Here is a 144,179-nt window from a genome sequence, read left to right on the forward strand (position 1 = left end):
TCCATTAATCAACCTTTCTTCTCTTTTTCTCTTCTCACCATATCGTTTCCTAACCAGGATCTTTTAGTTTCTCATCACATGATCTCCTTTTTCTCTTGTTACAATACAGTTTCATATCTGAGCAGAATTAATATATTTTGTTTTTTTCCAACAATTGAATTCTAGATTTTGGGGGCAAGTCCTAGCTGTAGTCTTCCCATTCTCATTGATGATAGTACAGAATACAATATTATCCTTTTTTTCACAATGACAGATTTTAGTTTTGTGTATTTCAACCATGTATTGTCTAAGTGCTGTACATGTACACTGAGCCACTACCATTAGGTTAAATATCTACAATAAATTGTCATGTAAAAACTGAGGCTATAGTCTAAAACATCGTTCTGCTTCCCCCAAAATTACCTATGATGATGATTTTTAAAGCTAAACAAAACTTGGTAATATATGTATATGGAGGTATGTTACTTACCACTTAGGAATAGAACATCAGATTTATTCTCTTTCTTTGCTTTATTCTCTAAATTGAGTTTATCCAAGAGAGTTCAAGGAGGTTATGTCAATACAAACACAGCAGTGTGTCTGTTTTGGCACTTGGCCAAAACAGTGTCTTTTGTGTTTTAATAAGAACTTTCTTTCAGATATTATCAGCAGAAAGAAGCAATATAAATGGAGAAATATAACAATATTTAGAAGAAAATCAGATTATTACTGATTGATTTCTTTGAAGCAGCATATGCAAGTCATTGAGAAATAGTTCACGTAATGTTCATGTTGTGAATGACAAAGTATGACTTAGTGAATAAATGCTGCATTTTAAATAGAGTTGGGACAAAGGATTTTATATTCAGATGGCTAGACACACCTATTTAGATGGTATTCCAGTTGTGGAAGGCTGCTAGCTCCATTGCTTCCTATCTCTTTCTCTAGTCTTTGTTCCCCTTTCCAGTTCAAAGAAAATGTTCCTGGGTCTCCCACTCCAACAACTGCAGGAGTATTGAAACATTCTACTTTGTTTTAATGTACTGGTCCATAAAATCTCACATTATTGAATTGATTTAAGTGAAATGTCAACTAGCATCAGTAACCTTGACTTGATTACATTCTACGTTGGACAACATTTAAAAAATTACCTTTACTTGTGTGACTTATTTGTCCACCGAGGAAATAGATGTTAGCTTCCTTACAGTTATTTTCAAAGATGAGAAGGAGGGAAGCAGCACTCTCCTCCTAGCCCTATTAAAATGCATAAATATAAATTTGGTAGAAATTGGAAACTGAAGAGGGAATTATTGTTCTCAGGCTAAGATAAACATCATAATGTGCACAGGGGCCTGCAGAGGTAAGACCTCTACATTCCTTCCACAGTATGAGGAGGAGGTTATTCTTTTCTCCTGCTCTCTTTGTTAAGGAGAATAGAATGTCTTTATGAGTTGGATTCAGAAACTAACCACTGTTGCCAAAAAGAAGTTGAGGAAAGGCATTTTGCCAGCCTTTTTAAGAATACTTTCCTCAAAAAAAAATCCATTTCTTTTCTTAATTCCAAACTTTGACGTTGCTGTAGAAATGAAATTAGTTGAAATTTTGTTCATTGCTCCTTCTTTGTCACTATTAGGAAAGCGATTGTTATTATGAATCAGCATATGATTCATATATTGCACATTAAACATTAAAATTAGAAATCAGTTCAGTAATCGTCATATACTTGCTATGAAGGTTCATCTTGATATAGAATACCTGAAAAAATGAATTACAGAAGGATCTGATGATTCCAAGTGAACGTGTGATAAAAGGGCAATTGAAATTCCAAAAAATCAAAGACAGTAAATCGGTTTGGGGAAAGACAATTATAATTTCATATATGTAATGAGAGGCTTTAAAGATGTTGACTCTTAGGAAGGTACCTTACAGTCTTTGTAAATAAAGTTCTGAAAATAGTAATTTAGTATTTAAGGTAGTTAGGCAAATATAAAGTTATGATTCATAAAGTAGAGAATGAAATTAAAAACATCATCAACTACATATTCCAAGTATGGAATAACACATGCACTTATAAAATAACATGGAAGAACTAGGAAAACTAGAGAGCGTTCAATTGATTAAGGATCAGATAGCAAAAGAGCTAATATAACATCTTGCTATTTACCTAAACACAGTGCTATCTAGAAATCTTTTAAAAATGTGGAAAAACTAGATTTTTTTAATAAGAATTTTAATTTTTCCATGCTTTGCACAAAGAATGTTTAATTACTGATTTAAGTATATAAGGTGAAACTTCACTCCACTGAAGTCAATGGAAACCTGGTAATTAGCAGCATATATACATACAGTTTCTAGATTTTGAAAAACAAATTGAGCCTATCTTTTTATAAGAAAAAACAAAAAAATGCAGGTGTGACTAGATATGCATAAGTAAGGCTTTATAAATCAGAAATATTGTAATTCATTGTGTAACATTCACTTTAATATAGTTGTGATTCCTTTTTTGCCATCTATGAGACCCATGAGACATCAGTTATCTGTCATTTATAACCTTTACATTTCTTGATATTCCTATCTATGGATATAAAGCTACTGTACATATCTACTACTTTCAGTATACAGGCATTATAAAAAATACATATTTATCATCCATGAGGGAATACAAGAAAAGATTAGGTTATATTGGTTCGTGATTATAGGAAGTGATCTTACATTGTTAATTAAGTTCTTTTTCTTTTTTTGCAGTCACCATACAAAAGGAATGTTTTGAATTACAGTGATGTAGCTTTCTGCATAGTTTCTACTAAACATGCTAGTCAACAGGAAAGAAGACCCAAATATTCTAGCTTGAAAAGATAACATATACTTAGCTCATTAGAGACAGTTGCCATACCCATTTGTAATGCTGTGTAGGGTGCAGGCAGGTTGTGGAGAGCTCTGTAAAATCACTAGATTGTGGTGTAATTAGGGAAACTCATGATAACATCCAGTTTAACAGGTGGGTTTGCAATTATCAGTGTTAGGGAAAAGGATATTGCAGCAATCAAAATGCAAAATAATGAGAACTTGTTGTATTGCACACAATTGGTAAGACTTGGCTGGCCCTTTGAACACAAATGCCTAGGCATAGGTCTAAGTAAAAGATGATTCCTGGATTATGAATCTGAAAGTAACAGAAAATGTTTTGTCAAAAAAAAAATCAAGAAAAAAGTTTATTTGGAAGTGTTGAAAGGTAAAAAACTGTGATAAAGAGTTTGGTTTCATCACTGTGAACTTGAGCTAACAACTAAATATCCATAAGGTGATGTCAGAGATAAAGGAGTGAAGCAGACAGATCTGGTGTGGGGTAAAATAATCTGGAATAATCAGAATAAAGACAAGAACTGCGTGAAAATTTAAGTCCATATTATTTATAAAAGTTTATTTTCTTACATTATTGCAAATAAGCTTTTTTCCTGTATCTATGCTTTGTCATGCGATCTATGCTCTTTCATTTGGATTTATTTAAATGATAGTGCTAATCCCCAAAATTTACTCAGTGTGTTATTTTAGTTAGCTTTTACTGAGCAGTGACCTCCAATTTATTCTTGTTTGTCTCTAGTTTTGTTTCCTGAACTAACACAGATCCAGTACCTTTTAAATCAAAACAGAGCTTTTTCTTCCATCTCTGATTTTCTGAATCTCATTCTAATTCTTTCTATTTTTTGAAACTACCTACATATTTTTGTAAACTCATCATCAGCTACAGAGCTATAAAATTGTATTTGTTCTGATGCAAGACCTTCCCCACTGTTAAAATAGTTTGATCAGAATATGCAAGTAAATGGACAGCAGACCATGAGGTCTAATCAAACTGTCTAAACTTTAGTCATCTATTTTAAGTGTCCTAAACTAATGTCTTTTAAAAGCACTTTATTGGGGATTCAGATTCTCAGCTTCTACTACTCTAAATTGTAAATTATTGATGGCGTTAATACACACACTATATGCTTTCTGTCTCATCTGTGTTTAACTGCTTATTTAGGACTTCTAGGCCTAACTCAGTTCATTTTTCAATCATCTACTCCCTTTTTTATGTGTATAGAAATATTTTTTTTGGTAAACGCAGAGATTTCCTTTCTCTATAGGGATACAGAGCATCAGTGAACTTATTAGTCCCATTTTTTGCTGGGAGTTGATCTGTTTATCTGTGGATTTCAGTTATTCTGGCAGCAGTTATCACTGTCACACTCAAAACCCTGTACTTGGTGTGTGTGTGTGTATACATACATACATACATACATATATATATATATATTACATCTGAAAGGTCACATTCCTGCCATATTTGACAGATTGACTACATTATCCTTAAAATGTCCTTATTTAGCAGCTGTCTCTGCATGTCATAACTGCACTTTTACTAAAATGATATTGTGTAACTTAGGATAACTCTCTTTATAAAAAAGTATTTTAATGTAGTCTGATTCCAGTCAATTTTTTCCTTATTTGGAATCATGTAATTCTTTTTGCTAATCCCTGTTTTAGAATACTTATTTATTCCCCAGGCTAAGTTGCCTAAATCTCTTCACTCCACTTCAAAATTCTCTTAAAAGTCCTCATGTATGTTTGCATTATAAAGGTGCTACATACATTAATTTTCCTCACAGTCATATATGATCAAAAAATTGAGTAATTTATATTTTTCTTAGAAGTCCAAGGTGGGTCTAGCTGGAAAAAACAACAGGGAAATAACTCCACCTCCCCAACATTCACGTAGTTTCTGTTACCTAAAGGGAGACTTTTTCTGCAGATTCGTTTTGTAACTTCAAAATGGATACATTCAACTGATGGAAAAATATAATTACTGTCCTTAAGATAATTTATCACCAAACTACATTTGTGACATCAGTCATTATGAGGTCTAATGCATGTAATTGGCAAATGTGTTTGCATCTCATACTTTATTCTAATTGACATCCACCATGTTGCTGCTGACAGCTTTTCAGCCAAGATGAATGCTCTTTGCCAAGAGCTATTACTACTTTGCTGAGGCAGCCATACATGGATACATTATAGTAAAAGTACAGAGTAAAAATTTGCTATGTTTTTTACTGCTCAGGTGTCTGGGTTCACTAGTTCTGAATAGCAAGGCTTTGACATGCATCAAGTAGATCCTTGACAGTTTGACGATCTGTCACTTCCGAGGGTTTATACAGTATACCAAAAGAGGACCACTGAAATACTGAAAGGTTGCCATGTGCTTTGAAGCACTGAATATAATTCATGCAAGATGAATCTTTATAAATTAAATCACTGAAGAAAAATGTTTTACTAAAGAAGCTATCATTAGACATTTTCTCTCTTTAATAAAAAGATTACATTTTGTCATCGGTCCTCTTACAAGAGGACAATGAACTTTAATTTTATGAGTTAGTGAAGGCCATAAGAGACATTAAATAGCCAGGATACCTACTACAGTGACATTCTGTCAAAGCACAAATAGTGGCCTGTCACTCTCGGTGGACTAAATCATGATGTATTGTTGCTCATATGTGAAGGTCTTTGGTAATAAAGATAAAATAATTGCAGCTCTAGTGAGATCAGAATGTTTATATTCGTTATCTTGTCTATAATTAATTCACCCAAAAAATCTGTAGAGGAAAAGTTAGTGAAAGCTTAGTTACAGTCGGTATTACTATGTTAAAGTGGTTGCACAATACAGTGATATAATCAGTATATTGAAAGCATAATTTACATTCAGTTCACACAGAATAATGAACATTAAAACATGAAAGCTACACATCTGGCCAGTTTCTACACATATCTGTACTTAACTATAAATCCTATGCCTACAGTCACTTGCTGCACTTCTTTTTTTCCTACATATTAAGGGGTAATTTTTCCTTCTAACGGACTTTGTGAAGTTCCTTGAACATTAAAGACTACAGGTGGTAAAAATCAAAACAAATGTTATAATACAATTAAAGCAAAATCTTATGTCATACTTGGAAGATGTTATTAGGTTCAGGCATATCTGACATTTCTAACTTCATGCTTTTCTTTTGTAACTACATTTCCAATAATCAAGAACTCAACAGTTTGCTTTTTTAAAATAAAATTTCATTTCATTTTAATCCATATTATAGGTGCAGTAGCCAAGTCAAGTGTACCTTACCTGAAATATGCTGTCCACAGTGGATGGACTGTTTTGGGATCGTCTTCCTCCAGTTGCATCTAAATTTTGTTAAAAAGCTATGGTTACAAGGGAAAACAGTGGCAAGAAACTGTCCTCCTCATTTTAACAAATCAATTTAGAGAAATGCATTTTTCATTTTGGTAAGCTCTAAGTGTATACAAATAAGCTTTGTTCAAACTTCTCTGGGTGTTGGGTAGCAAGCTTTTTTGGTATGCTCATTTCTCATAACATGCTTATAATAAGATATTGATTAAATTGCTATTGCTCTAACTCTCCCTTCCCAAGCAGCATGAATTGCATCATGAAGTTTTTATAGCCTCATAATAACTCACAGCTTACATATTAAATTATCTATATAATATTTCCATAGTATTCAAGTGAGATATGTGGGCTTCCACAGACTGCGCTTAACATATTAATAATTTAAGTATCAATTCTGGTGCAGTTTTTCCCCTCCTTTTGGCAATTTCAGATGGTCATGTCTTTAAAGCTTCATGCTATCAAAGCCACAGTTTCAGAAAATGTGCTATTTGATTATGCAGCAATGAAGACTAATGATTAGAATCTTCATAAAGAAAGTAGTTGGTATTTTGAAACAGCAAGCATGTGTGCTACTTTTCATGTTAATAAGCCTATTTTTTCAGTTTAATTCTTATCTGTCATCTCCTCAGAGTTCTTATCAGGAATAAGCCTCATATTTTTAAGATAGTAATTGGACATCATTTTTCTACAACAGCCAAAAAAGATGTTCTCTATAATATACATTGTACAAAAGAACTGTATTTATACTTACAAAAAAATGAAATAATCGTGTCCTCCATATTTTAAATGGCAAAGAGCGATAGCAACAATAAATATGGTAATCTCATTATATAAGACTCTGCAGACATGTTACTTATACTGTAAATGATATATCCCTACCCAAACCAAATGTGTCCTAAGTTTATCTTAGTAACCGTGTGGAAAACAATGGAAAAAAAATGTTAGAGATCATCAAAGTAGATATTTCTAAGAAATCTAAATAATTCTTTTAGCCCTGTGCTGGGCAACATAGAGCAACCATTCTCAAACTTCAAAATGACACTAATTTTCTTCTTTTCTTATACTTCGCATCCACTTTTTCAAAACCCTATTCATCCATACACTGCATGTGTTTATTAGATACTAGTACCTGAAAAGGAGTTAAGCATTACATACATTTAAATTATATGATAAATATCTATATGCAGGTAGTATAGTGTTATGCCATTTCTTTTTTTGTTTCAAATTTTCAAAAACTCTCTAAACTTGCACTTACTATAAATCTAGGTTTTATCACAAAATTGTAATTTAGGTTGGAAAGGACCTCCAGAGGCCATCTAGTCCAACCTCCTGGTCAAAACAGGAGGATTGCATCATATTGCTCAGGGCCTTTTCCAGTCAAGTTCTGAACATCCCCAAGGATGGATATTCCACAGCCCCTCTGGGTTACAGTTGTGGTATTTAACCACCCTCATATAGCAATTTTTTTTCCTAGTACCTAATCAGAATTTCCCATGTTTTAACTTGTGTCTGTTACCTCTTTTCTTATTACTGTGCACCTCTGATAAAGGTCTAGCTCCATCTTCTCTCCAATCAGGTAGCTATAGAAAGCAATCAGATCTCCCCTTGGCCTTCTCTCCTCCAAGCTGAACAGGCCCAGATCTCTCAATCTTTCCTTGTATGCCATGTTTTCCAGTCCCCTGACCATCTTGGTGGCCTTCTGCTGAACTCACTCCAGCATGTCAAGAAGCTTCTTCTACCAAGGAGCCCAAAACTGGACACAGTACTCCAGATGTGATTTTAGAAGTGCCAAACAGAGGGAAAGGATGACTTCCACAGACCTGGTGGCTACTTACTAAAACAGCCCAGGATGCAGTTGGCCTTATTCACTGCAAGGGCACACCGCTGTCTTACATTCAAATTACTGTCCACTAGGTCACCCAGATCTTCTTCTGCAGAGTTGCCTCCCAGATCATTGGCCTCCAGCCTTCTCCCCTTGCTGCATGGGGTTATTCCATGCCAGATGCAGAACTCTGCGCTTGTTCTTGTCAAATTGCATGAGATTCCAATCAGACCATTTCATCAGCCTGTTCTGGTACCTCTAAGTAGCAGCCCTGCAATCCAGTTGGTTTGCTTCCCCCAATTTGGTGTCATCTGCAAACTTTCTGAGAATGCACTCTGTCCCATCATCCAGGTTGTTCATGAAGATTGTATTGATCAACAATATTGATTCTCTGATTCCTGAAGGACTGCACTAGTTACTGGCCACCAGCTGGATTTTGCACCACTGATCGCAACTCTTTGAGGCGGCAGTCCAGCAAATTCTCCATCCACCATTTCATTCACTTGTCCAGCCCATATCTCACCAATTTGGTGATAAGCAGGCTATGGGGTACAGTGCCAAAGGCCTTGCTAAAATGAAGATATACAACATCCACTGCCCTCCCTTTGTCCACAGTGCCAGTCACTCCATCACAGAAAGCAACGAAGCTGGTCAAGCATGACCTGCCCTTGGTAAACCTGTGCTTGCTGTTCCCAATTGCCTTGTCTTTCACATGTTTAAAAAAGGCTTTTAAGAGGATTTGCTCCATAACCTTCCCAGGCACTGAGGTGAGGCCGACAGACCTGTTAGTTCCTTGGATCCTCCTTCTTGAAGATGGGTATGATATATGCCTTTTTCCAGTCATCAGAAACCTCCCCTGATTGCCATGACCTTTCAGGGCAGATAGACAGCTGCTTCACATTGACATTGGCCAGCTCCTTCAACACCCTTGACTGCCCCTCATCAGGTCCCGTGCGCTTGTGTATGTCCAAGTGGGTTAAGTGATTCTCAACTCTTTCTTCCTCTACTGCGAGTACAGCTTCATGGCCTGTTAGGAGGCTCAGGGACCCAGGTGGTCGGAGGACAAGCCTTACCAGTGAAAGCTGTGGCAGAGAAGGCAGAGTGCGTCAGCCTTTTCCCTCGGGTTTGTTCACGAGGTCCCCAGTCCACAGAGCAGTGGGGCCACGCACTCCTTAGTCTTCCTTTTGCTGCCGCCACACAACCTCCAAGTGGCCCGGCCCAGCCCAGAGGAGGGCGCCGGGCCCCTCCGCACTCTGCCGCGGTGGCGGCCGCGTCTCGACTCCTGCTGCCCAGCCGGGGGCTGCTTTCCCCGACAGCACCGCTCCCAGAAGGACGGGGCGCAGAGCCGGCAGCGGGGGCCCTGCCCGCTAACGGCCATGCCCCGGCTCGCAGCGCTGCCTCAGCACCTCGCAACAGCGACGAGCGCCCCCCCCAGCCGTGTCCCTTCTCGCGAGACTACGAGCCTGCCAAAACGCCTCGTGGTGGCAGGCGGCCCCGCTGGGAGGTGCTGCCATTGCCGCGCGTGGCGGTTAGCGTGTGGCGAGGTGTCGAGCTAACGCCGCGGGGAAAGAAGGGCGTGGGATCACCGTGAGTTTTGTAAAGAATTTATTTTTTTTTCCCCATGTGGGGATTTGGTGATTATCTTCAGAAGTATGGACATTTTTAGAAATTCTCCATGTGTCCTGGACTTTTTGGTCTGCTAAAGAGTTTTCCCTCTTGAACTGAGTAGTTCAGGAGGTGCAGTCGGTGGTTGGGCATAAACAGTGCATAGGAGGGAGAGGTTAATTAGAGCTTGTGTTAAGTCCAGCTAGTGCAGTTTGTAGGAAATGTAGCCAAGCTGAGGGAGGCCTGTAAGCAAAATTCAGCGTATGCAGAAGAACCATGAGAGATGGTTCTTCAGCTATCTCAGTGTGGAAGAGTTTTAGAAAATGGTAAAGGATTTTATTTTGCAGGCTAATATTTTGCAATGGTAAAGAGAATTTATAGGAGAACTAAAAAAGCCCAAACTTGGAAGAGGTTTCTTTTAGGTTAGGATTCTCATTATTTATTTGTTTTAAATCTTTGTGAAGGATGTTGGATAGAAGCTCAGTGATCTGCTGCTGAAAGATAAGAAAAGTAATGCAGAACAGGACACCAGAATGAACAGATAATTTTATGTCACTGTTTTGATAGAAATTACTTATTTGGGATGCTATTATTGGGTAAGTAGAAGAACTATAGGGCTGAACTGCCTTCCTTAGAGACACTTCATGTGTTGGGAGTAGGGTATTACAGAAAAGCCAAAGAAAGTATTATGAAACAATCTATTGTAATGCTTAAAATAAAATACAGATGTTAATGTAGTTTTCTCACCAGGGATAGCTGATATTTTTCATTGTTTTTATGTGCCAAAGACTCTACTATCCCACAGTCAAAGGCCTCTTTTAAGCAGAAGGTTACATGAGAGAGACTTCAGTGCATTACTTTTAGATTTATATTCTTGTGTCAAACTTTTCATACTCTTCCACATGAGTTGTAGGGGGGGTTTTTTGTTTGTTTTTTGTTTGTTTTTTTGGTAATACTGCACTAGAAATATACAGTATGCACTAAAGAAAATTCCAGTCAATAATTTCCATCACAAGATTAAAGAACACAAATTAAGCTGATAGGCCAAACAGGAACAAGAGCTGGGAAGGAAGAAGAAAGGCAAAACTGAGAGCAGTGGAGAAGCTGAAAGATACAGGAGACAAAAGCAAACGATCATTAGTTGTCATGGATGTGTAATTTATTAATTTATGTGAGAGGTAGCCAGATCGATGCCCACATCCTCCGATTTATGTGATGAGGAAAGGAACATCGAACAACGTGATACTATTAAGCTCATTTTGTTAAGTGGATCCAAGTGAGGGATAGGCTGTGTCAGAGAAGTGTTTACACGCACATGCGTGCATGCACACACATGCACATACACACACGCTGAGTTAACTGAGACCTGCCCCAGTTACCTGCCAGTGAGGTGGCACAGTTGAACCTGGGGAAATGGAACACCTTCTCTGACTGGTCTCAGATGCATCTGTTTTTGTCTTTTGTGAACTTTTCTTCAAGTAGAAGACTTTCAGTAATCTGATGAATATTCCTGTACCTCTTTATTTAAGGAGCTTGACCCAGTAACTGTTCAGAAACAATAGAAAATAACAGACACATAGTTTGGTAAGAACAAGCACAGGCACCAAGGTAAGAGTAACTAACTGCACAAATACAAGATGGGGAATGACCTCTAGCCCTTCAGGAAAGAATATGGTGAAAGCATGTTCACCATGCCATACTGTTATAAGCATAGCTGCTTCTGGACTTCTTGCTTCCTTACACAACTGTTTGTACTCCCTTGATATCAATAGTAGCAGAGCTCAAGAAGTGTTAAAAGGACCTGGCAGAGATCCTTTGGTAAATCTCAAACATTTTATGAGTTGAGGCATGATGTCTACCTACCCTTTTACAGAGTTGATAATCTGTGGCAGAGGCACAAGGGTCAGACTTGAAGGCAGAATATCTGAAACTGCTAAAACTAGATCAAGTAGAGCTCTTTTTTCTAAAGATCTTTGGGAGCCAAGTGTGTAAGCAGACAGCTATTTAAAGAGAGATTGAACAAGCGTTTGTCAGTACTGGTTTAGGTCTGAAGCAAGGTCCAACTCAGCTGTTTCCTGTAAGAAATGCTATGATGTGAACAAACACTCTTAAGGTCTTATTCCTATTACCTTTTTAAGTCATCTTTTGTAGAATTCTGTCAAAGATATTAATAGGAACCAGAAGAAGAAATAGCAGCTTTTTCTCCTGTTTCATGACTCTTATTTGGCCTTTCAGCAGAATTAACTCTGTTGTTAAAATGGAGACGACTATTTGTTTTACAAATTTTGTCTTATTGTTCTCCATACTGATTGAAAACCTAGTTACACTGTTTTGGAAAGCTCTACCAATTCCCTCTGTGATCATTATGTTTCTCCTCTCAGACCACCAGATGGCTGTTTAGGTATAACAATAACAGCTGTTCAATTCTACTTGCCAGCCATGAGATCGAAGAACTCTGGAGTCACTTGGGTACTACAGGCATAAATGAGGGCAAAATTTAAACTTTTATCTTCTATAATATGATAATTACATCTTGAGGGGAAAATAGTGCAGACTTTGCAATAAATTATTGGTCAACATAATCTTCTATTTCTAATGATGTGGTTTGCATTATTTTCTGTATATGTTTGTACTTATTCTGTATTGTTATTTCCTAGGTGTATCTCTGGAAGGACAGAAAATTAAACAAAAGAACAGAATACACTCTGGATTTTCTTCCTATGTACGGTCTACACTGATTGAGGTGTTGAAGCCACTCATAGGACCAGCTTACTGTAAGTAGGCTCCAATAGAATGAAACACACTTTATAAAATGTTGTTGAGTTCCTGGGTAATTCAGTACTCTACGGGGGAAGCACTCCCATGTATTTATGTGCACACAAAATATTAAGAGTACAATGAGGAGGTTTAAAACATTTCCTTACTGATGTTCCCCAAAGTCTTTTCTGAATTTAAGTTTGAGAAGGGAAAACTGAGATTCACAGACACTGTTGGCCATGTTCCAGAAGTAACCCTCTATACGAGAGGCTGAATCCTAAGCATCTGGTCCTGTGATATTTAAATGTAATCCCTTCTGAATGAACACACAGTGGTCTGAGAAGAGATGTATCTTAAAGTCATAAGGCAAGAAAAGGAAGAAGTAGAATTAAAAAATGAAGGAGTTATAAAGGGAGTGATGTTTACTTTGTTCCTATCACCCTTTCCCTGTGTCAGGAGGACTAACAACCAGTCATAATCTCTTCCACTGTCTTCCAGTTTTAAAATTATTATTAGATAGCACAGCTTCAAGGCATTGACACTAACAGACACAGCAATAGTTATTGTCCATGGTTATTCTTAGTTATGTACCTGTCAGTTATAGCAAGGGACACAGAAAGATTAATTCTGAGATGGTCAGAATGACAGTCAGAGAGAATCTGTTGTGACTGGTAAAGTGACTGGTGAATAAAGATTTTTAAAACTGAATTTTATCAGAGTGATACAAGCTAAGATATAAACTTATTTTCTGTTAAAGGAATGAATGGATGATTTGATATATTTTGAATTTACAAGTATCCAGCTATACAAATGTGTGTCTTTGGCTGTCTTCAGTTATTTGTAATAGGTATTTGAATTGGCACACTAGTTTTCTGGATTCATAGTTAGGAATTTAACACACAAAAACCTACTACCATAGATGCTTTGTGATTTATTAACTGAAAAAAATCAAATGTAAGAAAATCTTGTATTGGTTTATTTGACGGACTCTCATGTTTGTATGGTTGAAATGCGTACACATGCAAATTCCTATGGATAATAAAAATAGTGTCTTAATAAGGGCATAATATACCTATATTCTTTAAAAGCTTAACTTCTTGAAATCACTGAAATTCAGATGTGGACGTTAACTGGAATAGTCAGTGCAAAGTAACTGAAATATGGATCTAACAACAGAAATGAGAATTTTTGTTGTATTGGGCATTTGACAGTCTGTCAGGGTCAAATAGATCAGTATAATTTTGGCACTTTATTTTCTATCATCTCATAATATTTCTGCATCTATTGAAAATTTTTCATGGCTCTTGAATATGCAGTAGTACTATAAGTTACTTTTGATGACTTTTTGCTTAAAGTTGACTTTTTGGAGGGATCTAGGGACTGCAGCTTGCCATCTGTTACTTAATTCTCTATACATTTCTGCTGCATTGAATGGATAATACAGGCTTTTTAGCCTGGCTTTATTATTTGGAAATAGAAGGCAAGGCTTATGTAATCAAGTAGTGAAAGGACATACTGGTGCTCATCTGTGTACGTCTGCACTTATTACTTTTGAACCTGGGGAAGGGTGGGGGTATTTTGAAAGAGGGGGAAAGGTCTCAATCCTAAATTCCTATAAGTTTTATGTCTTGTGGCTGAGCAGAGAAGAGGTACAGTCACATACTGACTGAATGTCTTTAGTGTAAGGTCAAACTATATTGGTCAGTGGAGAATACACAGGGGAGTAAAATATTACAATTGTCTCTATTATGGGAAAAATTTCAGACAGATCTTAATACCTTAGTAGGCACTAACTACATTGCATTGTACAAGCGTTCAACTACATTTTAAATCTGTCAGAAACAAGGTATCACCTGTTTTCTCATGCTTAGTGAAAGTTCTTGCTTCTAATGGCTAGTTTCAGCATTCTGATGAAAGAGCACGTTTTTTCAAAGTTTTTCAGCTTGGGTAGTGAAAAACAGATGCTCCTAGTTGTATGCCTATATTCTTTGTAACCATGTGGAGATGTAGGAGGAAAAACTGAGCGCTGAGTTCAGTTAGGTGAATGAACTCTACCTTTCAGTCGTTGTTTTAGGCATATTTGTGATGCTTCAATATGTGGTGGTTTTCAATAGCAAAACTCTTTTTCAGTGGTAAACATTTGTGTGTATGAAATAATTGAGGTTCATACAATAAAGCATAGTTCAATTTACTTAAACATGTAAATAGGCTCTTTTACGAGTCCCTGCTTGTGACTGGAACACAGTATTCCACATGATAAGTTAGGAAGCTTACAGTAATTGACATATAATAATATTGAAACAGATTGTCCAATACATTTATTTCTTTCACAAAAAGTGATCGATTTTAATTGTCAAATTCTGTTTTGTTTTCTCGTTGAACTGAAAGTATACTTCTTAAAAAGGCAGTGACACTAAAGTTTGGCATATTAAAATTTAATCATTTGTTTTGTCAAAGAAACAAATCATGAGATTAACTCAAGAATCATTGTTAAATTTAAAGCGCAGGGTAGTGGGAACAGAAAATGCTTTATGATGAGTTTTTGTCAATCTGTATAATTTTTCAGTTAAGCAGTCATAAATCAAGGAATATTGTATTTTTTGAGGCTCATTAAAGAGACATTATACATTAGAATAGTGAGGCAGTCAGCATAATGAAATGATGAATGCCTATAACTATCTGTATGTAAATGATGTGAGACAGATTTGCTGGTGCTGCAGAGGAGAATAACAATCTATTTGACAGTTCCCTGTAGGTGCTACTTCTGGATACAAGTGACAGATGTTAAATGTAAACCTCTTCAACAGCAAGCACTTATTAGCACTCAGTGGGGAAAAAATGGCAATATAGAATAAGACAAATAGCAGGTAATGCCATTTAAATAACTTTGTTCTTACAAAGCTTTATTGCCAATGTGTTAAAGTCTGGGGAGGCTGGTTTTCTTGTTTGTTTGTTTTCACTGTAAAGATCAGGTATATAAGGGAAACTTCTGGAATTTAGAAAATTGTCATTTCAAACAAACATGAAAAATCACTCAATATTATGGGAACTCTTGATGGAAAATATAAAACTTCCATCAACAAACACCTTTTTTAGTAAATATTTATCAAATCCTTGGTATCTGTGATAAAAACCAGCACTGTGTTTGCTTGCTGCCATTATTTGATTGACTAAATTAATTTCAATTGTTGTTTCTATTCTTTCTTTTTTCATGTGATAGAATGGATGACTGTGGGGTGTTCTTTTTGTTTGGTTGGTTTTTTTAGATTTTTATGGTAAAAGGACAGAAGCAGTTAATGAAACCAAGCAAGCAATAGCAAATAATTTTTAGGACATCTTACGGTTTTATTTCTAGGTCATTTGTTTCAGGCCTAACCTGAGATGCTACTCCTATAAGTATAAAATATTAATCTGGGTGAAATTCACATTTCAATAGTAATCCAACTTTTCAACAGAGATCAGCATTAAAGTAGTTCAGGAAATACTTGATTTATCTCTCATACTACTTTGTAATATATTAGGTTAGAGATTTATATTTCTTTAAAGTATGAAGTCTAGGCACATGCATTGATTTTTCAAATTGTCAAAGCTTACTCTAAAGGTTTTATTTTTTTGGTCTGTGTAATAGCCTGTCCTCACAAAAAAATTTTTCTATCTGCCAGCTAAACTACTGCTTGAAAGGGTAGAAATCAAACCAACACTAAAAGCAATGTGATGATAAATGTCTACATGTTTAGCCTCCATACTGCCTTGTGTCTTTTAGTATTATGAAATCTTTGACACTATTCGTGCTTTCTCTGTGTTATCTTTTGTCAATTGCTAAAGCTACCTTGTGTTGTTTGCACTAAATCTCTTAGGAACTTTGTGTTTCACTGCACCATTGCAGATTAGTAATCCCTTTTCACGGTGTTTAATTATCAGCCACATATGCACCATGTATGACTTACTGGATGTACTTATTGTTCCCCTGGCTATGGTGCTTGCTAATTTGTTTCTTTGTTGCGTTGCCTTGAATAGGGAATATCCATCTTCTATTCCCTGGATTCTTAGAAGAATAGCTAAAGTTCATTCCTATATACTTTTTGCCATGAGTTCTCACGTTGCAATTCAGATGTACCAGCAGTTTAGCAACCTAATTTATCAAGATGTCTTCCTCGCATAGATCCTGATCTATATCCATGTAGAACAGCCTCAAGTTCAAAAACGTAAAATGTAAATATCATGCCAGTGGGAAAAGGAGAATAAAGATAGATTTTTGAAAGAACTTGAGCAGTAATCTGTGACTTTACCAGCCTTCTCACATAGCCAGACTTTGTTTGGATGTAATACAGAGTTCATAAGTCCAGGAAATGTAGTTTGGTCCTATTAGCCTAACCTCCTTAAATGGATACAGTGTTTAAACCTATTGCTGAATTTTGTCTCCTCCTCTCTCTGAGATAATGGAGTTGCAAGCAAGAGGTGGTCAGTCACAGCAGACCTTATACCCCAAAATGGAAGAACAAAACCAACCTTTTTCTTTCAGCCACTTAGAGCTTCTGTGATGCCAAGCATAACATAACTAAGGTCACAGAGATCAGAGATGACTGCATCTGAAATTGAATTCTGTCCCTCCCTCTGAGATTGGTCCCATATGGTTCCATGTGATGTTGTGAAAATTACTAAAAATCAGCCTTTTACCAGTGTTCCATAGTTGCATGACTAAATATCATAATACATACAAAGTACAGAATCAAAAATGAGGATTTGCTTCAGTCTTATTCCAGGGTTTTTTAATATATGTTTATAAAGTACAGACAGTAATATAAGACAGCCATATACAGAAAATTTTAAGTGTAATAAATTGCATTCAGAATGTGGATTTAATAGTGTGTAGTTAGTAGGCATCAAGCCACACCTCATACAAGAAAGATGCAACAAAATATCTAATATGTAATTTTTCAGTGAACCCTGTCTGAGCAGAAACTAAGTAATGTGAGAATCTTGGGTGGACAAGTATGTGTATTCATTATGATCACAATCTGTAGGGAGGAAGTAAAGGAGCTCAGAGATTTTCTAGTTTTTAAACATTTGACATTACAGCTGTAACGTGATTTTCATATTATTGGGAGCTTTTTCCAGAGAGGATATACATATGGTATTTGTGTTTTAAATACATCTGAGTAAAACACATTTTATTTCTATTTTAAAAGACTTAATTTATTTGATGAATCAATGGTTGTAAGTTATTCATTCAACTCTAAGTAAACACTATGTATACATATATAAATATAGACTATATATACTGTATACATATATAGTCTCTAAATACACACTAAGTGTATACAATATGCACATATCTATAAATCCTGTCTAAATATACACTATATAAATAAACAATATGTCTTTATTTTTAGAAAAAAAAAACCCTAACCACAGGTAAATAATTTATGATATAATGTAATTGCTTCTGGGATGTTGAAAAAATCCCTTTGAAATGACTGACTGAACTTTTTTGGCTAATTGGAAAGCATACTGAAACATAAATGTTACATTGCCTCATTACCTGTGTTTAGCATAAATAATAAATTAAATACAATGACATCTCTCTAAACTGCTGAAAATTAATTCCTGCTGCAATATCTTCTTTTAAAATATTGCAACTCAAATTGCCAAGCAAAAATCTTATTAAAGAAATTTAAAATGAAAATGCCTATATATGGTAGTGTGAGAGTTTTATTGCACTGTCATTATTTAAAATCAGCTCCTCAGTTGTGCTAGAGTACTTGAGTAATTGTTAACTAAGCTTAACTTTACACAGATATCAGATTTTACTTTTATATTTCTGTGTATATAAGTTAAAGCTCAACAGTGTTTTACAAATAGCTAGAATCCAATTTTAAGTCTAATGCCTTTGTCAGTTGTTAAATTTATCTGAATTTATAACTTTATTAGTTGTAAAAAATGTTGAAATCTCTTGGATACTGTTTCTCTTTTATTTAAAGTAAACCCACTGCAGAATGTGCAGTGGTGCTCATCCAACAATTTCAGCTTTTTTAAGATCTAGATAACAGGTAAAGATGTTGAATGACAGTTGTATGAGCTGACTTCAGCTGTGTAAATGTGCCAGGAGAATGCAAAACTAAAATATAAATACAATATATAATAGTGTTTCATCATAGTCTCTTTTCAGTAGTCAAAGAGTTAAAGCAGTTGTAATTTGTAATTTATTACACTGGCAATATTTTTTGCCAATAATATTTTGGATTAACTGAACTGTTACAATCAAAATGCTTGTAGGTTTAACAAATACAAAAATTAAAAATGTCTTACAAGCTAGTTCAAGGAGACTTGGCCTCTCTCCAGCTTTTGCAAGAAACATTTAGAATTTTGCTTGTATAAGGACATTCTGACTGAACCAAAAAGATCATCTTCACAAGTGGTGTCAAAATAAAGAACAGCGGTGCTCATTTGGGCAAAAGGATGGGGGGTAGGAAGCATTTATCTAGGCAACCTTTTAAATGGATGCATTGGATAACTTTTGTTTATATAATTATCTGTACTAAATATCACTAAAATCCAAAAATATGTATCCATGTATGGATCTGTGTATGCATATTATGTGTGTGGCTTTTTAAAATCTAATTTTTAGATCATGAAACTTGAAAATTTTTACATAGCAAAATATCCCAGTCATGCAATGGTGTCCAGCTGAAGGGGGCCTAAAGTTTACACATCAGTTTAGGAGAGAGCTCTGTTTGAACAGGAGGCTAAAATCTGTTCTTCAGTCCTTTCAACATGAAAGTCCAGCTTTACGATAACAGTGAAAGGAGACTCGTAAGGATTGGAATGAAGGTGATGCAGAGGTAGTGAATGCTTCACTCATGCTTTCAAAATTTGGAAACGCAGCAGCAGGAACCGCCATAAGTTGCTGCTCTCTTCCATTTGTCAGTTCTGTGCTTTGCCTTTTTAATAAGCAGACTACAATTTTAGAACTTCATTGCCAAATAAGCAATGAAAGTTAAGGCAAGACTAACAATATGGAAATGAGTAATAGTATTATCTTAAGACTTTAAGATTTCAAGAATATAGTGTATATTTAGTAGTCTCAAAACAGTCATTTGTTTTCCGTTTTGAGATATAGCAGAATTTTTACCATAGTGGCTTTTTGTGGGGAGAAAATAGAATGACAAAGAGAAGATTTATGACTGGTATTGAAAATACTGTGGACTGAGCAATTGGATTGCAACATATTTAGGTTTCCTCTTCAGCCATTGTAAAATTTTGACATTCAAAATTGGGGCTGAAGGTGAAGGATTATGGAGAAGACACAAAGTAAAATTGTAACTAAATATGAGAATACAATAGCAAAGAATAAACAATGGAAAAATATGTCTTTGGACACTGTCGAAGAGGGTGAGATGAAGGGATGCTTGAAAGAGAGAAAGATAATGAGAGAGAGAAAAATTTTTTTTGTCTTAATTTTAGACTGCCATAACCTGAGGCAAACTGTTTGACATTGCAAAGCAGAAGCAATTATCTATTTTACTGAAGTGATTTCCACCTGAAAGGGATGGAAATTAGAAAATGAAAGGATGAAAAAACTGGCTTGGGAATACTGTACTAGAGAGAATGTATTTAAAGTGTAGTAAATCCAGCTAAGATGCATCATTTGGTAGCAATTTTAAAAATACCATACATATTATTTTGCTAAAATATTTTCAAATATAATTAAACATATAAATGTACGTATTTTATATGCTTTGTATATTTTTCATCCATCTGTATCTGTATCTGCACCAGCTTTTAATAGATGTGTATGTTTTATCACTTATTATACCCACCATTGGTAAATGAGTTTCATTACCTATGTTTATTTTTCTGGAGAATTTTCTCTGCAAAAACTTTAATAATGTTTTTCTCTTCACAATTGCAGTTTACCTTTATATTTGAGTGATAAACCTATAATAATCCCCTTGCAGCATAAGTAGTTGCTTAGTAGCCTACAATACCTCATACTTTCCCCTTTTATCTGCTGCACCAGGCAAAGCCAGGATGAACAAATACATAATATTTTAGTTTTTGAAATGAATTAGAGAAGGGGACAAGAAGGAAAGTGGGAGGAAGGAAAGAAAATAAAAATAGCTTAGGTGAAAAGAAGGATGTGACTTTCATATTAATTTCCGAAATGAAAAAAGTTAGCTTTTTTGTAGTCTAATAAAGGTTATTCCACTTTACAACATGAAAGAGTTTGCCCAAATTCTTTTAAGAAAAGTAGCTTTAGATGCACAAGATTCTGCAGGGGATATTTTATCTGATTTCCCTTACAGACACTTTCTATTTTAGTAGATTTATTTCTGTGTTAAATGACTGAGAAAAACAGACTCCACTTTTCTCTCCTTTCTGAGAGGATTTGATTCTACATTTTCCACAAGGGTAACCACCAGGCTACATATTTTTCTGGGAAGGAAAGAGTAGTCTGTAAGTTTTCCTAAAAACCTACATTTCTCTACTGTATATAAATAACCTTTAACATTCTCTGGAGCAGAAACAAGAGTGACTGCCAAAAAATTAGTCTTTTCTGTGCACTTTTTTTCTGTACCAAGTAGTGCTTGGAGAATGAACAGTTGCAACAGCTGGGATTATGGAAGAGTCATCTCATGATATTTGGTATCTGAATTAGGCAGAGTCTGAATTTGAAAATGAATTTCTCACTGCTCCAGTAATTGTGTGAATTTTTTTGTTTTTGTTCTTTTTTCCCCTCCAATGACCCTTTTATAAACTTTTCTTGAATGCTGAGTCTTCTGCTTCTCCATATGTACATCAAAGTTCTTTTTGTTCAGCTAGAAAAACTCCAGAATGAATCTGCATGAAAAGGCAAAAAAACAAAAACAAAAACAAAAACCCAACCCCCCAAACTCTACCAAAAGTGCCTTTGGTCTTTATGGGAAAAGGAAAAAAAGAAAACTTTTGAGGTATTGTATGGGCATTTTAATGGTAGTAGATATTTAATCATACTGAGTGTCTGTCTTTGAAATTGAAGACAAAAACCTGGCAATGGAAAAGTTCAGACATAACTGTCCTGGGATTATCAATGCTTTAAAATGGAAGCTTCATTTCTGGTTTTGCCTGGATTATGTCTTACTGGGAAGAGAAAAGATGATAGTTTCTTCATATCTCAAAGCATGTTGCCTTCTCAAGACCCTATGAAATATGGGGTGAAAAACAAAGTAAAAGAGAACAAAAACCCACATCCAGTGTCATGAGTAACGGGGAGGGGGGGAAAGATGGAAGGAATATAATTTCCTTTAACTCTCCTAGACTCCACCTTATCCTTTTAAGTTCTTGAAAAATATCACCTGTGTAGTGATGGCTTTCCAGGGATGACAATAATTCTAGATAAAATACTTTGCTGTCAGTGAAATTTTGTATCAGATCACTGTGGTGCTGTATTTTGTTGCTGAGCTGATAACATTTAAATTTTTTAATAGACTGGTCAAACCTGATGACTAGGAACTCAGAGCAGAATATTTCTAGCTGTGCATCATGCTGTGACAAAGGTTCCTTAATCTTCTTTTCAGGTTTCCTTACAGACAGACTCTAAGTGTTATTACCTTTTCCATTTTACAACTTCATTCACAGAGCTTGTATTCTTAGACTTTTCTTGCCTTCCAAATATATTTTTTTTGATAGGAAAACTAGAAGAAAATAAAAATTGTTATTTCTTCCTTAAGGCCAAAGATATTCTGGATTTGATGGTTGCTAGAGGTATCTGTCAGAAATTGCTACTATGGACAGTCTGCTATGTCATGATTCTAATGAAGAATTCAGTATAATAAAAGTCTATGACAACTTGATGACATCTGTCGCCTGGGTTCCGGTAAAGACTTTATACCATTAAAAAGCTGAAGAGGAGGGAGGGAAAGGCAATCAATATGGCCAACATATTTTCTTAACCCATTTTAAGATGGAACTTATTTTCAGTTGAGTTGGAAAATATTGTGTGTTTGAATCTGCTCATGCAGAAAAAAACATTTTGCCCAAATTATTTTGTTTCCCATTTGTGAATACTACATGCCATCTGACTCATTGAACAAACCATGTATGCTTCCATCTTTCACTCACAACAAATACCGGTGTATTTAATTTCCTATATAGGAGCAGTAGGCTCTTAAACAGGCATCCAGAAACAGTTTAAATTACCTCTAAAAAGCAAAGTAGCTGTTTATCTATTGTCAGGAGTGGAATATTTCAACTCCCTACAAATAGTTTTGAGAAGAGAGTGAACAAATAAAAAGGGGGACCAAGGACAGAAATTCAAACTCAGTACTGACCAACCTTCAATGCTACTGGAAAGCTTATGTTACTCGTTAAGCTATGGAGTTCTGTTAGTAGTACTAATATAGAATTTATTATATATGTTGAAAGAGATGTTTGGAGGTCTTATTTGAAACAAGAAAATTATAAAAAGCATGCATACACAAATCCATGAATCATCATACATGTCACCTGAATAGAGTAAAAGAGGCAAGATCATAATAAAGGATAACATGAAGTTTTCAGAATAAACATGTATACAGAAGTTTTCAAGATGATGAATTTTTATGGATGTTAAGACCAAAAAAGCTGTATTTTTTTAATATACTGTAAATTTAACACTCATAGACATGAGTTTCATACTATATATGTGCATATGTGTGTGTCTGTCTAGATTTAAAACTGACTCCTCCTTGTTAAGACTTTTTTTATGGATAGGAAATAACATTACTGTGCAAGAAAACACGGAGGTAGGCAATATTACTACTGCTAACAACAGATAAAACCAGAGATAATTTAATCCTACAAGCTTCTTTATTTGTTTCTATTTCTTGAAAATGAAGTTCAAAATTTTGGTAGTTATTTTTCCTATTTTTCTTCCTAAAATTAAATTTGCTTTTAAACAAGCAAAAGTTTAAATAAAATATTTAAACTTTTAACTCTAAATTTTTCAAATAAGTATTTTATTACTAAGAATAAGCTTCCAGAAATTTTGGGAGAGAGGGACTGAATGAATCTGTTTGGTTAAATCAACACAAATTTATAAAATATAGCAAATTGATATTTCTTATCTATTTTTCTTTGTCATTCCCTAACACAAACATTGATGACCCACTGGAGTGCAACCTACTATGAGATACAACATGTCAGGATTAGACCATGGAGTCTGCTCTTTGAAAAGAATTAGAAGTATGAAATTCAGCTCAAGAATTAGGGTTAGAAATTTAAAGGAATTTTAATGTCTTGTGTAGACCAAGAAGTTTGTCCTTGTCAAGCACTTCCAGGTCTGAAACCTGGCACCTATAATGAAAAATGTTGATTTTCCGTACTTTTGCAAGCAACATACATTAAAATATTTATGTTGGGGATATTATTCATTATAGAGATGATGCTGGTTAGTTGGGTAGAACAATAAGAGTAGTTAAATATACTTGTACTCTGCACTCAAAACAATCTTAACTACTTCCATTTCATTACTAATAATCCACATATTTCTCATTTCAAAATTAGAATCATGATGATTGTTTTGAACCTGTATGATGATGATACTGCAGTTGGGATCAGCTACCACTTCAGTGCAGGAAAGGTTGTTATCAACTTGGAATTGATAGTCTTTCTGAATCATCATCATCTGACATTTTATTTTCTATGGTGTGTTACATATGATAATACTGAGTCAATTTCTAGAGCCCACCCTTGGTGACTCCCAATACAGCAAACAAAGGGCTACAAAAATGTGCATTTCCTTCCCTCTGAAATTCGGCTGACCTCTTTAAACCCTGCCCATCTTCTAAAGCTACTGTTGCCTGATTGTTCTGTTTTCTTAGGTGAAACATCACATATCTGTCTGTGTGCATAAGATTATCTAACTGACTCTTCTTCATCTGCAGTGGGGTCTTAAGGTCTTCTTAAAGCATGCCTAAGGAGGACATGCAGGTTTAACGATGAGTGAATGCATCTTAAGATGTGTTCTTCATTATTTGCCACTTTCTAATTGCTTCTTATTAACTGATGACAGAGTCTAGGTGCTGTGCTGTTATTGTTTTGTTTTTGAAGGAATTCCTTGGAGCACCTGTGTGAGATTTGAATAATCAAAGAAATGTACTGCAGCCTTTTTTTCATGTGAGATGCTCCAGTCTTCAATTCCATGTCAGATCAAAATAAATCATTCTTTGGATCAGTAAGACAAAAAAAGCAAACCATGTTTTGAGATTATTCTGTTTTTCTCTGATACCTTAAACAGACTTTGATTATGCTTATTTACAGGCTGAAGGTTCTGAGAAATAAAATGTGAGATACTTTTAACTAGTCATTATATGTTTTTATTTGTACAATTTGGGGTTAATTAATTAAGAGAGAAAAGAGCAAGTGACCTAATGCTCTTTAAAGCTGGGTTTACTATTCTGTGTATACCATTTTAATCATGGAAAGTGCTTTATGATTTCATATAATTTATATGTGCATTTGCAAATTGCATAATTAGATGTACATATCTGTTTTTCACAGGCAGGATTGTAGATACAATTTTAAAGGTCTAGACACTGCTCCTTTAAAAGCAGAACTGTAATTGACTGGTCTATATTTAACTAATTAGATTAGCTGCTGAAAGATTTTTCAGATATGGTGGCTGGCCTATATCTATCTTCACTTTATGGATGTCTGCTGATTGGTCAGAGATGTCTAGAGGTCTAACTTTGTCTGGTCTTTAAAGAAGTTGCTTATATTTTTCTTCTGTTTTCTGAAGCTACAAGGTTTAGTACAGATACGCTATTTTCAGGGTATTTTACCAGGATAATGTAGCTCTGTATCTCTTGCAGCTCTGATATTAAAAAAAAAAAGTAACTAAATACAAGCTTATGTGACCTAATACTGCATCATCACACTTCAAATAAGCAGTGCATCTGGCAAAGATAGATGCCAGTTGAAATGATGTCTGGTTCTTCTCAACTGGAAAAACAGGTATTGCAATACGGAGGCTTAAGGAATGAGAAGTTAAATTTCTGTTGCTGACGAACTCTTAACATGAGAACTACAAGGATCATATTAACTACAGGAAATGTCTGGTTCTTCTCAGTGCTTCTACAGTTATTTCTGTCTTGTACATCCTGTTCACACAATGTTGATACGCATTGATATGTTAAATATCAATTCCATTTTTCTTCTTCCAGTAACTTCTAGTTTTCAGTGGAAATATGTACACCATTGGAAACTACACTTCTGATGCAGGATTGACTCAACAGTCACTGATTATCAAAAAAAAATTTTTTTTATTTAACTGAAGTGTCTTAAAAAGGAAAGCAGTAATTTCATAATAGGTGGATATCAAAATGACCATGAGAATTTCATTTCTCTTAGAAAGTTACCTTAGTAATTCAGAAGTTATCTTATGTGTGACACGGGCCATTTGCTTAGAGCAGTTATGCTGTGAATGAGTGAAAGAACTGTGTGTAGTATTTGAAACCTTCAATTTGAAGCAGTTAAAAATAGCAAGTTGTTTTCCTCATACAGTGTATGTTAATGTGGAGAGTGGTACCATAGTATAGGAAGCATACTGGCAAAATAGTTCATGCGGAATTATGTATGTAATATTACCTATGAAGTGTAATTATTTAACAGAAAATATATTTTTAGAAGCCCTTTTGCGTAGTATGTGAGCATAGTTCAGCTTTTTAAAAAAATGTTTTTTTTCCCCTTAATTTTTTTTTATTAGAGAGTTGCTATAAGCAGGAATCAAGTTTGTAGTCTCCCTCAGTCTTTTTAACAAAATTCATCTATGAGGCCAGATTGCAACTGGGAAATGAGGCACTGGTGTTTGAGATGAGTTTCCTAAAAGAGAGACTATGCTGTTAGTTATCACCTTTGTTCAAAGACTGGTATACTGACTGACACAAAAAAAGCAAGTAATTCTAAGACTATGCCCACTCTATGTATATTCAGGTATATTCTCAGCTAGCCGGGAGAAAGCCATGAAGTTTTAACGTTTTCTGCTGCTTGAAAGAGAAGCAGTGCTATGAAAAATTATTAAACCTCTACTGAATACCCTTCCTTCCTATGGACTGTCATTAGGAAGTGTCTGTCATTAGGAAGCTACTGCCTCACTCTCTCCAAGTGACGTGCTACCAGTGATTATTCTGTGGATCCTTGTGGGGCTTACTGAAAAAGTTAATAAACAAATAAATAAATAAAGCTTTGCCATACACACTAAATATGTCATATAGTTTAATTGCTGAACCTTTGCTTCTGCCTCTTCAGTACCTATCTTCTTTGTCAGAAGTTTCTCCAGCCCTGTAGAATCTGTATTGGGGCTCTCAGTAGAATGGAAGTGCTACGTCTCATCTGGCCCATTGCACAGGAGTTCTCAGTCCAGGAAATGCAGGCCTTGTAGATTTGTTCAAGTCAACAGGTACTACAGTCCACTTACAGTACTTCAACTTCTCTAAATCCAAGAATAAATGAAAGTAGCTTAGTGTCAATAGAAGGGAAAGCAGCTGTGAAAGATGATGTGAGAGAAAGAAGGGCTTCTGAGACAAATTGTGTTAAGAAGTTCTTGGGAGCCACAATTCATTTTTTTGGGTTTTTTGTGAAGATTGTACCAAAGGGGTAAGTTGGAATAATTAAAGTAACTACTACACATGAAATAAATGAGACCTAATTTAAAATAAATACTTCTACAATACTTTATGTCATGAAGGGTATTTATTTTTAACTAAATTTCCATTGTAGAAAGTTGTTTATGATGCTTGAGACAACAAGAACTTTGACTTTCAGTTTCAAATTGTGACCACATGGATGCATTGGTTGATGTTGGGGGTGATTTTGTATCTGTCACACTCTCATACCTTTATTGTTTGCAGTATTGCCAAGTGTGAAAATGGAATAAAAATGTGTCTTAGTAACAAGGATCATATTGAAAACACACCATGAACAAGAAGTGCTTCTTACACTATAATTTCAATATAAATTGTATCGCTTCTGCTCTTAAAAACTGTACACAAGTATAAGCTGAACCTCACTGGTGTGTTAGGTCCTATATTAGTTGAACTATTGCAGATTGGATATGTATTAGACAACTTCTTAAAATTATTGATAGATAAAAGCTGAATTCTTACCTCCTATGTGAGAAGTTTTTGTTAGCCCTTCTGAGTGCTTCTTTAACTGTCTCAGTACAGTTTCCATTGGTAATCTTTAGTACAAATTACTCAGCAGATAAAAATAGGAGAAAATACGGCTAAAGGAAGTCCACTGATAGTGCACTAGGGAAGCATACCCACAGGTGCCATTGATGTGATTCTTTAGGTGAGAACTGTAAAATAGTGAGGAAACTCTTCTCCTAGATGGTCTTAGATGAAACATCTTGTTTACAGGCATGATTATGATTATGTTACAGATGTGGGAAGAAGAAGATCTAAACTGTCATCTTCTTTTTTCAGCAGGTCATTCAGCACACACAATTTTGACCAATCAGCTCTCACATAGGTGATGACTACCACAGCACTTGCTGTAAGAGCTTGTCAAAGCACTAACCAGGACCTGGGGCACACATGGGGAAAGTGCGAACACTGATGGGATTTCAGGACACACAGGAAGGGAGAAGAGAAACTGAGGCATTGTGGTAGGGAGGGGGGAAGTTAAAGGAGATACTAAAGGAAAGATTTACTGCACAGAGGGAGGATGTGAGAAGACAGAATGCAAATCCAGAAGTAACCAGACTTTTTGTCCTAAAATAACTTGTCTAGTTAAAACTAGTTTTGCATGATTCATTTTTCTGTAATGCTTTCAGACTCTTTCTGGTTTTGTTTTTGATATCTCCTTGTTATTTCTTGGTCTGAAAAAGCCTAATGAATTAGAGCAGCATGTGTCATGAGAAGTTCCTCAGACTAACCTGTAAACTCTATAACTTCATGTAATTTGACATTGAACAGAAGCTTGGGTTTTTTTGGGAGTCGCATTTTAAGCTTCTACATGACTTCCACATAGCCTTAATTTGGTTTCTAGAAGGTCCGTCAAGTAGGATTCATACTGTGAAAGTGACACTGTTTCATGTTGTCTCGTAAGTCTCTGACTGCTCTCCTTCACAAAATTCACTTGTGGGAAAGCTGTTTTCAGTCCTTCTGTTATTAAAAGTTGCGAACATAAAGTGTGTCTGTAATCTAGTTATTCTGAATGAGACAGGCGATAAACCATGTACCTAACCATATAAATATGAAATACGTAATATCCTTGATATCTTTTTCAGCATACCCCTTTGAGTGCATGTATGTAAAACTTGCTCTTGTTGACACACTCTATGCTACTCTTAATATATTGACATACAGATACATTGGTATATGTATTCAAATATACAGATATAGTAATATCTTCATTTATATTTCCAATTATGTAAGATCTCTATGTAAGCTCTTTCATTAGTATTCAAAAGAAATATTTGGCTGTTTTGACTTAGAGCTTATTGTAGGGAATACCTCCTTCCCTTTATGCTTAAACTTTATTAAATAATCTTAATGCACTTCCCATACCAAAAAAAAAGAAAGAATAGGATTGGTTTCTTTTGCATGTTAATGCTTAGCTCTTTTTTTGTTAATGAGTTCCTCCAAACACATTCTGTATACTCACAATCATGCCTTTGGGCCTATATGCGTTAAAAAGTCTTGCACAACTTTTGTAGGCAGAGAGAAGTTTGCAGGCTGTGTTCAGGTTCTGGTTGTACACCTGCCACAAGCGGTATTTGCCTCTGAGCATGGCCAATTACAACATGATTGAACATGGCCGGGAATTACCGGATCTGAATAGTAGCCATCCTCCACTGGGCCAGCAGCTGTAGAGTTTTCCTGCTCCTTCTCAGGAAGCATGTACACTCCCCCTGATGTTGACAGGCAGGATAGCGTTTTATATTTCATGGCTCAGCACATAACAGTTACTCATAGACTGCTCAGGCAACATCACATCTCTTGAGATCCAGACTGCAATTTAATCCCTACTTTGTCCGTTTGAGCATGGGCTTCTAGTGTACACTTAGTTAGCCCAGTGGGCTATATCTGGAAGACATATGAATGAAATTCAGGAAATGCAGAGATGGCAGCAAAAATATCCACCACTGCAGTGGTGTCTTAAGACATGAGTTATAGTGGCAAGAGAGTAAATTATCCTGATTATTTTCTTTGTGCTGCAAACTACACGGCTCGCTGTATTCAAGTTTAAAGCTAGCTCATTTATCTCCATACTGTGCTGTGTTTTGCTGTGTACACATGCTGTTTATTTACATAGAAATAATTATAAAATAGAAAAGTTATAAACTTTGGTAAGGTAGCAATACTGCATGATGAACTTTACAGGATTTTACATCATTACTTAGGCAAAATAGAAATATAAATATTATTTAACAGTTCCACAAAACAGATTTCTAGTACATTCGAATATCTTAATAATAATCCAGAAACATCTGAGATACAATCATAAATGGGAGAAAAAATATGGAAAAGGAGATAAAAAGTTCACAATTTATAGCATATGTGATGCTTATTTATCTGTATAACTTTGTAGTTCCATATTTTTAGGAACACAGATCACATTCAAAAAATAATATATTTGATTTACATAAAAAACAAACCTGAGATTTGCTTGAGCATTCAGATTTTCGCCTGTAGTAATTCCCATTCGGTCTGAGTTTTTTCCCCCTTTTTTAACAGAACAACACTGTATTTTGAGGTGATTAATGAGGGTCTGATTTAAAAGTCATTTTGAAGAATAGACAAGTCCCTTAGCTCCAAGGATAAGCAGCAAATAATAATAATAATAATGAGGTAATTCAAATCCCAGCTGGATAATAACCTGTTGCTAGAAACTTTTAAAATGTATATCCATCATCTAGCAAGTATTAATGTGAACCAGTTTATTTGAAATTTCAGTGGATATTTATATTTGGTATTCATTTTCTGAAGTTTGGATTATCTCACAGTATTTTAGTGTTCTAGGGTATTTTTAGTTGAGCTGACTAAAGTACTTAAATCAATACATTTCCTTATGTAATTCTCTGTTTCTTCTAAGTACCAAAGTCTAGCCAAATATTGCTTTCGTATCTTAGAAGTAAGATATATTTAGGTCTCATCTTTCTCAACTGAAAATACTTTCCTTGCTGAGTCTTCTAATCTTTCCTTTGTGTTGTGCTATGCTATATATTTTAGAATATACTGCTGAATTTCATGAAGAAATTTCTGGTCACAGAACATGGAAGAGCTATATTCGTCTTTAATATTGAATTGTTCTCAATTTCAAAACAAATGCTTTCCTGACTTTTTACATGTGTTTCAGATGCTTCTGCTCTTGATTAAAAAAAAAAAATCCCAGCTTTTATCCTAAAATAATTAAATACAAGAATTAATTTTTAAAGTATAATTAGTCATATCAGGCTTCTAAATCACTCATGTACTGTTGAAAGGGTTACCATGACCCATGATCTTGGTTTTAAATACTTGCTAATATATAGGAAATTCATTTGAAATTAAAAGAAATTTGGCTAATAATTCATTTTTAAATCTATTTTAAAGCTATCAAGGGAAGTTAATTTTCTCATAACCATTTAAATTTAGTCCATAAATCAGATATTATTTATGGTTCAGTATTCAGGCTTGTCATTATCTCTTTATCACTGTGGCTCAAATATTTAGATGCTTCAGAGATTGCTTAAAATTCTAATCCTGAAAGGACGCTTTGCAGCAGTCCTTTCAGAAATATGTCAAGACGAGAATTCTGTCCTCGTACATTTAATGCACATGATATGACAGTGAAGTAACTAGCATCATAACCAGTCACATTTGATTAACCAGTCCTATGACCATCTTCAATTTGCAGTTGAGGGGAACAGAGCAACCATCAGCAGGAGTGAAGAGTGTAGCCTGTTCTCACTCATTTTTTCCATGCTGGTTCTTGTCCCAAATTCAGTCAAGCTCACTTGCTGCTGTCCTCAGTGTTCCTGCTATCTTTCATTCTTTATACACTTTCATTGTATGCTAGCCTGAATTTCTATCTGTTTCCTCTATTGTAGACAGACTGATTCTTCCATCTCCTTACCATTTGAAGGAGATGAACTCAGATAAAGGTACTTCTTGTCATAATGGACACTCTGGCAACTTCCTAGTACAGAAGAAGCAGTAACTGTGAAAGTTCTTTCCTGATTTGCTTTAGTTGTAGACAGGGTTGAAAAAATTTCATCTTTTCTTCTGGAAAATACTGATGAAGCTCAACTATTGGCATTGTGATTGATTCTGCCTGTAACATACAGTAAATCTAAACTGTCTGAGTTAAGATTGTGAAAAAAGAAGACTGCTTTTTAAATAAATAGGTCTTTTAAAATAAACGTCTACCTACATTTGTATAGAAATATAGGTATATACATATATATACATATGCTATCAGTTTTTAAGATATAATTTCTTAACATTTAAAAGTGATTTTAAGTTATTTAGATAAACCCTGTAAATTTCTGAGTGTATAACTTTGGTATCATTGTGGGTTTACTCATTACAAAATTGAGGCATAACTTCAAATTTGTTGGTATCAGTGAATATCCCCACTGATTATAAGAGCAGTTTTTAGGGTAGGTGAATACTAGGTGAATGCTTCGTTTTTACAACAATATTGAATTATTGTCATGATCTAATAATGCATTCACATTCTTTTCCAGGTATGGAGACTTCTGTGTTATATCATATATCGTATCATATCATATCATATCATAGATTTTTTTTAACTGATGTGATTCTCTTTATTTTTTTCTTTTCCAGGAGGGTTGTGAGTAGTTTTGGAAATCCATTCAACACAGATTTTTCTGTTTATTTTATTCATGCAAGTATGTTTCCGTGGAGATGACTCCAAAGTTCATTTCTGCTGCAATTCTAGTAAAAGTCATTTATCTGTAGATTGACAACATTGCAAATCAACTTCTGCGCATGGTTCGACAGTCCTAAGGTGGTTAGTTTATGGGTTATCTCTATAGTTCATTTCCATGTTTGCACTTGCACAGACATAGCATGTTTATTGTTGAAGAACAGCACAAAAGTACTATTTACTTTTTATGGATATAGACTTCTCATTTAGGTACAATTACAGATATATCAATATTAAGGAATGTTGGAATTCTTCTGGGGAGTCATCCTGATCCCATGTTGGCACAGAGATCCAAGGGCACACCATTTTCTTTTTGCTCCTTGCTCGTTCCCTGACATCTCAGCAAAAAGAGAACTGCAGCACACTCTGCAGGTCCCATGCTGTGGACGGGTATTGTGGAGTTTGTTGCAGAGTGTACTTGGCCTCTGGCTATAACTACATTGCTTAAGATTTTCAGCACAGAGAGGGGCTCTTGGCCCTCAGGCAAAGTGGTGAATAGTGGCTTACGCCCACACTGCTTAGGACTAGTCTTTTCAAGAGCATATTGACTGTATCCAATTGCACTGTAGCTTATCAGTATGGTGTTTTATAGTGTGATGCCAAGAGTATATACTACTTGATATAAGCTTGTGTGGAGAGTGTTTGAGGATAGAAAGCCTGCTGAAGTAATATTGGTGTACTGTACAGGGTGTTAGAAATGGATGCCTAGTGACCTGTTCTGTAAAATGATCTGACAGGCAGCCTCATATGACTTAGGTTTGGTACCGAAATTTCCTGTGTATTCAGTAGAGTTCTGTAAGCTCTATGAAGGGATTTAGTGTCCCCAGTTTTATCAGTATATTTGAATATAATTATTAAGTTTTGACTAAGTTGATTTTTGTAAGTCTGTTGACTATTTACAGTTAAGTATGCTTAACAATATTGGAATAACCATTGTTTTAATTGAATTAAAAAAAAAGAAAGGATATTTCAGTAAAATTAAAGATAAATATCAAAGGACTGAAAACAGAACTATGCAAATCATGGAATTTATTTGTTTGCAGTTTCTTTCTTTCAAATTAATTGAAATTCACCAGAGTTTAAAAAGCTATCTCTAGCAAAAACCAGACAGATAGCCAGAGCAATCACATACATGAGAACTTCCTTAAGAAATAACAAGTCAAAAACAAATACAACATTTTTGCTATATGTATTGTATAACAAACATGTTGCAAAGTGAAGACATTTACAAAAAAAATTGTAATAGAAACCTAGACAGTAAATGAAGCTTACATCAAAAAAAGAAAAAGAAAGAATTAATAAGATGAATGTTGCTTATGCCATTGTTTCTTCTTCAAGATTTTAATTGCAGTCTTGTGTGTTACTCAGGATCAATTACAGGGTTGTTTATTCTCTTGTGGGCTCTCTAACCTGCTGCTCCAGGATTATTTTCAAAAAGTGTAGTCTCCAACCACTCTGGAGCGTTCAACTTTTTGAAAATGAAATAAACATATGTATAGTAAATAACTAAAAGCTGCAAAAGTTGAAACTAAGTCTTTCTGCTTACATTTTGTTTTCCTGATTTTCTGTGCCTGTGTTAATTAGTCTGTGAAAATTATGCTAATGTTACCTTGTACCTAGAATAAAATACTATTTTTTTGATTTTTCTTAAGCTGTTTCCACTAAGCTTGGTTTGTACATTTTGTCAACTTCATCCATTAGTTCTTAGGCATTTTATAACTGAAAAGTTCTCTGGTTATCTTTCACTCTGATTTAAATGCTGAAAAGAAACTAGAAGGGTTTCAGAATCCATCTGTCTGTGTAATTATACTATGATTTAAATTGCTTGGTAATAGCAGTATTAGTAGTCTGCATTCCTTGAGGCACTGATGTAAAGCATAACCTGTCTCCCTCATGTAAAATTGGCCATATGTCATCATAATACATGCCGCATTTTCCTTATAGTCTTTGGGAAGTTGTTCTCAAGAAAGAATAGATATTTGTGTTGCTTATTATGTTTCAAGGTTTAAGTGAATATTCTGTTTAGAATACAATGTATTCTAATCCAGTTTCAGGTACTTCCTGTTTCTCTTAAAGTATAATAATTCAATTCCATTTCCAGTTTCTCTTAAAGTACAATAACTCAATTCCATGCTTGATAGTTATAATTTTTCATTTTCTTTTCTTGTTAATTATCTCCAGACTGACAATAATCTTTGCATTTTTTTGAAATGCAAAATAAAATATATTCTACTATAAAATTGGGAGAGGGATCCTTTTTTTCTTTAATATGTTTGTTTTGCACGCTATTACTAGAATTAGTTTTTAAAAAGTAATTGGACAGGCCTGAGCTATTCAAAAGGTGATTCCTGCCTTACTTCAACCCTACGATGGAGATCAAAGAATCTTGCTGAAAAGTGTGGTCCTTGTTCTGTTATTAAAGTCTGAGGATGGAAAATTACTAGGTTATTCTTAGACAAATCTGGGTGGGACAAAACCATGCTAAAGTTTGCTAAACATGGCATCCTGGCTAAACGTTTCCTAACTAGGAAAGATAGTTGGGGAACCCCAACCTGGAAAACTAGTTGTATCGGTTCTGTAGGCTTCCACAATATCATTTTTTTCCAACTCATGTGCATGAACTTAACTACAAAGAATTCACCATCTTTCTGAGAGTTCCAAATAATTATATGTCCTAAACTAGGCGCTGCCTGCGTGTTTTGAGATTTTTAAATTGATTACTTTAATTTCAAAACAAATAACTGCTGTGTTGGCCTCACTTTTGCAGAACACTTCTTTTGTATAGTGGTTAGTATACAAATCTTGCTTCTTCCACTAAAAATCAAGAATTTTTTAGACATTATTGGAAGGAATATGTGTGAAGGCATGAGGTGAGAGTATTCCTGAAGATTATCCAAAAATATATATTCAATGTAAAAGGATAGGAATTTGGGAACTGAAGTGTGACACTGAAATGCTATACTCACTCCAATGAATACTTTAAAATTTGTCAGATTCTAAACTTCATTCCTCCTTAGAAACAAATTATGAGAAGTGAAACTTTGCCAATAAGCATGAATTTTGCACCCATTTGCTTGTTGGTATAATACATGATTAGTTGCATTTCTACTGAAGTACTAAACTAAAATTTGAAATAAATTACTTAGAAGAACAAGTATTTGTATATTTTTCTTTGTTCAATTTTGTGGAAGATGACAATAATATTTAATCTGGGATATATCAAAGCAGTAAAAATATAGAGACCAAGTTGACGGGTTAACAACCTTAAGAATTTTCTTTCTTGAAATTCCTCTCTTTCATGAGCTTAGCAATCAAAGTAAATAATTTAAGCATTTTTTAATGCTGATGTAGCTAATGTTCTAGGCTGTATTAGATTAATGAAGTGTCCTGAAGGTAATTGCTATAGTATAAAAACATAGACTAACATACCAGATTAAGGAAGCTGAAGATGAGCCTTCTTGCTGCTCTGGCTGTGTGAGGGTTGCCAGTGCTATGCCAGGTGACTATGAGAAAGAATCTAGTGGTAGACAGTTTATTGCCCTCTTTGTACTTCCTGTGCCTGCTCCCATCACATAATACAATATGAAGACATTTATCTTCATATGAACCAAGAGAGGAAGGTAAGATTTAATTGTTTCCAGGACACAATGGGACTCTCTTCACTTTTGAATTTTATCTTACCATTTTGTTTTACACTTTTTCAAACAAATTATTGACTTAAAATCAGTGAAATAATTGTTTTCTGAATGAAATCTTTTTAGCTAGGAATACATTTTTAGCAAGGTGTTTATATACATTGTTTTCAAGAGGTTTCAAGTTCTTGCTGAATATTCTTACTAAAACTTCTACACTACTTTTGCCATTTAAAATAGACTGTAGCAGCATCTAGGGTATTGTTATATCAAGGTATTGTTTTGAGGTTGGGGGCAGTGTATTCATCTTCTGACCAAGATGGTAAATTATTTCTAGCTGAATGAGTGACATAACTCTGGAGAGGTCTGTTATCTACTTTTTGAGCTATCAAGAATCTGCAAAACTTTGTCATGCAGAGATAGCCAAGGCCTTGAGAATAACAGAAAAGGTGACTTTTTCTGTATCAGTGATGCTCACTGTGTTGTCAGCAATATGGCACAACAGCTGGTGTTTGACCCTGTGCTCTGTAGGGCTTTCCCTACACAAGGATGTACGCAAGGATGCTCTATAGGGCTTTCCTTACACAAGCACTATGTGAGGGGCTTTCCCTCAGTTGCAAGCTAAGCCAGCTTCAGAATTGCTTTGCAAAGTCAGAGTGCTTTTAAAGTATCTAGGGCAGGAGGTTTAATTGTACTTTCCATGTTGTTATATGCATGTCTAAGCAGCAAATTACTAATGCTGAAATGTTAGTGATTGCCATGTGCATGTGTTGCTGACATGAGTGTGTTAAATGGGATCAATTCACTGACCCCACAAAGGGTCCAGATCACGTTTACTGTGTGCCTTGTAGCATACCGAAGATGGGTGATTGCTCTGATAGTCTGTATCAAAAAATGTCCCCATGGAAAGGGTACTAATTCTATTCACTGTGATTGTGAAAGGGAAGACAAATTATTTAATTACTAAACACACAACTTCCAGGCAATACAAAGTAACATGCTGATTAATTTAACTATATGGGAAGAGATACTGTTTAGTTGAGGAGCTCTTCTAGAATAAACAGCATGGAGGTAAGCATGGAAGTGAGCCAAATGAGTAAGAAAGATCGCTGGGTGCCTGCATAAGATGATATTATACTAGCTGCGTTAAAAAGAGAAAGTTCCAATTCTACCAAATGAAGTTCCCTAACCATTTTTACTTTAGACATACTTCTCTCTGGACATATTTTTCTCTATTTGTTAATCTGATTATAATCCCCTACTCAGCGACTTTTGTCTGAAGCAGTGTTTATCAGTATTCCTTTGATCAATACTCCTCAGTAAGACCACAAATTCAGAAACCATTTTTCTGCCACTTCTGTAATTAGAGGTTTGAAGGGTTTTTCTTTCTTGTGGAAGTTCTGAGAAAAGGTGACCATATCCTAGTCAAAAACACAAATCCTAGTCTAAAACACAATTTTCTTAAACTAGAGACAAAACAATAGTGAAAAGAAGAAAATGTTTGCTAAGGTACCTGTTATAGACTCAACTAGCTAGGCTATGTTCAGCTTCAATATAGTATAAAAAAGGAAAGCATATTACACTTTCAAAAAGCAATTTTTTTTAAAGTGTCAGTCTTCTCAGGTGTCTCCAGCACAACTTTTTTATTTTTACTTTTTTAATATCAGATATGAATGCAGTCTTTGATATTCAGAAGGAAAGGGGAATGTATTGCATACAGATATATCAGTATCTAGCATCAGAGGCAGATTTTGTAGTTTTAGGTATTTGTTGCCATGTGATGATATGATTGGCTCAGTGGATGACGGGAGGGCAATGTATGTCATTTATCTTGACTTTAGCAAGACTTTGGACATGGTGTCCCATAGCCGTAATACCCTTATAGTCAAACTGGAGAGAGATGGACTGGATGAGTAGACTACAAGGTGGATGGAAACCAGCTTGCTGGTATCTAATGGCATTGCTCAGAGCTTTTTACTACAGCCAATGTTGTTTAACATCTTCATCATGACCAGGATGATGGAATGGAGTACACCCTGAGCAAGAGTGACAGATAACACCAAACTGGGGGCTGCCATTCAAAGCAATCTCAGTAAGCTAGAGAAATGAGCTGACAGAAACATGAAGTCCAGCAAGGATGAAAAGGAAATCTTGTACATGGAATTGAATACTCCTGCACAACAGCACAGGCAGGGAGTGGATTGCCAGGTTTGCAGAAAAGGACCTAAGTGTCCCAGTGGACAACAGGTGAATGTGAGTCAGCAGTGCCCTTGTGGCTAGCTGCAGTGTGTTCACTAATGTGTCCAGGTAGGTCTCCCAAATGCCCAAAGTCGAGTCTTGATGCACTCAGACCAACCAGTGGGAGATGAGATGCCTTGACATACAGAATTTATTAAAAATAATAGTAATTAAAGCTTATAATGTCAATATACAACAGATGGGTATAATGTATTACTGACAGAGCACTTTAAATGAAAACACTCTTCAACATCTTTGATACATTTTTGATGTTTCTGTGCCTTCTTAGAATTTTGTATCTAAATGCAGGAAAGTAGTCCTGGCTTTTTAAAAAATTATATGTTTTTTTCTCTTAATATTCTGATGCATTCTTTTAGAAAAAATAAGTTAGAATCAGTTAAATAGAAAGATACGATATAAATATTTTTAACTAAAAGTTCATTTTAGAATTCTTCATAAAAGCATCATCTTTTTTTTGACTGAATGTTTAGTACATCCTATTTTGGTAATACAGATTTCTCTCACTTAATATTACATTTTTAAATTTACAAACTTCAGGATTTAAAAGTTAAATAAATAAAAGAATAATGTTATATTTGCTCCTAGAAAGTGAATTTGGATGGTGAAGTGAAGGAAGGATGGAAGAATAACCTTAAAAAAAAAAAAAAGAAAACCTGTTGTTTTTTAATTTAATATCTACTGCAAGATAATTTACAATCTGTGTATACTACAGCCGCAGATGAAAACCAATTTCACTCTCTGGTTTTGGTAATTTTTTGAAGAGCAGTATTTGTAGAACTGGTTGTATCTGTATATATTTGGTGTGTCAGTCTGTTATGTCTCCATTTCATCCAGCAGTTTCCTATAGAAATTGATTCTGGGTAAGAGCTAGACATGTGGCACTTCATTGTTTGGGAGAATAAAAAAAAAAAAAATGCAAAGAGGAGCTTCAACTATTTTCAGGGCATTTTTGTGCACTTTTGGATTTGGTGAATCAATACCCAAGACACAGGAATTTTCTGGTAGTGTGTTTGGATTCTCAAGCAGATGTCTGTTAAGATGAAGGGTGGACAAATACTACCTGCAGTAAGCAAGTGAGCACCCAGTATGGGAGTTCTAGTTCAGTAGCAGCCCATTTTTATATCACTGGACCCCACTGGAAATACTAGGTTGATTTTCCATTTAATTTATAATGAGACCATTTTGTATGCTATTTGTGAGCAAACAGTTACTCCAAGTTTGTGATTTTTGTTTATGATCCATTACTCAGTGCTAGGTACCTCTTTTTTATTGAGGAGTGGGGAGTGATGTTCTGAATAAGGCATACCTACTTGATCCTAAAGTTACATAGTATCCAGAGTGATGGAATGGCCTTTGGAAAGCTGCCTAGCAAGAGCTGCAAGAGAAAGCTAGAGACTGTGCTATCTAAATGCATACTTATCTCCAGTATAGATGAGTCAAGCCTGCTGACTTAACTCAAATCCATAACCGTATAGTTTCATAATACCTTTTGGAGGTATCATGCGGCTAACACTGGAAAGAAGTTAGCTTTTTAAAAGGGTCTGGAATCATGGAATACAAAGGACTGTGTCATTTCTAGGAGGCCTAAACTTGAGAAATGGAGAGGAGGATGGAGAGTGTCCGTACTAATACATAGGCTTGCAGCATGTCTGAAACTGAGTTGTAAGTGGAATCTTGTATATTTTAGTGCTATGTTCACTTATTCCATTGTCATTCTATTTCTTCTATAAATATTACAATGTAGGTTCAGGTGTCGTGAATACTGTTAATGTCCACAAACCAACTAGTTTTAATATTTCAGAAATCCTTTGATAAATCATATATCCTTATCATTATTTATTCACTCTTTGCAATTGTGGTACTATGAAGGTGGCTGCTACAATGTGGTGCTTAGCTGCTAACCTCTAATCTCTCCTCAATGACGGCAGTGCTTATAGCATTTGATTAGAATTGATTCCAAAACTACACATAGAGCTTTCATGTTTTAAGGAGCAAGGGCAGAAACTATTATTAAAAATGTGCTATGGAAAGCAGTTCAGAAGTGAAAAGAACACAGTTTGGACAGTACATTCTGAAAATATATTAGAAAAAATATAGCAAGTACAGCAAAGAGAAAAATTACTCATGGAAAATACTACCTGTAAAAATATTAATCCTATTAATATTAATTTTATGAATACTGCTTCAGTCCAGGTGACAATAACTGTATCACTACAATAACTTGTAGTGATTGGCTGATCAAGCAGCATTTTTTTTCTAAATATTCAGTAGGATATGTTGTAGAAACATTGATTAAGCATCCATGCTGACAAGGTTAGTCTGTGGATATTATCTTTCCCTACTATTAAGCTTTGGTATGATGTTGCCACTTCTTTATCATTTTGTCTTAGTTCTTCTTTTAGTCACTGAGAGTTGGTCTCTTCTCTTATGTAGTATCAGCACATCCTATGTATAACCTTTGTCCAAAAGAGTTTGCGGATAAGTTAGCTAAAATAATGCAAATTGCAAAGAAATACAGAAAAACTGAGAAATAATACTAAGTCATTCCTTAAAGATAACCTTTAGTTATGGATCCATTGTGTAACTCCCTGAATGTAGCTGCCAATAAGCTCAAGAAGACAGGATTTTGCTTTACAAATAATGTGCAAATGCTTTCAAGTACACAATATATAATTTTAAGATTTGGCTTTTCTGTGATAATGTAATATAACACAAATATTTTTACAACTTTGTCTTAAGAGTACAGAAATAACAAAGCTTTGATGCATACATTTATATATTTTTATAATAATGAAATAAATTATATTTGAAACACATGTAGATACAGTCAGTTTTATGCCTTATACATTTAGATATATTTACTCCCCTGCCCCAAAAGTATTATACAAAAGTTATCCTTATGCAAAGCACCAGATTCCAATGGAAAAAAGAGCGTGGTGCCTTATCTAATGAAAATATCTTAAGAGTTTACCCAGAGGGAGAGCCCTGGCTCCATTGTCAAAGAGTGGTGCATACATAACAGTTTTGTACCATAAGCCTATTATATTTCAGTGACTGATTCCTGCTATATTAGATGATTTTTGTTTGTAATTTTGAGTCTGTAGCGTTATCTGTCAAACTTGTGTGTCCTGTTTCCCTTGAAAAGAAAAATATCTAGGCTAGTGTTTCTATAACATGAGAGTTTCAGAAACTTTCTCACTTTGAATTTTTGGAGGTTTCTCTCCTCTTGTTTAACTTTTAAATTCCTAAAGCAAAATGAATATTAGAACTTCTTAAGGAGAGGAATAGAGAACAAACCCCAAGTCTGTCAAAGACAATGGCTACACCAAATTTACTAGGCTGCAAGTACTCTGCTTGGGCTGTTAAACAGGTTCCTAGACTAATTAATTGAGGTTTGTTGAGCATTGGTGCCTAGCACTGCACTTCACCATGTAGACAATGTATTAGCTATTCACTCCCTTCTAGGAAGGATCAGGAAAAGACATCCTTGTGACTTCTGTGGTAACTGTCACTGAAGTAAGTACTGTTTAAGAGAGTATAAATGATCTTGTGACACCTTTAATGCTGAAAGTAATTTAAAGGGTAAAAAAGTACACAGAAGCTTTAATTGTGTAGTGAAAATTATTGCTACTTAGCTAAGAAAGAAAGAAAAAAATGTAATGAATGATAATGGCCTCAGTTGGGTGCAAACAGTAGTGTGTGCTAAAGTCTGTCACTGTCATCAATCTATGAGGCAATTTATTTCCAAGAGCATTAACTGTAGTATGTGTAAAGCATAACAAGTATTGTAAACTTTTTAAATGTACTATGAGATTCCATTTGCTTCGACACAGCTGTGCCTTGAATAAGGCAGTAGTCATTCAAGTGTCATCAAGTTACCTAAGAGAAAAGGCAGCACAGAAGTCTTTCACTGTGATCTGTTACTTTATACATTTTTTATAAAAAGTTAAAAGAATTATTTCATGGAACATTTCATATTTACTGAAATTGCATTTATGCTGCATGGCCCCCAACTGATCACAGCAAGATTCTGTTACTTTGAAAAAAATTGAATGAATGTGGAAGTATCACATTGCAAAAGAACTCCAAACCTCTGAACTTATACTTGTGTACTGTCATATTGAATTTAATGTTTCCTGTTTCACTTCTTAAATTATGCCATATTTCCAGCCAGCACAATCTAGGCACTCTGTTCATTCACAAAATATTAAATATATTTATTATTGGGAAAAATCCTGATGTACTGAGAATATGACTTTCTTAAGTTATTTTTACAGTTTTGAAATTTTTTTAAGACTTCATGCAGTAATGGATATTTTGTATTTGGTGAAGTATCTAAGACCTAGTGTGTTAAGATATACGGAGAAACAGGTGCTTTTTATTGCATTTAGTAAAAATCCTTATCAGTTTTCTTAGTATATGCTAAGGATAGGAACTTGATGCTATAGGAAGCTGAAAGTCTCCACACTCTTTTGGAAAAGCACATCTGGGGATTTTTCTTCCCCTAAGCAATCCCCAGAACTTTTTTGCTCCTTTACTTTGTTATTTACAGGAATTACCAGCTTAACAGGAATACCAGAACTGGCAGAAAAGATGATGAGTGTAGGAACACTGAGTCTTTCACACAGCAGTGAATAATGCTCCTTACGGTCACAAAAGTTCCATGTGTTTAGTTCATGCTACATTCCGTGCCAGCACGTGCAGTTTAAAACTATATGCGTGCTGCAAGACGAAATACAGTCATGATAGGAGAGCTTTTTTCCTTCTGTTTAATGCACACCAACATAGTCTGGCGATATGAATCATATGTAGCATTCAGACAGTTTGAAAGAGTTTTATAGCCAGGCAAGAAAAATAAGCTAGGTTAGCAACAGTGAAGATGCAAGGCACAAACCATCAGTCTGGCATGTATCCAGGATAGAGGATTTTTTTCTAGCCGCCATTGCTCCTGATTTGTATAAATGATTTTGTGCATGTATATTCACATTTGCATTGATGCCAGTCTCTTAGATTTTGAGAATACATATGTGTACTAATTGTGGGGATGTTCTAAAATACTTTGTGTGACACAGCTGGACTTCGTGTTTTGAATGTAAGTAGCCAATTATAAAAATATATAGCACAAAATAGCACTGTTATTTGAATTTGCATTAAGAAAATTCTTTTTCTGAAACCTTTTTATTTGAAAATTATAATATGGCTCAGCATTCTTGCTTATGTATTTGATATTGAAATCAAATCAGAAAAAAGACTACTAAAATTGAAAAATCCACTGTTGTATATGTTTGCGATTTACTTTAGTAATTTAAATAGAATCCTAGTTGTTTATGCTTGTAAATATACTAACATAAATCCAGCAAAAGAAATGAAAGCTAAAAATGCTTAGGCTGCAAAGTATAACCAGCTTGTAATACATAGTAATTTTTCAGTTGGGAGAATACCCAGTTGTGATTTTGATAGACTTTTAGTGCTATTTCCTTTTGTCTTTGCTGTGTATAATGCCTAAGTTCATCATACACATCGCATCTGAGAGAATGATAATTCAATGCAAAGCTTGCATTTTACTCTCTCAGTTGAGCTGACCTTCACTAACTTCTTGGATTGCACTTCCATGGTTCATATCATAACATCAGCAGAATCCTTTGATGGAAATACAGAGCTGAATTCAGCTGAGGTCATCTATGATCTTGTATAGTATATGTTTCTCCTTGTTTATTAATAGTATATGATCAAAGTAAAATCAATATTAACTGCAAATAAAACAATCATAACAGGTTTCAAGTATATCACAGAAATACAATTTTGTATAAGAAATATTACAATTCTCAAAAATTATTTTAGTCTCAACATTTTTTAAGCATCATGGACACTACTTGAAAGTTCTTCTCTCTTAAATACCAACAACTTTCCACAGTCAATCCAAATTTTTACATACCCAAAATTTACGAAGAAATTGATTTGATTCTTTAGGGTTTAGGCCCCAACTGCTTCAGAGCAATTTGAGCTTTACTCTAAATTCCATAGTAAAAACATAATTTGCTGCTGGCAGAATTGGTTCAGGAATCTGTAACTATATTAGTCAAATAAGACTTATGAATATTTTTCTATGTGAAAAGTGAATTGTCAGAATAGAAAAATGTATATATGAGTATCTCAAGATTTCTGATTTTTTTGAAAGGTTAATTTAGCTGAGTAAGCAGTCTGCTTTTTAATTTTGTTGTATTGTTAACAAGCAAAATATTTAAATACATGCAATTCCAATTGCATTCTTCTTTTTTTCTTTGCCAGATTTTCTGAAATAATTGCTGGTATAATTTTAAGTGAAAGTTCTGTTGAAAGCTTTGTAAAAACAGAGCATAGATTTATTTACTAGTGGAGGTATATATACCAAGAGTACTTCTCTCTTATGTACTTGGCCATTTTTAAGTAATGATCTGATATCAAACTACAGCTATTTAAGAAACAGTCTAATTCTTTCTTCAGTGGTCACCTTCGTATTAGTTGACAACTGACAGAAAATGTGCAAAATATGTAGTGGATTTGTTAATAAAATCATTTTGGAAAAGTACACTTATAGTTGAAAAGTGAACATGTAAAATTTTTTTGTGTGTCTGAAAAAAGAATTTTAAATTCACAGAAATATACATATTTGCATATATATGCATTTGAAGATGCAGTCATTCATTCAGACAGAGAAGCAATACTATGAGACTTATCTCAGTAATCATAAATAATGATTAACTGGAAGTGTTGATAAAATTAGAAAACGATCAGTTAAGAATAAAATATCCTTAGCCAGTGAAATATCAAATTATACTTTAAGGAATTGGAATATGAATTTTTAGGTAGCTAAATGAAGCAAAGTTGATTTCACACATATATCACCATGAATTAAATCTTCGTATTCAGGCTCTATGTATTTGGCAGGATGAAATGGTTTACCTAACCCATTTTAAAGTTTTGGTGTACTATGCAACTGTTGAAGAAGAAAGTGATTTACTAATGTGCATTTAAGTTACTTAGCAGAGGACAGAAGTTTACATAGAAATTTGAGGATTTGACAGATGTGCAATGATATGGTATAAAAATGGGATATTTAACTATGATCTTGTTTGCTATATACTTCTCTATACCTGTATCTAATAAAGTAAAATGAGCAGTAACTGCAAATACAAAACAGGTAACAAGTTGAAGATATATAATAAAATTACATGCATGTTGTGCTTCCTTTTGCAAGTGTTTAGGGAAGACATTTGGCCACAGGGTTTTTATTTAATTTGCATACTCTGTATTATTGAACTGAAATGACCTTTTGAAAGTACAGGCAATTTAATATTCCTAACATACTTTCTTTAATGAAAAAGGTGCCCTTATCTTTTGATTAGTTATTTAAGCTAAAGAGGACATCATGCAGCTCTTTTTATCATCTATATGGTTTTTGCATTTTTTGCATCAACAAAGTTGAAAGCTTCAAACTTGACTTTTCCAACTGTGAATCTTCAGGGTTCTCCCTCTAATTTGTGGATTTAATTTTCTTTCCAGATGCTAATTTAATGTTTTCCTATGCGTAATTTTGATAGAAACACATTTTGTGGCTGAAAGCTCGTATTTCATTTGCTTTAAAACTGCTATTCTCATGGGCATAGCTGAATAGAAAATATAAATAAACAGGTATTTTTTCTTGATAAAGAAAACTTTAGTATTACTATTCTGTATAAAAATAATGCTCAAAATCATAGCTGTGTTTTTTTAAGCTGTTAAGAATATATGATGATTTAGCTGCAAAACTGTTCTACAAAATCTTATTTTTATTCCTCCCATGGGAAAAAATACCAGTTTTGTATTCAGTTTTAGATAATAAGCAATGCATCACTGTACGCTTATCTTTTATTTAGAAGAAGCTGACCATTGCACTATGATGATTCATGGTTTATTCTGAGTAGGTACAGGATATGATACTGCTTTAACTCACATTCAAGTGATATGGAATGGAATAAAACAATTCACTGTATGTAAATACTGAGGATGTGTAAAGTCTAGTATGCCTATTGTAGCATGGACAGAATATGATTTTACTGCCTTGCAAACTGCATGCCCTCTGTGTGTTGGCAGCTAAATTTTAGGAGGCCTGTGTTCTGCTGTTTATATTCTCAGTGCTTGCATGCTTCCTTTTCGTTCTTTTTTATTTTGTTTGTTAGTTGTTTTCGTTGATCCGAGTATTACCTGCTCTTAAGTTTGGGGAGAAAGCTAATAGTACCCAAAGACTACTTCAGTTTTTCATCATTGTTCATTACTGTTAACTTTATTTCAACTTACAATATTTATTATTCTGTATTATCAACACTGAAATACATCTTCACTCTTAAGTACCACATAGCATCTGATTCCATAGGTCTTCCTCTTAGTTCTTCAGAGAATGAATGAAAATACAGCTTTGGATTTGTCTGCTTGGATTGAAGTACTTTTGATAAAAAATCCCAGAAATAAATGTATTTTCTGTTTGAAATTTACTCTTTCCTTTGCAGTTCTTATTCTCTGTTAATTCTTTTGTCAGTGGTGTGTTAACTCGATCTTTGATTTTCAAACATTTGTGATAAAGCTGAAATTACATTAACCTTTTGATAGTTTATCTCTTGATAATGTTCTGAAGTATCAAAGCATTCCTATACTGAAAGAATTCCTAGGCAAAAAAGGCAAAGTAAAACCAAACCTTTAACTAAGCTGCAGTTAAGGCTGTTGATATATATTAATAGCTTGAAGGAAATTATATTAAGGAGAAAATCCACCTTTGCAGCTACAAAGTTCATCATGAGCAGCTAAATTAGTGCAGTTGTACTGTTCAAGAAATTAACTGATTCCATGCAAAACCTCCGTGTGCAATAGATCTCAATCTAGAGAGGATTTTGGCACCGCAAAGCAAAGGACATGCATAGGACAAGTATGCTCCCATGCCAGCTGCTCAGGATATGTTCTATGTTATGATTTGGTCCTTGTGTCTTATTAATTGTATGCAATATTTTTGATTTCAAAACAGAATTTTCTTATATTTTATTTTAAAAATAAGCCAGAGCTTGTATCAAAACCAGACTTTTAAAAATATTAAATGGGATGCAATTTTTTAATTAAAATTACAAGGAGAAATATAAAGCACTAGCTTCGTATTAAACATTGCAGAACATGTGCTTTGCTTGTATCACCTGAATGCAGATACATAAGACTTCTGTATTAAAAATTATGCTACATACCTACACAAAATTTGCTGACTTGAAAGCTTGCACGGAAGGAGGAACAGTAATTAAATCTGTTATCCTCCAGAGAAAGTTAAGAGGTATGATGTGCATAATCCTTTTATTATATATGGAATGGAGAAACATGGGCTTAAAGGAGATTAGGGAGTGAATGATGAGTAAATGGAATAACTAAAAGCATCAACTACTGTACTATAAGTGATAGTCTTCATGCAAAAACTCAAATATATTTGCGTTTTGAAGTTTGGCTTGGAACTCTTAACTTACAAGAATGTTATTTTTTTAAGCATTCAAGTGGATGAAACTTTAAATTTTTATGCTGCTTCTAGGTAGAAATGTATCTTTCTAATTTTTACCATGTTTGCTGTTATTTTATATGTTAATTTTATCCTAATAGTAATATTATTATGAGTTTGTATCTTTTTTAAACATGAGATTTTTAATCACGGTAAATGAAATACTTAATATTGTTTAGCATGTTTGTTATGTTCTTTTAAACCCAAGATATCTTTGCTGAAAACAAATCCTTTTAGTTTTGTTTCTAAAATGTTTATAGCTTATAGAGCTTTATAGCTTAATATTTAAGCTATTCATCTTTTCACCTGAGCACAAATAGGGAATGTAGTACTAGGTTTGACAAAAAGTATTTCATACAGTAAAAATATTGATAGGCAAATTTTTGCAAAATCTTCTGAGTTAATATATTATACTCTGTACAAATACCTTCTTGAGCGTTTGTAAACTCTAGATGATAACTTGTATTTTTAGCATTAAAAAAATTAAGTATATTTTACAGTTAGAGAAGTACAGTTAAAGTCATTGCATAATTACTTTATGAAATTCTTTTTATTAATTTCTCTAAAAATTGCTACAACCTAATTTTGCATCCCAGTGATTCATCTTAATATTTGTTTCAAGGGATCAGATTTGCCATCACTTGGACATTGCAACTGATTATTTACCTGAGGATTCCCATAAAATGCATAAATACAGACAAGATTTATACTAGTTCTATCCTGTTTGATATAGCAGACATTAAGAGGATCCTGGCTTGGCAGGTTGGGACACTTTATTGGAGTGCTGTAGGGTCCTATAGTTTACCCACCACCAGGCCAGACTTAGGTGTCTGGCCTGTCTAAGGTATCTGATCCAGGCATTTAATCGAGGAGATTAAATCCAGAGGTTTAAACCTCCAGCTGAATCTCACTTAGTTATCATGTCTTTTTAGAATTTTTTAGAATTTTCGAGAAATCCATAGCATAGAAAGTTCAGTGGGTGCCAGGCATACCAGAATTGCTGCCCATGTGTAGATTGTTTGATGTAGCTTGTGTGAAGGTCTAAGACATCTGACATGCACAGGACCTGTGCATAATCTGTAATAAAAAGTAGATATATATGATTACATTGAGTCTTTTCCAAAGTTCTCTGGTTATGGTAAAACTACATTAGCACCCTTCAGAGAAGTGACTCATAAATTCCAAAGCAGATGTTCAGAATCTGGCATATATTTTCTTGCTTTGAATGGATTTAGGAATGCATATCAGGACAGCATATAGTAAACAAGACATCATTTTTCCTAGCAATTTTTTTTGGAAATACAGTCTGCTCCACTTTGGAGAATAATAATAATGTTAGTTATAATGCATACTTCATTGACACTGGTGTTGTAGATAAAGCTGATTTGACAGTGTCCTCAGTCTTTCCTTCAAACACTCCAGAAGATCCTTCACAGTCTGTCTCCTGCTGTGAAATACTGTTCTGTGGATGCAAACACTAAGTTTTTATTAAGTTTAATTGCATAAAGTGTTTCATTTCAACTGCTGTGTTTGGTAACATGTGCTTTATAGAAATACAAATATTGACACTTAATATTTATTTTTAATGCTGTATTTCTCCATTTTGCAGAAAGGATGTCCTCCTTTTCCTGATTTTTTTGGTGCAAATACAATAAGCATTATTCTGTATTGTAGCCAGAAAGACTGCTGTTCTAAATGTTTCTCTCTGAAGATTTTGTTCAGTTGCACAGTTAATGCTCCATAATTTCTGTAATTTCCTATTTACCTGTGTAACATGATTGCATAAAGTGATTTCCTTGTAGAACTTCATACAGATCTTTTCTAATGTCTAGCTGAATCTTAATTATCAATATTACCTCTGCTTTGCATGGCACAAATAATATTTTCTATGCACTTTCCCCATCTCTGTGTGCCTTTGCTAATGCAAGTATGCTATATTCTCTCTGTAATACTTGTATATCACAGTTATCTCATTTTTTCACTCTCATTTGTTTCAAATGCATTTGTTAGTCATACCTCTTCATTTTGATTTTTGCGCAAGATGAATAATGCTACAGAAAAATTTGTTTGCTCTTCAGGCATTCAGTGTGCTCTGGCTAGTCCAATTTTTTTTGTAATGTTCAATTGTCTTTCATTAGTAATGTTGCATTAATAATTTTACATTGAGTTTGGTCCCTTAAGAATGTATTCTTCAGATTATCATCCTTGAATTACATCGGCGAATTACTCATGGTTTGAATTAAGTACATCTTATGTTCTTCGCTTATCAGTACCTTGAAAAGGTCATAGTTTTCTCTCACAGAAATGTTTTTCTTCGTAAAAAAAAGTTTCATCTCTGAAAAAAAAATGCAGAAAAATAGGTGGCTTGTCCTGATTTTTGATGTCAGAATTTCTCCATCTGTAGAGTTACTACTGAAGATCTGTATTCTTCAGGAAAGCAAGCTTGTTTCCAAGTTGTAGATCATGTACATCATTCATCTTAATCTAATTTTCTGCTGTATTTTTATTCTAGAATCTCTTGGCATTATATTCCTTATATTGTTTTGCACAAACAACACATAGTTAATTTGTCTGGCATGACATTACTTTGGGGTTGATTTTGATTGTTTATGGGAACAAAGATCCACATAAAACAGTCAGTTAAACAGGTTTACGTATTCACAAACTTTTAAAACACACTTGCTACTCAGTAATTTGGCTCAGTGCACATACTTGAATATACCCACAGAAAGCAACAAAGAAATTTATGTGCTTGAATTATGCCCAGTATCTCTGTTAGAAAAACAGAGGACAAATTTTCTGGTTGCTTCATTATGGTGTAATGATGAGCTAGTCATGAACTGAAGTAAGAAAATGACTATGGCTGTAAAGTATCTTTTTGACTTTATTTTTTTGACTATGGCTGTAAAGTATCTTTTTAGAAGAGAAAGAAGGAAGTCTTTTTTCAGTTAAGCAATTGATTCTGGCTGTTCTTAGTCTCTAACTTTTTTTCTGAGGTCAACTAGCTTTAGAAAAGAAGAGTCTCTGAAACTAGGTCTAACTAGGTCTAAGTGAGTTAGTTCTCCAATTATTGTTACAGTTTAGCACTTTTCTTTTCCCTGGCTTGGCATCAGAAACACCACTGGGTGTTTTATCATAGTTATGTTTAAATTTTCAAATTAAAATAGTGAGGAAAATCTAGAAGTTAGATCTTCAGGTATTTCTGGTGTTGCTAAGAATTGATCCTTTCTAAACTGATTTTTTGTCCAAAATCTAAGCATGTTCCTAAATCAGAAAAGAAGTTAACCTTGAAATTCATCCTCTAACCTCAGGATCTCAGATTCCAGCTATCTTGGATTAAGAGCAGTCTTTTTCACCTGTTGCACTCTAATAGTATTAATTCTCAGAACAACAGATGTGTGCCATAACAGTCTGTGAATGCAATATGTATTTTCTAAACATGGTTTTGTTAATTTGTGTTCATTTTGGTGCTATCCAAATTGCACTGTTTCTAGAAGCTTTAGAATGGTTTGTAACTGTACCTATAAATAAGTACAGAAATACTTTAACATAGGTTTAGTTCATGATGTGTAATTATATGTTACAGTATATTTTTGATCTTATTTGAAAAACCAAAGGCACAGATTTGTGCTCTTTACTCAGAGAAAAACTGAATTCAATGTATTTTTAGAGTTATTCTGAAAAATTATTCTGAAATTCTCATTTTATTTGCATTGAAAGTTTTGCTGCCTAGTTAGTACATATTATTTAGAGCTTAATGTTTAAAAAAATAGTTTTTTAATTTTATGGTGATCGTTACATAATTAATTCAGGATGACATGGTATTCTTGTAGATTCTTAAAAGTTTTGGAGTTGATTAAAATTATAGTATTTTTCATTTCAATTTTCAAATAAAATGTATATATTTGACATGTTTGCAGTTTTTCTTTTTTGCAATACTAACAATATACTTCGTGTAGGTAATATGACTTGAATTGCGAATTCAGGTGAAAAGCATATAAAGGAATAATCTTTCATTCCTTGTTAAGCCTAAATTTCCAATTCATTTATTTTCATGTATTTAATCAACTTAAGTACATAATTTTGCATTTTCTTTAAGACATTACAGTATTGATACATGTGACTATTGCATTCAAAAATACATAATTTCAAGGGTCTGATAATTCAGTAGATCTGAAAAATCAACTTTTTGAAAAAAAATGCTGCAAAAAATTGTCCAACATAAAAAAAAAAAGTTTTTATATGATATAACTTACCGTACCTTAGAGTCATATAGGAATAGAGCAGAATTCTGTTTTAGTTGAAATAAAATCTGAATTCTGCCTTGAAAATAGGATCAGATATTTAATAGTGCTAAAATGTAAAAACTTGACACATTGTTAATATATATAGTTTATGTGAATAAATAAAGGCTTTACAGAAATGTCATTACATAGATACAGCTTTCTATAAAAAAAAGAATAGGCTTGTATATTTTTCTACTAAAGAGGGTTTGCAGAACTTAAATATTCATGAAGCACAATAGTTTCACAACAAATCAAATTTAATTAAATGATGCATTTTCACCACTTACAAAAGGTTTATTAAAGGTTTATTTGTTCATGCAAATTAAAGTGTTAGAATAAAAATCCACATGAAACTTGGCACTAACAATTAAAAAAAAATTATTGGAAGATTTCTCGCCTCACTGCAGTACCTTGCCATGTTTAAACTGCTCAGCTTGTCATTTAGAATCTTTAATGAAACTAGGGCGGAGGCTATTTATTTGCCTAATAGGACATAATTTGCTATGGTGAGGTTTTAATTATTTATAGGCTGTCTAAAATATTTAAAATGGCATCACTAAGGAGCATGAAGTGTTGGATAATGCCTTCATTTCAGGTTTCCTGCCGATTCCTTATGGGTCAAGCATTTTATTTCTAATTAGCATATAAGGATAGTAGCTTTAGAAACATAAGGAAAACAAATTCGTTTCAGTATGTTTGCAACCTGAGCAATTCAAATCTGCCAGAGGTCACAGGAAGCAATAGAAGGTGCAGAATGTGCCAGAGAGGTACAGCCAAAAAGGAAAATGATTCGTCAGATGTACAAAATAAGCCTAAGGCATAGTTCTGCTCAAGCAGAGCTTTATCACTACATGCTTACCTTGCTTACCTCTACTTTGTATAAATTCTTCCTAAAATACTTATGTATATTTCCTCATTATTTAGATACATTATATTATTCTTGTAATAAGTCTAGCAAAGGAATATTTTTTTAAATAATAGGTTCTAAATTGTTCCTATTTGTAGCTTGTTTTAAATCACTCCAAAATGTTGATGCAACTTGAGGGATTTCAGTCATATAATACAGCGAACTACCTGTGGTTGGAATCTTTCTTGTTAAGTATTGAAAGCAAGGACAAGAGGGAGGAATAAGACTTCTTGCTTTCAAGGAGAATAAATGATAGAGTTGATTTTCCTAGTGGTTTGAGCATTCGTACAAATCTATACAGAGCAGCAGATGAAATGTAATACATTTTTAAAAAATAACCAGGACCTGTTTAACTTTTTGTTACATATTACATCATACAGTGCAGTCCAAAATGTTTTGCAAAGTAATCACATCATTTCTATATTGTAAATGAGGGTAATTTTTCTTTCATACATCCATGCCTATCAGTTCTGAAAATATGTGGGTTCTCTACATAGAGAATTTTAATAGAAAAGCAAAGTTATGTGTATGTGAAAAGGAGAAATGTCATCCTTCATGTATTAGAGATGTCTGCAGAGGGACATGAAGTTAGACTCTAGCAAAAATTGCATGGCTCAGAATTCTTCAGAATATTCTTCAGGATAAAAGAAGCAGCATGAAGAGGAAGCCAAGGAGGATGCATGCAAAATATAACCTAGTATATAAACAATTAGGATTTTCAGGCTGGCTTGTTTCTTAAATCCAATGCATGACTGTTAGCTATATCTTCACAGGGTCATAGGATAATTCGGTTTGGAAGGAACCTCAGGAGGTCTGTAGTATAACCTCCTGCTCAAAGTACAGTCAACTGTGAGATCAGCCCAGATTGCTCAGGGCTGTATCCAACTGCATCTTGAAAACCTCCAAGGATGGAGACTGCACAACCTCCTGAACAGCCTGTTCCTATGCTTGAGTGTCCTCAGCCTGAAAAAATTTCCCCTTACGTAAATCCTCTCCTGTTTCAATTTATGCCTGTTGTCTCTTGTCCTCCCATCATGTACCATTGTGAAGAGCCTCTCTCTTCTTGGTAACCTCCTCATAGGTAAGGGCAGGCTGCTATTAGGTTCCCTTGAAGCCATCTCTTCTCCAGGCTGAGCAAATCCTGGTCCCTCAGCCTTTTCTCACAGGGCAAGTGCTCCAGCCCCTGACCATCCTGGTGGCTCACTACTGAGCTCTCTGCAGTTTATTGACGTCTTTCTTGAATTGGGGGCCCCAAAGCTGGATGCAGTATTCTAGATGTGATCTACTAAGTGCCAAGTAAAGTGGCATAATCCCTGTCTTCCATCTGCTGGCCATGTTCCTATGAATACAGCCAAGGAGGCTGTTGCCCTTCCTTGCTGCTGGGGCACGTAGTTGGCTCCTGCTCAGCTCGCTGTCCACCACGACCCCCAGGGCCTTTTCCGCAAAGCTGCTCCCCAGGCAGTCAGCCCCAGTCTGTGTCACTGCAAGGTGCTTTTCCTTCCCAGGTGCAGGACTTTGTGTCAGTTCTTGCTGAATTTTCTAAAGTTGCAGTTTACCCTTTCCTCTAACTTGTCTGCATGACAGCTTTGCCCTTAAGCATATTCACTGGTCCACCCATTTGGTGTTATCTGCAAACCTTTTGAGCAAGCACTGCCATCACCCCAAGTCATTAGTAAAGATGTTAAACAGGACAGGTCCCAGAGTAACACCTGTAGTAGTCCAATTGTTACTGGCCTCCAGGTACAGTACAACCCATTAACCAACCTCTGAGGCTGATAATCCGATCAATATTTTAACCACCCATTTGTCTATCAAACCAGACTGTAACATTGTAACTTGGACACAAGAATAATTTTAACTTAATCCTGCTACTTAGAAAACAGGGACATGTAGGAAATCCTAACTGCAATTAAAACATTAGTAATAGTTGTAAAGACATAATATCTTTCTTCAAAGAGACTTCTTCAAGAGAGATTAATATTTCTGATCTAATATATAGCAATGTAAGATGAGAACCCTCTGAGGAGAACAGATACATACTGTATGAAACTGCTGAGTATGTGCTGTGACATAATGCAGGAATAACATTCAAATCTATGGAAGTATCACACAAGTCAATTAACCAGAGAAAATCTATTATTAAAACATTTATTTCCAAAAACAATTGTCTTTTGTTCTTCCACCATGATAGTCTCCAAGCATCTCCAAATTATAAGAATGTGAAACAAACTATTGATGTTTTCTGCCATTATCGCTGAAGTCTTGTAATGCAGCTTCCTGAATGTTACAATAGGTCTTTAATTGTTCCACCTGAAAACTATTTTTTTCTCATTCTAGGTTGCTTTCTCTAGCTCCTTAATGACTTAAATGAATTAGGTAAATTCAATTTATTTTATTTTGTAGCTTGAAATGGAAGTCTTAAAACATTGTTGATACTTAAAATATTTGTTTTCACCTGTCCTGAAGTCCTGTACAGTTTTCAGTTACCAACTTCAGGCTATTTTCTGAAGACTTTTTGCAATCTTATTTACCAAAGCAAAGCAGAAAAACATCCTTGATATGTCGGTTAGCATCAATTTTATGTGAAGCTTTTTCAGGGTTCAGTTAAACTTGTTACATATTTAACAGATACATCTTAGCAATGTCTGCAAGGATTTCTGGGCTTTCTTAAATTGCAGCTTGTCATCAAAATTCCAGTTAATTGTTTCATAGTTTAAAGTACCTAGACTTTTTGTTATGGGATTAGTCTCTATCAAATGGTTTATGTCGTCTCTTTAGAAAAACGTCAGATTATTTTTCTGTGTTGTATACCATTGCCCTTTAGAAGTGAGGCTAATGTCAAAGTAACTTACAGTTCATTTTCACCAATATTTCAAGAAGATGCAATCTGCTGGAAGAAAGATTTGTTATTTCTATAATTTCAAGGAAATTAGGTTGTCCCATTTTCTCTGTTGGAGTTCCTTAAAAACCTGAGCAATGCTATTTATTTGCATTATAAAGGTATAAAACTCCATCTTTCATCTCAAGCTTTGTTAACGAGTTTTACCTTATATTTTCTTAACACACTCGTCCTTCAAAGCTGCAGTTTAGAATCCCAAGGACCATAGATATGCACCAAAACTTAGATATGGCTGTCTTGATGCTACAAGTTTTTCTGACAGCATGTAAATATAGTGCTTAGCTGTTTATTGTGTTTTTTATTATTATTATTATTTAGCCAAGAGTAACCTGTCAGTTGTGACAGGTCATGGACCAAATGCCCACAGTAGAAAACTTACTATCCTGTAGGATAGGAAAGAGACTGTTGTAGACAGGCAACTCACCCCAAGTTCCTACCTCCAAATCCTCTGCTACAGAGGCGAGAAATACGTTTCAGGGCCAATTTCATTCTGAGTGTAATGACAGCAATGGATTTGGCTAATTAATAACACAAATTAAAAAAAAAGAAAATACACCAACAAGTTTATTTCTGTACATTATTACTCCTACTAAGCATATCTACTTCAAGAATGTATATGCCAAGATATATATGATATATACTCCAAGAAAAGGTATTTTGAATGACATTTTTAACCCTAATCATTTTGAAGTTGTGATTCTCCTGTTCAAAGGACAGAATTTTTACCTTCAGTTCTGGCAGTTTCTTTCTAAGATTTAGTCCTGTGCAATAAATGTAATGATTCCGACAGAACTGTATCCAAACCACTGTTGTTGTTCTGTTTCCTGACACAGCTACTGTTATGGTGCTTATGTATCTGTCCTTAGTATGTTTTTTGGAGAAACTGGCAAGTTGGGCATTGCTCAAAAAAAAAAAAGCATAGTGTAATTAAAAAAATTTGGAAGCTAAGTAAAATCATTTTAGTTTAATAGAAAATAGCTTCACACAAATATGTTCATTGTTTATAGGGAATATGTGAATAAATGAATATGTTCATTTATAGGAAGTGAATATGTTCATTTTGTTTGAGGTCACTATGAAAAATCTAGGCATCAATTAATGATTAGAACTCAGTGCTTTCTCTTATTATGGAAGCTATTTTTCATATTACTTTTTTTGTTTGCATTACCCTGCATTGGCCTGTCCTCTTTTAGTGTATGCATTCTCTTTCTAGCTTTGAAATGACACACATGAAATTCTGGAATTTGTAGCATTAGAATGCAATTATGTCTTTCTCCTTTCCCCCTTTTCTCCTTGTCCAGTGAAGTTACAAACCTGTTTTCACCCGTGAAAGTGATTCTTTTGAAAAAAGCAAAAGCCTGTTGGAAATAGGCATAAGCTACAAAGTATATGCAGGTGAGGACAGGCAGTTCAGTTTTCTGGACGTTTGATAGAAATGATCAGAGTTTAGGGCAGAGACCATAAATTCATTCTAACCATGGAAGTCTAGGGAAAAGGTGAGATTAAGAAACTTCTTTTTGTTCAGAGCCTTGAGGACAAAGATGGTGATGATGGCAATTTGCATGTTCAGTTTTAACGTTTTAATTTTAAAACTTTCTAATGCTGTCTGTAATCTCATAAATGTTTATTATTTGAAATATTGTTCTACCTAGTTGTGAACTATTGTGCTGAATAATATAGAGTACTACCTCTGTCCTAAAAAGATTTAAGTTCTTCAGTATTACTGTCCAAGCCTTGAGATCTGATTTTAATAGATGCTGCCAGGTATCTACAACGCATGGAAGTCAGCTGAAATTTTGGATGCATAGCAAAAGTGTGCCTCATGCTCAGAGCTCCAGATCTGTTATTTTGCTAACATGATCCAGTAACCTGATTTATGCCACTAGTATTGTTTGATGATAATGCTAAATATTTGAGTACCTTAGTTAATAAAGACGTTTATAATGCAAGACTAAATTTTTTTTGAAAATATATGCAAATGCTAGAATGCTCGAGGGTTTCTAAGTTAAATACACAACAAAGCAATTAAATTAGATTATTTTGATCTGCTCATTTTAGGGCTTTTAAGCCAGAGAGTAATATAAGACATAGCCTGCAGGCAAAGAGACTGGCTACAAAAAAACCCTGAAATCCTAGACTGCAATACTTCTTACAAAATAGAAATGGATTAAACTTCATTAACTTTAAACTTTAACTTTGATTAAATTTACTCTCCTTCACCCAGCTTTTAATCCTTTCTTCCCTGAGCTATGCTCATAACATTTTTGAAGATTCACAAGTCTAGGAGGCTTCCATAGGCTATTTGCTCTGTCCAAGTTTGGCAACAGTCTTTGACGTCCCTTATTACAGGAGAGAGTGAAAATTTCAAAAAGATGTATGGCTCAGGTAAAACTAACATTATTAAAGTATAACAACTGCTCTTGCCCAGATACTTTGCAGGTGGATGCAATACCTTCCCATTGGGCCAACAGGATAATAATTCACTGGGCATTTACAAATACGGTCATCAATAAAAACATCTTGCCTACAAATCTTTGCACTTGCATAGTTTTCCAAAGGATATGTCTCACATTTGTCACATGTTAAAGGGTGTAACACTTGTGTTATTCACTTTGATCACTTACCCCCCAAAATATTGAGTAGAATATTTTTCACTGGGAATATTACTGAATTTGTCTAGTGTAAAATAGATTGAACAACTAGCACCTTACATGAGTAACAGAGCTTTGTTCTGTTTGTTTTGTATTGTACAAGTTGACAGTTGTTCCATACTGGAAAATGAGAATGCTAACTTTCACATTTTAACTCTTTTGACAGTGATGATAACTTGAAGGAAAACTGACTGGAATGGATACTTAAAAATATTTTCATCTCCAGAAAAAAATTCTAAGTGTAGTTGCAAAATTAGTTCACGTTACCTGACCAGAGAATGTTTGTCAAGATATATATAGTAGAAATGGAGTAAGATTGTCAAATGTGCAGTCATGCTATTTGTTTAACATTTAGGAAATCAGAGAGCCAGGATGTTAAACTGACATTCACGAACATATTTAGTGCGAATGTATTGTACGTTTGCCTGCACTGTGCTTTTGATTATTGTGTCAGCATTTCTCACTGATATTCTTCTCTACTCATCTGATTTTCATTTGTTCTTTACAGATTTAGAGATTTGTTATTATAAATTAAAGTGCCACCACGATTAATATGTGATTAGGTGAATGTAAGTCAAACACCTGTGACAACTACAGATATCTTAAACCTTCTTGCAGCACATGTCATAAACAAGGTCATGATGACACAAACTAATGTCTGTTTAGAAAAACTTTAAAACCAGAACTAGATAACTATAAAGATAATTAGGATGAATTTTAGATTTTTTTGTACTGTTTAATTAAGTGAAAGATTTTATGCTGCTTTTAACTTGAGGAATTGATATTCACAAGATTGAAAGTTCAGTGCATTTTTGCTGAGATATATAGTTAATTCTTACTGCAGAAATTCAATCCTATTTTCCTTCTATTATCACTTTGATTGTCCAAAAGCACTATGCTGCTTTCTGTCTGAGCCTTTGCAATGAGTTTCATTTTATTCTCCTTCCATTAAGGTAGCTTCACTTATAGCAATTACTTCTACTAAAGGAGATGGCAAAATGGCTTTGCTTTCCTTTAGCTTTTTTTTTTTTTTAATTTTAATTCCAAAGATAAATTACTGTGCCTCCTTAAAACCCTCTCTGAAAAAGTCTTTTTCCAAGTAAACTAGGATTTTCATGAAAAACTGAAAAATTCTCATGTTAAAACTGTGTTTTGATCACGTTCTAAGGTTGAAAAGCCTTGGCAAGTGTCGAGTTTTCTGTTTTATCTGAGCAAAACCATTAAAAAATCTGTTCTATGTGAAATCCAAAAACAGGGATGAACTACATCCTGAATTGCTTTGTTTTGATGAATCATAATTTGCTACATGTGTGAGGATTATAGATTAAAGGTTTTCTCCGTCCAGAATTATTTCTGTCACTTGGGCAAGAAAGACCATATAGAAACAAAAACAATATGGTATTACTTCACATTAGTATCCTTTCTGAGCACTGTAAGGGGGTATAAAAATATCCTGGGTGAACTTACTTTGTTCATATTTTGTGAGCGATCTGCCTTTTGAGTTATATATGTGCCTATTTTAAGAGATTTTTGTGGTCCTTTTCCCTTGCTATTGTTTTTTACTTTACTTATTATATTAGTCATCTGTAATCTGGGAATTCTGAGAGTTTTACTGATTTTTAAATTGTTATGTTTATCCCACCATTTCAGAATCTCCTTCTTCTCCTTCAAGGAAAGAAGTAGCTAGTAATGTCACAGAAGATTCACTAGCATATACTGATAGCATAGCATAACATTTGATTGATTACAGAAAATATTTTATTAGAAGGCAGTGAAGGAATTTGACAAGAGCAGCATTTCAACTCACAAGAAACACACTGCAGTCAAAGATAACATGCTTCCAACAAGTACAGCTAGCTGTACCTATCACACATCTCCAGTACAGTATCAATATGCTTGTCCAAATGCTACGAACTATTTTACCATGATTGCCTAAAAAGCTTTCAAGTCATTTTCTCTCCTTAGTCATTGAAAACAAGTTTTCAGTTTAGGGTTCTGTAAAAAAAAACACAACTTTTTACTGTTTTTAATTATCATATTTTTTATAAAGTTTTAAAACATATCTGAAGGTGGTATTATTCAGATTCAAATTATCCAAATTTAAATATGCATGGATGAGTTTGGAGATGAAAGTAGTATTATTACTATTTTATGTTCCCATCCTTTCCCTCCTCAATCTTTTATTTCTAACATTGGTTCGATTTTTATCTATCTTTCCATTCAAAGATTATTTAGGAAATATATTACCTGCTTTGCTCTTCTACATTCAGAGAAATGCCTTATGTCACTAGTTATTCTTCTTCTAAAGTACCTTTCAGGTTCTTATGTTATAAGCAGATTTCCTATAGTAAAGCTTATCTTCTGTATTTTCTTAAATATTGAAGGGCTATAATGAGCAATGAAGAATATCGTGAAGAAAGGGGACTACTCAGTAGAGGAGTCTTAGTAGAGTTCCTCTGAGCAAGCTCTTCTGGTGTTTTGAAAAAGGAAAAGGATACTAAGGAAGACAAAAGATGGTACCTGAAATACTGTACTTCCTGAATAAGTAACAGAAACTAACTGTAAATACCAAGAAAAACACAGCAGTGCCAGTGTGACACATTTAAACATCATGAGTCCATCCTAAATTTATTTTAGTCTTGAAATACACAATAATATATGTGTGTATGCATGTACATGCGCATATGTATATAGGGTGTGTGAGTATCTTTGGGTTATGTTGATTTTAATTTGCCTTCTGCTTTTGAGAAAAAGAGGTACAGTGAAACCATGCTAGCAAGTATTTTTTATAGCATCATGGCTCTAAGAGCCTCAGCACAAATACCATTATGTTTAATAATACTGCTGTCACTGTTATATGAAAAAAAGATTATTTTCTCAACTTTGTGAAGATGAGAGTTTATTTGAATGTTCTCTAGCAGAATCTGCAGCAGACGAAGTATGCCATTATCCCACAGTTTCCTGGTCAGGGAAAAAACTTCCCAATTTTTTAAACTTATTTCTGTAAGCTGGATTCATATACTTCTCCTCCAGTGGTAAACTGAAGTATCAATTTCACTTTCCTGCAACAGGAAGATTTTATGCATCCCAGAGAAACTCCTATTCAGGAAAGGTGGTTTGGGGGGTTTGAGAAAGACCAAAATTCATTTCAACCAGAGGCTAGCAAGGTACTTCTGATTGTAGCGTGTGCATAACGGATATGCTTATTGACGTATCATGTAGCCATCTCGTCGTGTTCTCAAAGCAGCTAGCAAGTTACTCTGTGGTAAATAGCCCTTGCGGGCTGTTCATAGAAGATTTGTAGCATCTTTCTGTTGCTGCAGCTTTCACCTGCCATCCTGCTTCTGGCAAGCCTTATGGTAGTTACAGACTGGCATCGGCTAGCAGTGAGTGAGGAAGGTAGAGGAGCTGGCTGTGGATCCCCCTCAGTGGGACATGTGTGACGCAGTTTTTCTATACTGTTTTGGAGCCTCTGCTGTTCATTTGTATCGTGGCTGAACCTGGCCCTGGGTATAGAAGCTTAGTTCCATCAATGCACCCTTGCAATTTGTTGTCCTTACCCTATGCGGGTGGCGGAAGCAATATAGGTTCATGGGAGATCTGTACATTTCTGTGATAATCATCATAAAAAGGATAACACAATATCCTTTGTTTACAGTGGAGTTTTATGTTTGTTTTTAGTTTTGACTTCTTTCTCGCTGTCACTTCTCCTTTGCCTTAGACTTCGCTCACTAAATCACTTAAATGCCTACCTTTAAGCACACACTTAAGTACTGCTGAAAAGGGCTAGTTTGCTGAACTGGGGTCCTAACTTTACACAGATGGGAAAAAAGTTGAGCCACTAGCCTTTTTGCTCTACCTTATGCCTATGTGAATGAATATATGCTATGTGAACACTGCTAGATTTTGTTGCTAACAATAATATGAATCACCCAAGCACTAAAGTGAAAATTCTGTAAGCTGATATATTTCCACTCAACCCCCCCCCAAATCTCCTGAGCTGCTTTTGAGTACCTGAACTTTACTCTTCTGTCTTAGATAATGTGCCATATACTTTGACACATTGCTGTAGGGCTTATATAGCCATATGGAACACATCACAAAAGCAAGAGATATAACATTTTTATTAACCTGAATTTCCTTAAAATTTGTTCTAAAACAATGATTCTGCTTTTTTTATCTGGTAATTTTATTTCCTTGCAAGAAAAATATTTTGTCAAAATGTTAGTGGACTGCATCTTTCCAGTTAGTTAGCTGATTATGAGGTATGAAAGTATCTCTTCTACTGAAATGGAACTTTCTTTCATTTTTAATCTCATTAGATTATATTAGTTTAGTCAAAATAGCTCACATGTGAAACAAAATAAGAATAAAGGTTTAAATAAAAAATCCTTTATGACCCACAGCACAGTATAAGTGATGGCATAAAAGCACAGGCATGGTTATCATAATTTGTGAAAAGTTTAATAAATGTTAGAACTATTGAAGGAACGTAGATTAATCTAAAAAGCAAGTAATATATATTTACATGTATATATGATTACAGAAAGGAATGATAGGATCATTGATTAAATGAAATAGTGAATAAAATATTATTTGAATTTTTATTTTGTGCATTTTTTAATTATTTGTGTTAATAAATGTTTTATTAAAGAAAAGTATAAAAAGGCATGGATGATAACATGAGAAACATCAACTTCTAGGTGATTAAGGTCTGTTTTTGTTTTATATTTACTCAATTTGTCTTACTTTATATTTGTATCTTTTAAATGTTCTGGTTCTCCGTATTAGCTGATAATGTTCTTGCTCGTGCTTAGATGGTAATGACTAAGGAAGTTATTCAGAGTTTGCTGATTGTCTTTGACAAATTATGTACTGTTCTAATAGGGTCGCTTTGGAGTGCTTAACTAAACAACCCTTAAGTGACTCAAAGTGCTTGTTTGAAATAAAACTCCTTACCATTGTAACTACTATTACATAAGATCTTAGTATGGTCATGCTTAAAAAAGCAAGAAAATGATTTTTTTTTAATAAAGATTAAAGAAAAAGGCAGTTTTATCTTCAGTATGACTTTACTTGCTTGAACATTGTTAAATACAAGCTTCATTTTGCTCTATAAGCTCATATATAATTAAGTAACCCTTCTGTCATTTCTTAGTGGTGGTAGTAAATATGTTTAATTTATTTGGCGTTTTTTTGATAAAATAATATTTTGACATAAGACCCTATCCTAGACCCATGTTTCTGTTTCTGCTTCTCAGAAGCAAAAAAACCCTTTCATGTGAAATATGCAGATAGTCCTTTCCAAGCCATAAGTATTAAAATTCCTTAGGAACAGAAATGCCAAATATTTTTTATTTGGGGGAAGATAAAAAAGCCAAACATGAAAATATAGATACATACGGATATTTTTATCTTTTTCAGGAATATTTTATTATTCCTCCTATTATTCCTATTCAGGAATAATTTCTGTGTTGCTTTTGAGTAAATATCTAATTTTCAGTTATGTCCAAGTTTTAAACAGTTAAACATGCATGCCTACACAACCCAATCAGTGTCTCATTATTAGTTGGACTGAACTGTAAGATCAACACTGTCATGGCCTTAATAGATCAGTCCCACAGAATCAGCCCACACAGGACAAACAGGCTCTCTTTCAGAAAATGGGACTCTGAAATAAATCTGATAGATAGACCGTAGGACAGAATATTGAGCTTTAGAAGACAGTGGGTATCTCATCTTTATTTAAGAACCTCTGTGGATCAGTGCCCTGACTGCTGTTACCAGTCTGAAAAGTCAAAATGGCCTACTTAATCAAGGACATGCTTTGCTCCTTTTTTACATTCTTTCACAAATACAGTTTTGACAATAATGCTACAATTTATAAAACCAGAATATAGACAGACCACCTACAGAAAGAAAATAGAGTATTAGAAGCAGTGAATGAACAACATTATAATTCGTGAACGGAGTTCAGAAAATTTGTTTTTTTTTTCCCCCTGAACATGTCCACATTTCTAAGCAATTTCTCTCTGGAGACTAAAACGTCTATGAAAGAGAGAGTTCCGTCTCCTATTCCAGCATTTAGAAAAGATTTTCCTTTAGGCATTACAAGGCAGCACTCCCCCAAGAACTTTTTGGAAATTTCTTTCCTATGATAAAGTTAATGTTTTTAATAACACTCAAACTGCTCTTTTTAATGTTCACCTTTAAGAAAATCAGAATTTATTAATGCTTATCAGTAAGTGGTATGTTAGATACTTTTTACTCTTCAAATAAGAAAGTGTGAAAGTTATTAAGCGATGGCCATGACTGTATGTTTCACACAAAGATTTTTAAGGGCTTTCATTCCTTACTTGGGCAATACTGTACAGTTAGGTAAAATGATGTAAACCTCTGTTAACAGTAACATCATCTGAGGTCATTTTTACCAAGATTTACTGATGGCTTACTCTTAACAGTTAGAATATGTTGTCCCCCTCACAAAGATGCCTTCAGAAATATTACTATACCTTGTATAAAGAGTTACATTAAAATAATCTTAGCTGGACTGGGAAATTGCTAGAATTACAGTTACAAATACAATCTTATTTCAGCTCCCTTGTGCACATGCCTTAGGACAGTTTTTGACTACAGTCACATTTTTTTCAAACAGGTACCAAACTTCATTTATGTATAAAATTACAATGTTATTTCATGAAGAAGCATTCAGTATTCAGTGTTTGCTCTCCCTCGCTGCCTACTCTGTGGCAGCGTATCTTATTTATTGTACATTATTTAAAGACTGCTCTGAATACAAAATGGTTAATTCCTTAATAGGATAAGCATAGCAGTTACCATGCAAGTGCTGGAGTACTTCATAAACATTAATAACTCTGTAATAAACATAAACATTAATAAATATGTTACCTTATGAGGCTAAGGAATATTCTATTTTACAAATGAAGACTGGAGGAACAGAGAAATTAAATTCAAAAGCATCCTCCAAATTTAGTTAATGAACTTGAGCTGTGCAGAATTTGATTTTTTAGTTTCCTTAACATTATATATGTTTTTATTTATTCCTAGTGAAGCTTCTGTTGACTTCGGTTGCATTCCTGTTGTATTGCAGTTCCTCAGAAATCAAAATCCCAAGTGTCAAGTGCACTGTATATGCCCTGAAGACCCATCCTCAGAGTAGTTGAGAAGTAATAAAAGAAGTAATAGTAGATATTAAATCTTCACTGGTACAAAAACTGCCAGCAAAAAGATGACCGTGGAGCTCACTGGTAATCATTTTCCCTATCATGGGCAGCTGTTGATAAAACTAATACCGTCTGACTGATCATTCATTTGTTCAGGTAGCTGATGCTAGCACTGTTAAAGAGTTGAAAGCAATGTTTGTCTAAAAGATCTGAAAATGCTCACTAGCATATAAGGACCAGGATATTTTTTCTATATAACTTCTTTTCATCAATATCATTTGTGGCTATTTGGCACATGATTTGGCACATGATGCCATTAATTACTGTAGTATCATAAGCAGATACTCCAGTTCTCAAAAATCAGTAGTTCAATACTTATCCATAGGGACGCTGTAAAAATTGAGTAGGGTCAACACTTGGGAACTGCGCAGTTTGAAGCAGTGTGCAGGGGAGTTTCTCTGTTCTCTTGGAAAACACAAGTATTTTTACAAGAGTCATGGAATTGTCTGAGCAGCTCAGGTTTAATCTTGCCATTATTTTGAAACTATCTTGAACTATTTTGGAAACTATATTGGAATTCTCACTTTGAAGATGATATTACCCTTATTCTTTCCTTTACCCTGTATTGCGTTGGAAAGTGACTGTTACACTTCAACTTTTAATTGACCTGAACCTTAGCTGTAGATAAAATTTTGAACATAGGAATATGCCTTGAATTAAAAAAGTTGAATTTCATTTTTTTTCTTTGCTTAGAAATGAAACTTTCCGTTTTAAACATGAATGGGGACTGCATAGAAAATACGATGTTTGTTGGATTTTGCTTTGCCATACAGGTGGCTTTATTACTGTATCACATTAATCAGAACACAGCACTATAATGAATTGTTCTTATACCTTTTTTTTAAACACGCTTTTAAAAAATACTGTTCATTAAATGCCTGTAGAATGCTACAATAAACAATGATCTACCATGGGTGGAGTTGAGAGGTTTTAGCACTGCAGTCACAAATAAAAGAGGATAATATTTGTCTTCCCTGAAATTCAAAACAAAAACCCCAAAAGACTTCATGTTCTGTGTATGTTTTTGCAAGGATATTACCTTTTTTATCATTACAGAACCACTGGAACTTTTAAACTCAATTTTCCTTCATTCATGAATACAACTTCTAAAACTTTTTATAAAATATTGCAGGATCATAGAATGAAGGACTGAAAGAAACCTTAAGCAGCCTTTTGCTTTATTCCAGCTCAAGTTATTTTTTGTCTGACATAGGCTAGTTATTCCAGATCTGTTCTGTTCTACTCTTACCATTTATAGTGCTATGAAAATATGTCAGATGAGAACTAAAAGATCAAACAGCTGTGTCATTGATGGTGCTTAATTTTTTAATATTTTTAGAATTGCACTGTTCCTTAACAACTACATTGCTCTGAAATTGTAGATTATTGCAAATATCTATGAAGTCTAGACATTGTGATGAAAAGAATCATATACTTGATGCATGACTATGACATTTGTGGTAACTCAACTTCAGGCCAGAAATCTGTGCAAAATAAGTTAAGGGGGAAGAATCAAACCACAGTTTGTTACATGGCAATTTAGAGTATTCATTGTCATGCTACTGTATTAGGCAAACAGTGTAAGCATCAGTGTGTGGTTTTGAAATCTATGATTTTGAAATATAAAGCTCCTCACTTCTACAGGAGGTAATTGTTTTTATAAGAACTGAGTTATCAACTGAATTCACACTTCAGATCAGGAGGATTACTTCAGATACTGTGTATGACTTTGTAATAAGCACATAATTTAGGCATGCTATGGTCAATAGAATTGTTATTTTAGTAATAATGATGTGTTGATGATTTTAACATGTCAAAAACTATTACAAGTGTTCTTATTTACATGTCGCAAATGTCATTTTAAATAGCTTACTTAGACAAATGTGCAACCTTCATACTTATGTTCACTTTTGTATTAATAGTTTCTTGAAAGTTACAGCGTAGCATTACAAGATACATTGGGCATTAATCATGTAAGACATCTATAGTGCCCTATTTATCATTTGCTGTATAAAATGATGCAAAGCATTGCAAAACTTGGATGGATAATTTATAGATAATATTTCAGTCTTCATGGCATACAGTATGAATTGATTATTGCATCAAAAAAATGTTAAAAGAACATTAAACCCTCAAATCAAACACTCCAAAGTTAGAAAATACTAACACTGAAGATGTCTTAGCAACAATATTTCAGTTTCTTTCTGTGCTTATCCACTAGGAAATGTCTATTATTATAGGAAATAGTCTATTCAGTGAAGAGCGGGGAAAGAGGGTGAGACGTACAAACCATTTAAAGTCTATTGAGAGCTGCCACCCATAGCAGTTTGAGATCATCCAAACAACTGAGGCTATGCTGAGCATTTCAGTGCTAAAGAAAACAGACTACCTTGAATAATTTTATTAGTGGTTGAAGGTAACCTTCTTTTTACAAATGTGGATCATATGGTCAGATACAGTGTTTCAAGTATAGAGATGTGAAGTAATAGTGAGGGGCAGAAATAAACATGGATGTTCACGTCATTTTTCAGTGTTCATCTTTTATCGCCTCAGGCACTGTAGGGTTTCATGTCTTATGTAAAGGCCACTTAACAAGATCCTTTATTGAATAAAAAAATACTAATTTCCAAACATACAGTTTTAAGATGCCCTTATCATGGGATCTGAGTGATTCAGAAATGTTAATTTTTACAATAGTATTATTATCCCCAAATTACACATGAAGCTTAGAGACATTGCAGTGAAAATTATCAAGTGTCCATTCACTTTGGAATTTCATCTTAAGAGAATTAGGGCATTATTCTTCAGAGTTACTCGTATTTTTGTAGTACTTCATATTCAAAGCATAATTTTAGTTGCAGTTGTGAATGTGCAGAAAATCTAGAAAAACTCGCAGTCTAAAAATCCTTCATGTCTCTTCTCCTCTCCCTTTCCTTCCTAGTGCCTGTTCCTTCCCTCCATCCACCTCTACTCTCTGGCCTTTGTGCTCTGCGTATCCTTTCAGAGATCCTTCAAGTCCTACTATTCCTGCAAAACTGTCATACTCTCTCCTGATGCCTCACTGTTTTTTGCCTTATCCCTTCTCTAACATGCTGCTTAGCTGCCAGAACATAGAGGATTTATTGTTTCTGTTCTTAATGCCTGTGTCCAGTGGCATCTTGGCAGTCACAAGGAGAAATGTCAGAAAAAGCTAGTTCATCCCAAGTACATCTGGAAGGTAGAATGCATAGGTCCTTCATTAAGAAAGAGCCTGTATTTCATGTACAGTTTGACTGTCTTCATTATGGACATAATCATTGGAGAATATACCTATCAAACTAAGTTCAGCTGCTGACTAACACATTTATCAACCATGTCCTTGGTACCAGTGTAACAAATGCTTACTCCAAAGCATGGAGGCACTGGGGCTTCTCAAACAATTTTGCTTTAAAAAAAAAAAAAAAAGGAGCATAACATTCTTTTCTCTTGGGTGAACAGTTTTAACTGAAATTTGTGAGTAATGTCAGCCTTTCCTAATGTCTTCCAGAAAAGCTGAAAATGAGCAAAGTTCAAAGCAGTGGAAAACAGAGCCTTACAAATATAAAATGGTGACTCCCTGAAGTACACACACTTTAATGTATGGTAATATGATTGAATACAATCTGATTAAAATGTTTTCAGTTATTACTTATCATCTGAGTTCCTGTAGGAAATGTGCACTTTCTTTGCCAACTCTAAATGCAAAGTAAATTATCTTGCTTCATTCTTGCTTCATTAAAATATATTTTTCCTTGTATTTTCTACTGAGTATGTCTCAGCTGTCAGTCTGCAGTGCTGTTGACAAGTGGGATATTTAGTGGGATGTGTGATGTGTGGTTTACAAAGTTTCCATAAAATTCCTAAGTAAAAAAAGCTGTTTATCGATTTTCAGGTAATAGCTGTAACTTTTTCTTTATATGAAGCAAACCTTTCTGAGCATAATAAGTTGGCTTTCAGTTATCCAGATCTGACAGATGGGCAGTCTGTCTTTTTGTCCATGTGTGCTGGATAGCCTGCAAGCTAGACCATTAGCTTACCCTAAGCTGCTTGGCTTATGTATAGTGAAAAAACTCAATGACTCTTCATCAGCATCTGGCTGGAGTCTGGAGGTGGACAGAGCTGTCTATTCTGTCTGTTCTGGCTAGGGCTAGTTTACTGTTAAACCTACTACAGGTTTATCTAATTTACTAGAGCAACAACTGGATTAATGGTAAAACAAAGTTAAAAGTGAATTGGCTGTATATGAGTTGTCAAACTAGTGATTTATGAGACAGAGCTAAAAGCATTAAAATCCATTGAAAAGTAAACATGAAACTACCATTATTCCTCTCTTTGAAACTTTGTTATACAATGGGCTGATTTTCAGGAAAGTCTATGATAAGCTAAGCATAATTATAAAAATGAAGGTAAATATGGAATATTATATTGATCAAACATATCACACATTAATTATCATGAGTAAAAACAATGTGCAGTTTTGGTCATCCACCAAAGGAAAATAAGTGTGCTAACTTGTGTGCATTTACCCGAATGGTTTCTTTGTTCTTAAGTGTGTCTAAGAGGAATCAGATTTGAAGATCTAATTACTGATTACATAATTAAAAATATTACTTACCTAGTCAAACTGTATCATCTTCTTTACTTTAGAAGTAATTTTTCCAAAAGTTAAGGCTAGTTCTTTTAAAAAATTTAATTACTAAAAATTCAAACTTTCCAACACAATATTTGATATGCATAAGACAATTTGCCAGCATGTTTATCTCTGTGATCAAAATATCGTTCATCATTTCACTCATTTTTTATTCTTAAAAGCACTGAAAATAGAGGTAAATTTTGTTATCTCAATGAGCTATAAAATCATTGTGCACTGTGGTTAACCTTTAAATTAAGAACTTTGTATTTTTTCTAATTTCAGAACGGCAAAAAAATTGTCAATTTACTTTTGGTTTACTTTTAAGGGTTTTTTTCCTCCACTGAGATCTTCATTTCAGAATGTCTTGTCTCATTGGGGACGCTCTTACTACCAAAGTCACTGTTAAGGCAGCTTTTAGCTGCTTCTATTTCCATTTCAAAAATCACCCTATTCCCTGGAATTCATATGTCATGATAAAGGTGAATGCAAATTCCTGGTACATGTGAATTGTATGATCCTAGACAGAGATGAAGTTAAATAGAGACAACTCAGCCAAAAGAACCTCATTTATCCTACATTTTTTTCCAATTTTGTACTTGTGTAACTCAATTGATTACAACTGAGTTGCAGGTGGAACATAGGTGGAACGTATGAGTTAGGGTATTGCATACAGTTACCCAGAGGTCGGAGGCAGATAGATGCTCTGCAGCCAGTAACTATACTAATAGTCCTTTTAGGAATTTAGCACTTTATTACGCTAAGTAAATCAGTAATTTTGAAGTCCATAATCAACTGATGGTACTGAGCACTCTGAAATCAGACCAGTTATTTTTTATATATCCTAATCTGTTACCTATTGCCACTTTTGGACAAAAAAGCAACTCCTTTATTCCACTTCCTTCTATTCCCTCTCTCTCATTTCAAACTGTTAAATTACATTGCACAGCTTTTTCTAATATTGCATCCACAGTAGCTAAAAACAGTAGTGTGACCTGATTAGGAATAGGAGAAAAGTTCAAGAGTAATGAAAAGTAACATTTTGAAAAAACATGAGTTCTATTTCTTTGTTTTGATTTTGGCATGTAGGAATTTAAGGGCACCCTTGTATCATTAGCTAGGCATAGACTTAAGCATTCTCTCATACCACATGAGCTGTCTGTCTGTCTCAGATACTTAGGCTCAGCTTTGGTTGAACCTTCTGCCTCTAATTTCTGCATAACATTTTTTTCTGAATAACGCAGTCTGAGGTATATAAGCAAAACTTGTTATCAATTTTCCCCCTTCACACTGTCTAATCAGAATACAGTTATTTCCAAAGTATGTGTGCATCGAGGGTGTGCTCAAAGGGTATCTGCCAGTCATACATCCAGTTTTTCCTCCACCATCTGTATGTCTAATGTTGCTTATTCTTATTTATGTTTCATAAATCTGCATGGCATTTTTCTAAAAGCCACCATATCTCTAGCGTCACTTGTCACCTTCAACACCACCTAAAAACTCCAAGCAACTTGACACCTCACTGAAAGTAAAAGGCTGCATATAGGATACTTTCAGAAGAAGTAAATAAGTGTCCACAATTTCTGCTGTGGCATACAGATTACGCAGATAATCAGCTCCAGGTTGTGGTATATCAGAAACCAGGGCCAGTGGTTTGCAAGTCACTTAGGTGCCTTGGAAAATATTATGCTTAGTCTTCTTAACATCTATTCATTCATGAACAAATGCCTTTAAGAAGCAAATCCAGATATCTGTTTGTCATTTACTATAAAAATAATCTAGCTGCAGATTATCTAGTTTGTCTGAAATGGTCACAAGCAGTTTAATTGCTTCTGCTTCTATTCAGAACAAATTTCTAATTTGTTCCACATATGGAATTAGCAGTTCTTTTGTTTTGAGTCACTATGTAAAAGCAAATTTCTTAATACTGAAACTGGCACATATGCATGCATACATACATGCATGCATACATACATACATACAAATATGTGTATGTGAAAATGAAAAGTTGTTACAATTAAACTGGAGAACCAATAAAATTAATTCTAAAGTTCTGGAGTTTTGTTTGATAGAACAAGATTTCATTTAAGAATCAGTGCATTCATCTTTGCAACTTAAATTCCATTATATGAAATTATTTGCTATTTCTAGTACTGTCCATTGGGGAAGATAAAATGGACCTTATCCAACTTGGTTAGCTGAAAATAATTTTAGAAATTAATCCATTTCTAAGGGGTAAGCATAGCTGTTGAATATTTTTGCAAGTAGATTCATATTGCTAGCTCATTCTGATATGCCTGTGCTGGTACAACAGTTTTTAAAGCTACTGGATGTGTCACAGAAATGTAACAACTCCCCTATAGGACTGGCTTAATTATTTATGGAATTGGTTAAGATTATACACTACCTAAATAAGAGTTTGATAATGTGGAAAATAAAATAAATACAAATTAAATGGTATTGATTTTCTTCCTAAAAAATATAAAGGAAACCTACTGAATCATTTCAGTTGTGAAACTGAAAAGGTAACATACAGAATTTCTGAAGAAATACTGTCTTAATTACAGAATTTGCCATTGTTCAAACCCTTGATTTAGGTATTTGCTTCCTTTTCTTAATTCCACATATTAAACATGATTACACCCATTGGTTATGTGTTGTGTATGGTATATAAATGGAGTCCTGGTTGGGAGCTGTTAATTCTGTCAAACCACAGCTTTTGTCTTGAATGATATCATAGTTTCTTCAGTACGTCATGAATTCAAGTCTTCAGAAGATCTGGTAGGCTCATGCTCACGCTCAAGAATACATGGTGAACCTGCAACTGAAGCTGTGTTCCAGTTACACAAAAACAGCATTTTGCCATCGAAGGGCGTAGTTTCATAATATTCATTTACCTTTGAAAATTTGTTGACATGTCTGCATATGAAGTTACAGCTTGTTTTTCTTCACTGCTCTAAAACTTATCATAGAACTTTGATACAGACATTTGTCAGAAAGTATTTGGTTACAAAAATACTATGCTCTATCTGTATCAGCCAAAATTTCTAACGGAAGTTAGGACCAACACAATGATTTTCTTTTTGTACTTCAGAAGGCCATTTTATATATGCATCGAGTTTTTTAAAGAAATTATATGTGAGTTCAATGTACCTTAAAGTTTGGAATGCATATCAGCAACCAAATCTGAACATTTAGTGAAGTAATGAATTGTTTATCCTACTGTACTAAAGATTATTCTGTTCCATCCTATTAGCATTCAATACCATAAATATCTGAATATTTTTGTCCTTGTAAAGAGGGCACAAGAGTGTAAACAGAGTGTAATGTATATCTAAATACCTTAGCACAGGTTTACTGATTCTTTTTCTTGATTTAGTACATGCACTGTGAGTCTTTTCAGTGGTGGTCATAATACTGGGAACTCTTCCTTTTAGAATCACTGTCCATTCTATGAAGTAAAATTAATACAGTTATAGAAGTGTCAGGTAATGATTAATGAGAACTCAGGCTTATAGCTGTGAAGAATCTTTTGTACAAAGACAAGTAGATTAAATAAATTTTGAGCAAAAAGAGTTTTCCATGTTACTAACAGGAATTCATTCTCTAAACAACTGGTTCTATTCAGAATCTGCCAGAAGGCATTATATTGTAAGTAAGCCTCAACAGGACTTCAAGTAACTTATAGTAGTTAAGACTCTTAAAGTAATTTAAAATGAAATATGTCTCTCAGCAATTTCTGTCAGTTTCTACATCAGTCTCCTTTGTCATGTAGATCTTTGAAATATTTAACGGTTTTTAGTTTGAGTGGTCCTCTACTTGGTGCTTCTACATCTCTGTTCAGCCCTTCTGATACTATCTGGTTCCCTATCTTCTGTATGTACTTGGGATCTTTTCACATTCTGCTTTAAGCACTAGAAACTAACAGTCTAGGTTGCCCACATTATCCACCAATCCTTTACTGTACGGGTGCTAGTGCAGTCCACCCTTGGCCAAATTGCTTGGATGAAAACAGCTGTTAAGAAAGGGATGTGGGTGTTGAAGGGTGTGTGTGAATGGAATGCCCAAAACTATCTGAGAGGGTGTTTTCACAAAACTGATTCTGTTAAAGAGGAAGACGACTCTCAGAGGGCTTAAACAGTTAGGGGAACTATGAAGAGACTTTTGAAACAAAGCAGTCAGCTTTAAGACAAGTAGAGAGAAAGAAACACGTAGCATTGGGGAGATACCTTTTAGTGGAAACAAAGCAGCAGTCAAAACCTGGCTTGACACTGCTAGAAGTCTCCCCACTGGCATCACAGCAGGACAGGGTGCAACAGGTGAGGACACACGCCTTGGGTGTGCATATGTGACCTCATGGGGTGCTTTCACACTGGCGTATGGATTAGCATACTGTAAGGAGAGGCACAGGTACACACAAAGCTCTACACACGAGAGGTGTGTAGTAGGGGAACCTGCCCTCCCAGAAGAGAGAGGCTTGCTTGTAACCCACCTTTCCTCTGCATTCAGGTAACTCTGTGGGTGTGGGTGTGGTTAGGACCTTATGGGATTAGTTATAGAAGAGTATTTACAAATTAATAGGTGTTACATTAGCATTTTTGTCTGGTATTGTGGTTTACCTGTTGTGTTGTTGATCATGAATATAAAGATCACTGATTGCTGGTTAATTATTTGTCATTAATAAATCGGTAAGCTGCTTTGATCCTGATTTGATTTAAAGTATGTAAATTGAGTAGTTTTCCCCTGCAACAGTTAATGATTTGTTGTATCCAAATTGCATCCTAGCAACTGTTCCACTGCAAGTTGCGGTTCATGTGAGCCAAAGAAACAAACCTTACATGTAAGATCAAGAGTTGTTAGTCCATTTACAATGTTAATGGTCTAAGCAGTGAATTGCTATTAGACTAGTTATAATGATGCTAATTACCCAGTTCTTACAGCTTTTTCCCGGTAATGATCATTAAGACTAATATTTTTCTGTTATCCACCCCCTGTCTGTGTTGTGCTCACTTTTCCACTGCCCCTCTAAGTTCTAAGGTCAGTGGATCATGCAGGGGGGAAGAGGGAAGGGAGGTGGTTATAGGGAGTCATCAGCATCCCAGTTCCTTCACTGGGATTGTTATTGGGTATGTTAATGTTCATGTTTTCTTCCTCTTCATTCCTGGTTTCATTTAGGGTCATTTAGATATGTTTGCTAACACACTGTGTGCTTGCTGTTTCTTCATTGGTTTGCTCTTCCAGTTTATATCCAAATTCACTATATGTGGCATGTTTTACCTAAGCTAGGTACTTGCTTTTTGTTCTCTTTGTTGTTCCTAAAATGGGTTTTGCCCAACTCCCAAGGTTTCCAGTTACACTCCTCTGAGTGTAATTGACCACTGAAGAATTGTTCATAGCCTTGGGGCCTCTGGTATCATCCTGTGCCCCGTATTCTTCTGTGCTGCATTTTTTTTCAAGCATCATAGATCATTCATTCTACACCAAATAACTACTTATTAGTACATTTTAGTTAGAAAAAATATGTAACAATAGACATTACAATACAATTGTGCAAAAGCTAAAACAAAACCGGTAACAGTCACTCAATTGTAGATAACTGCTGTTACAGCTAAACAATCTAAAACAAATCTCTAGGCAGGCTGAGACAAGTCTGAAAGTTTTGAGGCTTGAACTGTTCTCTTGCTACTAATTCCAGGGCCTGGCACAAGCAATAGCGACACCATATTTACTTGGTTAGAAAGCTACATATTTTAGAGAAACTGAATAGAAATCCTGTATTGTTCTGTGTGATTCTTTTATCTTGTGATCACCTCATAAAAGTGAGGTGGAGCTTCACAAAAAACGCTTATCTTTTCTTCCCAAACTTTATAACTGTGTTTACACTACTTTCGCTCTGGCAGAAGCTTTACCCATGTGGCACTTGTTCAACTAATATTTTGGGATTTAGTTTTGTTTTGTTTCATAGTGAGTCTATAAGGATTCTAATGTGTCCAATTTTAAACATGTTGTTTTGTAACCTGATAGTGTCAAATAGGTATCTAAATTCAATCACTCCTATTTTTTATGCATACTTTAACTGGTCTTGAGAACATTTCCCACAAATCTATTGGACTGAAACATACAATGAAATCATTCTTTCTTGGAAAAAAAGTATGTTAATAAAAATAAAACTGTGCTATGTTCTTATCAGCAGTATATCCAGTAAAAGACAAATTTTAAACAGAAGCTACATAGTATTTTCCAAAAATGCTGTTTCTGGATTATCAGAATAATAATCAATAACTATCTAATTCTTCTCCGAATGTACAAAAAGAACTATGCTAGTATCAGTCTGTATCTCACACTTGAGCATAATAAATATATGTACTACATTACACCAATCTTTTTTCTTTTTTGTTTCATATAGTGCCATGGTACCTTTCAGGATTTACATTCTTTTTTAGTGTATTTTGTTCAGCATATGTAGTCTTGTCTGCTTTTCTTCACTTAGTTGTAGACAAATAGTTCAATACTATTCTATTTTGCATGATCCAGCAATGTTAAGCAAATTATAGCTATAATTTATTCAAATTCCTAAACAGCCTTCAAGGACAGATATCCTTCAAAATTAAACTGAAATTTGCAAGAAACTACTTAAAAATCATATGCTCATAGAAATAGATTCTGTGAGAATCTGTCCTCATAGAAATCTATCTTCATAGAAAATTTTGGAATATTTGTTAATTAATATATGTCTTTTCAGTATTTAATGAATCTGCTTGTCTGCTATAGGAGTTTTGATACTTGACATTTTCAGAATTGTATCTACCAGTAAAATAGTTTATTAATGTTCAGTATGTGGCACATTTAAAAACATAATATTAAAATAAAAATACAGAAATGTTTGGTTTGTCCATGGATCTTTAGCTTAGCTTCTCTGTACAGATAATTGCATAATTCCATCTTCTATTCGCTGCATTTTATGAGACCTTGAAGGAGAAATTTTTTATGGGGCCTCTGCCATATTTTTTTTTTCCTGAGTTACACACTTAAAAAAAGGAATGTATAAAAGTCTGTGCCTCTTTTGACTTTTTGCTGAACACAATAGCAAGGAATGAAATTATGTTTCAGGTCCTCCAGTTTCTCTCAAGAGAATAACAATTCAGATGAGTAGAGTCACAAGGGAAAAGGATTAGATAGTATTTCTTTGACTTATTCAGCAATATCCATGTTATAGTTGAATCCTAAATCTTTTTGAGAAAAGTTCCACCATTTAGTGCTCTTTTTATTTCCTATTTAAAAACTGCTAAACTAAAAATTGCTCCAGGCATTCATAAAGCTGTAGTAGAGAATGTATAACGTATTTATTTATGAGAAACATTTGAAATCTACATAGCCTGGAAGTGCAATCAGTTTCTTTATTTGTAAAAAAAAGAGGAAGCTAGTAATTACCAGGACTGATAGGCAAATAAATTAGCATAGAGAGGATGAATATGAGGGATAGATTACTCCTTTATTAACGTATCATAGCAGTAGAAGTAATGAATCTCCCAAATCTAATAGTCAATAATTAAATTAGGTCTTTGGCTTTAGAATGATGACAACTCCGTCAACGTGGCATTGACACCTTATGCTTTTAATTCTGAGGTGATGGGAGCAGTAGCTGGCTGAAGTAGTTTAAATAAAAATATTTTTGAAACAAAGTGTTAATTATTCATTCCCTGTAGATACAAGTCATGCAGTTCAAAAAGTTTTAAGAATAACTGCCTAGGCAATTGGATTTTTGACTTACCTTTGGCGTTGTTAATACCCTGTGGCTCAGGTAATTCTGTTGTCTTACATCATATGTTTCTTTTCTTACTAGTTTGCCCTTGCCAAGCTATAATTTTTCATCGGCATAGTGTCAGAATGAAATGACATGCATTCAGCTCAGATTTAGGAACACCTTTCAGTCAGAGCATTATTTGGGAGAGGGATTGACAGCAGCAACAAAAATACTCAACCTGGACAGAGATAGACATCAAGTATATTTATTTATTTTTAGATTCAGATATGATTTTAATGTTTTTGTGTGTAAGTTACTCAGCCTTTTATGTCTTGTATTTCACACCATTTAGTTTCTCCTCTTTCACTCTTTCCCTTGAGTGTGCATTGAGGGAAGGTGCTATTTTTTGGGATATGCCCACATAGACGTTACCAAGTTCACTTATTTAATGCTTCAAGCAGATACAACTTCATTCTGCTTGTGCTCTGAACCATGAAACCATGTGGCTGCAATTAACCCAGCAGTGATGTGAAGTGTGATATCTTAGGCTCTGCACTATGCTAACACAATGTGGTTTCTTTTGGCTCAGAGTACGGTCAGACTACACTACAAAAAGTGTATAATCATTCCCCTATATGAACTGCATAAGATAAGACACTTAAATCCTCCACATCTGCTGACCATGCAAAAGTTCACAAAGTTCACAGGGCGGAGGGGAAGAGCTGTGCAAGATACCATAATTGAAAGCTTTCCTAGATGTTGTGGAAGCCCAGCAGATTGAACTGAACTGAACTGAACAAACAGAAGGGACATGTTGTCTAGATGCCTCAAATCCATCTGTTTTTGTAGAGGAAGTAGTAGATGAATGGTAAAGGAAGTAAATTGCCTTTAAACTTGCCAGTGACATGCTGCCTCCTTTGCTCCTTGTTCTTTACATTCAGGGTTTTTAAATAAATCCTACATGACAGCTCTCCATTGAAACCAGTCATCTTTTATGGGCTGAATATTTTTAGAAGCTATTGAAACATTTTATATGACATTGATTTGATTATGGGGTTGGGTTTTGCTTTCAATGGAAATTGAAAAAGCTAACTTTGTCCTTTACTAACTTTAATTAGGTTTATGATAAAATAGTGTTCTATGAAAAGTAAACAAGAATAAACAGTCATTATTTTTGATACATTCATCCTCTCTTCCCTCTTTTGGTGACAGAAATTGCTATCCCAAAGGCAACAATTGATTTAAAAAAGCATCTGGGTTTTAGGTTTTAATTTCTGGTTGGAAAAAATGCACAGTTAAAAGTATCACACACAAAAACCTGTCTTTGCAGGCTACAGTACTGAGGTGTTTACTAAACAGCTTCTGTTAGGAATCAAACAGACAAATGTGATATTTTATTTGATGGAGGGTGCATTCAGGTGTCTAATTACTTACTTATCCAGTTTCATGTTCTTATAACCACATAAAACATGAAGCTTCTTGGTCTTGTTTTATCTCCAAATATAAGACATAAAATAAAGCCACAGTTGATTACAGTATATAAATTGACCACCCGCCAATTATAATGCAGGTTTACAAAAGATAATGAATAGCTCATTGTCTGTGTCTGTTTGCTGTGCACTCTGCATTGATTTCTGGTTTGTTAGAACATTTCACGCATCAGCACTGGAGCCGCTAGACGTAGCATTCTCAGAGGAACCTGAAAGTGCTGTGGGTCAATAACTGAACCACATACCGTACATACTTAGTTCAAATTAATCACTTTGGACCAGTTCTAGTCCTAGCATAAGTGGGTAGAACAGCAGGACTTGTATGTGTTTTTACAGAGCTTTATTGACATTTTAGAAATATCCTTTTAGATATTTGTATCATATTTCTGCTTGAGTACTGAAAAATATGAAGGCTTTTTCTTTATTCCTTACATTTCAATTTTAGATAGGTCATTCATTTCAATTGATCATTGGTGGTTTTAAGTTTACTTTTGGATTGGAGTCTGGCAACTTTGAGGTACCAAAAGCTTCCTGGAGGCTTTCGTGTATTAAAGGCCATAAAAATGTCCAATAATCTGGAGTTTGGGTGTGGGTGTTAAAAGCCAAACTAATCACACTGACCAAATTAGATCTTATAATCTGACAACGCAAAATGTTAGCTTCATACCTTTAGTATGAGTTAATTCCTGGGAATGTTAAGCTGATTATGAGACAGGATTTCTTAATGTTGAGCCTTGGTTTCTTTGATCATGGTATGCTCATCTAATACTGTCTCAAGAGATTCCTCTCATTCACGCCTTTGAAGACTATTATGTCCATTTGATAGCTCTTAGCAAGACTATATACTGTGTTCTTTTTTTCTTATTGGTCAAACTATTTAGCCTTATTTGATCAACAGTGACCATGGTGTTGTAGTCAAAATCTTACTAAAAGGGCTGTTATATTCCTATTCTGTAAAATGGTGTTCTGCATGCAAGTGTATTTATAACCTTTATGATAAGTATATGCAAAAAGTTGAGCATTTGCTCAAGGAATAAGTAAATACATCTTAAAATAATATAAAAGATAAAAAAAGATAAGAGTAAGAATAGAAGAACAATATAATGCATGTAAGATCATGTTTGTTCTTGCTTAGTACTGTACTCTTATTTCAGACTGTGGCCAGAAATATGGCCACTTAGTATTTAATAAATATGGAATATTTAATAAAGTATGGAATGATTTTTTTGTGGTGTCCCCTTCAGCTTCCACCCAACAGCAGTGAGAGATTTCCAGAATTGAAGCATTCCACTGCACCATACTTAGTAAGTATTCTGTAACTTCTAGCTGAGATTTCAAGGTTTTTAGTTTCAAGAGACTGTACGGGCAAAGAGTTGATGTAGCTGAAAAAGCCCATTACCAGGACCAGGACAGCCGGGATCACAGTCACGTGAATAATTGCACTAATGAAACAGTAATTTCTTCTGTCGGATGGCTCTTCCACCCTCAGGTGATGAGAATCAGTGTTTGTTTCTTACAGTTCACGTGTTGCAGTGAATCCAAATTCTCATCCTGCATTTGATTTATAACACTTACTGTTTAGTTAATTATATGCACTAACCATTAATTCAATATCCCTTTCCAGCTGTCTTCTCAGTAGTTTTCCACTTACTTGCTACCTTGACTTTACTTATGACATGTGCTAAATGTATGCTAAGCTACATCAATCTAATCATAAAAGCCGAACAAAAATTAAGACTTTTTATACTCAAGTGTTCATAAGCAACATCAAACTACTTCCTCCATTTACATCTGAATAACTTCTCTTTAAACACCTGTGTAACCTCTGGCTAGGGCAGGTACCCTGCAAGCTAAGGTTTAGACTTCAAGGCCATGGATTTATCTACTGTCTAGTCTTTGAAAACTGTTCATGCTTTCAGTATCCATAACATACTGTGGCAATTGTGCAAAAGTGTGTAAATCATTGCTTGTTTTTAACATTGCTTACTACTAATTTCATGGGCTGCTGCTGCATTATTACATATTGGGAATAATCTTGTCATATTCCTCTTTCTGTCTGTGCAACTCATTTATCTCTTATATTTCCTTTTCCATTGTCTCAGGGGCATTATTTCTGTCTGTCCCATTATTTATAGTCTGTCCCATGAAAGTCCCTACATGGGTTTACATTTATCAATATTGTATTTTATACACCATTTCTATGTCCACATCGTGTCCAAAAATACAGCTTTCTTGTCATCAACCAGATTTGTTTCCTCAGGTACCTGCTCCTCTCCCTATAGCATTTTAATTACTAAATGTGTTGAATGATACAGGTGTCAGTGCAGCTTCTTGACCGATTCCATTGGAAATTTCCTTCCATTGGAAAAATTGTCTATTTATTCTTAAACTCTACCGGAACAGAGGAATGTAGAAAGCGTAGAAGAAAAAGGTAGAAACAAATCAGACAATTTTTAGCTACTCTTTTACATGTAGTCCAATGCCTGATCTCAATGTATCCTCTGAAACTGAAGATAAATTTCATTTCTTTGCTCTTTGAAGTAAGGTGAAAATTGATTTCATGAAAATGTTATGCTGTGCATGTGTTAGAAAAACTCTGAGGTTGTTTCACTAAATGTTGAGGAAGTTAAACATTACTCTCATTTTCTTTCCTTTCTTAGATGTATTTCTTACTAATGCATATAACATTGGAATAAAAGGAATGTAAAGAAAGAAGTGATTACAGTCAGTGGAGAAAAAATAAGGAATGCAATATGTACAACTCACAAAAAATGCCTATAAATACCTTAGAAAATGTAACAATAAAGAGAGAAAAACTATTTAAAATTCCTAAAATAAAGAAGAAAGATCAAAAAAATTATGCTACAAAGTTGAGGAAAGACAGAGAAGCCTGTAGTTAACAGTCCTCATGTAAGACAGTCAGGTGTACCCCATAGGGAAACCACAGCCATTACATGGTTTATAAATTGTGATGCAGACCCAGAAAAAGCAGTGAAATAAGAGTTATGAGAGGAGGCCAATACAAAGAATGATTAGAATATTGTAAGTTGTGCAATTATAGAAGTATATGAAAGCAGATACGATCTAAGATCTAACAGAAACAAGGATATAGATGTCACTTTTTCTAAAAAATTACACCTAACTAGTTTTTGGTCCTTTGCTTTTTTTAGTTAATTCCAGTAGTATACTGCCTAGTTCCTCTGAGACTTTCCAATATACAGTCTGAAGTTACTCAATTATTAGAAATAATCTCTTGTCTATTCTTTCTCAGTGGGTATGTTGTCAATATAGTCAGTATTTCCAAATGGTCTTTTGCTTTTTTTTTTCTCATCAATTCAGTAAGCACAGCCACTGCATTTTATAATCACCCTTAATTCAGTCACTTCCCTTATCTTTTTCAGGGATGGATTTACTGGTTGGAGCTAAGGGAGTTTTGCTTGCTCCCCCGTATTTTACCTCCCTCTACATGTGCAACATGCTCCTGTGTAGATAAGGGTTGCACCTGTCTCCATTAACTGCTAGGCTTTTAGTGCTTCCTTAAGAGTGCTGTTGTTGTGTATGTACACGTATCTATGTGTGTTCTCCTTAAAATCTTTCAACATAAATGCATTCTAGTTTTCTGTTAGCTTGATTTCCAGTAATATTTTCTTTAGTGCTTAAAGTACTTTTCATCAAGTAGTCTTGTCTGTTTTTTTGTTTGTTTTTGAGGGAGAAGAGGGAAGGTCTGTTTACTTCCTTAACTTTTTTCCATGCAATCACAGCCATTTTTTTCTCCTTTACTTGAATAATCATAAGAATTAGTAGCAATAATAATACTAAAGTAATAATCAAATTGAGTAAGTAAAGATGTGTGGAAAACTGTTATCACCAGCTTTAAAAAATGCTTGAATTAATTCATCTTTCTAAGGTACTTGTGCAAAACAGAGTATGTCAGAAGACGTTTCCTTATAGAGATAATAAATGAAGCAACAATGAAATATAGGCTCTCATAACTTTTAGCCTTTAAGTTCAAGAAGTTTGTTCAAATTGCTACTTGAATGGAATGGTTTTTTTTGTTTGTTTGTTTTTCTGTTCCAGTCTGTAGTATGCATTTTTGGTGTTGAAAATGTCTGTGAATACTTTCTGTTTCTGCCATTTATTTTGTGAGACACTGTCATATTCTTCATTCAGTGCAGAGTTTACACTAGAAATCTGCTAGTTTACACTAGAAACCTGCTAGCATGTGGAGTTATTTCAGTTGGCAGTTATTTTTATGCAGTATTGCAGATTCTGCCCAAATTGTTTGCCAAGTGAAGTGCCAAGTGAATCACCAATTGAGGACAGTCGTCACTCACTAGTTGGGCTAGCTGGCAGAGGGAGGACTTTCAGACAGCTCACCAGGTTGTTCTTAAAGGAGATGGGCAGGGGAATCCCTTCGGTGAAGGTGAATAGATATTCTGAATAAGCATAGCACTCCAAAACAAAAACAGAATGAGATTGTGTCACAGAAAATGTGACTTTAATACAATTACAGATTATATCAAATTGAGTCTATGTTTTTTACAAAGGAGTAAATCTGTGGTTAGGTATGATTCAAACAGATCTTATGCATGACCCTGGGAGAGTCCTTCTTATATTGTTCTTTGTGGTGGTCTCAGGTCCTGATGATGTCCCTTGACTTTTTGCTCTTCTTTCATGATGCTAGGTCAAGTCTTTCTTTTCCAGTGATTTCTCCTCTCTACTTTTTAATCCTGTCAGTCACTCTTACCCTCTTAGGTGCTCTGCAAAAATAATTTCTTCCATGCATTCTGGGACTTTGTGGCATCTGTCACAGACAGACCCTAACTTCATGTTCCCTGCTACTTGTTGTAGTCTTCAAACTGCCAGAATCTAGTTTATTTTCCTACTGAGCTAGGTTCAGTACTGATAACATACTTTATGTTGCAAGGTCAGCTTTTCTCAATTCCTTGTTTTCCAATTCATTTGGCGAAATGACAGTTGGGGATTACAATACTACCTGAATAACAGTGTCTGCCACTGAATATGCAAAGTGGCTTTGTAACTTAGGATGTGTTGCAAAAACTTTTAGGAGTCTCCATCTAGGAGATAAACATATTTTAGTTATGGATTTGGATTATTATGTTGTTATTTTCTTAAATACTAATTGTACTTTTAAATTAAGACTGACAATTTGGGGTGTACAGAAAACCAAACCCTGAAAAATCTTCCAGGAGGTCAAACTGAGGAGGTTCTGACTCTTAGACATGGAAAACATATGTGAAACACAAGCTTTTTCTCCTTTTTTTGTCACAAGTCCATGTGATTTATTTGTAGAGAATTTTTCATCAGGGATTTTACTGTCTTGCCAGTTCACACCCGTAGTATATCACACCCATATGATAGCAGACAACCCATTCTACAGACATTAAAGCTGATGTACATAAAGGAGAGGTATTTGCACCTTATTATACAAAACTGCACTGACTATGTGACAGGTAAATAGACCAAGTAGTCTTGATATACATTGCCCTGATTTAACTACACATGATTTCTGTCTTAGCTTGTTACCATGTCTGTATGCATTAAAGGATGGGGTTTCTAAGATGTCCCTACTTTCCTTCATCAGTCAGAGGTTTCGTTTTTTCTATTAGATCTGGTTCTTTTCAGCATTTTGATCTTTTTGTCTTTGCATAGGTGAAAACTTAAATTGATAGACAATGCTTTGGGAAATACTGCCCAGAATTAAGCAGAGAAATTTATGTCTAGTTTTGGTCAGCTCCTGTTATCAGTTAATTTTTAGAGAACAGCAGTTATATGGAAAAGGGAAGAACACTGAGATAGTCCTTCCTATTTATTAGTGTAAAGGTGGCTCTTCTATCATTTCAGGAACTCCTCAGAGAAAATGTGGATGTAGTTCTTTTCTGTAGCTCCTCCTTTGGAGAAATAGTTGTATGCTCCTCTATGCTTAGATCTGAGCCAAAAAACTTATTTTAATGCAATGAAAATATTATTATTGCATTCTTTCCATATAAATCGTCTTTAAAGATGAATCTCATTAATTCCCTGTACTGCAAGACAGTAGAAGAAAACCATTCTAAAATGATGCATATTAAAAATATCTTACATGAAATCTTGTGATCACTTTAATTGACTATCAATGTTACTACAAGGTTTTCTTCACTGGAATTTATCCCTGAAGGAATCCAAGGGCATTTTCCTTGAATCTTGCAATAATATTAAGTAGTGCAATATAAAAATTACTTCATATTTGGTTATTAATTGGGTATTTCTCTTACAGTCAAGCCATGCTCATTTGTTGAAATGCCACTTCTTAATATTATCTCATAATGTTTGCTAGAAGATGGAATTACTTACAAAAGAGGGCCCTCAGAGAAGGATCAATGTATTTATATTAATGTAAATTACTACTGATTAATGAATTGTGTAACCAATAGGGAATTAAATCTTCCTGTTTTCTTTTTTTGGAACCTAACCTTCCTGTCAATTTTGCAAGTTAAAAGTAAGATTAACTTGTCAAGTACAGAAAATAGGTATAGTAACAGTCTAATCAATAATCTATGTCTATGAAAATAAAATAAAATAAAGTTGAGGGATATACTAAGTTTTTACAGAATTATTCGCTAAGTTTTTACAGAATTATTCATATAACATATATAAGCATATAACATAAGCTTATCCACATATATGTTCGTAATTATAGATAATTATACTACAAATACGATGTTCATCAGTACCAGTATATGATGTATTTACTATCATATTAGAACAGTGTGAGCTTTTGGAAACATTCATGTAATATTAGACTGCTATCTGTATAATTTCAAAACTGTAGAAACTGACAGTGTTCTGGACAGAGAAATAAAAAGGGAAAGAAATGCCATGTATATGTATAAGTATAGTTGACGCCTGTGTACTTGGATTGAAAATCACTCTGTTTAGTAAAAACTAGGTGAAAACTGAGCACGAACTTATACTTCAGGAAGAACAAAGACTAAAGAATTGAGTTTCAATACTGTGAAAAAGCGGAATAGAGCAGCTATTTACCATAGCAGTGGTGCAAGAAATAGTTTGACAACCACTTTTTAGCCATCAGACCATAAATTGAGTCTGGAAGCTCTGGAACGGAAATACTCGTACTCTTCCTCTGAGTTTGGCAGAGAGGAGAATACGTAATGCATACTCCTTAGGGTGTATTTCAGGGCCAAATGGAGGATTATTCTGAGGCTCTCATCATATTCCAGATAATTCTCTGCTTATACTTTGGCTCTTTCTCTCTTGAGTAACACAGAGGGAAAGAACGGAGGTCTCTAATGTTCAAAGTGTGATTATGTGTGTGAAATTCTGCATTTGAGGGCTCAAAAAACTCATATCCTTTGTGGGTTAGGCATGTGCTGAGTATCACATACTTATCCACCATTTTCAGTAACAACTTATTTATGTCAGAATACTGAATAGATATGACTCATAAGACACATAGATTGATATGTAAAGTGTACTTTATCGTGCTGTATAATATGGTGTATGTCAAGGATAACTACCTCAGCAGAAGACATTGCTTAATTCATCAGTAGGCAAGCTTTTCATTTTAGCAGTTTGAGAAGTGATAACTGTTCATAAGTACTCTGAGTAGACTCTTTTCTTTTTCTTATTGAGCTTTTAAATGTTTTTACAAATTCTTATATATACTTATATGTAAGTATACTTGTATACTTGTTTACTTATACTATACTTATATATATGATGTGCTTATATTATACTTAATATGCTTATTCTCTCTGTTGTGTTGAGAAAAACAATGCAAGTGCTTTATAGTTTGGGTTTATATTGAAGTCACTTGCCTGCTCGGTTTTTTGCTTTTCAATTCACTTACTTTGAAATGATTTTCCTGCAGTCCTGCAGACTAGAGGTGCAAACTATATTATTTTTTTGCAGCCACAGTGCATATATGGATGGATTCACAACGCTAAAAGCCATAGAAACAGTGACAATTAGTTTAGCTCTTTGGACTGTTAAATTATTATATACTATTACAATAACTTCATATAACCATGGTTGAAAGAGCCCAGTAATTATGATAGTATCCCCAATAGGTGCCCAATAAAACTACTGGCATATAGCTGTAGTGGTATCTTGTCTAGATACCCTCATCTCAATTTTGCAATTGAATATATCATTTTTAGTTTGTAGATAAATATCACAGTATAATGAATGTGTCTAATAATGCAAATACAAATTTAATCTTTTTTGAGGTAAAGGCTTAAATCTTTGTCCTGCTGACATAACTTATTGTCTTTTAGCCATTGAGTAACTAATAATATTGGAAAAGCTCACAGAAGAGTTACACACACGTAAAATGAGGACGCAGTAAAGGTTTTCTTATTAGTATGTGAAATGAAAACTGGAATAACACTTCTTTGATGTATTGATTGAACTTAGTGATTAGATTGCTATAATTGGTGTCTAGTCATATATTTAGCAAAATCAGTAAATGGTCAGCATTTAGGTAGCTGAAAGGGCATTAGTGCATACTTGCATACATAGTGCATACTATGCATACATAGTGCATACATAAGTTGCATACAACTTATTTTTATGAGAAGTAAGAGCAATAAATAAGGAAAAAGAAGCAAAGATTTTCAGATGCATTTCAATTTCATTAGGAAAGAGCCTGCGAGGAAGATATACCCTGATCCTCAGCCATCCAAGGACAAAGAAGCTATCTGACAAGGGAACTGATGAGCAGTACTCTTTTGTTTAGGTAGTTATGATATTATTTGCCCAAATCTCATGAATTATGTTTAATAAACCTCTGAATTTACAGATGAGCTGAAGTCTGGTGTCTTTTGAAGCTGAAAGGATCATACTTAAAGAGGGTGCAAAGATATTCAGAAGTTCAGCATTATTAATACCTTAGGGCAAACCCCCTTTTCCCATTTTATTCTTTAGCTGGCTTGTCCATAAAGGTCAGAGAAAGGCATTTTCAACCTTCTTCTTGTCTCTGACACTTATATGGGATATTTTCACTCCCAGTATTTTTTTTATTTGTGTTATTGCCTGTGTCATGTAAATCTTCTCTAATGCTAGTTTAGAAATTACTAAAGCAATACTTTTGGTGAAGACACAATATATGTTGTAAGTTTTCATGTGGACATCTTTCTCTTTAGTAATATACAAGTTGTTTGTATTTAAAACTTGCATTGTATTTGTTTAAGCAGTACTAAACAATGTGACTTTTTTTGTCAAACTTTGATAAGTTTGACCAATATCCCTGATTTCCGCACTCTAGAACTCTGCCTTAGGAACAGAGGGTGATAAATACAGTTTATGCAGCTATATACCATATCCTTACCTGAAAACTGTAGCTGTGTTGCACAGGTTGTTAGCTTAAGCTTTTGAAAATCAGAGTGATAAATGTAGTTTCAATTTGATGAGTTCTTAATGTTTATGTTTACATTGAAGTCTCAGCCTTCCTCACATGTTCACACCATGGCTATGTACAAAAGAAAATATCCCTATCCTGCAAGGCATACAATGTAAGGATTAATGAATGCAGGAGAGAAGGTTAGGTTTTGGGTTCTTTCTATACGCGTATGAGGTAATTGACTCAAAGTAACTGGTTCAGGTAAAGTTCACTGTTGTGCCTTTTGACTTAAAAGAAAATTTTCATCTCCTGAAGGAACATAATATCTCATGTGTCATACATAATAAATATTTTCACTACTTTTTTTCCACCAGGTTTTGTCACAGTAAAAACTGAGGAAATATGGAAGTTCACATTGTAATAATCAAGGAAAAAAACTTTCTGTGAAACAATGTGACTCTTCATTGGTCTTCTGTTTCTGTTTTTAGCTGTATAGCAATAAATAGGAATAATGTATATTAATTATAATGCCAGGGATACCAGATGGAAATAATCAGTTTTGAAAAAAGTGTTGATCCCTAAGCGATGATTATTTCCTATGATGTAAAAATGCTGAAGACATCAAACATGTCAAAATGCATGCTGAATACATAGTAATAGCAGCTGAGAACAAAGACCTACTTATGGCCGTTCTCCGCAAAAGGAATATAGCAAGATTTACGTGAATTTAAATTAGAGGTTTTCTGTAAAGTATCAAGTCTACAAGCTACAGTATCGGTCCCACTTTTATAGCTTTTGTACTACTAATTTCATCCTTTGATCCCTTACTGTGAAAAATGCACTTTTGCCTCAACAATAGTTTTTTCTGGCCCATGTAGGTAGAATCACTGAATGAAGGCAGTAGAAGGCAGTTCAAGTCAGTTCCATGACTGAAATGAATGCCTTTTAAATGCGAAATAACGTTGCTGCGTTCTGTATGACATGTTGACCAGAAATCCAAAATCCTGTAGTGAAAAGTGCTGAGCATTTATAACTTAAATTGCAAAGTCTTAATTAAATGTAAACTGCATAGTTCAGTGATGATCAGTCTTTATTTCTTTCTGCAGTATTTTGGTTCTTCAGTTACCTGATGAATGGTTTTGAATCTCATTTCTTCTTTAATTGAAGGCACAAATGGTCACTCAAGCCATCATTAGCCTTTGCTTTGTAATCCATGTCAAGACCTGTTCTGACGTGTTTCACAGGTCAGGGCAAGATTTCTGATCTGGATTACACATCTCTAACAAGTCAATAAATGAAGCAAATATATATGGAGCAAAAGAAGTTTATTTAAGAAAAAAAAAAGCCGTGCTGAAAAACACATCAATTGCAGGCATATCCTGGCTTGATTATATACAAAAACACAAATGACAGTTCCAGTGCACTGAAATAGCAGGTTACATGTACTGAGAGCTCAGTCAGGATTTTACAGTTGCCACTTCTCTTGCCAGTCCATACTAAAAAGGAAAACAAATACAATAAAATACAATTATGTTTGCTAATTCCTAGAACAATTATTTCAGTCATATTTTAGACTTTTACCACATGACAATTCCTGTATTACAGTGATATGCAAAACTACTGAATTTAACTGTTTTTTTTTTTTTTTAAACAAGTACCCACCCCACTGCCGCCAGTACAGGTTGGGGGTTGACCTGCTGGAAAGCAGCTCTGCGGAGAAGGACCTGGGAGTGCTGGTGGACACCAAGTGAAGCATGAGGCAGCAATGTGCCCTTGTGGCCAAGAAGGCCAATGGTATGCTGGGGCTCATCAGGAAGAGTGTTGCCAGCAGGTCGAGGGAGGTGATCCTCCCCCTCTACTCAGCCCTGGGGAGGCCACATCTGGAGTACTGCGTCCAGTTCTGGGCTCCCCAGTACAAGAGGGATGTGGCACTACTGGAGCAAGTCCAGCGAAGGGCTACAAAGATGATTAGGGGACTGGAGCATCTCTCTTATGAGGAAAGGCTGAGAGAGCTGGGCCTGTTTAGCCTGGAGAAGAGAAGGCTGAGAGGAGATCTTATCAACGTGTACAAGTATCTGAAGGGAGGGTGTCGAGAGGATGGGACCAGACTCTTTTCAGTGGTGCCCAGTGACAGGACGCGAGGCAACGGGCACAAACTGAAACACAGACACTTCCATCTGAACATGAGGAAATACTTTTTCACTGTGAGGGTGACAGAGCACTAGAAGAGGTTGCCCAGAGAGGTTGTGGAGTCTCCTTCTCTGGAGATATTCAAAACATGCCTGGATGCAATCCTGTGCAATGTGCTCTAGGTGACCCTGCTTGAGCAGGGGGGTTGGACTAGATGATCTCCAGAGGTCCCTTCCAACCTCAACCATTCTGTGATTCTGTGATTCTGTGAATTTAATCCATCTATATGAAAGCAGAACATAAGATTTTTGTGTATTCGTATGCACTAGAATAGGCTGCAGTCTCTAGGATTCTAGCCTCACTACAGTCTCAAGGTCTATGGGAAAATTTCAGGCCATCCATATTCTCAGTTTTACTTTTCTCCAGATTTAGAATATATATTTCACACAAAAAGTTTTTCTAATACTACTTTTAAAATAAGATGTCTGCATAATTTTTTTTACCCACTTCTTATGCCTAGCCCTGTAAATTTCTAAGCCCTTTGAGATACAGACTATATATGTTTGTTTAGTAATATCGACAGTGGAATCTTCTTGATTAGCTTGGAAATGTTTTGCAACATGTGAAAAAAAATAAAAATAATAAAAAAAGATTATGCTTGTGCTAAAGTAAAGAAACAATTTTATTTCAGCCCTCATCAGCAGTTTGCTTCAGCAAACTTTAAAGCTATTCCCAGTTGGTTATGGCCTCAAAGGCTCCCAACTGAGTCTTGGTGCATACAACAGCCCAGTATTGGTGCAGCACAGCAATGCTCACAAACAAGTTCTCCTGATGGCAGAATTTTTCAGCTTTTTCCTACAAAATTCCTCCATACCATATGGGAAGCTTAGCATATGTGCAGCTGGGGAGCAGCAGTGGAACAAAGCACAAGAGATTGAATGCAAATATTGGAGATCAAAAACCTAAGCAGTCTTCTGAAATCAAATGATAATATATGACTAGTATAGTTCACTGCACCATATGTTAAAAAAACTAGTGTTAAACAAATACAAGTATTTAATGAAAACAAAAGTAAAACTGTAAACTAAAAACTAAAAGATTCTTTATCCAAAATAACTCTAAATGCGATATGTAAGTGAAATGTCTTTGGTAACATACTGTAAACATCTATGTTACCTAATTCACTGGGACAAAACTAAAGAAGTCAGCATAATTAGATCAGTAAGGTAGTCTTTTAAGGTATGAAGAAATAAATTACTGACTATTCATCTAAGTTCCAGATGAGGAATAACAGGTGTTATGAACTCTGAAATACCTTCCAAATAAAACCTCATTACACTCACAATTTGAAGGAAGTAACTAATTCTTAGGTTATCAATGGCTGCAGAAGAGAAAAGAAAATGTATCTTACTCATTACTGTGTCTCTTCTTCTATAGTTTTGCTTTCATTGCTCAAAAAATCTGAGTTGGCAGCCAGTTATAAGATTTCTCTAGGCCTGTTGAAAATTATTTGGACATAGATAAATCAGGTCACAGCTCCCTCTCCTTCTCTGAAAACTTATTTTTTTATTTTTAAAGTTTTCCACAGATTGTTAACATTTTCTTGTCTCTCCATATGAATGAGACATATGGTTACTTTTCAATTTCAAAACAGATTTTAATTTAGAAGTACACCTATACATAATAGGCAGCACCTACTATAACATATACTTGCTTTGTATTATGTCACAAATCTTTACACATGGTGTGTTAGAAAATGTATTTCACTGATTTAGGTTTCTCTTTTCTAAGAAGCTGTTAAACAGCTGTTAAACAGCTGTTAAAGCTTTTCATTACAATGCACCATTCAAATATCATAGGTTACAAGACCATATTTTTTAAGTAATTCTTTAATGGCACAGCACCTAACAAACACAAACATTAATTCGCAAATCCGACTCCTAATCTTCATATGAATAAATTGAGTGCACTCAAATGCTCACAATGCAGGGAATGCACATGCGTGTTAGCCATGCAAAAAAAGAACACAGGTAATTTGAAACTCTCATCCAGATAAAACAGATCCTGGTAAGATCCTAAGATAAGGTTGTCATCTTATGCAAGGTAGCCACATTAAAGACAACAGAACCATGACAACTTGATAACTGTTTAGAATCAGTATTTTCAATAAAGGATTTAGTGAATGGAATAAAATGGATCATCCTTTCCTTCTGGTTTAGCTAAACCAGTCTCCCCCCTCCCACACCAGTTTTCGTGCATCACTTGTCATAAGCTACACTGAAACTTTTTTGTTTAGGTGGTATAAACAAGCTATAATTTTCTTATCTACTAAGTTAGTGCATGCCGCTAGCTATAAATAAGAGCTCATATTTCTCAAAAACTTAAACAAAAAGGATAATTACATATATATTATTTAGTGTAACTAATGTCTCCACTCCATGGAATTCGTGCTATTTATAGATTCTTGATATTTATATCTGAACATTTAAACCTTGCAGAAGGTTTAAATAGTCTGCAATCAAGCCACATTACTATAGTCCAATTACAACAGTCCAACTACTGGGACTTAGTGATTTTGCACTCACATTTAAAGGTATATTTCCACTTCTTTTCTTATTTGTATCACAGGATGATGTCAAGAGGAAACAAAACACTCTAGTCTATGGAACTGATAACAATATTAATAATGCTTTCAAAGTGTTTCTGTTATTTTGATTACAGTTCCTGAATGATATGAATCACAGAATCACAGAATCGCTGAGGTTGGAAGGGACCTCTGGAGATCATCTAGTCCAACCCCCCTGCTCAAGCAGGGTCACCTAGAGCACATTGCACAGGATTGCATCCAGGCATGTTTTGAATATCTCCAGAGAAGGAGACTCCACAACCTCTCTGGGCAACCTCTTCCAGTGCTCTGTCACACTCACAGTGAAAAAGTATTTCCTCATGTTCAGATGGAACTGCCTTTGTTTCAGTTTGTGCCCGTTGCCTCGTGTCCTGTCACTGGGCACCACTGAAAAGAGTCTGGTCCCATCCTCTTGACACCCTCCCTTCAGATCCTTGTACACGTTGATAAGATCTCCTCTGAGCCTTCTCTTCTCCAGGCTAAACAGGCCCAGCTCTCTCAGCCTTTCCTCATAAGAGAGACGCTCCAGTCCCCTAATCATCTTTGTAGCCCTTCGCTGGACTTGCTCCAGTAGTGTCACATCCCTCTTGTACTGGGGAGCCCAGAACTGGACGCAGTACTCCAGATGTGGCCTCCCCAGGGCTGAGTAGAGGGGGAGGATCACCTCCCTCGACCTGCTGGCAACACTCTTCCTGATGAGCCCCAGCATACCATTGGCCTTCTTGGCCACAAGGGCACATTGCTGCCTCATGCTTCACTTGGTGTCCACCAGCACTCCCAGGTCCTTCTCCGCAGAGCTGCTTTCCAGCAGGTCAACCCCCAACCTGTACTGGCGGCAGTGGGGTGGGTACTTGTTTAAAAAAAAAAAAAAACAGTTAAATTCAGTAGTTTTGCATATCACTGTAATACAGGAATTGTCATGTGGTAAAAGTCTAAAATATGACTGAAATAATTGTTCTAGGAATTAGCAAACATAATTGTATTTTATTGTATTTGTTTTCCTTTTTAGTATGGACTGGCAAGAGAAGTGGCAACTGTAAAATCCTGACTGAGCTCTCAGTACATGTAACCTGCTATTTCAGTGCACTGGAACTGTCATTTGTGTTTTTGTATATAATCTATGAATAGTTTTCAGATGCTGTCACATAAGTCTATTCTGTCTTGTAAGGTAGTATATCATTTTCTCCTGTTGCTAGTGCAGTTAATGAAGAAATCCATTCTTCCTCTGCTGAAAGTAATTTGTCTTTTGTACATCTTAGTATAATTCCTTTTGCTGGTATGAAACTAATTTTGTTCAAGATTCTATTCTTACTGGCATTGTCTTTCATCGTAAATATTTTATTATTTATGATTTTATTATCTTTTTTATTTTTTGTTTTGGTTTTAATTTCTGAGATTGCTTGCCAGGCTAAGGTCAATATGTGCATTGGATCCTCAACATCTTCCTCCTTTCCTCAAATTGCTGGATAACATTGGCTATTTTTTCACTGTATACTAAGTCATTGAGAAGAAAAGGAATACCAATTCAAAATACAGTACATTTTTATTCAGAGTGTAAATTTTATATAGCTTTATGCCATAGAAATCTATCTTTCCTTTAGGACAGGCAATTAAATGGACAGCAAATATTCAAGATCAAAAAGAAAATAACTCACATGAATTTTTAGTAAATATCTGAATGTTCAAATTCCATGACAAGTAGATAGTGATATATGAGTTGAACAGAGATTTAAGCTGGACTGTTAATTATATTGCTACATGTAATGGTCTGCATTCATTCTTGATATAATTCCCAAATGTGTGAATTTATTTTTTTATGCACAAAAAAATTGGATTCTATTTTCCAGAAGAAATAGCTGCTTAATATCCGAATGTTACCAATAAACATATTATCAATGTGAAACTCCCAATAGCCTTATTATTAATTCTATTTCCTAAGGTAAATGTTGAAGAATTTGAATGACTGAACAGTGAATGTAGGCTGTTTAAAACATGGAAGTCATTTTGCCAAAGGAAATTTTGTCAGTTTCCTAAATATGTATACACTTCATTAACATACTGTATTTCTGAATTTGTTTTGTAGGGCACGCTTTTGTCACACTAATTCAAATACCTCTTAATACATTTTTCTAAGGCTGAATTATGATAAAGTCAGTTACATAAGTGACACACTTCCTTCCAGATACCTTCAGATTTCGGAATCAAATTCAAAAATTGATGCGTACATTTTTTGAAGGCACATCTTCCACCAAAATGTAAATAGATCACATTTCCTGGTGAAATAATTGTGTGTCTCTGTTAAAACACTCCTTTAATTACTATGCACAAGCTGATAAACAAACCTACCATATGCTGCCAGATTAGTCAAATGCCAGGAAAAGCTAAATAAAAACAGGGAGACAAACTTTTAATTGCACTCTGAAAACCTTTGGCAGTAAGTAATATTCTTTACTTGGCATTCTGCTTCAGTGTGAAAGGGCAAAAAATATGACCAAGTTAATATATCAGTTGGTAGTAAGAGATCTTCTAAGAAAGCAAAGAAAAAAGATAACATTCAGGTAAAGGGGGACATGGTGCACAGAATGTTGTTTTTATTTATCCTCGTTTAAAGATCTTTGTACATATCTGGAAACAATGCAAATGATTAGATTTCCTTTGACTGCCATTTACTGAGAAGACCTTAATTTAAAACTTAATTGTAGTTAAAACAAGTTTTAAGAAATCAACAAAATAGACAAAAAAAAGCACACAGACAATTGAGCTGATATAAAAATATATTTTAAAACAATTTGAACAAGAACTCAGCTACTCCAGAAATTATAGATTATTAATGCATCGAAAAATAAAACAAATGAAAATTAAACAAACAAGCTATTTAACCCCATTCAGTCCAGAAGAACCTGTTGAACTATTATCAGTATTGGATTCTACAGACATTTCAGCAGTGTTAATACTTTCTTTGAAAAACAAAGAAACAGAAAAAAAACCTCAACCTGTCAAAGCATGATTTCTCCTTCCCTCTTTTAGCAATAGAAGATACTCCTAACCGCTACAAATAGTGTCAAAGAGGTGAAGAGATCTGTTCTAAACTCACTACTGCCTTCCTACTGAGTCTGATCCAACAGGAAAAATGGATTATGTACCTATTCAACAATATCACTAGACCAGTAATTAGGGTGGTTTCACAGCTGATGAGAACCAAGCTCCTTTAAGCAAATGAGGGAACTTAAAGCAGATCTCCCACAATTACTAGATATTTGGATTACAATTTTGTTTTCTTAGAGAGGATAGTGTGTGACCTCTTCTTCAATTTGCAATTTCAAAAGCAATACTCATTCCAGTATTCACCATATGTTTAAATCAGACTTCAGTGGGATTGGTCATCTGCTTAATAGCCTATTCCCTTTTCTTCTATTTTTCTTTTAATGTTGCATCATATTCTGCTTCTGTTGCAGTACATAGCACTGTACAACACTGCTAGTTTAAACTAGTAAATTAAACATGATGCAGACTGTGCTTTGGCAATGAGGACAGTGGGGAAAGATTGGCTCACATAATACTATTAGAGAGGTAGCTGCATGCAAACTGTTTGTTGGGAATGCTTTTGAGCACACATTAACCTGAACCATTCCCAGGAATTGCTGAGGAGAGTGGTTCTAAATGGCTCAGAGTTCCAGTGCCTGGGAATGTTCCCTGACACTGCTTCATTTACCAGTAGAGATGTAGCGTATGAGTTCTGATTATTTTATTAAAGTTAGAGTGAAAATCACATTCTTGGTGTATTTACATCTATGACATATGAAATAACTTGTGCTGATGCCAGTAAAGCAAATATTTCAGAGTACAAAGAGAAGCTGCAGAAATGTCTTCGGACATAACAGTTTCATTTAATTGCATGTATTACCTTAGAATAGATGTATTCTTTTGTACAGATATGTAAGCTGCTTATCAACACAATACTTAAAGGCTTAACACCTTTCTTTGAAAAATTTTCTCTTGCTGAAATAATATCGACCATGAAGTCTTCAGTCATTTATACTATGCGGAACCTGGTTCTGCAAAACCTTATTCTTACAAGTAGTCTTAATACATTTGTAATTCACCAAGGACAGGCCACCCCAACAAAAGTTTGCCTAGTTTGATAGCTGCCCTTTAACCCTGGAGAGAATGCTATGTCCCAAATCAGGTGGGTCTTAACATTTATTCAGTGTTTATTCAGGCAGATTCTCAATGAAGGAAGCACTTAGTTGAGTCCTGATTACATTAAGTCAATGGAAGCATAGACTCAGTAAATGCTGAGTAATTCTCAAAATATAACCTAGTAAATTTAATTTGATTATTCCACGTAGATGCCAGACTGAGCTCTTAAATAATGGAAAAACTGCTTTGTAGGTAAGTCAACATCACTAGAAAAGTTGCCATGTAAGACTGTTTTTTAACTTCATTTTATGAAACAAACAAATACAATCTAATCATTGTAATCAAATAGACATACAAAAAAGAATAATAAAATTGTAGTTTCTTTGAATGCCCTTCAGCATTCAATACTACTTTGTTCCAAATGGAACAAAATTATTGCTCCTTCATTGCCGACTAAAAAACATTAAGATTATAAACAATACTGCAGCTGACTGGGCTGTTATCTTTATAGGGTATTCATCAAAGTCTTTGCAGATTCTCAGTATAATGTTTATCAAACTAAAATTAGAGTATTATTATGTAAAAAGTTAATTTAATCCATGTTTTACAAGAACTATATTGAAAGCACAGAAGTGTTACTTTGATTTTAAATTCCTTTGTCAGGATGGTGACTTGGTGACACATCATATGTGCACTATATCCTTTTCCTGTCTATGATGTTACCTACAGATGAAAATTATTGTATATTTGTTCAACTAAGGGAAAATGTTTCATATAATTTTAATATCAACAAGTTGATAGTTATACATCCAAAGAACTCTCTATTTCAGTTCTATTACTGCATTGCACTGCTTTGGATTTACACTTAACATTAATTTGGACTATAAGGAGATACCCTGAATTTACTTGTCAGTTGAAATTTTGAGAAGTTAAAAGAATGTTTTATTCCCCACTTATACTGGGTTTTGTAGGGTGAGACTGAAGTGCTTAGCCCATGAAGTAGTCAAGAGAGATGTATCAGTCAAATTTATGGGCAAAATTACCTTGCTAGATATATACATGTAGTTCTTACTGATTTCCGTGATAAGCTAGTGATCTGGATGAGTAGGACAGTCATTTACACAGTCAGAAGACTAACCTGAGTCTGGAGTTTTCATAACTTTTTTTAATTATTACTGCAAATAATTTTTCACAACACATCAAGCCTTTCCCCTTCAAGAATGGAGTTTCCCCTTTAGCACAGAGGTCTTAGGAAAGCTTTTCAACATATTGAGTTTCATGAAACTTTTTAGCAGTAAATTTTAGCTATGGTCTTAGCTATTTTATGCAAAACAGATTTGGCTGATGCTTATATATTTTGAGTAAGATATTTCTGGTATCAGCTGGTCAATACTAACTAGGCAAAGAATGTGGGCAAAGTTTAGATCCACTTAAAACAACATTACTGATGTCACTGGGAACAGAATCAAGTCTGGAAATTTCTTCATCTTCAGATTAATGAGTATGCTTTGCCATAGTTCAGTACTCTGTGGTTACAGCCTGTTGTGTATGTACAGCAGCTCTATTTAGCTAATTTTATCTTAAATGCCAGTTTTAAATGCAGTTCATAATAGCAGCTTAGCTTTATGAATAGGCTTTATATCATTGGTAACTTTGATACTATTATTACATGTCTGCTCTTATCCCTTGAGCTCTTTCTGTAGAGGAAAATAGCATTTTTATGCCCTAAATTCTGGAAATCAGAATTCTGTAACTGTTATTAAGTGGTAGTGTTTAACAAGCCAATGTAGTTTACGTAGTTTGCGTAGTTTAGTATTACCTTTATTTAGTTTATATAGTTTAGTATTCCCTACTTACAGTTTGAGATTATCTCTTTCAATCTCTGTAATCAGTTAATTTTAGACTTGTCTTAACTTTTAATTTTCTTATTGGGTAAATTAGAAAAATGACTACTAAATAATTACAGTTAATACCCATGGTATATATCTGCATATCATACTGCACTATAATCTTAGCAGGTATCATATCCACAGGCGTGGAACAGGGTCCTAAAAACATTTCTCCAGGAATTAAAGTTTGTTCTGCAGTGAAACTGGCTATTCAGTGGTTGAGACTCCTTTTCTAAAGTTAATAGGATTGTGTATTTTCTCAATGTGTTAAAGTAAAAACAGGCTTTTCAATTTAACCAGCAACTGTCCATTATTGTGATTAACAAATCCTACATCACTTTTTAAATATATGATATAAACTGGAGCCAAAAAAATGGCTCCTATTCAAAATTGCAATTCCAAGTTAATTACACTTATTCCTACTTAATCAAATTCTACATACATAGCTAAATGATTAGTTACCAAGAAATGACAGTATCTTATGTGCTCATATGACAGTTTAAGGAGTATGTAGAAACTATGTAAGTATTGAAAAAATGCAAAACCTCCTGCATATAATGTAGCAGTTGCTTAAAAATATGAAACAGCGTTACCTACAATTTGGGACAGAAAACAAATTATTTTCATTCATTCATAATTGTTTATAAGTATAAAGCAAAAATGCAAAGTAAAAACAGATATGAAAAAGAATGCCAAGCTGTGCTCTTATTTAAGATATATTGCATCTTTTGGAGCCTATCCAGAAGTTTCAGGACAGGGATTTAACAAAGAGAAACTCTGTTTTCAAGGGGGGAAATAGCTGCACTTACTGCAGGATGGCTGCTTTATCCATGATTTGGAGTTTCTTACATTAAGTACTTGGGATGGATCAAGCTCCTGATTGATCCACCATATGTGAATAAGAATCTGTAGTTTTTATGAAGCAGTAATGTATATGATTTTGATTTTTTTTCTTTTTAACTTTACCTTTCTTGTGCCAATGGTGAAGTTTTGGTTTCCTTAGCAAGGCTAAGTTGTATTGTCCAGGAAGCTGTGATTTGTTGTTATAAAAATCTCTGAGTTTTAAAGTATGCAATATAGGTAGAGTAATTCATCACTATTTACTAACTGAAATTCACATATTTCACCTTACAGCAAGCATGTACAGCCATCTATTTATTAGTTAGGCTGAGAGGCACACTGTTTGGGTAGATGCCTAGAATAATAGCAGTTTCCGTAGAAATGATTTTAAGGACGAGTATTTTTTTGTTTTCTCAGAGATGATTTATTTTAAATCTAACTAATTATTAGTATTAGCCATCCAGATTCACTTTGACATCTTTCCTACCCCTAATGAAAGCAAACTGGGTTGCTTTCTCTGGTGATACAAAGAGGAAGATCATTTTCTCTTCATAGTCTACAATAAAAAAATTTCAAACTGAATTTTATTATTTAACTATTTGTTCATATTTGTGTTCTAGTGCATCATTGCCATAAAAAAGTAATAGTAAAATTTTATTTAAATGATCTCTGTAAAAATGAGTGAATGAGAACAATTTTACATTACAGAATATCCAATTATGTATGAAACAAAATTATTTGCTTCAATATTAGCTAAATCTCAATATAAGTTAATTTCATAAGCAATTTTTAATGCAGAGTAAGGTCAATGTATTTCTCCTAATTCTGGAAAAAAGATGACAAGAATCAGATGTTAGAAAATCATTAAATCGCTTCTCTGACTTGTAATTAGAGGGATAAATGATTTACCTGAAGCTGGAAAATATATGTATTATTCATCAGCATTCTAACTCTCCATCTGTGTTGAGATGTATTTGCAAGCTTCCCTCATCAGGAGACTGGAATTAAAGTTAATATACTTATGTTGATTTCTCTGTATTCTTTTTTTAAAAGACAGTGATACTGGAGTAGGCATAGACTTTCTATTTTTAGATTTTAAGAACCAGAGAATTTCTAATGTGGCTACAATATTAGGCATATATTTTAAGGACATTATGCATTTAATTTTTCTAAATTCTTTTGTTGTTCTGATGCCATATATTTTGTATTTGAATGATTTTCACAACAGGTCATGAGATTAGACTAGAGGACTAGACTTCAGATTTTTCTTTCATATCTCCTTTTATGCCATATTCTCCTCATACTTTTCGATAAATTTTTCTGTAAGCTCCAATTTTGTGAATATCATTAAATATCAGTTCTAAGCAACTTGTTTTCTGTTTAAGTCTGCATAGTTTTAAACATATTTTTCCCATCTAAAGTTGCTTTCTTTTGCCTTTGTATGGCACTGTTTATTTTTCAGTGACGTCTTGCTTGTCTGTACAGAAAATCCATGCTGTGGTTTGTCTTCTCTTTTTGTTGGTGCAGTTATTAAAATTTTTCAGATTGCTTAAACAATTTCTTTAACACATTTTCTTACTGAGATTCCCTGGTAATGGTCTTCAGTTATCCCCATTCCCATCCGCTGTTGGCTGAAACAGTGCAGAGAAGTCTATCCATTTTATTAGGAAGGAAATGGAAGGCACATATTCTCTCGGAATGAGGCAGAGGGTTGCACGTATGTATGTTGAGTCTTTGCAGAAGCTTCCTTAATGATAATGTTAATGGCCTAATTCCGGGGCCATGGGAGATATAGCTATAGCCTGCCTTCTTCAGGGATATGGAGACCATACTCATCAAGCATCATCTTTTTCCTTTTTCTTACCCTTGATGATGCCAGTCCCCAAACCGATTTGGCCGCTTAGCAGGAAATGTATCTGACATCCCCAAGTTTGCTCCTTGGGATTTATCTCCAGTATGACTTAAATGGTCTATTGCAAGAAAGCTCTAGGTCTGGCAGATTAACACAAGTGCATTATAAACATTATACTGGCTTAAAATGCAAGCACTTTTGTTCTATTAAGTGTAAAAGGAAAAGTTTGAGGTTACAAAACTAGAAAGAGAGCTCTATGAAAGAAGACCATAAATAAGAGGTTGCAGACTTTAAAGGTACCTGACTTTTGCCCTCAGCCCAATCTATCACTTAAAGGATAATTCTTAGGCAATATTGTTACTACAGCAACCAGAGGTTAGACTGTCTCAAAGAAGATGACTCCTAGAACAGAGCAAAACCCATCACTTTAATTAGACCTAAAGGTCATCAGAATCTCTCTAAGCGTATTTAATCTTTAATGCTGTGCCAAAATTTCTTTGAACTTGCTTATGTTCGTAAAATTGATTGTTTGCCACATAGATTAGACTTAAGGGTCTGTAAAAAGGCGAATGAAATATTGTTCCTGATTATTTGTAAAGCTCATCAGATGTACGGATCCAGTAATGTGTTGACTTCTCTTACTAGAATTTTCTCCCCTCCTAGGGAATTAAATTGCTAACTATATGACTTTTTTCATCTTGGACAGTATAATTAACATTGTGACGTATTTCCTGGCTTCATTACAGTTTACCAAATTAATGTCATTAAAGGTATTTTTTATATTTTTGGAGCAATAATATTAGAATTTAGTGTTTCCATACTGATTGTACCTGTTGTACTAATACCACAGGTAAATACCTCAGCATCAAGTATGCCTCAAAATGATCATCATGGCAATGATGGGGCATGTATATGTCCTAAAAAGATAAATGAAAAGTAGCATTTTAGTCACTGAATAGTTGCTTAAAGTAACTTGAGAACAGAAGATAAAGCTACCCCAAGAGCTGCAAAAGAAATGTCCTCTCAACAATATAAGGCTTCTCACAGCATGATCTTTTCCTTCTGTTTTGCTTTCTTTGCATGTTTGATCTGTATCATTATGAGCATGAGGCCTAATTTTGTCACTTCAGCAGTATGGAAAGCAGATATATAACACATTGTATTTTGTGCTATAGGCCGTATCAGAAATATGACATCTGTCCTTTATAAACCACGAGACAGTAATTTCTATTAGATGTCCTCTACAACTTCTGAAATACTTCAAACTTACTTGCAATAAGGCCTATATAAGGTAAACCGAGTTTGGTAATAAGAGTAAGACTACTTTTAATTTTTCTCTTTACTGGCAGAATAGGTAGACATGCAGCAGCTAAGTTAAATGAAAACATTAAGAATACTTCCCTCTGTAAATGTGTGGTCTCTTTGAACTTTCAAACATGATTTCTGTGGAGGAGCGGTTACCACAGAATATGATTCTTGCCTTAAACTTTAATATCCTCTGTTGAATAGAAAGAATGTCTGTTTTAAGCAGAATTGGACTGACAAAATATGTCAGTTTTGAAGAGCAGGCATCAAAGTTATTTTACTGTGGAACATATAACAGTTAAACCTGTAAAAGTAATTTTAAGTAAATGTCAAATAATGGCCCCAAAAAGTACATCAGTAAAGCTTTTTTCACAAAAATGGGGAGGTTTTTTTGTTCATTTCCAGACACTATATGCCAATAACACAAAGGTAAATTTGACATGACAGATCATTTAATGACTTCACCGACAACTTTTTTCTGAACTGCACTTTTTGCATGCTAAATTTCTTTCTCAAGCTTCCTTTATGCAGCACACACCTCTGCCAACCTTAGCAGGAACTCTGAGTGCACCTCAAACAGCTTCTCCCTTTTCTCTACCGAAGCAGTTGACAAGTATCACATCCTGACCATATAAGGTCTCCATATAAGGGCAATCATTTAAGTGCAACATGGTCATTAATGACACCTGAATTTGTGCATACAGTGATTCTTCCCAGCTAAAATATTTTTTAGATTTGGTAGAAGGTATATCTGTTAATGTGCATCTTATTCTGTCAGTTCTTTGATGGCTTCTGCCATCTCTGAACCACACATTTTAACAGTTTTGAATCTGATCATTTTTCTCAGTCATACAAGAATGCCTAATAAGTTCAAGATCACAGCTGCCATAGTAGGTATCGTTCCTTTGAGAGGCCTGGGAGGAAAAGAGGTTTACTATCAGAAAGTCTGATGTAGAATACTCTGCCAGAGTCGAGAGATTTGACAGGTTATGGAAATAGGATGGAGCAGTGTGTTGGGAGGACAGAAAGAGTATAAGAACTGCTGGTGCTTGTAAATTACAAATGTGCACTTTTCTAAGAAAATATTCACAATACAATATTCCAGATATAAAATGCCAGTAAGAAATTCTCCGTGCATTTCCTTCAGCCCAGGCACTTCCTTCATATTCTTCCTACTCACTCATGAAGTCTGCATATCAGAGAAATAAATCTAGGACTCTAATTATTGCCACATGCTTTACAACAATACTGATTTATATTTCTCTCTCATATTTCAACCAAATTTAACTATCTTTTATGTCTTATATTTGAATTAGGCTTCTTGACAGAATATAATTTCTTAAAATGAGGTTGTACCTGCAGCAGAGCAGGTCCCAGAAAAAGGGTGTGACTTCTATAGCCCTTTCTGAATATAAAAAAGGTATCTGGGTAGGCATTACAGTACTACTGTTATGATAATATCTTAACATTTTTTGGTAATAAAACATTTGTTCCTGTTTGTGTTCCAGACAAGAAACTTAGCTGGCAATCAATGTCAGAATAATTTTATAATTTGACTATGACTGCTGTTTTGCCTAGTTTGCTAGGTATTAGTTTTATTATTTCTTTTGTTGACTGTATTCATGTTAGCATTTACAATGTTTGCTTTTGCTGATACATCTTATAGTGTAGCATGCTTTGTGCAGAATCTTCGGTAGTGTCTTTCAGCCCAGTTCTTCTTTGGCTTCAGGTCTCCACTTTTTTTGTTTTTTTGTTCCTTTATCCTTTTCTTTTTGTGACAAAACAGTTCTATCCTAATTGTCTTACTCTGTTATTTTAAAATGCCTATTAGCTATAAGCAAGTTTATGTTTAGCAAATGAAACCTTCAGACACAGACTTTTTAACCAGCAGATGTTTTCTTATATGCTTAGTGAATGCCTTTGGAATCTTGCATCCTTCTTTCCATTCTTAGCTATGTGGAGTCCTGATGGCCTCACATCCCATTATCATTCTATTTCCAACTCCTTATAAACACTGAACTTCAGAAAGACATAAAAGCTTATTCTCACGAAGTTGTTTCTTATGTTCTTAATTTGGTGGGGGGGGAATGCACCACTAAGAATCTTTAGCACAAGGCAACTGAAACAATTGTCATACTAAATTACATGAGAGGTCAAGCTACACAGTACTGCTCAGTTAGCATTCAGTCCTAAAATATTATATGGCTGATGGTGAAGCAGACTTTGATGTTTAATACAGAATCTGATGGAGTTCAGGAGGCATGTTTGCTTTTCCCATGAAAATTCATTCATTGCAGCCAACCTATAAGCTGTAGAAAATCACATGGAGAGTTACTGTCCCTTCACACCGGGAAAAAATGCATCGAGTTGACCAGTTGTTCAACAGTAATAATAATAGTGTAATCTCTTTGGCTCTTGTTAAATGAAGCTTTATGTTATTAGAAGAGAGGCAAATACAAAATGTACATCTGTTTTACAGAAGACGACTGTACAGAAGTAAATATTTTCAGTGACAGACCTCTAATATGTACTGCTTTCACATCCTACTGAAGATTCAGGTAGTGCTAATAGCTCTTTTAATTTTTTTTAATAAAGACTAGAAAATGCCTATAGACATGCAATTGTCCAATCAAACGGTAGGATATTTGTGAAACAAAAGAAAATGCTACACTGCAGAGGTAATCCTTCTCTCTTTCCAGAGGGAAAATGAGCACATGCAAATTACAATAGTCAACAATAATACATTACTAAATTTGATAAGACATTCTTCTAATTGGAACTCTTAAAGAACACCATACCCAGGCCCCATACAGGTTGCGAAACCATTTTATGGAATCTATTTCACCCTGCAGGAAAAAAACAATATTCCTGATAGTAAAAAGCCTAGTGGAGAGGTAGAGAGTACTCAGAAAAGAAAATAAATGAAAGATGTTCTGTTATGATTTTATATCTTTTTCCATTTAAAATCATCTTAGGTGTCAAGAATAGATTCACTGTATTTTTTTTACTAAAAAAACCTTCATTTTAGCCAACAGCACAATCACTGAAAGTTCTCAATTCTGCTTTTAGCTGGGACTTACTGTGAATTATTATTTACCTCTTTTATTTCCAGATATTTCTTAGAGTATCTACATTCTCCGAATGTTAAAGAAATAGATAAATAGGGCACTAGTGCTTAAAGCAGCAGTTCCAGAAGAACAAATTAAAAAAAAAAAAGAAAAAAACAGAAATCCAAACACTGTAGCTTTATGGCTATATTTCATTACAGTGGTCTTGGTATGATTTCCAAGTACACAAGATGCATATATTACATTCCAGTTATTAATTGATTGCCTTCACCCTTCCCTTAGCTTTACAATTGCTTTCTTAACGCAAGTTAATTTTAAGCATATTTCTTAGGTAGCAGTAGTTATAGCAGTTAAGTTACAAACTGGTTACTTTACACCGCGCATCAATATCTAGGCCTTTCAAAGATCAGATTTGCCTATCAAGCCAGTCAATGGATTTCATCAATGACTCGATTATTTGTATTCCACTTCACTTTATCTTAAAAATATGGTTGGAATATGATTGGAATAAACATTCAATTTTACCAGTTTAGATATTTTTAGTGGAAAGATGATGTTTAAATCACGGAAGAAGAGGACTATGGACATGCAGTTAATTTTACATATAATCCTGGAAGCATACTGTATAACTTTGTTTCCAAATTTTTCTTGAATAATCTTAGCTTTGAATTTTTGCAATTTAGCAACTGAAATAAGATTTTAAATGATTTTGACTTTAGTCTTACTGAAAATTAGTATTTTCTGGTTTTCCAACCAAAAACAATTGTGATTCTGTTGTTTTTTAATGTAAGGCATATGACAGTGTGAGATAATAAGATGATTATACGTTCATGTCCTTTTCTGAGCAACAGCAGCATATAAAATGTTTGTCCTGTCTGTGTTTTCTGGGAATTTCTTTTCCAATTATCTTCCTACCTCCCTTTGTCTAGCCATAATTTTAAGGTGAATAAGATCTGAGGGGCACTAAACATGACAATGAAAGAAAAAGAGTAGTTGAAAGAGAAGTGGCAAATCAGTGAATAGATAGCAAGGACTATTTGGGATTGTAAATGCACAACTAGAAATGTGCAAAGATCAGTGGGTTGGAACAAGTGAATTACAAAAATTAAAAAATTAAAAAATAAAACAAAGGAAGAAAGCATTGTGCCTACACAGAATATATCAACATCAGTTTACAGTCTGGAGCAGAGAAATAAAATCCAACTGACATTGCTCAGATCATAACTTCTGTCGCTGCAGATACGGAAGAGGATGAGAAGGCTGTCAGGGAATGAAATAGAGAGCCAACTTCATGTGAGTAACACCTACAATTTTGCCAGCTGGTTAAGAATAAAGAAGACTTAAAATGAAAGGGAGGAATTTGTTGAGTCTCCACATACCGATGTATGTCTAACCTAGGCAAGCCTAATTTCTTTGAATTAATCCTGAAATTGCTTTCCCTTATTCTTCACTAAATAATAACTGCTCCTCCAAAACCTGCTCTATTTTTTTTCCTCCAGAAGTAAGTGAGCCAGAATCCACTGCACAAAAATGATTCTCACCTTTTCCTTTGATATTCTTCTGATGTGTTTGCTTAAGGGTGGTTAATTTCGTACCATTTTATTTTTGCCTATTTTTTTCATACTGTTGTTGAACCATGCCAGTATACTCACACATAAATAATTTAATAACCAGTTTACAAGATTCATAAATTGCAGAACAGGTAAAATCCATCAGAAGAGATGTTTTTTCATTAAAAATAAGGTACTGTATCATTACAAAGTAAACCTTTATCCCAGTAGTTAATCACTTGGCTAAGGCAGAAATTTTTCAAAGCTGTCTATCTAAAGTTTGTGACTGTCTTTTCTGTAGGGCCAGCTTTTCAAATCTGTCAAACATATACACTTGTCACTGACTCAACATAAATTCTGAAAAATCACGTTACTAATTATCAAACCTGGAAATGCAAAAGCAAATTACACAGAAATATAGACCAAATTGTTCCTTTAAATACCTTTGTAATATGATAGAACGTTCTATATATTTAAATTTCAAAAACTCTGCAAGGTCAAAACTTTTATATATTTACTGCTGCCATAATGATTCCAGAAATACTTTATTTTACTTATAGTAAAAGGTTTATAGCAAAAGGTCAGTTTTGAGCTATTCTTTGAAGATTTATGTTTTAATAAACTTCCTGCTCCCCTGATTGTTCCCAGCGAGTAGGAAATCAGTTGAGGACGAGTTCATCCGCATTAACTGTACTGTTGCATAAGTGTTCCACAGTTATATTGTACACTGAGCTGATTCTAAGTTAACTGTGTCAAGCCCAGGCCATTTCTTGAGCATCTCTTGCAAGTAATTTTCCTTCTGTCCAGCACTGCCTTAATTTGGCCTGGTCCAGTTTGATATGCAGAAGATGTTCACTTGACTTTGTTGTGATATCTTGATAGCAGCACTGCTTTTATCTTTTGAGAAGAGAAAGTGAGTCACTGAGAAGATACCTGTGTTATCTACCAGTGTAGTTTAAAGATACTGAAGCTAGTTTTAAGCCAGCCACCTTAGATACCAGAAGACATCAGGTATTAGTACGGAAATCTGTTTTCTTTTGAGCAGATGATTCAGGTGCCTTTACTTTACCCCGTATAACCACAGTGTCTTAGAATTTCAATATGGAAAGGAGTACTCTCTACTCAAATCTTGCATTACCTGCTCTTAATATAAATCCTAACATTCTGAATAATAGGGGTGATTGAAGCGATCTTTCCCCTCATAATCTTCTTCAGTTAAGGTTTGTAAAAAAGCAAGGATCATTTGTTGAGGTCAGTTGTATGGAGAGCTGAGTTTTGCTCTCCAAACGTAACGGTGAGAAGGCCATCATGGAGGGACATCAGAACAAGACACATCTGGTGTTAAACTCTGGTTTATGCTGCAAGTTCTCAAGTTGATAACAAGCCTAACAGGCTCGGACTGGGGCCTTGCAAAGTTAGTGTAAGGCACAATTAACATAAAGCCTTTGGCCTGATACTAGCAGTGGCAGTACTATTTTTGTCACTGTGTACAAAAATGTTTATCTTTGGGTTCAAAACAAGCAAATATTATAGTCTGCTTAGCATGCATCTTCTTTTATGTATTTTATGTATTTTAATGTATTTTTTCTTATATACATTTTCTTTTATGTAATTGTTTTACAGTTTGTAGAACAAATAGTGCTGTCACAGTGAGTGACATAAGTTCTATAAGAAATGGAATGGAGAGGGTAAAAGTGAGCGCTCACTCCCAAATGGATACCTGATAAAGGCAAAACTCCTGTGCAGTGGGTATGGGCTGCAGCCACTGAGGATGTTGTAGTTAGCCAGCAGCAACACAGATTGTGACAGTTTATCGCTATAGAGAAGTGCAGTCATCCACGGTTGTTTTTTTGGACGCTCTGCATTTATTATCTTTCAACATTGTTCTTGTAGTTGCAAGCATCGTATTCAGAGATCTGACCAAGGCCCTAATCGCCTCTTCTCTGAACATGTCAAAGGTTTTCAGAGAGGCAGATGAGTAAGAGGCAAGCTTGGCAGCCATCTTTCTTTTCTGAATTTGTCCTTATAGGGTATACAGGGTGACAGTGTGAAGTCTGGGGGTAGAAAAGAAATGTGGCAGACTGGAGGAGGTCAGTGGGGCCAGACTGAAGCCAGCTGTGTCCCTGTTGTACGATGTGCATCACCTTCTAGTCCATTCTGAAGTTTTACACAGAAGACTTATTTTGTTCACTCCAGAGGAAAATCCTCATCATACTGATGTGTTTCTAGTTGCGGTGTTAAGATTCTAGTGTGAAAGAGGAGGCAAAGCAACAAGGTCTAGTAGGCCTTAATCTGGTACTTTAGTGGTTTCTTTCCTAATCTAACATCTGGCCACCTTTATGGTTACTGAATACATCCATTAACTAAGCAGAGTTTAGCAACTAGGAAGGAAAAAGAGTTTGTAAGGTCAACTATGGAGATCTAATTTACAGAGGGAAATGCTTTAATATTACCCTGGTATATACTATAAAAATCTCCAAAATAGATACCCAGATAAAAAGTCTTTTTAAAATGAGAACCCTTGTACATATGTCACTAGTGTGTCATTCTTAAACAGCCCTACAGGAAGTGAAGATGAACATCGTTTCAGAATAAACTTCAGTGATTGTCATCCTAATCATTAAGAAAGGGAAAAATATTTATCTGTGAAAGTTTAATAACTGTAACATGCATTCACTCTAATGTTCTAAATAGATATTTGTCATAAATAAGTAATACATAAATCACAATTTAAATGACAATATTAGACAGAACCAATTAGTATTGAAATGTCTACCCTCTCATCTTAATATATAGTTCTTTGTTATATGACATTTAAAGTTTCTGTAACTTGACTCTGAAGTATAATACATTATGACCATTCTCATTAAAACCAGCTTTTCTTATAGTACTTACAATGTTGGACTCCTACGGATAACATAATGAGGGTAGAATGCATTTTGATTGAGTTACCACTAGGGAGAAATTTAATTTAATTAAACTGGTCTTCATTAAAGTATTACATTGAAGTAAAGTAATTATAAAGGCATGTACAGTATTAGAGAAATCCTGCTGTTTAAAAGACAGAGAAGACGCATTTTAGAATGATCATAATTTTTAGAAAAGCTTCTTTCCAATAATTATCTCAAGACTTCTAAAGCATTCATACATTACAAAATCTGGTGATACATATATGCCATTTAAAGCTAATGCTATTCTATCTACTTGCAATTTCTGCAAATCTGCCTTTAAAAGCAAGCTTCTGTAGCCCCATTCAGTTTGGTACAAAACTGAAACTTCAGCATAAAAATGTGTATTTTGCACATATTTACATTTAAAGAAATAGATAAAAGCATGAAGATACTCAGATTTCTTAAGATGAATTGTTTCAGCCTTTGAAAATATACTGCAACACAAGGTCTGATAGGACTTGAATTTTCTCTTATACTTTCATTTTCTATAAATGTAATACTCCTATGCAGTTGTCACTGAACCTCAGAAAATCTGCTCAAAATACAAAGACAGCACATCTGTTTCCGGAAGTCCGTGAGGAGGTTAGGGGAGTATTCATGGTTCCCTTTTATTGTTCTATCCTTTTGTCATCTTATATTGGCAACTGTTGTTTTTGGTTTCAGGATAATTTTCTCATTTTCCTTTGATTGATTTTACTTGTTTTTGGCATTATGACTGTCAGTTTTCTTGGGCAACAGTATGGCCTGCATTTTGAGCAGAACACCTGCTCTGAGACATAATGTCTTTCCCGAGCAGTTGGCTCAGCTTCTCATCCCTCTGAAGGCAAGCTGCAGGTGGTGGGGCATGGTTGTGGCTGTTGTTGCAAACAATTTTGCCCAGTGGCTCAGGAATCTATGCTCTCGTGTGCTTCAGCCCAGAGTCCAGGCACACTAGGCACCAATCCCATCTTTGAATGGTTACCATTGCAGGACAAAAGGTGAATATGGCCTGTAGGAAACCAACTGGTGTTAGCTGGGAAGAATGAGATATGCATTTAGCTCTGGCTATGCTACAGTGGCCATCCGTGTGATCTGTTGGCCTTACAACTTTCATTTGCCCTTTTCTGTGGATGACTATAATACAACCTTTAAATAGATGATCACCTAAGGTTGTTCTTCTGTTTAATTCAAATCTCTCCTATTTGTTTCCATATCTGGAAAATGAATAGAAGAGTGTTTCTGAAGTGGAGTCTCTTCTTTCCCTGAAGTCTTCATCTCATTCTGCCACCTGGATGGCCAACAGAATCAGTGTTCACTAATGGAAATATCATGGAATCCTCTCTGACAGATTTTGACAGGTTGCTCTTGCATAGAGATGCAAAGTCTCCATAGAACACACAAGTTAACATACCACATGAACAATATTCATTACTCAGATCTTGACAAACAGATATGCCATACCAAAATACAAAGAAAAGAAAGATAGGAAGAAAAACAGTTAAAATTTTCCCTCAAGTTTTGAAAAGAAAGAACTACAGTTAGTAATCTCAGCAAGTCTTAAGGAAAAAGAGTAAATTTCACTGGTATGTTTTGGTTTTCATTTTTTCTTATTATTCCCATTACTGATTTTTCCCTTACTTGTGCTTTGCCTCTTTCCCTTTTTTTTTTCTTTCCATTCTTATTGGAAAACTGTAATAATTCCAACATACAGAAATTATATCAGAAATGTTTCATTTTCAAAGACAGACCTTATGATGACATTTATTACAACATTTAACTATTTTCTTGGATCCTGATGCAGAAACTGTTTTTTGATCACTAGAGATTCCATAAATAGTGGGATAGGTGGTAATTTATCTACAAATCAGAATTAGATCATACATCAAATACCCTCCTCTAATATTTTTTCTGCTTTATGAATTATATAAAATATAATTCAGAGAGTTACGTGTATATATTCAGTTAAGTGGCTCAGACTGTAACTAACATCACTTCTTTCCCTTAGCATTTGTGGCAATTTTACTTATTAGAGGAGTGCAGTTCTTGTAGGCTATTTTCAAAGAAAAATGAAACCTATTCCATTATATTGTCCCAATGGTGATTATTGCATTTTCAGCAAAATTGGAAAGTAGGTTTCAAGATAGTTACAAAGTGTAATGACCTTCAAGATGATTTCATGATCAAAGAAAATGAAGATTTTGTTTGTTCCGAAAATTTCCGGCATAGGAGGAAAACTGTAACAGTACAGAAACACAGGTTTGAAGCGATAATTCAAAAGGGCATAAGCTAACATCTCACTCTTTGCTACAGTGACTGATTTCATGGTCATTATATATGTGTGTACATGTGTCTTTTTGTGCGTATGTCAATGTGTGTGTTGGAAGAATTATTTTTAGGATCTTCATTTCCTTTCTCTCACTTTGGAATTTCCATTCTTGGCTGAATTTCTCATGCTGCTACAGAATATTCTTTTTTCTGATTCTCTTGCAGCTTTGAGAAAACAAAATTTCAATTTATAAAAACACTGAGAAAAAATGCTATTTATATAAAAAAATTAGAATACCTCCATACTCATTCAAGTTACTTCAAGACTAAAATCTGTTCTGAAGTTCCTAAACTTATCTTTTGCAGTCAGATACAGACTCATATATCCAGTTTTCCCTAAAAGCTGAAAATATGAACCTAAATCCAAAGAATCCTCTTTTTTTTTTTTAAAGCAATACCCAAAATAACCTATTTTGCTTATCTCAGAATACAGGTACGTCTTAGAGTTGTTTCTCAATTACACTAAATCCTTCTTAAACTATTTTAGCAGAATAGGGGCATGATGGAGGATAGAGAGACCCCTTAGGGCATGATGGGTGTGCACTGCACTGTACTGTGGTTTCTTCTCCTTGAGGGGACTGGTAAGCAGAGCCAAAATTAGAAAACCCTGAGGGGCCTTGCCAGGGCCTTGTACAGTTCCCAGAACACGGGGAGTACAAAGACGCCTTAAGACTGCTGTGTCCCTCACTTTCACATCCATTCCAGCCTCGAGTGTAGGGACAAGTATAATTTTGGAGTTGGGCCCCTTGCTTTCCTCATGTCATAATGTAGATCTGACCTGTATTATACTCTTTTAGAATATGACCTTTAAATAAAAACGATGTAAAAAACAAGCTAACAGACATTTAAGTATGTAACCATAAGCCTTCCCCATGATACTTTCTTTATAAAAGAGCTCCATGTTAATTTATCACGTTATACAGCATATTGTACCTGTTCATGCCAACCTGTTGTGTATAGGTCAGAAGCTTTTCTTTCTCATTTTTATCTGTGTTAATTGCTGCTTCTTGTGCAGAGCTTACATATAATCCAAACCTCACAAAATTAAAGGCAGAATTGGTACTGCTGCTCCTTTTGCTAACTGTATTGTGTCAATCAAGTTTCTGTTGCATATTTGACCTTCCTGCTTAGTTTAATAGGATGGAGCTGGAGATTTTATTATAGTCTCATCAAGCAGCAGTCATTCAAAATAACACATTTTGTCCTTTTGCTGGATTCATTACCTTGAAACACATTCCTTGTATTTTACATTCTACATCACTCTCCAATCGCCTAGAGGATTTACTGCAGGTACTAAGGTACCTAAATAAGGTACCTTAAAAATATTTCTTAATTATAGATTTAGAGCTAGATTCTTCATTGTCTTCCAATCTATGTAGTAATAGTACATGTCCTATGTAATTTTGTGAAGACAGACTGGGTATACAGTGTTACCAAATCCGAATATGACCGTAAGTTACTGGCGGAGAGAACATGCCCATATATAATTGCTCAATCCTAACTGAACAGTGAGGCTGTTGCTGGACCGATACACCAGTGCTTGTCACAGTGACCACTGCTATGTCTTTGAAATTTCCTGTGTGTGATTACGTCTATGTTAGTAAATAGTGCCAGGGAACATTCCTGGGCACGGGAGCTTTATCCCATTTACTGCTGAGTTGTTCCGATGGACTCTGGCGTTGTTCTGGCCTGTGGCAAATAGCACTCTCCCGAGCTGTTCCCAAGCCTGGTGCAGCAGTTGGAAAAGGGCAGGGACCGTTCCCAGGAGGACATTTCTTAAGTCTAGGAGATGTTACAGTATGGCTGCAGACTGTTCCGTACGTACCGACCTCAGAGCAAGAGAATGGTCTTGGGCACTTTTAATTTTGGTCATACAAGCGTAGCTCCTGTCTGTATCTATATATTGACTGATATTTTAGACTGTATGCACTAAGGGAGTGGTACTGTATTTTTTCCTGGTATTTCTTTAGCCTCAACTTTCGGGTGACTTCAGTTCAATGTGAGGACACTTATTTGTTGTGATAAATTTAGTGAGCATAACAATCTATTTGAAAAAATGTTTAGTTGTATTTTTGGTTGTCAGTCAATCTGTAACACCATCTAGATGTTACATTATTAATTTTAAATAAGTTAGAAATGCAAAAATACATGATTCTTCCAATGCATCCAGCTCAAAATAGTTAGAGGTTTTAAATAATATTTTGGGTTTTTTGAGAATAAAAAAAGAGGCTAACCATTAAATAATGGTCATTGAAAAAGAAGTTTAAAATAATTTAATAGTTTAATGTTTTAAATTAAAATTTAATTTTTAGTTTTTAGAATAAAGGGCTAGCTATTGAAAAGGAATTCAGTTGATACGTTTTTCATCAGAGATCTCAAATTTCTCTATAAAATGTGAAAAATGTTGATATTTTGTTCTTGAACGTTACATAGGTTTTGTTGTGTAAAATGCTTTGGAGAATTATGTGTTTGTAGTATTATGTTGAAAGGACACAGAAATGAGTATGAGAGCTTTTCATGAATGCGATATATGACAGTAATTTGACTTTGAGTTAGATATGTTATCTAATTTGTCAATTTTCTTTATTAAATTATGTCATATCAATGTCAAACAGCTTTACTAGATTCAAGAGAGAAACCATTGCATGTTGTGAACTTTCAAAACAGCAGGAAACTGCTTTCTGAATCCTGAGCTCTACTGCAGGCTTTCATGCAGAGACTAAAAAAGCTCTTGTCACACTTTTGCCAGTACTGGACTCACAGTGGGGATGAGGTTAGAGTCTGAAAGGCCTACATCTGCACTATTTACCATATTGGCTTTTCTGTAACAGGTACTCTTTCTTTTTGTTATTAGGACAAGAAAAAAATACCATTATCACATGCACACAAATATGCACACACACAAGCATGCATCCATTCTCTCTCAGACTAAGACTTCTATTTCCATTTGTACTTTAAACCTTTCTTTGCCTTGTCCTTTCTTTTTTCTTTCCTTTCCTACAAGATTTTCTGGCAGTTTCATTTTTAATGCATATTTCTAAATATCTCTATTGATCACTCTGAGTTACATTATGCTAACAAAAAATTATTAATAACAATAATTAGTAATAACAAATTATTAATAGTAAATATTAATAAATAATTTATAAATTATATAGTATATACATATAAATACATATATACATACATATACATAGCACATAATGTAAAATCAGTATTAAAATCACTGACTATGAAAACTAACAGAAGCCACATAAAAATCATTTTAAGCTTCTGCTTCCTCTCGTACTTACAACATGTTTTATGTTATGTGTGTTCAAACTAAACTCTACTGAGAAAGTAATGAAACATGAGGTGGAAAGGGTAGCTTTTTGCTAACAGATAAAGAACTGCTGCCATCAAAGAACCACTGATGTTTTGAATGGCTGAGCCTAATAAACATTTAAAGATAAATATATCCTAGTTCTGGTGGAAGAAGCACTATGTGACTTACTGCTTCTCCTGTGTCTTTTTTTTTATTTTGTCTAAATCAAATAGAATTCTACCTACAGATGTGCACAACATTCACTGAAAATGTAGATCTGATTTCCTGTGAGATTCTAAAATTATCAAATTCCAGTTAAAAGCAAAGCTACACATATGTCAGCTGAAAGTTGATGCAAAATTGATCAGAAATTTGGCTTTAAATAAATATTGTGATACAAGTTATTTCTGGATGTGAACTGTACAAACCTAAAATATTAAAAAAAATTACACCATCTATATGGACTTGTCCAGGACCCAGTGGGTATCTGATATCTTATAAAAGTTTCTCTAAAAATGTAGATACATTCCTATATTTTGTATGTAGTTTTAAATGAGCATTTACCTTAAAAGAAGCTGTATTATTTTTTCTTGTTCAGGTAAAGAACTTTGGCACTATAATTGCCTTCCCTTGAAGTGCAATGATAATATAATTGTAAAAGGTTACCATGATTCCATTTAGACATCGTTCAAATTACCTCCCAGAAAAATATCAGAAAACATTCAGAGTGCTGCACTATCATTAATACGTCTTTATGAATCTTTGTTCTTATTTATGCTATAGCCTGCCTGTTCTCCAGATAGAAGCAGAGCCGTGACCCTTCTTTCTTTCTGTTTCGGAAGAATAGAGCCCTTCCCCTGCTGTACTATTGTCGCTTTTACTAGCCAGTATGGATATTAGTTAATCCTCATTTTTAAAACTTCTAAAAATATCTTACAACATACCAAACAAACTAAAACACAAAAGCAGAAAACAAGAGCTGTAATAATGTATGCTAAAAAAGATATTTGCATAGTGCTTGGATCCACCATATTAACCCAACCCAGCTGAAAGGATTGCTCATGCCTGTCTTCCTTTTTACAGTAGGTAAGACTCAAGTGAAACCTGGCCTGAAGTGTTTTAAACTATTGCTTCTGGTTTCAAGGCATTGACCCTTTATCATATGCAATAGACTGTTACGTCTGGCAAACTTCTGTTTCTGTTTGTGTTTTCATTTTTTTTTCCTCAGTGACATCACATTTTTCCTTGGTTGTTTCTGTGACTGCTTGTTTTCTTTTCCATGTTGATGCGATCTGCCTTACATGTCTCTCAGCTTGTTGCTTCAATTAACTTTTCAATGGACCCCTGGCAACTTGCATGGTTTCCTGCTGCTGCTTCTTGTTTCCCTGCTGCTTTTTATCACTTTGCTTGTATTTTGGTGATCACGAACTGGCTGCTTGGACTACTGTTTGGAGCACTGGTGATTCCCTGCTGATTTTATTACTTATTCCCTACAGATCTTTTGTTAAACTTGTATTTTGTTCTCTACCCAATTTTGATATTAAGTTTCTGGCTGCGGGATTCTGTACACCAGATCCAAGGTACCTTTGCCAGAAACTTTCAATCTGTCTAAAAGACATGTATGTCTCTTATGATTTCAAGCATAAAAAGTGCTTGTAGGAGACCAACAAAATTAACCTAATTAAAAGAAAGAATATTGACATTTAATTCTTTAATCTAGAACTGTGTTTTTATTGTGCTTGTTTTTGTCTTTTGTTGCCAGTTACCCATGAATTAAATGAATTAAACTAATAAATAGCACTACATCACTTCTCCCTTTCCCTTCTATGGCTTGTCAAGCATCTGTACTTGCTTGCAGGCTTCACTTGATCTCTTGCAACATTAATACCCTATTTTTTCTGTATATAGGATTTTCCAAAACTTTGCAGGGAGACTTGCTGTTTATTTTTAAATACTTAAGTATTCTAAAAAGCCTCTGACATCATTCATGGTTTTATGGGAAGGATCAATCAAAGTCAGAATGAAATTATGCAAAAATCAAAAAAAAAAAAGAGAGAAATGTATATATGGAGAATATTTTACAATTATCTTTCTTCCTCTCAGTTTCAGTCAGTCTTCATGATGCTGTAGTTCTTATTTCAGAAACCAGCATTTTAAATAAGTATGGTACAGCTGCTTCTTGCCTCAGACAAAGAATTGTTCTAAACAAACAAGCAGAAAGGTGTCTGGAAAAATTTGTTAATTGAACTATTTGAGGCCTTTTTTCTTTCTTTGTGCTTTTAATAAGATTTGCTTTCCAGACAGTATCTGTTTTTTTTGATGGACCTTATTCATGGATTCATTTTCAAAACTTTATGGAATCTGTTACATAACATCTATTTTTGATAAAAACTTACTGTTTTCAATTAGAGTGTTTTAGGAACCAATTGCTCTCTTGCTTAACTTCATCTTCAAGTTTGACTGCTTGAGTTATCAGGTCCCTCAGTTGGTATGACAAAAATAATGTCTTTATAGAGAAGTTTTTAGCAAGTTTTCTGAAGTATTTCTGTTATCAGTATTATGCCATGTTAAATAAGAAATTAATTTAATCAATCCCAGACTTTGTAAGACACTGTCATAGCTTGTGCATATGTATGTTAAGCAAGTTATACCAGCACTGAATATCAACAATAAGGAATTGCTTAGACTTGTGCTGCCTTAAACATTGAAATATCTTGCAAATTCTGTGGACAGAGAAGGTTCATCTCACTCTCATTTTCTGCCTTAGTCTGTTGTTATCTGCCATGGATTTTATATTACTGTATGCATGATCTGTACATGGGAGAACGTATAGGAGACATTTATGTTACTGTATATGGCTGCCATCGTCCAAAATTGTATGCATCAGAGAGAAAATATGACTGTATATATGTATTAGAACAACGCCAGAAACCTCTATTATCCATGCCGTCAGTTTTTGTAATAATTTATTTGCTAAAATAAATTTAATTTGAAACCATTGTGGTGAGTTTTTAATTGATTGAATGATGCTATTAAATTAAACATTGCACAATGTGCCTACCTTTCTCAGAGGAGTCTGAATTTTTATTTAAAATGTTAACTGATTCTTTTTTGAAAGCTAAATTTTTTTTTTAATGAAAAATCACTTTTTTTGTGGAAATGGAACACTTCTGGATTTCCCAGAATACTTCACTCTGTTAAGTGCATTTAGAAATAAGCTATTGTTAGCTCAAATCTTTGTTTACTTTAATTGAGCTCTGCGAGTAAAATTTTAAATGGAATCTTCTGGTTCATACATTGTGCACGTATGCATCGAGCAGATTGTTACTTGACTTACAAACAAAAGCAGAATAAAGTCACCAGCTTATTGCCTTTGCGCTTGTGAATGTTACATACTAACAGTTTGAATTGAGCTAGTTGAGTTGCTCAACAGAGCATGCACATTTCACTAGAGAGCAGCTGCAACACACTTGCCCTATGTAATCCCTTTCTGGAGGCCTGAAGTGGTTTATCGGCCTGCATAGCAACTTTCAACTATTCAGCAGTGGGGATGTGCAAGAGTCCATCACCAGTTTCATTCCTTCTGGTAAGTTAGGTAGAGAACTAACATATGTTGTGTTTTCATTGATGAAAGATGTTTCATCGTTCCAGCGCAGATGGCTCATCTCTCCCTATTACAGTCAAGCATTCAAAAGAAAAAGCTATAAATGTAATTTAAAATGCATAAAGACCACAGAAACACACATAGTAGTTAACAATAAACTACTTGTCCTGCATGGGACACTGTTCAGGGGAAATTTCATGTTCACGTGGAGGCGTATGGAACTGTAGTCCTCTTTAGCATTCTTTGTAACCAAGAAAACAAATTAGGGATATTTTTCTTAGGTGTGTGATAGCATAATGAAAACAAATGCCTGATATATTTATTACCAAAACATACAGTATCTTCACTGAACATGTGAAATCTCACAGGAAATAGTTTGAAAAATATTAATCCCAGGACTACATCTCAAGATGCTTTAAAGACTTCATCTGACGATATGATATCCTTGTAATGTGTTAAAAGTGTATAATGTTACCATGTTCTTATTGCTGAGGCATTAAGAACTTGCTGTAGTGCAGTGTTTTGTCAACTGAATGTAGGTACAAATGATATGATTGTCAAATTAGATTTAAATAATAAGTGATGGTTTTGGAGTTTTGTCCTGTGGATTAATTTTGTGTCAATACCAATAGTAAGATTCTTTGCAATGTTAGCATGCTACCATAAGCTTCTGTCAGAACAGTAATAAGTCCTTTACTGGGTGTAATTATAAATATTATAAAGAGTAAAGATGAACTCTTGAGTCAGTCAGGAGTGAGAATGCATAGCCATTTGTCCACTTTCCACATGCATCTGCAATGACTACAGTTTGGGTCTGATAATCTAACTGAAAATAAATGGAAGGCATATAGAAATACAAATAGAAAAGTGGATTCCTTAGAAATTTGAGTCTCCTGCCCGTTCAGGGTGCTCAGAAGATGTGAGCAAGCCAGTGTGCCAGTATGTCTGATTTGCTTTCCTACCTGAAATAGCAACTGAGATTTCATCAATCCAGTGGCAGCCAGTATTTATAAAAATGTTTCTGTATTCTTTGATTTTGTGGAGGGTGGCTGTGTTTTCTTACTGATTTTTTTAAAATTCACTGAGGAAGGGCAAACCTGTGGAGTGAGGAAAGATCAGACCAGGAATAAACAGCTGAATTCTGGTTTTGGTTCTGTCTCAAGCAATGGATGAACTTGAGAAACATTTTCAAATGAATTTCCAACTGTGCCAAACAGTTTTAGCAAACTGTGATATCAATCACACTCTGCCTCAGTTAACAGTCAGGAAAATTAAAATAATATTCAGTTATCTTTGTAGATCATGTATGGGTGAATGTCTAAGTGGATTTAAAACAAGCTTTTAAAACTCGGTTTACAAACTAGTGACATATGATTTATTCTCTATTAGAGATTACTTTATAATAATGGGATTTATGAGTACATGTTGAAAGGAAACTATCATTGCCTACAAAATTCATTTGTGTGAAGTCAGTATATGTGTGGCAGAAACAGTTGCCACTGTCCTCAATATTATGAATGCTAACAAATGTCAAATATTTGTTATTCAAGCCATAAGTCTTTTCATAGAATCAAATGGGGTATTATTTTTCTACTATGCAAGCAAAATATTTCAACATCATCAAAAAAGATAAAATTATAATATTTTGTTGATTTATTTCGTAGAGGTTTTGGAAAAAATACTGATTTATATATGAAAGCTAAGCTGCTGTTCATCTTGTGGCTATTTATTTTAAGGACAGCTAATCAAATTATTATATTTGTATTGTGTTTAACTAAGTTGCTAGGTCAAATAGGAATTGCTTATTGCTACATGGTGTTATGAAACCTAATGCTCCCATAAAAGTTCCAAGTCTAAACTATCATTGCCACTATTTTTTGGTTAAACTTAGAAAATGAAGAATAGGGAAACAGGGAAATTACTCAACACTAGTAGAAACTTAAATGATCTTGTCTACACAATATGCTATAAGCATTACCACCTTCGGTAATGCAGGTCTGGAAACAGCCACAATAAAAGAACTTTGAGGTTCTTTTAAACCTTAGTAAATAATAATAAAAGATATATACGCATAATAAAAGAACCTTGAGGATGCATTTCTCAAATAGTCTAACAACTGACGAATGCAGCTAGTTTGCATCCAGCCCTAAACTGATAGACTGTGTATGATGTTGGACTCAGCTAAACAGATTTACTGTTGGCTTAGATTTCTCTTAGTGCATTTCTGCATTTAACTATTGTGGAGATACTTGCCAGTCAGTAATGATCCCTGATCTAAAACAACTAGTGTCAATGTGTTTAAGATAGTACTTTCAATAATCTAGTACTATCAACTATTACTGTTGCTGTTTGCTATACTTTATTTAAGTGCATCTGAAAGAGGTAGGCCCTACACTGGGGTATGGCTATCCATAACACTGGAGAATGAATTCGGAGACTCACGAAGTGGAGTTTTGTTCAGAGCTCTGTTTGATGAAATTCTTTCCTGCCTATATCCCATCTCTACCTGTGAAATATATTCCTTTTCTTCCTGTAACTGAAATTCATTCTCTCTCCTATCAGAGTGTTTCCTATCTGCATTTGCTCTCGTTCTTCCTCTCTGAAATTCTCCCAACATCCATATCTTTAATGGGTGTTAAAAGAGAATGCAAAAGTGGACAGTGTCTCAAAGAAACAGAAGCCTCAGTTATTGGGGACCTCAAAAGAAGTCTTGTTTAGTTACAGGAGGGTTTGGGTTTTTACTGTTTTTATGAAGAAAAAGATATTAAAAAATAGCCTTAGTGTAAACATCAGTCTGGACATTGCCATTCTTTCTGAGTGTTAACACAGCTACAACATTAAGTGTTTATATTTTGCTTTCACAATGAATAATGACGAATTTGAAGTGAATCCACTGAAGCAAGTGAAATAATTACTGGTCTACACCATTGTTGAAGCAGAAGTTGGAATACTTATTTTTTTAGCTAATTAAGTCACAATTCAGATCAAAAAAAGGGAGTGTGGAAAGGGAGAACTATTGATTTTCTTAATATCACGTAAATATGTCAAAAGATACATGACATGACTTTCTTATAGATTGCACTTATGCTATTGGTATAGCTTCACTGGCTAATGGATAGAGTTACTCTGGCAGTGTTTGTGGTACATTTTTTACTGCAGTAAACATGCTTAGCTTTCTGTATTTTTTTCTTTAAAATGAGCCATTTAAATATACACTTCAAGATATTAATATCTGTATTAAAACATGCTGATGACATAGAGCAAATTTCGCTCATCATGAGTAAAAAACAAAACTTAACAGAATTCTGATACAGAACATCACACAGGCTTCAAATTGATTCAGTATGTTTTTATGGCATGAATTGAAATGAGTTGGCAACAGGAAAGGCTTTTAATAGAAATACTGATTTTAGGATGGATTCAATAAATTTAAAGATCCATTGCACTAAATAAATATACATTTATTTATTCTGCATTTTTTATATAGAAGGGAATTAGACTTAGATTGAATAAGTGTTGATAAGGCAATTTTGAATAAGAAATTCAGAACAACAACTGTCATAATTTATTTTGTTATACATAATTAGTTACAGCAAAGACCTAAGAACAGTAGCGATCACACAGATGAACTAAAATGTATATATTTAAGGATAGCAAAAGACATACCAACGGTTAATTTGGAAATGATTACCATTGCAAAAATAAATTCCTACTTAAATGAAAATAGGAAAGTTCCAATTTGGAAGAAATTGGGGCCATATTCAAAGTCCTTACATGTTGCTATTCTTATACATATAAATGCTCCACTGCTGCCAAGACTGATAAGTTAGAGACACATTTCTATTGTGGCATTTCTGTCTTGTCCTGGAAAATATACTGTTGTCATATAATAGCCACTCACTCCAGAACTCCAGTTTTTTCTCTATAGTCACAAAATTTAAAAACTAAAATTCTTAATACTGACATTCCATTATGGCTTTTATGCTCAACAGCAGCCAGTAGGAAGTACAGCTGATGCTGCTGGAAGAGAAGCAGGTGATGCAGGTCCCACTTCTCTCAGGGAAAATGAACCCAGGTTTCCCCGAATTGAGTAAAAATCACAAAAATCAGAACTCTTCCCCCATCCCGTGTAGAATAAAAGGAGATAGAAACCTGGAAAACAAAGGCATGATATTCAAGGTGTTACTTTGTTACAGAGAGAGCAGATGTTCACATAACCTTAAGGAAAGATCAAACTAAGTCACTTAAGAATTCTTTCCTCTCTAGAAGAGAACATGCAGAAAAATCTTTGGTTCTCTCCTCCTTGGGCTCCTATTTCTGCCAATATCATATTTGCCTACACACTCTGAGATAAAACTCAACTCTTAGCCAAGTAGGAAACTAGTCTAGCCCAACATTTAGGATTTTTCTTTTTTTCTTTTTAATGAAAAGTATTCTTGTGCCATATGGTTTCTCAGATAGTCTCATTACTGTGGGAAAAGACTCTTCCCAGTGACGATGGTACAAATGCCTCATCAGAACCAAGCTGAGCTGAAGATGCATGCAGCCTACAACAGCCAAGTTCTTTGTATTTAAAGAGTAACAGCCATTTGAAAGCATCTGTTTTTCAAAGATAGAAGTATCTCTGGCTGAGATAATGTAGCTGGCAAAGAGGATGTGAGGAGATAAGAGGTATCAAGCTATGTACTTTTGAAGTTTCACTCAGATACTGCTTTGATGAACACTATGGAAAAATCTTTGAGTTTTATATGAACAAACTTGGGATAGTGTATTTCAGGTAGTACATAAATTGCTGTCTTCATAATCAAAAATTCTGTAAAACTGCATCACTGTAGGTATATAGCTGAACAGTTTTCTATGTCAATAGTAATACTAAGCTCACTTAAATAATCTTAATAGAATGTCCTTTCCTTCCCTGGTTAGTATCTGGAAATGAAATAATTGCAGAAAAATTCAATATTTTGGTTCACAAACTTAGGTAGAGCATAAGCTTTAGATTTATTTTCTTTTCATTCAAGTCACTCTGTCCAAAGATGCTTCTTATTCCTACAATTTGTGGATGCACATAATATGTCTTATGGTCCTATACCTTAAATAACATATGCAACATAATTGCTATTCTCTTGAACTTAAGTTTTGATAGTGGGAATTGCCAAGGGCAGTTCTAACAGTTCTAGCAGAGCTTAGTAACTAATGCAAACAGGTCTTCCACTACTAGTAACAACAGAAACAGTTAACAAGAGTCTGTTTCAGAGAATATGCAAAGGATTCATCAGACTGCCATGCAGGCCTTGTGCAGGTGTTTTTCAGCTTTGGTGGGAAAAAAAAATTTCAGCGTACTCATCCTCCCTTTGTGGCAGCAGTTACGGAAGATAATGAAATGATTTTAGGGGAAGCAACGGACTCTGACATGTTTGTTTTTACTCAAGTATATAATATACTCCAACAGTATATTTTGCTGGAGTGGTTTCAAGTTTCTCTTTTATAATGTCCACTCTATTCATCTTCCACGGTTTGGTGTTCCCTTATCAAAAGCTTGAACCTTAGCTAGTACATAGGTAGACTTGCATAACTATGAAGGTGTGTATGTATTTATGAACTGTAAATTCCATTTAAAAATCTGTGTAGATGATGAATTGAAACAAGTGATGTGTTGGTGCATCTGTTTTACCCTTATGTTTTTGAGAGTGGAGTAGCAAATTCGAATAGCAGAGTAGAATGAGCAGGTGTGACAGTGATGGCTTGACCTGCCCCAGGAAGATTCACTGGTTCCTTATTCCTCAAAACCAATTTTTGCTGCCCTTTGAGTTTGATACTCAAATCCACTGCTTGTCAGCAGGTCACAACAGCAAACACTGTGTAGGTGTAACTATATGTAGTACTGATCAGAGGAAATAATCTGGGTATATGTGGTCAGTAAACAGGTTTCTTCAGGAGTTTGCTTAGTTTTACAAGCTTAGTTTACAAGCGTAGCGATCCAGATTATATTCTGCAACACATGAAATGAATACGGAGATTTCCCTGAAATATCCAGCATCTTGAAGTGAGAAATCTTTTGTAAGGGTTAGACCCTGCATGTGTGAAAAGAAAGATATTCATCTTCTTTATTTTTGGACTGTGATATGTGAAATGTTTTGCCATTAGCTGGTATAAATCATCATACTTTCATTGGAATCATCAGAGCTGTGGCTTTCGAATAGCTGAATATGTGGTTTTGGTATTACTGTAATTAACTGTAATAAGTGATGTGGGAACCAATGCATGATTGACAGTCTGAGTTAAGCACAAAAAAAGATGACCTGTACGTTTGACCTAGGACTGTTTTCAGTGGGTGGTTCTAAAGTGGCAAATGTGAAGTAGTAAATTCAAGGCCTAAAGGAGTTGTAAACCCCAGAACAAGAAGTACAACTACAGTATTGTATTAAGAGCAACATTTATGTTTTGTATCAGTGAACAGCTGTTTCTTTTACTTGTCAGTAAGTCTTTGTCTCTTTTATTAAGTTCTTATAAATGTTTTGCAGCAAATAATCTGATTTTCCAGGCTTCTTATGAGGTCCTGTAGCTGGATGATTCCCAGGCCTAAAATCAAGATGTTGTAAAGATAAAGGCCAGGTTACTCATAAGAGGGAAGAGAAAGGGAGTTCTGCAGCAGGCTATGATAAGGAAGAGTGTTGAGGTCCCTGCTAGCTAGCAATGGCCCAGTTTATTTTCAGTAATTTGGTTATAAGAAAGTCTCTAGTCCCCACAGAAAAGCTTTCCTTTGTTCTGAGTCTTACTGAATCCAGTGGACATGAATTGTCTTTCTGTTCTTTGTGTGTGAAGTCACAGTATGGAAAAACTTAGAGTCTCTGGGCGAGCAACTCAGTAGTGGGACCAGTCTCTTAAAAGATTTGGAGTTGAAAGATAATAAAATCATATTTGATATATCCCATGAAACCACTGCTGTACTACTGTAGTGTAAAAATGGCACAGTAGATAATAACTAGACTGAAATGTGTCACTTCTGACAGAAGTGAAATGAGTATCTCTTTTTAACAGTTCTGGAAAATGTTAGGAATGTGGAGATGTAATAAAGGCAAAGACTGGGGGTTGATGATCAAAAGGTCATTGTAAATGGAGTCTGTCACCTGGCCTTTATTATCTTACAGTTAACACTACATTAATCCATTTATAATTTTATGAACATAGTGTACACCTCGTTACTAGTTTAATGTATCCTTTAAACCTCCTGGCAGCTCATTGCACTAAAAAACAAATAAAACCATGTTATCTTTATTAATCAACATGGTTGTAATAATGTCATGTTATTATTTATCACAATTACTATGTTTATCATTAGATAACCTTAAAATCATTGCAAATCATATAGATACCTTATAGCAACCTACTCATCTTATTACAAATCCATTGGCATGTAGATCTTTCCTGTGGTTCTGAATACAGATCAGGTGTATATTTTATTACAAACTTTGGAGAAGAGTTAATGAATGAGAATGAGACCCTATTGTAATACCTGCTGTTTGCAGTAGTAAGTTATGAACCTTTAAGAACAAAAAAGAAGATAAAACATCTGCTGTGTTCCTGAGTCCAAATGCTAGTTACATTAAAACTTTACAATTTCTTTGAATTTGTTGGAAATAAGCATTATCTTATTTGATAGAGTTTTATGTTTATCATACATAGGGGCAGATGACTATGCAAAGTGTGAAAGAGTAGAAAACTAAATAAGTCACTATTAATCACAGAAAAATAGCTGCCTAGGGAGAGAAGAAAGAATTGGCTAGTCTGGGGACTAGTGTTCCCTTTGCATAGCTTTCTGCTTTCTTTGAGAGAAGCAGTCATTATTTCCTGTCCCCTGAGACCACCTCTTGTGGCAGGAGTAGACTGTGCTCACCACAAAGTCACCCAGTCCAATTTTCTAGCCAAGCCCTGCTCCTTTCTGGTTCGCAGGCATGCCTGAAGCAGAAGCAGACCTGGCAGAAAGGGCTTACTGAGTGGGGAAGGCAAGAGAGTGGGAAGCTGAAATGCATTTTGGGTTTGTGAGTGCTGGGAGGAAGTAGACTAGGTATGGTGGAAGGAAAATAGGTTCTGGGTGGGAAAAGGAGTCCCCCAAGACTTCCCATAGCCCCCTCTCGCAATTTCAGGTCCTAATTCTTGCTCTCACTAAACTTTCCAGCATTTCAGCTTGAGCTCTCACAAGCCCTGCTGTTCCTGGAATCCGCTTCCCCGCTTCTCTTTCTTCTCCTCTCATCCATCTCAGTCATCCACGGGGCCTTGGCATCCTGCTTGAGCCTGCTGCCTACCCAGGTTTCTCAAGACCTCTACTCACTTTCAGCTGTCTTTCCCTTCCTTCCCTCACTGCTATCAGGTATATACCTTGCTTCTCTTAATATGTTGAATTTTGACTGCATGTAGAAGCTTTGAGGCACTCTGGAACTGGCTATCCTCTAAGTGCAGTTTCACAAATGAAAACTGCTGAAAGTGCTGATCTTGTTTCCCCCCGTGACCTCCCAGATGCATACTTCTGTGCTGTTTCCTTTGCTGACGGCTTGTGTCCATGGAGTCACGTGGTCAGAGATCTGATTAGGCTGAAAATTAACTTTATACAAATATTATTTTTTTGGCTGAATCAGCTTTCTGATCAACAGAGCTCTCAGACACAGGAGTGCAAGTGCCTACCCTGGGAGAAGATGGAAATGCACAATGAAGGGAGGATGGAAACAGTTTTAAACTCAGATAGTACATTTGTCATTAAAAAAAATGAAATTAGTTTCAGTTCAGGCCCAACAGCTTCCAGCTTTGATTTTAAGCTATGAAAAATGAAAGGCTAAAAATTAAGCATAATAAATTGTGTTACTCCCACAGGGCTTCTTGCATAGCTATTTGGTAAATACATTAAATGTTCCCATCAGCTCTAAAAGAGCACACATGGAAGTATAATAATATTTGTAACTTACGGGAGTATAAGAATTGTCATTAAATATCCCTTCATGGAGGGAGCTTGTAAAGAGGTGAGTTCTACCACAATAAAAGGTAGTTTACTAACATGCTAGAGAAAATTATGAAGTTATTACGAATAGTTTGTTTTTGCTGTGCATTAAGAAATAGAAACAGGTTCAAAAAAGTCTGCTCTGTTGACTGTCTTACCTAGATTTCAAGTGAATACTGAAACCAATACATTATGTGACCGTGGAGGATCAACAGAAATGCTTGTGAGACTTATGTGTTAATGATGTACATACCAGCATACTCTTAGATATGTCATGATATGATAGGTAGAATTGTGAAATGAAAGAATTCATGTCAACGTGAAAAGACTACACCAGAATTAACAATCTAAGTAATACGTAACTGGTATCATCATGCTACTGGAAATTAAAAATGATGCAGGAAAAGAGATTTCTGACGACTACATTTTTGCATAGAATAATGCTATTTCTTTCATACTTAGGGAAAAGAATACCTAACAGTATTTAGCTAGATGTAATTACAGAGCTCAAAGTAATTTAGACAATTCTATTGTCTATGTAATTTTATTATTTATACAAGTCACAAGATCTAGGCTCAAAATTAAGGCAGGAAACACTTCTATATATTTTGCTTTAAAAACGTATTTTGTATTAGCAAAACTCATTAAGAATCTCAAGCTACTTTGTTTTCAAAGTAGTTAAAATGTCTTTATGCCACTGGAATTAAAACAGAGCAGTTTGTAGGCTGGAATACGTTTGTACTTTGAATCTTTCACTTGCAAAGTTTGAGTTGGATAATGCTTTTTCTAGTTTGAAATTCTGCCCATAAATCCATGTTTTTGCTTTTATTTCTGGTTTTACAGTTAACCTGTGAAGCTGTACAACCCCAGTCCTAATATGTATGCTCTCATTCTCTGAATCCACATTTTTTTATATTTAAAAGTTTTTGAACAATGGGTGTTTGTTCAGAGCCCAGAATCTCATTGTGCTTGGAATACTTTTTTCCAGAATGGATGTCAAGCTAGTTCTTCACATCTTTCCTAAACTATCACATGTTGCTGAGACAGCGACATCCAAAATTATTTACAGTACAGATAGAGTTAGAAAAATAAAATGTTCAAGAAAGCTTTCAAGTTGCCACTGGAATTAAAGTGATACATTTTAGAGCTTCAAAAATTGATTTGATACAAAAAAAATAGAAATATATGAATATTGATAGGATATAAGAAACGGATAATTGTATTTAGGAGTTCTATGTCCAGAAATGTTCTATTTGTGAGCAGAATTAAAATCTTTCATGATTGTATATGAGCTATTTTAGTCTCTGATAATGAAATTTCAAATACATTAAATGTATCAGGAGGATTGTTATCATCCTCAGATACATTCTACTCTATAAAGACATTATTAGACTGCTTTATCAGATCCATTAGTTTTGAATTGAAATATGAATCAGCAGTTTTTATCAGGATGTCAAAATTTATTATCAAGAGACTGGTAATTATATCTTGCTTAAATCTTTCCTATCACCTATTAACAGTCTTATGATGTCATATCTCACATTCCTAATTTCTCTTGAATGTATTTTTATGCTGTAAGAAGTTCAATAAATTATCTTCTGATGATATATGATAAAATATTGTTCATATTTTCTTTTTTTGACTACAAAATTGTGTTATGTGCAATAGTTTTATAATTAAAAATCTATGTGGTTGGTCTGTGACACTTTGTACGCTGTAAAACTGGATGCAAATACGACAGAGCTCATTCTCAGATGCACCTGAGCATTTAAAGAAAGTTTACATAATGTTCTTTTCTTGTTTGAGAAAAGATTGAGATACACATACTTTCATTTAATAGAATTTTAGATGATTGATATGCACTGAGTGTTTTGTCTTTTTATCCTTTGTTTTTGGGGTTTGTATTTTCTTAAGTAATTTCATCTCTTGCTACATGGTAAATACTTAGCAACAAGGTAGAAAATTAGCATTACATGTTGTGACCACAACAAAAGTGGATTGATGTCCAGCTCATATGTGTTTTGCATACTATTCTATTCAAAATTCAACCATTTTTACAACTCCTTGCTGAGCTGCATAATTATATATCGTTTCTGGGCCACTGACTCAACATACAGTAATTGTCAAGACCAAAAAAATGTACTTTGATTTTCAGTAACAGTCTTATATTCAGTAAGGTTACGTGCTCTCACAATAACGGTACAAGAGAGCAGGTGTTCTCGTAGAGTTTTGACACCTTCTCTTAGCTAGATCTATTGGATTCTGCTTTTCTAAATGCGGTGTACATCCCAACAACACAGTAAACACGTTGGTCAGAAATATAAACCAGCTGCTGATTTTTTTTTCCACAGTCACTTCAGACAAATAGTAAGTCACAGGTATGAAGTCAAAATGCAATAAATTACTTCATTAGCTCTATCCAAATATTTCCAAGTAGGTATTTTTGTTTTTTTTTTTTTTACGATACTGCTCCAGGGATTTTGTTTTTAAATACAGCATTGTTAAATTATAATTTGTCCTTTTCATTATTGGAAATTTAATTTATTAATATTTTGTTATTTGAAATATAAAATATTTTTGTTAGAGACAAGTTTTTAGGTTTTAGGTTTGTTGAGGGGATTTTGAGTGGAAGAGAAATCCTTGCTTAAACATAACAGTCTCACCAGATTTTTGTTAATGATGCTATAAACACTGATGTTGATGCAAATACACAATAAAAATGGGAAGGAATTCATATAAAAATGTGGTATTTGCAAACTTTTATACTAACTTTTGCAGTTGTTAAATCTTCATGGAAAAATATGTTCTTTTTTTGATCCCCCTCACCTTATGCTTTTCAAGAACTACTTGAACATTTCTAGCATATATAATATTAACCTTTTTAAAGAAAATGTTTGATCAAGGAGATAACCTTTTACACAGATATCTTCATCCATTCATCCATCCATCCATCAATCTGTCCATCCATCCAGTGTTTATTAGTTTAATCCTTTCATCCTATCCCTCACAAGTAAAACTGTGTATCTCCTCGTAATTTACCACTCCAGTGTTTTAAGTGTCACATCTTCTTCACAGAGTTCATAATACTGCTGCTAGGGCTGACAGGTTTCTTACTATTATTAACTGATTTAAAATGCACTGGTACCTAAAATTCCAGAGTCCCACTTTCCCTTAATTATATGTAGGCTTTTTTTTTTGTTTCATTGCGTTTGCATTCTTGAAAAATGCAGCTTCTCAAAATTTTATTTATTGCAGATTTTTTTTTGAAACGTCTTTGTTATTTTGCAGTCCACAAACCATTTTCTGAAGAGAGTTTCAGGGCACAAATTTCAAGTGAAGATTTCATTCCTGATTCAGCAATACTTAAGAAGCCCTGTGCCTTAGTTTTGTTCATGAGCTTTTTGTGGATCTGATCTTAGTTGGTCTAAAAAATTTCACAATAATTCCTGCAGTTAAGACCTTTGCATTTGAAAGCCTTGCTGAGCTGTTTTTCATTTCACTTTTTTGATTGGCACGTATAGCTGTCTGCTCTTTAACATCAGCCTGGTGGTGTCCTGGTGGATCCATATACATTCTCACTAGCAACAAGCTAAATTAATTTCCTTATATGAAATTTCACTAAAGCAATGGTTGCTGTCCTGTCAAAACCCCATGTTTATCTATGAATTTTCTGAACTTCAATAACACAAATAGACTTGATGATGGCATTTTGTGTTTGTTATGAGTTCTAAAGATTGAGTGAGAGAAATCAATTTAGCAGGGCATTTCAACTGTTTTATCTATATTTATTCTTCCTGAACACACTCTCTGCAGGGCTTTTTTAAACCTAGTTCTTAGTTTTCTGTGAAGTATTGAAATAAGTATGCAGGAAAATATTAGGTATCTAATATCTTCCTAATGACCAGTTAGAAATGCAAATAGTTATAAACCAATTTGCACTTAATTTTGTGGCTACAAACAGGGGAAGCTATCTTTTGTGTATTTATGCCTTTTATAGCCCTCCATTAAATCCAGCTTTCCTTTCCATAGAATAGATTTTCCATAGAATAACTAAACTTTTGCTTTATAAATAGCTAAGATTCAATGGCTTTCAGCAATTAAGTGATGACAGAAGTCTCATTTTCATCCAGTGTAGCCTTGCTTGGCAGTATGTTGAAAGGTGGTAAAGGGAATTGCTTCCTCATGTTCATGAATGTCCATCTTTTCCTCCAAAATGACCAAAAAAAATAGCAAATTAATATAGGCCTAGCAATGTGTGAATGGCCGAGAGTGTGTGACTGAACTGAAAAATAGGTCTGTCCCTGCCCATAACAGGTTCCTCGTGTTTAGTTCATTGAGAAAAGTGTGTTAGCACAAAAAGGAGATTAATAGATACCACAGAAATAATTTTTGAAGTGCATTGGAGGCTGATACTTGTACACAAATGTCTGTTTATTCTTGCTCAGAACACTTTGCTGAAATTGTTGTTGCTATTTTTCTTTTTACTTATCTGATATCTGACGCTTTATGGCAGCTGAAGTTGTGTATTACTGAGATGGTCATATATGAATTGCAGATATCTAAATTAGTTTCACTTAGAGAGGGAATCACATACAAAAAAATAGGTTGAATTTTCTTTTTCAGCACTGGTTTGCAGGGCAGCTATAGTGCTATGAAGCTAAGAAGAAATAGTAAAGCTATTATTTGGAAGGGAAGCATCTAAGGAACATGAAAATGCTTTAGGGAATAATAATTGCAACTCTGGCCTTAAATCAGTAAAGTACTTAGTGTTACTGAGTTCAAAACTTACATTTACGGTTAAGTATTCATTGACTTGGGTCTTCAGCCTGTGGCACTATTCATTCAGGACAGCGTAGTAGGAAATACCACACTGTTGAACCTTTTTTTCATTCAGAGAAAAGATACATTTAAATTCCTGATACCACAGTGACTGTTCTCAGCTGGGGGAATCTGCGAGAGCCCCGCTGGCCGGGGCTGTGAGCCAGGCACACCGGCTGAGGGGCCGCGCTGGCCGGGGCTGTGAGCCCGGGCATGCCGGCTGAGGTGCTGCCTGCTGCCTGACCAACATTACTTGTGAGTAGAGCAGGAAAGGATATAATAAACATTTTCCCACAAAAAAGTTATTCCTTTGTTCACCAGAAAGTTTGAGTTTTTTGACCATCCCTGACTTAGAGTTTCTGTGATAATTCTCCAGAATCTTTCTATATGTGTACACATAAATGTAAGTATATAAATATATATATATGTATATATTTCAGATGTTGAAATGAAGGTTGTCAGGAAAGTGTTGAATGAGTACGTGCAATAATTTTTTATGTTTATTATTTGCCCTGTTACTGAAACTGTGCTTTAAACAACTTCATAGAAGTTATTCTTGAGGATGAACTGGTTAAGATTTACACAGACGTGTAAAGGAGCTAACCCTTGCTTAAACTGTTAAACATGAATTAAAGGTTGGTTAGTAACTGTGAGGTATGGTACTCATGTTGCTCTGTTTGGGTGTCTTGTCCAAAACTGTTTTTTGGAAGTGACATTTAACATCTTCTCTGTTAGTTATTAGAAAATAGGAAATTTAAGAAGCGAGAGATAAAAATTGCTCTTAATAATATGAATATCTGAGCATACATCAATGGATATATTATTCTCAGTCAACCTGAGTTTTCCATTCAAAAAACGCAGACCCCAAATATTTTTTTTCTGGAATTAATGTTATAACTATTACCTTTCTTTTCAAAGTATATGTGTTCGTAAGAGTTATAAATTTTTTATGTATGTACATATGTATATATACATATATTTGTCCTTGTTTATATATGTATGTAGAGCGTATTTTCTGAAGAGTCAGTGTTTATATACAACCGGCCCTCACTTCTCAAAAGTAAAATTAAATTGTGTAATGTGCATCTAGACATAACAAATAAAAATAAAGATAAAAATATAATAAAATATTAGCATTTGCTTCATTGAAAATGTTTTCCATTCTTTTTTTATTATAAATACTACTCCATAAAAGTGTTTTCAGTGTGGGCTGTATCACTTCCTCCATTTGTAAGTCTTTTTATTATAATAATCTCTGTATGTGCTCATTAACTTGTCTCAAGAAGCTTAAAATATATTTCTTCCTTTGAGCTAACACAACATGGATCAAAATAGAGGCATTTAGTATATTGACTTAATATTGAAATTTTGTGAGAGTGCTTTCCAAGTCAGTAATTGCAAACCTCTTTGTAAAGTATATGGCACTGTATTGATTCAGGGTCCATCACTCACATCTAGTCAGGCATCTGAGCCTACTGATGATAACACTGACATTTGCAGCTGATAAAAAACATTAGAGAATGTGTGGTTTCCTCCTGGTTTCTCACTTCTTGTTCACTAATTCAGTTATGTGCATTTACGTACTGCTGGGACACCAAGGAATATTTCAATTACAAACAAGTTTGTGACGACATGCTTATTTACTTAAGGAAGTCTGTTAAACTAAAGTGATATCAAATGCAAAGTCATTGTGTTTAACATACACTGTAGAGGATGGCTATGGAATTAATGTTTGAAATGCAATGCTATAGCATAAAAAAAAGCTAAATCATATTCTAAGGATTTTGTATTTATACAGTGTGCAAAATATGCACATTTTTTAGTTTCTAAAAAACTTTTTATCATTTTTATGATTTTCCTAACAGAATTAGATTAATTTTGTTATTGTCACATTAATTCATAATTCAGTGGTGTATAGAATGTAGTATTATGGTAGGATTTCCAGCTTCTGTTTAGCAACAAATTCTACCTGGTCATATGAACATAAAGTATTTCTATGTATACTGTATTTTGTACAGCAACAATGAAATAATTCTAAAGAAACTCTCTTTCTGGATTTGTGTCAGTGAATACTAGAGAAAGGATATTTATGAAAGTAGAAAATTTTGATAGAGGATCTTATATAAATTGATGAAAGAAATTAAAGAAACTGAAGAATTACTTAAGATCCTTCAAGAAGCATGGAGTGGCATTCTTGTTCTTCAGTTCCTTATGAAATACCTTATGGTCTGGTTTCAGTTCACCGGGGTTTCTATGATACATGGTACAGGCCTTTCAAGGTTTTCAAAAAATTTCTCGAAGGAGTTTGTAACAGAATCTGACCTGTGCTGATCAGTGCAGATCCTACTGTGTAGTTCTTTTCTTTTCCTTAATTTCAGTTGCAGATCAATGTTGAAAGAAATAAATTAATAGTTTAATATATATTTCAGAGGAACTGATGGTACTAGAGTTGAAATTAAAACTATGTGTAAAATTCTGTCCCTATTTAATTCAAACCGAAATGACAGAAGCTTATAACAAGATTCTGTATGTTTATAATGTCTGTTGAAGTATAACTTAAAATTAGGTTTTGGAGATTTTTCAGCACAAACTAATTTTCAGCCCAAAGTGGTCTCGTCAAGAGTCAGTAGCAAGCATTATTCATAAAATCCATTCCAAATATATATTTATATTCAGTATTTTATATCAACATAGTTTGCAAGCTTATGTGAAGTACATGGCTAAGCAAATAGAGCTCATACTGAAATGTACACACAGAAGCATAAGCAGAAGGAAATTTTGCTGTTCACAGAGTCAAGGAATTGTTAATAGTTAAGCACAGAAGATGGCATCTAATCTACCATGCTTACACCTCCATGGGGAAGATAATAATCCACAGGTTAGTGTAGAGAGTGCCAAAACTACCTCTGCATGCATAAGGAGGAAATAGGATTTGAAGAAACTAAATGAATCTAACTGCCTCGGGTTTGAAGGAAACAAAAGGAGTTTACGAAAGAGTTGGCTACTTAAGCTTGTTCCTTGCAAGAAATGGCGAGTCTACTGGAAACTAGAGGCTCTGAATGTGTGAGGCAGGAGCACAGCTAGTTGGCTGAACACGAGCAGAGAGATACCTGATCCTAAAATAAGTGGTGTAAAGTTTGTTCTTTCATCACTGTATACAAACATTTGTCATTACCCATTTTGCATGTTGTAGACAAACATCTGAAACTGCATTTTGCTTTAATTTGGCTTGTGTTAAAAACAGTTTCAAGATAAATGGCATTCCTTTCCCGAAGATCAGGGGTTAGGAATATAACTCTGAAACATAGCACATCCGAAACTAAAATCCTGAGAGAATATGTAACCTTCATGGAATATTGAAACTTCCCTAAGTAGATGGGGAATAGCTATGTCTTACTGACATTCTTTTTTTCCATGGCAGCCTGGCTGTCTTGGTAGCTGTGATCACCATGGGCTTTTGGCTGACAGATTGTCATAAAAATCACCGTGACAGCAGTGCTCCATGGTAGGGAAAGGGATTGCAGGAAATTCCCTAGTCTGAAGTAGATGGTGCCCTTCTGCAAGACTGCAAGTCTCTTCTACCCAGGCCCTGTTTCTTAAAGCTGGTGCAGGTTTTGTCTCATTAAATAGACTTCTTTAATTGGAACCATAGGTATTTCAAGCTACTGTTACTGTATGCATGTCATACATTTTGTAATTAATGTAATTAGTCAGGGATAGTATGATAGATCTTAAAGTTACCTTTATTTAGCTATTCATGCAATCAAAAACTACTATTGCATTAAAGTTCTTGTTGCCCTGAGATTATAAAATGTAACTCTTAAGCAGCTCTTTGGACTATAAATAAAGAAGTTATGAAAATGAGAAGAAATATGAAGTGGCTAAAATAACCTGTGTAGGTTCATTTATTTTTCTTTCTTTCATAAAGTAATAGCAGTTGTAAGATACAGGTAACATCAAGTTTCAATGTACAGATAATGGAACAAAACAGAATGCAGTTTAGGGCTAGGCAACAAGAAGTCTGAAGCTTTGAATCTTATTCCCAACTTTTCCTTGGTCTACAGCATGCCAAGAACAAGTCATAGCTTCCTTGTGTCACAACGTAAAACAGACCAACATTACAGCTAAAATGTCTATCTACCCCTTGGAGTACTGTGAAGCATAATAGATAATTTTAAATATTTTTTCTTTTGCATTTGTGTTGAGAAATGATGAATTAAATTGCTTTAATATAAGATTTATTTAAGTAAGACTAAATCATTCATTTTAATTAATTTTGCCTGAAAAATAACATGGTAGTTTACATGCACTGTATATGAGTATACATTTAGTTCAAAAAGAACTTCTCTTATGCTGTCACTCACAAAACATAAATCAAGGCCATGACAACAGAACTCATTAACTGTTGTAAAGAAACATGTTACCATCACGTACTTTTGAGGATGCAGCTGACTTTCACCTGCTTAAGGAGCGAGACCTGTGATCAGAAACCATGTTCTTTCCTCTCAATATAACCTGTCGATAGTACTGTCTTCTGCTATGCAGTCTAAATGACTGTTTCTTGAAATTATAATAGTATTTCTTTTCTCATTTGATTTTTTTTCTTTGAAAATGAAAAGCTTGCCTGCCCACCAAAATATTTGCTTTTGTTTCAGATTCTTACAATTGTGATTCCTCCTGATATTTTAAAAAGCTGGACATGTTATCTAAGAAAACCCTACTACTTCGATAAACTTTAGATAATATGAATCACAACACTCTTTTATCTTCAGTTTCATTTAACAGATCTTTTTCTCATTTAGTGTACAGTATTTAGAATAGCCTTCTCCAATAATTTACTCATACTCAAATAATTAAAAAACTCAACAATAAGCACCCTCAAACTTTTAGAATACTTCTCTACTTTATTCCCATTTTCTGAGCATTCAAAAAAGTAAGAATTCTTCTGCCATCTTATATTCCTCCATTAGCTTCCCTCATCTTAAGTGGTGAAAAAAGTGAAAGATTTTCTACATATTTACTCTGAGCAATCTATATCCTTGCCTTTGTTTAACATTCCTTTTCTAAGTCAGCTTCTTTGGAAAGACATTTGGAGAAAGTAGGTTTTCTATCCTCTATAGGAAATCCACTATATAAGGAAGATGTTACCAAATTTCTGTGAGTCTTGATAATTTAGTTCTTCAGCTTCAAGGTGGAAGTGTGACATAGGCAATTGATTGCCTATTTACCACACTTTCACGTGTATCTGGAATAGAGTTGTCATAATTAAGGAGCAAGCTGGAAAGAGAGCATTTTGTCTCTACCACCCTCCAAAGTCTTTCACAGCCCCTCTAACCTCCACCATAGAATGCCAACCCTCAGCTTCCTCACAGGCTTCTCAATTACCTAACACACTTCTCCAGTCTTCCTTTTTTTCCCAAAGCTGGAATCTCCTCTGTCGTATCTATGAACTGAGTTTTGCTTACGGAGCTAGGAAGACTTTGCCACTGCTTTGCTCCTGGCTCTCCTTCCTTTACAGAAGAGCTTCTTCATTCCTTCTCCCTGTCAATGGTGATCTCATCGGACAATGGTTTGGAGTTACGCAGAATAAAGCAAGAAGTTGTTGTTTCTCCATTTGACTTGGTCAAAATGAAGACAATCACAGAAAGCATCGAAGAATAGCCATGAAAAAAGTATAAAACACATTCGGATGATGCTTGGTTTGCTTCTGACATCTCCTGCAATTGCACACGATGTCCTAAGAATGTTCTCAGAGATATATACATTCAGCTCAGCAGTACTCAGATGTTTTGAGAATTTTGTTGTGGATGGGTAGTGAGAACAGGATGAAAAGAAGCAAAATGGAAAACACTTAATAAAAAGAAACATAGTACTGTACAGAAATTGGGGAACCACTTACTCTGCTTTGAGGAAATGTATGCAACACTGATTTGAATGTTGGTGTCTCCATTCAAAGAAATCCAACAGGTATGCTTTTCATGATTTTATTAATCAGAAAATTGTGATTCTCTGGATTTACTTTTGCTGTTGTGGCAGAAAGGGTTTAAGGCACTCTTTAAAGCATTCCTTTTTAAGGGGTCATGTTTAAACTTGTACAGGTATAAAACTTCTTCAGTCTCTCGACTTCTTGAAATATTAATCTTATATAACAGCTGAACAGCTGTTTTACCTGAAAAGTTATGTGTTAAGGGTTTTCTACAGGACACTAAACATATATCTTTGTTGAGTTGGCTTTCTCCTAATAGTAATATTTTCATTGTTTCAAAAGCCAGATTGTCTTGTAGTCTTGGTAGTATTTGCAGGAAGTAATCCATAAGCCACTTCATGTGGAAGTGTGACTCATTTCCTGAGTCAGGCTCACACACTTCTTTTAATAAATACTTCAAAAATATACCTCATGTTTGATCCTGCAGGAGTCAGTCCTCTATCTAAATAACATAAAAATCATTGTCACTAAAATGTTAAAATATGAATATATGGATTGTACATTTTGTATGCCAAAATCTAACTAAAGCTTTTACACAGTAATTCATGTTTTATCAAAGCACTGCAGGAATACTGCCATTTTTAAAAAATACAGTATTTAAATAAGCATCACAATTTTAAACCGGAGAAACTGCTTTGCTGAAAACTTCTTTATCAGGTGAATGTATATTTAAAATCTCTTATTTTATAAAATGTATTGCTAACTTTAGTAGATAACATTTCCAGTAGCACAGCAATTAAATTTTATTCATGCTACTTTCCTTTAAACTGACCCACATACAGCATACAGTTAGTTTATCTGGGATATTAAAATGACATCATACTCCTATATGTTACTGTTGCTGATATCCCTGTATCTACAAAGTACAAAGATAATGTTTAAGCATTGGTAGATGATTACTATGTACTTGTATTAGACAAGAGTGTTTCAACAACATGATCTAAACAAAAAGGTTGTAAACAACAGTTGTGTTTACCAAATATTTATATGAAAATAGAGTTATTTTTTAAAGTTTCATATAAGCAAGTAATCTAACTAGAGTTAATCAAGAAGAATATATAATACTCTTAAAAGATGTCATAGTTCATGCATAATAGCAGTTTACTCCTTTTGAAAATATCATTCACTATTTTTGTTATGGAATTGTTAAAACATTTGTATTGTAAATATATTTGCAACACTGCATTTTGTACCCTTCAAGGTCTGTAGAGAGAAGGTTATGACATACATCACCAAAACAACAATTATAAACAACAAACAAAACAACAGAATACATGAAACAAAAACTCTGACAACAGTGGTTTATGTAAATTCATATTTACAATATAAAACTGAAGATGAAGAATAAATATGGAGTCATGCTCTCCCTAGAAAAGAAACACCGTTTTTCAGGTGACATTACAAGATGAATAGAAACGAATGCTTTACAGGAAGAGCAACAGCTAATGTTAATAAAGGTGACAGCAGTGAAATTGCCAAATGAAATTAAAGTGAAGATGAAAAAGTGTTGCAGAAACCTAAATGCCAAACATGTTTAGGTTTTTATGCATGATAGAAAACCAAAACCCTCTTGGTTTTATGCAAACATATTCATCAATCTTTTATCATTCACCAAGAATTTTCAGAGTGCCTCGGGAATTAGTGACATGACTTCCACTGCTTGGAAGTTCTCTGCAGCTCTCTACATCGTTAGCAGTTCTTTTAAGTATTTCCTTTGAGTTGTGCATAAGGTGTAAGGATTCTTTCCCTACTTTATTGACTGGTTAACTAGGAAAAGAGTAAATGGAATGGAGACATGGGATGGATTTAACATGTCACATCTTTATTAATTTAACTTGGATGTGCTTCCCCATTCACATGCCCTAGAGCTGATAGTAAAGTTTATTACAGGATTCTCACCGTATTACCAAATCGATTCACTAAATCGTCTGCTTGTATTACTTCTGAAATTCAGCTCACTTGTGAAACTTCACTATTTTAAGGAACCCCAAGTGGTCTTAGTGCCTTTGAAGAACCAATCGTCTTACTCTATTGCTTCCTACTCCAGGTAATTTATAGAGGACCTGAGGAGAGGAGAGAAGGTAGTTCTTACTCTTGTATATGTAGTTTCTGATGTGCTTCCTGCTCAGGATTCCTCAGCTCCACTGCATATGGCAGAAGGCATGTCTGTGTCATCCTCAATTTATCAGTAAATTTTTGTATGTTAATTTGTAACAAATGTTATTCTAACCCCAAACCTATGTATATACCAGTGGTGAATAAAAGGAAATGCTGGACAGTGCTTATGATACGATAAGCTTAAACTTCATGTTTCTTAGTTAATACATTCTTCCATTTATTCTTTCTGAGTGCGATAAGGAACAAGACATGAGCTTTTGAATTTACTTTAACCGAACCATTTGCCTTTTTTTCTTGTTTACATATTTTCATGTCATATATCACATCAGTGTTGATTTTTCAGCTAAGCCTGGATGCTGAAAATACTCTATGAAATACTAGGAAAGTGTTCCCATTAGAGATCTCAGTTAAGTGTAGAAACTGAGCTCTGTAAAGTGAGGAAAAAAAAATGTTTCTTTTGAAGAAGTTAATACCAAGGCAGTGGAAGTTGTTTAACTACTTTTCATTCGCTTTCTTTTTTGTGACACAGTGTATCAGTCTGATTAGGAGAAGACTAAATTCCAAAGTCCCTACACCTTACTCTTTTTTCAGCTTTATTCATTTTAAAATGTCCTAACTATAGCCATGCCTATATGAAAGAAAGGAACTGATGGAATTTGGTTTAATTAATTAGCTACACTAATATATGTCTGTGAAAGTATATATGTGTATGTTTTACACAGAATTGTAGTCCCATAATTATATTTTCCAGCAGTCTTCCTTTTTAGTTTCTACTTTGCTGAGAGGAGAAACTTCTAGTAATTAACAGGAAAAATTTGCAATCTACTTTCATTTCTCACAGTCCAGGATATAAAGTCAGTAAACTGGACACCTTTTATAATGCTTTTTTGTGGAACTGATCTTTCTTAATGGCAAGACATATCTTTATCATAGCATGAAATTAAAAAAAAAAGCAGATCATGTGGATTTAACTGTCTGGAAACTTTAATTCATCTTGGAACTGTATTGGATTATAAAAACAGTGCAAGTCACCCATGCTTTCACTGATCATTGTAATTTTAGGGAGAGTTACTGTCTGACCTCCCATCCCATCGCATCCTATCAGCTTATTGGTGGGACTCCACAATCTTACACCTACACCTGTAGAAGGTGTATAAAATAAAATTAAAAAGAGGCTTAACTTGTAAACATTCTCCTTTCATGTAAAACTTAAGTGGATACTAATAAAGGGAATTTTCTTCACTATCAGCTGGCAGTAAATCCACCAGCTGTTATTCCCAGCTTTCTTCAGAGTGCTCCCTTTACTCCATTTGTAACTCTGGTTTATTAAGGAAGCGGTTTCCCTGGGAAAAGTACTAACAATGAATGCCTGCCAAAACATAGACCATCCCAATCCCAAATTACCTTGTCAGACTCTAATCTCAGCCTAAAATTAATTTAGGTCTTAGACGCTTAATAAATCTGTCTTTCAAACCATCTACTTGTTGCTCCCAAACAACTTGGGGTATGCCTGCATTGCAAAAATAGTGGTCCCAGACTGATTAACCTAGCACGGCTTTAAAGGAGAAGATGTGACAGAACTATTTAGTTCATTCCCTCAAAATGTGGTAGAGGAATTTACTGAAAACTTTGACTTACTGATATCAGCCCTGGAACTGATTGAAAATAGGGACACAGCAATGATCTGTATTTTCAAACTTCATAATTTCTGCCTAAATTTCATGATATTCAGTTCGGGTCTCAAATAATTCCTTTTTCCCT

General features: G+C 34.6%; 1 long non-coding RNA gene across 1 annotated transcript; it reads left to right on the top strand.

The window, feature by feature from the left end:
- Positions 1-12,348: 12,348 nt before the first annotated feature.
- LOC106484023 (uncharacterized) lies at positions 12,349-88,308 on the top strand. Its single transcript, XR_001292499.1, has 3 exons — positions 12,349-12,400; positions 80,828-80,887; positions 88,244-88,308. It is a non-coding gene; the product is annotated as an uncharacterized lncRNA (long non-coding RNA).
- Positions 88,309-144,179: the final 55,871 nt, after the last annotated feature.

The sequence above is a fragment of the Apteryx mantelli genome, chromosome 5, assembly GCF_036417845.1.
Source record: "Apteryx mantelli isolate bAptMan1 chromosome 5, bAptMan1.hap1, whole genome shotgun sequence".
In the NCBI taxonomy this organism is placed as follows: Eukaryota; Metazoa; Chordata; class Aves; order Apterygiformes; family Apterygidae; genus Apteryx; species Apteryx mantelli.